The sequence below is a fragment of the Dunckerocampus dactyliophorus genome, chromosome 15 (genome assembly GCF_027744805.1).
Source record: "Dunckerocampus dactyliophorus isolate RoL2022-P2 chromosome 15, RoL_Ddac_1.1, whole genome shotgun sequence".
In the NCBI taxonomy this organism is placed as follows: domain Eukaryota; kingdom Metazoa; phylum Chordata; class Actinopteri; order Syngnathiformes; family Syngnathidae; genus Dunckerocampus; species Dunckerocampus dactyliophorus.
This window is the reverse complement of record NC_072833.1, coordinates 2,664,249-2,779,873: the sequence shown is the minus strand read 5'-3', so window position 1 is coordinate 2,779,873 and position 115,625 is coordinate 2,664,249. Positions and strand designations below refer to the sequence as shown.

General features: G+C 43.1%; 4 protein-coding genes across 10 annotated transcripts in view; 3 read left to right on the top strand and 1 right to left on the bottom strand.

Moving 5' to 3' along the window:
• Positions 1-8,401: 8,401 nt before the first annotated feature.
• Positions 8,402-70,984, top strand: zgc:113263 (uncharacterized protein LOC503753 homolog). Of its 3 annotated transcripts, XM_054752510.1 has the most exons (29): positions 8,402-8,531; positions 10,529-10,580; positions 11,604-11,661; positions 11,767-11,859; positions 31,078-31,149; positions 48,087-48,192; positions 61,527-61,729; positions 61,804-61,908; positions 61,970-62,065; positions 62,146-62,256; positions 62,438-62,561; positions 62,632-63,007; positions 63,230-63,297; positions 63,370-63,613; positions 63,679-63,854; positions 63,937-64,159; positions 64,244-64,392; positions 64,475-64,563; positions 64,630-64,787; positions 65,962-66,107; positions 66,185-66,422; positions 66,497-66,612; positions 66,692-66,923; positions 68,020-68,156; positions 68,232-68,481; positions 68,558-68,682; positions 68,756-69,017; positions 69,088-69,191; positions 70,310-70,984. In XM_054752510.1, exons 7-29 carry the CDS (start codon positions 61,592-61,594, stop codon positions 70,315-70,317), a joined length of 3,675 nt encoding a protein of 1,224 aa, XP_054608485.1. In that variant the 5' UTR covers positions 8,402-8,531; positions 10,529-10,580; positions 11,604-11,661; positions 11,767-11,859; positions 31,078-31,149; positions 48,087-48,192; positions 61,527-61,591; the 3' UTR covers positions 70,318-70,984. The 3 variants fall into 3 exon arrangements, with proteins under 3 accessions (XP_054608485.1, XP_054608484.1, XP_054608483.1); XM_054752509.1 differs by lacking the exons at positions 8,402-8,531; positions 10,529-10,580; positions 11,604-11,661; ... (1 more) ...; positions 31,078-31,149; positions 48,087-48,192 and adding an exon at positions 60,107-60,435 and having other exon boundaries at positions 66,188-66,422; XM_054752508.1 differs by lacking the exons at positions 8,402-8,531; positions 10,529-10,580; positions 11,604-11,661; ... (1 more) ...; positions 31,078-31,149; positions 48,087-48,192 and adding an exon at positions 60,112-60,435.
• Positions 70,985-72,653: 1,669 nt separating this feature from the next.
• ptpn12 (protein tyrosine phosphatase non-receptor type 12) lies at positions 72,654-93,735 on the top strand. 5 transcript variants are annotated; one of them, XM_054800738.1, is made up of 18 exons: positions 72,654-73,217; positions 81,599-81,707; positions 81,901-81,977; positions 83,014-83,109; positions 83,402-83,440; positions 83,545-83,613; positions 83,739-83,798; positions 83,874-84,016; positions 84,390-84,456; positions 84,550-84,627; positions 85,008-85,106; positions 86,063-86,148; positions 88,960-89,149; positions 89,254-90,163; positions 91,021-91,092; positions 91,533-91,586; positions 91,842-91,904; positions 92,006-93,735. In XM_054800738.1, the coding sequence occupies exons 1-18, from the start codon at positions 73,116-73,118 to the stop codon at positions 92,065-92,067; spliced, it is 2,376 nt and encodes a 791-aa protein (XP_054656713.1). In that variant the 5' UTR covers positions 72,654-73,115; the 3' UTR covers positions 92,068-93,735. The 5 variants fall into 5 exon arrangements, with proteins under 5 accessions (XP_054656713.1, XP_054656714.1, XP_054656715.1 ...); XM_054800739.1 differs by having other exon boundaries at positions 91,842-91,908; XM_054800740.1 differs by lacking the exon at positions 91,021-91,092.
• A 1,408-nt stretch (positions 93,736-95,143) lies between these two features.
• On the top strand, positions 95,144-115,582 carry LOC129195038 (lysine-specific demethylase RSBN1L-like). The gene is made up of 9 exons (XM_054800737.1): positions 95,144-95,712; positions 101,616-101,735; positions 105,871-106,343; positions 106,404-106,562; positions 108,312-108,449; positions 108,733-108,875; positions 110,432-110,602; positions 110,686-110,794; positions 111,565-115,582. The coding sequence occupies exons 1-9, from the start codon at positions 95,178-95,180 to the stop codon at positions 112,954-112,956; spliced, it is 3,240 nt and encodes a 1,079-aa protein (XP_054656712.1). The 5' UTR covers positions 95,144-95,177; the 3' UTR covers positions 112,957-115,582.
• Positions 114,497-115,625, bottom strand: part of LOC129195040 (transmembrane protein 60-like) — a 2,217-nt gene continuing 1,088 nt past the window's right edge. Inside the window, exon 3 of the mRNA XM_054800744.1 lies at positions 114,497-115,294. Coding sequence (XP_054656719.1) covers positions 114,977-115,294 — 318 coding nt within the window. The 3' untranslated portion in view covers positions 114,497-114,976. The remainder of the gene's footprint in view (positions 115,295-115,625) is intronic.

Below are 115,625 nucleotides of genomic sequence, written 5' to 3'. Positions count from 1 at the left end.
CTTTGCTTAGTTTCATAAATCATAAGGTTTTAAATGATTCTAATACACTAAATGTTGTCTATTTTTAGTCTGGACTCACACCGTGCGGCACTCACTCATGATAAAAGAACGCTGCATGATGCGGCAACATATTACTGACTTTTTTTGTGGCTTAAAGTATGTCTATCGCGCAAGATGTTGGCCATCAATAATAACTGGCAGGAGGAACAAGGGCATTAATTACAGCGTCACATGTGATTAGACTAGTCGTATGAACCGCATTCTAAATGTCAAGCGGGCCCAGCGTAGTGTGAGTGCACCCTAAAATCATGCAGTTCCCCTTTCAGAATGTAATTACTTACCCTTGTCAGCTTGGGGACGTACACGTACCTTTTTAAGAACACCAAAAGTCCAAAAAGTGGCCGTACTGGTTGCAACTCTGAGGGACACACAGTGGTACAAGCATGATAGGCTGCTAAGATGCACTTCCTGTTTATTGACACACTTCTTTCATGTGATCCAACGCGACACATTAAGGATTGCCTCACTCAAAATGTATTTGGAAAGACTACCAGCTGATCTAGGATGTCCGCAGTGAATTTGTCTGGCCGCATTCCCATCATGTGTTCTTTTATCCCACTTTGCCAAGAAACCATGTGATGCCAAGGAGCTTCCATGGATTTACACGTCCTAAAAAAATACTCACAGGGGGTTTTGCTGGCATCCCTTTATAGGCTGCGGACATTCTCTGTGTACAGCCACTTGGGGGTCCTTGAAGGCACCACCACGGCAGATGTGCTTGCGTTTTTTGTTTTTTTTTAATACGACGACTAAAACATCCATTTTGTGTCCTCAAATTGTACATTTTCAAGAGTTCAAGGAACAACTGTGATTTCTTTTCCATAAACCAACCCGCGTGTGTGTGTGTGTGCATCTGTCTGTGTGTGTGTGTGTGTGTGTGTGTGTGTGTGTGTGTGTGTGTCTTTCCTTGTCCTTTGTTCTCAACACAATCTGCTTTGTGTGTCACACTTCATCCTGCCGGATAATGGAAGAAGGTGACGGCCGCATCTGAGGTCTGGAGATGAAAGACATCATTTGCAAGACACACACACACACACACACACACACACAATACATGCAGACATACAGTCACACAACAGCAGCCAAAATGTGACATTTGTGTAAACACGAACCAAAAAGGAGTCTTGTATATATTGGTAATGTGTGTAGCATTACAGTAACACAACAGCAGTAATGCAATGTGACGTTTGTCAAAGTGCAAACCATACTAACTAATGCATGCAGCATTACGCTAACACAACAGCACCCAAAGTGTGAAATTTGTCTAAATGCTAAACACATTAACGGTAATGCAATCAGCGTGATGGTAACACAACCGCAGCCAAAATGCTAACCATATTAACGGTAATGCAATCAGAGTTATGGTAACACAACAGCCGAAAGGTGCCATTTTTCAAAATGCTAACCATATTAATGGTAATACATGCAGTGTTACAGTAACACAACCGCAGCCAAAATGTGACGATCCTGGAAATGCTAACCATATTAACGAGAATGCATGCAGCGGTACGGTAACACAACCGAAGCCACAGTGTGGCGTTTACCCAAATGCTAACCATTTTAACGGTAATGTATGCAGCAATACAGTAACACGACAGCAGCCAAAAGGTGACATTTGTCAAAATGCTAACCATATTCATGGTAATACATGCACCATCACGATAACACGACCACAGACATAATGTGATGTTTCTCGAAATGTTAACCTTATTAACGGCAATGCATGCAGCATGACAGTAACACAATGGCAGAAAAAAAAGTGATCGTTTGACTAAATGCTAACCATATTAATGGTGATACAATCAACCAGTCCAGGATGTACAGCTGGGATAGGCTCCAGCATGCGCCTGCGGCCCGAAGGAGGACAGGCGGCATAGAAAATGGATGGATGGATGGACAATCAACGTTACGTGTACGAAATGTGACGTTTGTCAAAATGAATCACAAATCCTGCCTAAATTGCGGGGGTTGAGAAATGCTTTTGTGGAAAAATGCTAAAGAAGGAAATGCATTCAGGGTTATAACGCTGGTTAATACATCACAGCCTATCAGAGACATTTCAAGATACCAGTATGCCCTCATAGGGATGACGGAGCCATGTGACTGGATGTTCAGTAGGTGCTCCAAGATAGCGTTTCCAACATTTCTGAACCAATAAAAAATACATAGCTTGCCCATTCTTTTAGCATACTTTTTTCCTTTTTTTGTGCATTTAATCGACAGGAAAAACATGTTTTTGTGATGAATTCCGCTGGCTGGATGCAGTGCGTGCTGTGTGATAATTAATTTGCCCGGTTTGTCTTTACGGGTTCGATAAAGAAAAGCTTTGAGCGCAAACACTACAAAACGCTGACCGCGCTATCTCCCAATTCCCTGCCCACCTCTTCCTTTGTTTCCTGCGCTCCACACGGAAGACTTTTTCACCCAATTACGGCGAACATAACCTGCCTGCGCTGATTGAGTTCCTGTAATCTCTTTTCTCCACATCCCCCTGCTAGCCTCTGGCGTGCACGCAAGGGGCGAGGGGTACATACAACCCTGCGCACCTTGTCTCTGCGTGCCCTTGAGCAGTAATTGGTCCAATCCCTCCAGAATCTTGACTGGAGGGCACCGAAATCCACAGCACCCGCAATCAGCCGGCTGTCAGTCACTCTGCCAGCTAAACTAAAGCCGGTGGATACCTAACAGGCTGAGATTGGGATTTGGAGTTAGAGAGACATAAATCTTGGAGACAAGTTTGTGCTTGGCCAGGTAGTCGGGCTATTACTGGAGTGGATGACAGCATGCTGCTTCAGGGGAAGCCCGCCATCCAATTTTAGCTGTCGTGAGGAGACACTTTGGGCTATTTCTCTCCAAATGTACATAAGTGACATATTGCAGGCCTAAATGGATGTTTGACTAGGACTCTAATGTAAACAAATGGGCTGTTTTTACACCATTTGTGTTGAAATGCCCACAAACTCACGGTTTTAATAACACATACAAAAATATGACTGTGCACCCCTCCAGATGGAAATGACTTCAGCTCAAGCCAAAATATCGGATCTCTGCATTCATTGTCAAACTACCAAGACCACGATACGGGTATTGCAGCATGTTTACGTGCTGTCCGGGTTTGGTGGGCTGTGATGTTTGAACCAGCCTTCAAACTCCCATTAGTGGCTTTTACATGGAACTTTTAAGGGAATGGTAATTTCCTGTGTGTCAAAATGTGCTTTAGAAGATCCCTTTTATCTTAGCAATGAGTTATAAAGGCAACTTTAATCAACAATGTTTTGATTTGCCACCTAAATGCATTCGTTTGTTATGCAAATTCAAATAGCTGTGTTTGCTAGTGCCCAAAGGTAGTGCAAAATGCAGATTATGTTTAATAGCAATCATTTTTTTCCCCATTACTATCTGCTCCAAGGAGGATTTTTTTTATCAACATTTGTTTAGATAAAGGTTTTTGTCACTTTTCTTATGAATAATGCATGATTTCTAATGAATAAATTCTATGAAGGTTCACAATTGGGTGGTGATCCAAGCTGGCTGGCGATCCATCCTTGTTTTGTCTGCCTCCTTTGGGCTGTTAAAGCTTTAATATTCTACAAAGTATCTGCCAAAAATACCCATCTCTGCTTGTAAAGAAACTATTATGGTCAAGGGTGAGAATTAATCTGCAAAAGCATCCCGCTGCACATACATTCCTGCAACCTCTGGCATCCACACTGCAGAAACACCTCTTTAATCACGACTCTAAATCTGCACCTGCAGGCCCACGCGTGGCCACGCTGACCTTGCTGGCGGGGTGCACACACACACGCACGCCGATCGATCGCCAATGAAAAAGTTCACTTGCCGCATCGTTCATCACACCGGAAGCACGGTGCCTGACGATAATCCCTTCCAACGGTGATTAATTCCGCCAAATAATGATCTGCGCCGACACAAGCATCCCCTTTCCTCACGGAGACACATTTGAAAAGGTGGGACAGTGCGCTAGCTAAAGCAGATGGATGACCTCGTCCCACCGTAAATAATGTTGCCTTTACCGGAAGGATGCTAGTGGCTAGCAGCAAAGCTAATTAGTACGTAGTTATAATCACGCTCAAACTGCCAAGACAACCATGAATGCAAGGTATGTTTTTCAACACCCCAGTTTTTGTATGATTTTGTTTTGCCGAGCAAAATTTTGCTTCGGTTCTCGTATACTGTCTCGGTTATCTGTCTCGTAAGAAACTTTTATTTTACCCTTTGGCACATTGGATCTTGTAGTATTAATTTAAGCCCTGGGATTTGTTTTGTTGCCCGATTGAAAAGAAAAATCCCGTCCACACTTTGCCATATTAGTAAATACAGTCGTCCCTCGCTACATCGCGGTTCGAACATCGCCCGCTCACTGTATTGCTGTTTTTCAAACATTCATTAATACATTATGCTGTTTCGTGGTTCACTACAGCCTGTTAGTAAAATATTACTTTTTTCACCCCAAATTAAGCATTTTCAAGTATAAAAATGGCTAAATAAATGTAAATACACTTAGAGTATAAGCCGTTAAGAGCAACTTGTGTAGTATTCTACATTGGTCACTAGGTGTCAGTAATTGTTCTGTGAGACCGCCACCCAAGCACCAGACTTGAACAATCGCCTTTTATTGCAGGTCTAAATGATCTCACAACAGGCACAATAATAATAATAATAATAATAACAATCACCATAATAATAACACAGGTTACTGTTGTGGCCATATCCCACAACAAGCTAAAACCCTCAACCGCCGACGTCACTTTGTATTGTATTGTATTGTATTGTATTGTATTGTATGTACTTTATTTATCCCACAGCGGGGAAATTTACTTGTTACAGCAGCAAGACAAGTAAAGAGAACAGTGTAAAGAAAGCATAGTGTCTACAACATGGTTCAGGTGGTGCAGGTGTTGTAGAGCCTGACAGCGGTCGGTATGAAGGCGGACACTTCCTGTCCGCCATCCGCCACTGTCTCTGTGGGGGAGGCGGGGCCCCTGGCATACACACAGCAAAAAAGCGGACCTTATCAAGAGCAATGCAAGGTAATGAGGCCCAGAATTCCTGGTGGCGGTGCCCCTGGTGGTGGCAACATTAAAGGCAACAAAATTTGCCCGCCTCAAACATATCCATCCGACCCAGTTTTCCCATCTGGGGAAAAAAAACTGCACATTGAGTCGTCATCCCGACAAAGTAAAGTTAATACAAATGGAACAGTGCGAAATGGTGTGCGTTCACAGAAAGTCATTGCAAAGGAAATGCTGCTCTTTAATACGCTTGAAAAGCATGTCACAAAGGGCAATTCCACAACTTTGAAAGATGACATGTTAAAGGAAACATTGCATTATTATGATAGATATGGTGCCCAGTGGTTAGCATGTTGGCCACACAGTCAGGAGCTCTGGAAGATCTGGGTTCGTATCTCCTTTTGCTCATCTCTGACCATTCCAAAAACATGCATGTTAGCTTAATTGGAGACTTTAAATTGTCCATAGGTATGAATGTGAGTGTGGATGGTTGTTTGTCTACATGTGCCCTGTGATTGGCTGGTGGCCAGTCCAGGGTGTACCCCTCCTCTTGCCCTAAGGCAGCTGGGATAGGCTCCAGCATACCACCACGACCCTAGTGAGGGCAAGTGGCATAGAAAATGAATGAATGAATGAATTTGTTATCATAAGAGTGGTTAATTTGGTCTCAAAAAATGTTGACAATAACATCGTTTGTCATCAATTTGTGGGACAATAACATAAAACGAACCTGCATTTTTTGTGACGCAGTTAAACATACTTTTTTGATTGTACCTTTCTTAAAATTTATGTTAAAATCTCTTCTCATCTTGTTCTCGTGGACCCAACCTCGTCTAATTAATTGTATTTACATGGTTTCCTATGGGAAAATAGTTTCCGTTACGATTTGAGTTTAGACTGACCCTTTGGAACGGATTAATTTACGAAAACCGAGGTTGTGTCTCACAGGAACTATGGTGCGTTCAAGGACCACAGAACAAATCGCAACACTAAATGAAAAAACATTGTTGGTGAAGCATAGACAAATTGTGACTTTTTTTAACTGTTCGACATGTATACTGGGTATGTCACAAGATCGCTTGTCAAGATCTCGTGAGATTAAACGAAAAAAATGTCTTGTGGGCACTAGGCCTGGGACGGTAATAAATGAATTAATCATACAATAAAGGAAAATGAAAAGGATAATTTCGCCGGCCTCAATATATTGCCATGTGCATGCGTGTCTGTTTTCCTCGTCTCCCGCCTCCAAACAGGCATTGGTTTCAGCACCTTGGCATCATGCAGTCTTTTTGTCTCGGTGGGTGGAGGCGGGGCCGCTAGCATACACAGACTGCAGAAGCGTGTAAAGTAGCAGAAATTAGTCGACAGCAATATATTGTCCTATGTTTAACATATTTTTTCATGATACTTTTCTTAAAAGTCTCGTTACGTGCTCACAAACACGATGTTGTGTATCGTGACTCCCCCAATGTATACTCTACATTTGACCTGTATTGTCATGTATTTATAAATTATCACCGACTTAGTATAAATGAGATGTGATTTCTGCAGAATTTTATTTAATTAATTTATTCCATTTTGTTTTCCAGAGAATTTGAACTTAAACTCAGTGAATTTTCTGTGCCGTGAATGCTGAATCGTGAATGTGTGCGGATCCACTGTATAAGTGAACATTTGAGCCCTCACAGAAGGTTTTATCGTGTTAAAACTATGTCTGTCAGATCCCATTTTCAATGCAATCCATCCAGGAGCTGTTGGAGAAACCATCAGGAGTCATGAGGATTTGTTCTCAGGGGACCTTGAGTGACTTAACTACATTCTGTTCCAAACGAACGCTGCAGCAGAATGGATAATAGTCTGTCTACATGTTGTGCATGAGGAGGAGGTTTCCAGCATCTCCTCCACCTGCTGAGTAGCGCTGGCATTAATATTCAGATTGATCACATTCTATGATTTATCTCTGCACAAGTGGCCGCCCTGTTGTTTGATGAGCGTGATAATTATGTCAGCCATATGCCGCTCCCTCTAAAGCACCTGATCTGAACCCAACATGAGGCGGGAGTGGTGTCGAGCCAAAGACAAAGCATCTTCATTGACATTCTCTTTGTTCATTATTTGCTGCACTTTTTTTTTTTTTTTTTTTTTTTTACTCATCCTCCTCATCTATTGCCATTCCTCCAGCTCCTCACTCCTGGTTCCCCACTCTCGCCTCCAACCCCCACCCTGGTTCACTTGATGATGTGGAGCCGGAGTCGGGGAAAGTGTCACTATGGAAACAGGGGCAGAGGCAGCGGCGGAAAGAAAAAAAAGGAAAGGGAGAGATAAAAACACCATGCTGAGGAATCCACCAGCGGTCATCTGGCATGCAGATCGGACTGAATATTTGGGAGGTAACGCTGGATTTTTACACTCTAAAGAAAGAAGAGGCACAGCTGTGAGGTTTATTTTTTTACCCAAAGCACTTTGCTAAACCTTCTTTTTCTTTTTTTAAATACAAGCACCAACACCCTGCTTATCAGATACTAAACCTCTTTTGCACTTTAAATGCACATCCTGTACTGTCAAATGATTAAAAAAACCCCACAACACTCCAATCATATTATCAGGGACAATTCAACAATAAATCAACTGATTAAGAATGCAGGATTTGCTTTGATTTGTGTGTGTGTGATCTACATTTAAATATATTTTTAATGTAAATATATATATTAAATATATTTTAATAATTATCATCCCTCTTTTTAATGATTGAAAAATAAAATGATACAGCTTTTGTTTTAATTATTTGATTCTACTAATGAAAATAATACAACTATAATAATTTATTATTATTTTAAATATAGGGTATGGTTTATTTGTTTTCTTAACAAGTTCATCACATTTGCAGCGCACAATCTCAACATGTCCAAAAAACAGTAGGAAGAAGCAGAGTTGATTTAACCCGACCCTTTCTACATCTGCATATACTGGGATCATTCAATCACACCATATCTTTTACATGTAGACACTTGACAATATTTCATTTGCTTACATATTGTCCTATTTTTTATGTCATTTATTATAGTCATTAAAATGACACAACTTGGGCCTGTCGAGCAAACAACGTGACGTGCATTAGATAAGGTTGTCGATGCGTATTAATGATACTTCAGTATTTGTGTGCGACAAAAGTAATAGCGAGGAGTTTGAGGAGTCGGGTGGCGTCGGATGAGAGAAAGATGGTGGATGTGGGTTAGGGAAGGGGAGGAGTAAAAAAAAAAAAAGAGGGAGGAGGGAGAGGGGAGGTTTGATAGTGCGACAGGAGCAGAGCGAGAACCAGAAGCAAGGAGGTGTCGGCGAAGGAGCACCTCTCCTCCTCAGCCTCCACCCCGACAAGTCCCGCCTTCGCCACTCCATCCCGGCCGCCTCTGAACTTGAAAGCAAGAAGTGCGCTCTGAGGTACGTTCTGCATCTCCCCTCATTGTACTAAGGAGGTTTGGCATCACTCTAGCAAGTCTTTTTAGTCTTATGGGGGGAATGTTTCGAGCAAAATCGTGTCGGAATGATAAAAATGTCAGCCGTTGACATTTGAAGACTGATAACATTTTCATTTTCATTTGGTCCCAGCACAGCAATGCTAGAATAGATTTTAACAAGAGAAAACTTTGCAGTGATATTATCCGTTGCTTATCTGCATGCGTTTGCATGATTCCATTTGATGCATTTCTTGATGTATGCCTTAAGTATTTAGTTCAGAAAACAACTTCAAATGTGATTATCCGCTTGGCGCAGCAGCTGTGTCCTCGCTATCTGTCCACCACTCTCTTCATTAGTGCCATTAAGGGCGCTGTAATGTTATCAGCAGCATCGATCGGCTAACATGGTCCCAGGGAGGCAATCATCTCGACCTGTGGGACCTCCCTTAGTTTTAACTGTGCTCTTTGTGCACCCAGAAGAAGAGTGTGCAATTATTGAGTGGACTAGCGCAGGGTCTTTGTATGATGTCGTCATACTAACTGGACCCCCCTCTTTCCTGGCTGCATAAGACGATGTAGTATGTAATGTAGTGTCCTGGGTAAACACTTAAACACTCAGCGTATCACATGCATTTAAGAAGACACATCTGTATGACTAATTTAAGAGCAGTGATTGACACACGCAGACTACGAGGCAGGCTCAAGTCCGACTCGATGCATCTATTCATTGCCGCCTGTGGCAGCATCTGTGCGCGAGTGGACTGGCAAAGAAAGTGTACGGAGATCAATGCGAGCAGCTGTTCTCTACACTTCAAACGACGGCGTGTTGTCGGCGCAGCAGCCGCGCTCTGACAGGCCTCGCGTAAGGGAATCAAAGGCTAATGAGACAGTCATCGCGCAAACGCACCCGGCAGACCCATGAATATTGATACAGCTCAGGAGAGGGATGGGTGGCGCCGTGGGTGTGGGGGAGACTATATGTTGGAAGAACTTAAAAGGGATATGTGGTCGTGCACAGGCGCTTCACTGATGGGTTCCTTAGGGGGTTATACATAATCCAAATATGGGTACTACTTCGTGAAGTTGCTGCAACATTAGCTAGCATTCAGGCAACCATCAAACCCACACAGATCATCAGGCGAGCGATGATTATTTCATTTACGTCTTGATCAGGCAGTTCTTACGCGTTTTAGGGTTAACTCATTTGAACCATCACGATTGCCTGGACCTTCTGATTGCGGCGTTTCTATCCCCATTATCGTCTTCCCTGCCTCATGTCTGCAGTGGCTGGACTCAAATACCCACTTGCTTTAAGCCAGAAGTAGATCAACACCTCTTTGTTTGCCGCAGTGAGCCTAAGTACCCAAAAGAGGCCAAATTCGGTCACCACCATCGATCTCCAGGTAATGATCTTTCCGGCGTTGAATATCTCATCTCAACCTACACCCGCTGTCACCAGGCAGGCAAACAAACCAGCAAAAGCAGGACAGGTACAACGTCAGTCGGTCAGGCGGGGTAAGACTGATGAGGCAGGAAGACCATCCCCAGTACGTGGGCGAATGTGCTTCCATCTCGACTCCGGCTCGTAAATCAAGCCTCTGCCCTCTGGGGCCTATCTTCCATTCGCAGACCTTGACGGCGGCGTGTTCTCCGGCCTGTGACGGCAGCTATCGATCTGTCTATCGCGTGGGATGAGTTTGTCAGAGTGGGGATTTCACCCGTCTGAGCACGGTCACTGAAGTGTGCCGTCTTTGGGCTACAAGTTCTGTCTTAATGCCAAGTCAGTGCATCTGTCAGCAGCGTCTGACATCGTTTCAGCCCAGAGTAATATCTGGAGGAGGAGATGTTGGCCTTTCACTCCATACCACACTCGGTAGCTTAGCTTAGCATTCTGTCTAGAAACTGCTCACCTGCTCACCACTTATATTACTTACTTGCAAACATGCAGAAATGACTTCTTCATCAAATTTTTTTCAACAGCGGGTGCCGTTGTCTTCACATAAGCGCCACCTCCGCTGATGAAAGGACTCTGGTAAGTACTGATTATGTGTTGGAAGTGCAGTATGGCAGTTTTCAGGTATTTGCCAGGAACGTGTCCATAAATCCGCATTTTTATGCAGATTAACGGTCCGGAAGCACCTGTTAGTCACAGTCCATTATCTTTGCCACTGGAGCTGGCGGGTTATGTCGGCGGGGGCTGGTATTTAAATCAAATGCAATTTCCAGTAATTTTTTAAAAGCAGTTGTAAAAGTTAAAAGTGGCGCAGTAATGGATTTACAATCCTATTCCGAGCACTAAAGGGCAGCTCGCGCTGACAAAAAAATGAGACCAGTTGAATTATTCAGTCGAGCTAGCGCTGTCCTTTTAACCGCCAATTGGGGGAGGGTTTCATGGCAATCAGGGACAGTTGATCTGCTGCTGCCATTTTGATTTCAAGAGGAAATGAATTGCACGTAGTGGACAGCAAGGAAAAGAAAGAACCCCAAATGTAGCACACTGTATGAATCTTCTAGACTATTATTAGGAATCTCATTATATTTAGAGGTAATAACTGAAAACACTCTTTTTGTTGCAAAGCAACAATAAGTCCCAGTCGAGAGATTCTTCTTCATTCAATGTCTCGAGAGAAATGCAAATATATTGACGTCGGCAGTAATGTTGCGCCACCATGTCGCCGCTGTCTGCGCTCTCTTTGTCCTCGGGCGCTTTCACAGCATTTCTTCATCTTGTTTCCTGAGCCCAGTTTGTGAAACTCAAGCGGCACTGCATGCAAGAGCTCTCCCACTCAACCTCCCGGCCTGCTGAGAGCGCTTGAAAGCAATTTTCTTTTAATCAAGTTCACTATAAAGGCCCTTCTGATGCCAGCCGCAGCAACACAAGCGCACTGCGTTGATTTGCCGATGAGCATTTTATATAAAATACAGTGTACCCACATAATGAGAATTCTCTGCAGTTTATTGCACTCTCAGACAGTTATGAAAATGAAGGCGGCTCTTTTTCGGAAATTGGATTTCACATAACGGGGGCTCATTTTTCAACTTCTTTCAACTACAGGAAGCAGTGTTGCTGCAGCGCAATTCCACACACTTCAGTCGTCATCTGAACTAGCTAAGTAAGATTTGTCATTAAATGTCACGGAACATCATGTACAACTTGCCACTGAAAAGAATGTGTATGAGATGGGTGCTTCAATAACATTGCCATTTTCATCCGTTAGGTCCAGACAGTTGCAGTGAAGCACGATGAAGAACTGGCAACCTGTGAGAAGACTGGTCGTCCAGGGTCGTCCAGGGTCATCCATGACCCACAGGTGGGCCGACTGCCCTTACTGGCTCCTCTTAGTACCAAAAGAAAATGATAGATGGCTGTTTAGATGAGCCATTATAGACCGGGAGCGGTATTTGACAAGACAAATGATCCTTTACGGTATTTATTATGTTTTATAGCAAGAGTCTCCTAGTTCTGTATTCATTACATCGTAAATCCAAGGTTTCCCGTTCAATATCTGTACGTGTGTGAAAACATACATTTATTATTCATTTAGGCTGTATGTGCACAGTGGACTGAAAGGTCACACTCAAAAAGTGGAACCTCCCTGCAGGACTTAGGGGGACGGTTTTTCTATGCATTTTAAAGTGGTACAAACATAGACATCCAAGAATCTGCACTTTTCACTTCTGCTGTGCTGATCCCCAAGCGGGAAAAGCTGGGGGATAAATGCAAAAACTGAGGGTGTATAAACAAATTTCTGCCAGAGCCAAAGCTCTAGCAAAGGGACTCCAGCAAAGGCCATGACTCAGAACATACACTTCCTTCAAATAAATCAATCCTCACAACACTACAGTTAATTTCCATAAAACTCCATTACAAGCAAATGAAATCCCATTGTCATGTAATATCCCTTCAGCTCATTTAAGTTTAAGCAGCACAATTGGAAATGTAATCCTACCTACTTTCCCTTTCCTAATGGAATCCTCAAAAAGAAACTTTATGCAATGAAAGGCGTGAATAAAGACCAGGAATATCTTTTAAATTGGATATCAAAGTGCCTCTGAAGCAATCATTGGGAACCGGTAGGCGAAAGCTCCCTAAACGTGAATAAAACTCCATATTTGTTTGCTAGCTGTCTTTCCCTTAAAGTAAAGATTGTCCCACACGTCCATCATCTCTCCAAATGCTCCTACGGACTAGAGATGTACGAGTAGGCATGGGCCGGTATGAGATTCTGACGGTATGATAACCTTGGGCAAAAATATCGCTGTTTCATGGTATTATAATAACAGCTCTAAAATGTGTTGTTATGAAAAGAGAAAAGAAGTCATTTTTAAACCATGTAACAGAACACAATGAAAGTGGATCAAAACTATTTAAAATAAATACCAAAAGAATATAATAATATCCATCCATCCATGTTCTATGCCACTTATCCTCACGAGGGTCGCGGGTATGCTGGAGCCTATCCCAGCTGACTTAGGGCGAGAGGCAGGGTACACCCTGGACTGGTCGCCAGTCCATAGGCACATATAGACAACCAAGCAGTCACACTCACATTCATACCTATGGATAATTTCGAGTCGCCAATTAACCTAACATGCATGTTTTTGGAATGTGAGAGCAAACCGGAGTACCCGGAGAAAACCCACGAACGCACGGGGAGAACATGCAAACTCCACACAGAGATGCCCAACGGAGATTCCAACCCAGATCTTCCCGATCTCCTGACTGTGTGGCCAACATGCTAACCACTAGGCCACCATGCGGCCCCTAATAATAATATACGGTATGACATAATAATAATAATTAATAATAATAATAAATAAAATGTGGTTCTCGCTGCAGTCTACTGTGGCTAACCCTGCAACTCAAGTCAATATTTTCTTTGGAATAAAACCCCAAAACAAAGCAAAATGCAAATAAATGTAACCAAGTGGCTCAAGATGGTCACAACATTAATAATTGATAAAAAACGTGTAATGGTACGTTAATATTTCATAGTGGTGGAATGTGCAGGTCACACTTTTCCACAAACGTCCGTTTCTGGCTCATGTGGTTGTTGTTGGCAAATGAGTTCAGTTGTTATGTGGTTGTTGCTCAGTGGACAGTAAACGCTTTATACCGCATATCCTCCACTGCTGTCTCGTTGTCAATCTCATTTGGTGACCCTTCCACATGAGTAATGTGTTGACCGACAACGCCGACAACAGCTCGGCCGCACCAGCGGTGCTGAAGGCGAACGAAGCAGTTAACGCGGATGCTTTCTATGCCCGACCTTAAATGGTTTATTTACTCTTATTATGCATACAATATTGGGTAATAGGAGTGTAAAGGTAACTATAAGGGTGTTATTTCATGTCTAGAGAGCTCTAATAATGTTAAGAAATGTATTTATTTAAGGTTTTATATGCTCTAACAATGTAAATTCACTTATCACGGTCGAGTATGGAACCAATTAACCGCGATAAACTATACGGCAATTAACGATTACTGGAAAAAGGCACTGTCCTTTTCCCTTCTTGCCTGAACTGCATTACTGGTGCCTGACAAAGACCCGAGCTTCACTGATCCACACATATGCGATGAAGACTTGAGTTTCACTGACTCATAGTGCTTGCCGAGCAGCTACACCTCGGCTGCCAAACTTGTTGCCCGTGTGCAAGGTGACGGGTGAGTGATGTGAATCGAGTACCCGATTCATGAATGACTCATAAGAACTTGAGTCAGTAGAAGGAATCCAGTTTCCCTTCACTACTACGAACACAATCGTAAGGAAAGTCTTACAGAAGAGGTGTGTTAGTTCTACTTCCTGTTGGTGTATCTGGATGTATAGAGGTCACTGGACATCATCCTCAGTCGTTACCTAAGGGACACACTGCATCACAGATCACCGCGTTTTGACAGACGCTTAATGATTTCTCCTGAGTTGAGCTCCGCTTGCGTCATTTCAGGGATGACCCTGGTGGACTCAGTGCCGGGGACACCTTTCTGTCTGTGTTAATGAGATGACTCCACTCTGTCTACGGGTCACAATGATATTTACCGAAAGCGCTGTAGCGGCAGCGATCCACGCCTCCCCCGCGGTGTTCTCGTGCCTCATTTGCATAGCTTTCAGACTGCCTTTCCTCACACTTTCGCCCCGCTACTGCGTGATCGACAGGCTCCTTCGCACTTCTCTTCAGTTTGTGTCGCACATGTTAATTAAAGCCCCTAATTAGCTTTCCTCACTAAAAGGCTGCATTAAATCAGAGTTGGAATGGCAAATGATTCTTGGCATTAGCATAATTGTGTTTTTGAAGTGTAAAGATCTGGGCATTAGGGATGCTAGCTCACGTTTTTCTTTCAATGATTTGTTGTGTTTTGGGCTTTGAGCCCAAGGGTACATTGGAGGTTGGTTGGTTGCTTGCTTAGGTGGGTTGCAGGGTTCTGGGACCCTACAGGGGCCAAACGCTAATGAGGCCTGCTCCCCTCTGATGGAGGAGATACGGGAAAAACAAACGAGCGATGTGGTACCCTTAGGTGTTCCTGCGCCTGCTGGAGCGGAACAGGATGATGGTGCCATGAGTGACTTCACAATCAGGAAGGAGGAACTTTTCTTGTGGTATTACCGATTACATGTACTCTTGCCCAGTGCTTTTTTCCCAGAATTCTAGCAAAAGACTTTCAGGTACAGTGGTACCTTGGTTTTTATTATTAATTTGTTCCGAAAGGTTTGGCGAATACTGAAAGGTACAAAAACCAAGGTAATTTTTTATTTTAAATCCAGTTAATCCATTAATTAAGCTATACAAAATACATTTTATAGAGAGTAATTATAGTATTACATGCAGAAATCAATGGGAAATAATTATAAATGGAACTTATTGTTGATGCAGACTTCCTGTACATCCTGGCGAGATTGAATACAATAGTGTTTCTCACTGTCTTTATCAAATTGCTGGCGCTGGCAACTTTCTTTTGCCCCATGGAGGGCTATTTAGCAGCGGCACTAAATAAAAAATGCTTAGACAGTGAGTCAGCATTGTGTAGAGTACTTGGTTTTGGCATTCGATTTCTCAGAACAATGTAGTACAGGACAAATGGACTAGTTTGTTACATGCAATATTATACGAAAACCGAGACGGGACAAAATTTGCCAAGATTTTTGGACAAAAACTGGGGCGTACTGTAATCGCAACAACTGTTCCAATCTGATGCTGTGATGCAGATTATGCGAGTCTGATGATCAGCAAGATACAGTGGAAGGTGTTTTTTTTCCCCCTGCCTGTCGCCTTCAGCTTACTGTTGTTCCATTTCCTCCTGCAATATTTCATCCAGCGTCAAGGAATGCCAAAAAAGCAGCTGTTGTGTTTTGCACAGTCAGTACGACAACCAACACAATGTATTTTCTGAAAAACATCAACATGGGCTTCGTTGTTAGTGTCATACACCTGCATTCACTTCTGATTAGCACCTCATCCAGTCATCCAACATGGGAGAAGCTGTCACTAACCTGCAAATGTTGCTTCCACTTTTCACCATCTCTCTCCGGTCAAACTTGCTTTCTGTGGCGTGAAGTTGTCTTCCCAAAGCCTCCGTAGGGAGAACGGGGACGGTATGATAATTGAGAGTGTTGTCATATAAGTCAGTGACCCACGTACATTATAGCAATCTAATTTATCTTATTTATAATGTATTGTGTAAAACTAAGACAAGAACCACATCAAATTAAAAGCACATAATGACCCACCGTCCACCAGTACAAGCCTGAAGCTAGTTTTTCAGACAGATGCTGTTTGATGTGTGTGGTAACGGGCAGTGTGCTAGCAGGAATTCATTTGAGGTTGTGCACATTAGGGCTCACTAACGTCAACAAACTTTACCTTTATGCATTCCCACACAGTATCAGCATTTGGGACTAAATATGAGGTGACAGAAAAACGGGAAAAATACTGCATAGTAGTCTGTCTGTGCAGCGTGGGAGAACGTTAGCACAAGTTGGTTCAAGGACCAGCGAACAAAGTGGGACGGGTTGTCACTCGCCGAAACACAATGCAAAAAAACAACATAAACATGAAAAAACTGTGGGGTTTGTATCTGTTTACAGCGCAACCTTGGTTAGCGTCATTAATTCATTCCAGAAGGTCAGACTCGAACCAAAACGGACGTTAAGCAAATATATTTTTCCAAAAGCAAATAGTGTAAATCCAATGAATCCATTCCAGAAAGCCAAAAATGTCAACACAAAACACATTTTTATAGTTTTACATTTATAGTTTTACATGCAGAAAACCATTTGAAACGCATAGAAATTAGGGGTGTCACAAGATCTCATGAGAAGATTTCTCGTTCAGAAAAAAATGTCTCTTGGGGCACGATAATCAAGAAGTCAATTAATCACACAATAAATGAAAATGAACTACCGGTACATCATTTTGCTGGCCTCATTATATAGCCGTGTGCATGCCTGCATGTTTTCCCCGTCTCTCACCTCCAAACAGGCAGGAAGAGAGTTCACTCTGTGCATTGGTTTCAGCACCTTGGCGCGTTTGTGCCTTAGAACTGTGGGTTCCCTTAGCAGCTCCTTCAGCAGCAGACTGTTACACCCACGGTGTAAGAAGGAGAGGTTCCGCAGGTCGTTCATACCGACCGCTATCAGGCTCTACAACACCTGAACCATTTTGTATTCACTATGTCACTATGCATTCTTCACTTGTGTATCTTGCTTGCTGCTGTAACAAGTGAATTTCCCTGCTGTGGGATTAATAAAGTACTACTACTACTACTACTACTACTACTACTACTAGAACAATGGCATAAACGGAGTGAGTGCTTTTGTCGGTCATATAGTCTGTTTGTCTTGGTGGGTGGAGGCGGGGCCGGTAGCATACACACAGAGTGCAGAAGAGTGTAACGTAGTAGAAATTAAATTAGTAGATTGCAATATATTGTCTTTTTGTTTTGATTGTACCTTTTAAAAGTAATGTTAAAATCTAGTTTCGACTTATTCTCGCTGATGGCATCGTAGACAGGCGACGTATCTTCCGGTTGCGGTTACCCATTTTGTTTAGCTAGCTAATAGGATGCTAACAAGGAAGGACGTTTTGTGATAAAAATATACATTAAGAACACAGTTGGACTCAGACTGTGTATAAATAACACGACAAGACGCACCCATATTGTACGCTAACTGGAGAATGCACGCAAACCAAGGCAAAATTGTGATGTAAATTTTGGACGTTAACCGGAAAACACACTAACCAGGGCGGACGCTAATCAAGGTTACACTGTATTATTTTTTAAATCAAATAATGACCCATATTTTCAAAATGTATTTCCATTTACATCAATTTTAATTTAGTTATTCATAAATATACATTTTTTAAGTGTATATTTTTATCACAGACCGTTGTCGGGCCAGGGACTGAGGTTGGGGACTCCTGTTATTAGTTATTATGGAAGCAGCCAGATATACCATAACGCTGAAGATTCCCGCTCCAGCCCTGAATTCTGCTCCAGGCATGAAAATCCATTAAGATGCACTGGAGGAAGGAAAAGGAGGAATGATGTAAAGAGGAAGACTGAAATTATCACCCCGTCTGTGCTAGGCTTCTTTTAATTTGACAAACCCCATTCCATTTCAGTCAAACGGTTTCAGTTTTTATAGCTGGGCACATATAAGCGCACGCTGTCATATTCTGCAGGCTACAGATGAAATTATGTGGAATGATGTTCCAGTGGCGCACAAAAATACGTTTTTTTTCTGCTTTTAAGTGGGCGCTGGAAAGTGCAAAGAAAATGGGAAAAAAGCTAGAAAGGGCACAGTTGACGAGAGCCAGAAAAGTTGAGAGAATTATGAAGACTCTTGTTTGGTTGTCTAACATTCATTATGTGTGTGTGACTGGTGCTGCTAGGCAGGAGAACAAAGGGCACGACTCCAGCTTTTATTTATACAACAAAAAGACATTTCACCCTGGGGGATTTATGTTGTTTGGCAAAGTTTTGCCAAGTTAATTTGTATTTGTATTTCTCTCTGAGAGAAAATATTGCTGCAGTATGAGCATCGATGCGGCTGACCCATGTGTTCCCTCAGCATCCAACTTCATGCATCTTACTGCTGCGTCCAGTTTGCGTCCAGCTGTTGATCAGCAGGGTTATGTAAAAAACACCTTTTGGTGCATATGGAGCAGGTCTCGCAGTGACGGGAACCTTGGCTCTTTTAGGGAATCGATTCTTTTGTCTTGGCTCCTTTTGGCTCCTAAATGGTTCCTTAGATTTTTTTCCTTAAAAAAATGTAAAATACATTTCTGATGTAAAAATACAATTATTTCAAATGTTTATTGTTTATATGGTTTTAATTATATCATGGGCGTCAAACTCCTTTTCCCCGTGGGCTATATAGCAGTTTTAGTTACCCTCAGTGGGCTGCCACCGATCAGTATCGGCCGATAAGCACGGTATTGGCGTATGCCGATACTTGCTTTATAGCGATCGTCTCCTTCCCACTTCCCCTTCACAAAGCCAAAACAAGCATGGCGGGTGTGTGACTTACCTGTAGTTGTGAGAGTGATATAAGTGTTGCACCCTACAAAATATGCCACGGAAAATGTCTCGCAGGGGCGGTGCGTTAAAAAGCTTTAGTTTGGTGTGGCATTTGGGGGGCGCGCACTTGGCAGGGTGTGGTGAGTTATCAAGGTTCGCGATGTTATCATCGGTCGGGCGCCGGCTAATGTAGCGCCCGTGTGTGCGTGGCAGTTGGAGGTCTAAGGCATACTATGTAGCCCAGGGGTAACCCCCCCAATGAGGTGCCTGCAAGCCTTTTTTTCATTCTAGTTTTTAGTTAATAATGTGAGAACACTAGAAAGAAATTGATTCTGAAATACAAAATGTGAGTTGTGGATACCAGCATTTTGTTAATGTTCTGACCAAACAAGCATTTGGCTTGTTTGGGTTGAAATAAGCTATGAAAATAAATGTTGCAAAAATGAGTGTCTCTTGGCCATTTTCATTTTGGAAAAGTAGCTGTCACAAGAATGAATTTAATGTACGTATGTGATTGGTTCAATTAGTCCTTTCATTTGTCATTTATATGCATTTATATGCATTTCACCAACTTAGCCGCTTTGTTGCAACTCTTTTTCCAAAAAGCGACTACTGACAAATGAAGCAACTTCTTCTCATGCTATGGAGACTTCTGGAGACGTGAAAGCATGTATCGTTCTTTAGCTTGGGTTATGATTCTGCGTAGCTACTATGTCATCCCTTCCGATGCCGTCTTGATCCCTGTGTAGCTCTTTGTCGGGGTTAAGTGCTTGATGTGCAGTTCTCTGCAACTCTTGTTAAGCGATTATTGTACATTTTTGACAAGATGGGCTCAGGAAAACACAGGAAATGGCCAATTAAACAATGACGTCACTTATCGACTTTAGCCAATAGGTACTTTCCTTCCTGAGGAGTTGCCAACACTGGGCTAAGCTACCATTTTTCTTATTTTCCAAAAACGGGAGAAATGTGCGATGGTTTCACTAAATATCCTACAACTTTCCGGCTATCTGCCTTGTTTGTTGTGCATAAACCAAATAGAAATAGAAACCTGTTCAATTGAAGTGTGCTTTTCTTGTTTCCCAACATAATCCACCCTGTACTTCCCTCTCAATCTTAATATACTCAAGAGATTCAACCATATTTTAAGGCAGCAATATCTGTCAAGGTGTTATATGGATCCTTCCACAAGTTCATTGAATACCAACAGGTTTGCACTTGATGCAGCCAAGATAAATGGTGTATTTTTTTAGAAATGACAAGAGCCACCCTGATGGGCTTTCAAGGAAGAAAATGTTTTGTAGTCACACTTTGTGCACTCAACGTAATAACATGCAATCAGCAGACGCGCCGTGATAACAATGACATGTTCCTCTTCTCAATCTTACATAGACAATTTATGTGATGGCTCCTCATCAGCGGTCCACTTCCAGCCTCTCTCTTGTTAATTCAACTAACAAATAACAGCAAACCGCATTTGCATGAACAGATTGGTCAAGTGTGTGTACGTAACTGACACAATAGCAATGACAGGAGGAAAAATAAAGTGATATTTTCATCTGAAAGCATCATTTAAGATTGGGGGGAGGAGCGTGAAGGGGCATCTTAATGTCACAACGCAGATATGACAGGTACACACTCACACAACACGCACACACAACCTGCGCAGCCTTGATTGAGTGTAAGTGTCTGCGTTGGCGGTCAAGGTCAGCTGATAATGGGCGAGATTGAGGACAGGGTGAGGGAGCGGCGGGGGGTGGTGGTGGGGGGGTTCGCCAGCCGTCTCAGGTAATGAGATTTACGACCCTGAGCTCTCTCTCTCTCACCGCATCCCCATCCACCGGCTAACATGATTTATAGATCTAACAGACGTCACCTCGCCCGCCGAAGATAGAGGCTTCGCATTATCACTGAGGCAAAGTCATCTGTTCAACAGGGCAAGAATGTACGCCATATATGTGGGCGTGTGCACTTGACACATAATCAGCATGTTGGTATTGTTGTCACTGTCAATGATATTCATTGCAAAAAGCAGCTTTTGCAATGATGGCTTTTTGAAGGACCTATTGTAGGGTTTAATGAGCTCCACTGATAAAAACATCATCAGTTGCTTTGTTATTAGTCTGTAGATGGACATACCTGGCATCATTTGCATTTGAAAATAGGGGACATTTTACGGAAAATAACGAAAACAAGAAAGTAAGTGCTAAGACCAGACTGCCCACTGCCAATGCACTGGAATGGGATACAAAATTTAACCGTGGACTTTTTGGTCCAGACCGCCCCAATACAATCCGCACACATATATCGACCCAAAGGCTGGAAAAACACAAGCAGAAAGTAACACCGTGAAATATTACGTGACAAAACTCAAATATTACAAAACACAATGCTGTCGGCTGGGTAGGTTATTTTACATTCTGCTGTTTTTTGCTCACCGGCCAGTCCAGGGCGTACCCTGCCTCTTGGACAGGACAGGCGTTAAAATCACAGCAAAGAGCATGAAAAAATTACAAATATATAGGAGAACATGCGTCAGAAGCGCTCTCTCTGTGTGACAGAGGATGTGTAAACCTCAACACCCTCGTTTATACGACAACCTGTCTTTCTCAGACTGTTTCCGAGGGGAAAAATCAAGGTCGATATGGTATTTTAAAATGACATATTTGCAGGATCTACCTTGTTAGCTAAATGTAACAAATGTGTGGCTTGAGGGGAGAAACTGATTTAAAACTGTAATTAAAACGTTCCAAAGAAAGTAAAAGAAAAAAACCCATAAAACACGATTAGCACGAGTAATAAGATTACACTGATGCTCTACCACTATGCGCGATGCTAACCCTCGAAATAAAATGACATTCAACAGTAACAACACACACATAATGCTATTGTTCCGGAAGACCAATGCCTGATGTCTGCTCAGCTCTGTTTACTTACGCTTCTGAAAAAAACAAACAAAGGAAAAAACAATATGCTGGCAGCCAGATTGGCTCCCAATAGATGCAGTGTTAATATTTGCACTAGGCCTTCTGTACGTGTTGGAAAATATGCTAGATTGGATTTGGAGCGCACGCTTACACACATAAACGCGTCGAATCCCTTCAGTTGTTTGCTCTCACGCAGTCACTGCGTATTTTTGGACGGGGGGGTGGAATTAAACCAATAATCCCCCCCACTGCTAAGCTACAGCCTAGCGGTTATTGATGTGCTTGCTTCTTCTTATTGTCTGCAGTATGTTGTGCTCATATTCACAGTGTGTCTGCCTTTGGGGCTCAGTCATATTCAACAAAGTGACAGTGAGGGGCTCAGAGCCACACAAGCAGCTGTGGGATTCCAGGCAGAAACATGTTGGGAAAGAATATGAATGCCCCCATATGTGTTTAGCCTGTGAGTATTTTCATGAAGGAACATGTGCACATGAATTTTTAATTGCAGTGAGCGTGCACCGAGACGTGTTGCGAGAAACAAATCTCAGCACGGGCCGCCAAAACACTCGGATAAGGGTACTATTCATATTACTATCTTTACTACAACAATTACTCTCTCTGGGTGGGCATACTGTCATGGAGCGTAATGGAGCGTAGCAGTTCATGAAACACTGTATGTAAGAGAAACACTATTGAAAAGTTAGTTTTGCTAAAATAAGTACACTCATCACGGGCTCGAATGTCTTTTTAAATTTTGATCTGATTTATTTGAACCGTTTGTTTTGTAAGGTGGAATGATTATACCTCATACATCTTCAATGATTTGTAAAAATAAGACTTGGGTGCACAATTTGGAATTTATTTCCAATGTAAGGCAAACCTCGTTTTTTGTACACCTCAGTGACGAACATTTTTGCGAAAGTTTTGCTTTGGTTTTTGTACACTGGTTTTTGTACACTGTGTACTGTGTACTGTGTAATATTGCATATAACACCATGAAATCAAGTGTCCAAACAAAACACCCTACTTTTTATTGGGTGCGACTGCTCAATAACCCGCCATGGGGCCAAAGAAAGCTGCGAGAGACAGCAATTGGATCAAAAAAAAGGTGAGAAACACTATTCAATCTGTCGCCAGGATGTACGGGAAGTCCGCCTCAACAATAAGCTCCATCCATTCATCACTACAATGTATTTAGCATCGTTTTTGGCATGTAAAACTATGATTATTGTCTATAAAATGTATTTTTTATTCATATTCAGAATAATTGGATTTACCATAATTTCTGGTCTATAAGATGTTATTTTTTTCTCACACTATAACCCTGCGGCTTATACCCTTGATGCGACTAATTTATGGTCACATTCATAATCTCGCGACATCTCGTATACTTGAGAACAGCCATTCCATGCACACGCCCTCATCATGGAAAACAAATGCATATGATGCAGCTTTCAAGTTAAAGGCGATCGATCTAGCGACTTTTGCTCAAGTCTGCCAGTGGACCCTGACAACATGGAGCAGTGTAAAAAAATCCACTATCACCAAGGGTGATTAAGAGGCCAGTACAAGCTCAGGGGCTAATTTGCTTCTAGACGAATGTGACACTGAGAGCGACAACGAAAGAGAGAGAGAGAGACTGGCAAAGTGTATGACGAAGGAATTATGAGGCTGGAGGAAGATGTAGACAGCGATGCGTGACACTGATACTCTCTGCTAGACTATTGTTTAACTAGCCGTATTACACACACTGTTCGGCACTGTTTGGAAAAAAGCATTTACAATTGTCCCTTGTTCAAGTCTCGTCAGCGAAAAGTGATTTTCCCTAAATAGGATTAAGTATTAATAAACTGAATATTTTCATAGTTAGGGTTTACACTGTTCTAAATACTGTTTTTAACATTGTTAGAGACCTAGAGACATGTAATAACAACCATCTAGTCACGGCTACATTTTCATTACCCAATGTACTGTAGTAGATGTAATCAGACACATAAATAAGATAACATATACTCACGCGTTAGCAGTTCCTTGTTTTTTTATGGACAGCGCACTTCCTACAGTGGCTGTTGTCTCATCAATGTATTGTAATGGCGGCTTTAAATGGCTTTACACTCGTATTACCCATTATAGTAGACAAAATAAGAGTAAATAAGCCATTTAAGATGTAAATAAAACTCCTGTGTGTCACAGTCAATGTGTTCCCTAGTGGACCTTAGTGGCAGGCAGACAGATGTGCAGGAGACAGGAAGTGCCGTCAGAGGTTCAGAGTTGACTTTTAGTTTGTCATGGGTTATGGCCCCAAGAGGAGCCCCTGTTGTTATTATGTTATTATTGTTGTGCTTGTTGTGAGGTGATTTAAACTGAATAAATGCCACGACCACGTCTCACCAAACACCGACACCTAGTGGCCAATGCAGAATACTACATTCACAATTACAGTGCTTCTTCTGCCTTTTGCCTATTTATCCATTTTTATGCTTGAAAATGCCTAATTTAGGCCAAGAATAAGTACAATTTGCTTACATATGCATATTCTTTTTCTTTTTCTTTTTTACTAACAACTGGATGTATTCAACCACAAAACAGAGATCATTTATTAATTAATTACTTTGTGAAAAACTGGGATAGAGTGAGTGTGCAAAGTTTGAACCGTGACATAGGAACGACTGTGTTTAATTAAAAGTTTTTTAAAAAATCTGTGCAACCTTGTTGTGTAAATAAATATTTAATGTCACAACGTGGACACCTGTGGCTTATAGACAGGTGCGGCTTATATATGTACAAATCTTTTTCTCTCTTTAAATTTAGTGGGTGCGACTTATATTCCGGTGCACTCAATAGTCCCAAAATTACAGTACATGATTTCCTTTGGGAAAAATTGTCTATTTTACGTACATTTTGGTTTTCGCTCGACCTTTTGGACCGCCTTAATGATGAAAACCGAGGTTTTACTGTAATAAGTAGTGCTGTAGTTTCCGGTATGTCTTTTGACATGACAAGGCCAAGCTCTACAAACTTCTTCTTTGTGATCATATTTGGTAGTGTCTTTTTGGAGAGCATAAAGTATTTGTGTGACAGCACATTGTCAGCCAAGGTGAGGCATTCACTGTACCAACTGTCAAGCATGTTGGTGGTAGCATCATGCCTTGAGGCTGTTTTAGTAGACAGCGATTCTAAACAAACATGGCAGGCTAACAATAATCTTCTGAAATGGCCTTTCGAAAGCCCCAACCTTAACCCAATAGAACATTTGTGGACTATGTGTGGAAAACAGGTCCGTATCAGGAAACCAACCAGTTCAAGGTAAGTTTAATTCTGCCAAAATGAGTGGCCAACTATCTAGCAAGAATTAAGCCAGAAGCGAGCTGAAATTTGCTGAGGGACATTTAATTAGTGGGGGTCCATGGATACAGTATATTTGAACCTCGCTTTTATATGTAGTATAATTGTTCCACCCTAGAAAAAGAATGGTGCAAATAAAGCACAAAGGGCCCAAAATTGATATGACATGCATCGCCATGATCAGTGTCCGTAAACTTCCATTGAAGTGCTTTATAGAAATGACATCGGATGCTTTATTGGTTCTCACTGAGTGAAATGGAGAACATGTTGTGCTCTTAACACTCTGTATAGCCAGTAGCAGACACCTGAAACTGGTGCCACTGTCTTCAAGTCTTCTGAAATAATCTTTTATCCTCTCTCCTGCATTTTTATCTCATCTTGCACATTGTCTCCTTGTGGGTGCTCGAGCCTGCTGGCGAGTTTGTCACTTTGACGGCAGGTGGGAGGAGAGGCGCAGTGGCAGGGCAAAGCACCAGGCATACTCTGTCTTGGCGGTGGTAGATAGTGAATACTACTAAAGGTGATAATAATAGTCATTGTCAAGTGAGGTGTTGCTGATGGTTAGTCGGTGCTTTTTCGTTCCTGGCTGATAAATGGTGCCTGATTTACTTGGCTTCCAAACGTAACATAAAACATGCATGTTGACCAAATGCAGCCAGATTAATAGACAGACCCTCACTCGATTCGAGCACAGTGTCCTAAAACATCCCCGTTTTGTTCCAACACAAGAGTGAGTGTTGCCAGCTTGGAGCTTAAAATGGCTGCTGAAAGTCAGAATACTGGAGCTGAACCAAGCCCGGCAGACGGTGGACATGCGTGCGGCTGGATGGCTGGGTTTCGAAGGCAAGCAGCTTGTTAGGGTGGAAATGGATTAGCGAGCGGCACAATGGGAGTCTTAGGCGTGTCTGCGGTGTTGTGTTAAAGCCCTGCCTGTGTTGCCCCAGCTGCTAGACTCATTTATGCCCAGCGGTGCATGCAGCAGCCGGCACTCTCGCACAGGGCTTTTTCTAATTGCCGTGGTTTTCTCCTATGCTTCTGCATCCATCAAAGAACTGAATTGACCTGCAGCGCCGTGCAGTTTTTGTGTTTGTCACACACCGCCGGTAGTCGAATTATTTTTGCACAGTTATTGTTGCGCTGCGAGAGACACTTTGGAGATGTTTTTACAGTAAGCAGGTTCTACATGGCCTGCGGGCTGGCATTCAAAAGTCACATAAGTAGTGCACAGCTTTATTTCAAGGTCACCGTAGAACCAGCGGTTGCAATCGTGAATTAGAACAGCCAAACAGTCCTAATTTAGATACCCACTTCCTACATATGCATGAATTCTGTCATGCATTATTCATAGGCAATAATGGCTTCTTCTTTAAACCATGCCTCAAAGTTTTGTGGGAAGTGGCAAAGTCGTTTTTGGCAAACAAATAAACAAACAAAGATGGTGTAACCATAACAACGGTGGAGCAAATTCTCTATGCACAATGTACGGTGGCCGACAGGGACAAACACACCGCAACGTCCAAGTACGCCAAACGCAGAAATGATCCAAAAACCCACCACCACTATAAAATGCATGCAAATTAAAAATGCCGCAATCAAACGTTGCAGGATAAGAAACAAACGCAAAATAAAAATGCTGGACAGCCCTGGCGTAAATAGACAAACACAAAAAACTGTGAGCTGGCATTGCTCAACTACAATCTGGAACTCCTAATGCTGACACCCCTATTGAAAAGCCAGCATTTCAAGAAATGCTGCAAATGTTTGTCACACAGTACCGATTGCGTGTGATAAAATAACAAACGACGGCAATTCCACAACTTTACAGAGTGAAAGATGACATATTACGGGAAATATTGCATTATTCTGATATATTATTATTTATTATTATATATTATCACAGTGGTTTATTTGGTCTAAAAAAATGTTGTTAATAATATCTTTGAGCATCAGTTTGTGTGACAATCAACATTTCAAAACGCACTTGCATTGTTTTGTGACTCGGTTAAATAAAAAAGTTTGTCCAGTCATTTTCTTTATCGTACTTAAAATTTATGTTCAAATTTCATCTCCTCTTGTGCATCGTCTCGTGCATCGTCTCGTCTTGTGAGCTGGTGACACCCCTAGCATTTGTTTTTGATCTTGCAGCGTTTATGTGATCGCAGCATTTTCCCATTGCTTATGTTTTATGTTGTTTGTGTGTTTGGATCATTTCTGTGTTTGGAGTGTTTGGACCATAACCATGTCCTTCAAATTACTTGTCAAAAGTAAAGATTCACATTTGTGTTGGTGGATAAAGAGGCTTAAAGGGGAGGTGTAACAGCTTTTGAAGAAGACATGGCCTTATTCCCATACATTCATCCTTTATCTGCCAGCTATTCTGTGCAGGGGACACAGCGCAAGAGGTTCACCTTGGACAGGCCGCCACACTGTCACAGGGCTGTGCTGTGCAGATAAGCAGCCACAGGGGCTTCCATCTTTTAAGACATTTGACATGTCACAGTTGGAAAAACACAAGTCTAAAAAAGCAAATTAATGATGTTTGAATCCCATTGAGCTCCTTAGATTCCGGCTCTTTGCATTGTACATTCAGGCTCAATGTCACAGCGCTGTGGCTTACTGGGATACTTGAATGCGGCGTAATCGCATTATTAACACCTTTTGCTCTTCCTGCTATGACGGCTTAAAGCCACAAAAGCCTTATCGTGCACTCATTCACACAGTCTCCAGGTAAACTGTGCAGCAAATATCATCTCATTTTTCCCACTGGGAATATGCAGAAGGAAAAAAAAATCTTATCAATACCTGCAACTGTATTAAAGTTTGTATGCTTGAATAATTCACAAACAAGGCACGTTCAGAAATGTTATTTTGCATGTGTGACATGTGGCGTGGAAGCGCCGCCTGGCTAAATTAAGATTGACGTGGCCCTAATGCCCTCTGCAGCAAACAAATATAATCAACAATCCTGTTGTGCCCCAACCAGACCCCCCTGGCACTCGTGCCATCCGAGCACGACAGAGATTGATTTTGTGAGCGTTTGAGAGGATGACAGAAAGATGAATTTATTCTGTGACTGTCACAGTATCAGCCTCGCTGTTTAAATATTCATTTCTCATGTTATAATGCAGTGGCACTGATATTATTCCGCTGCTGCTTCTGCTTTGCATTTTTTTTTCATGACATGTCATGCATGTATTGTGAGGATTAAAATCCCCCTTATCCCACCCATCAGGGCGATACAGCAGATTTAATAATAAAGGTGTCTTTACTAAAAAAAAAAAAAAGCATGTTTACCGTTTGCAAGCTGTGTAATGAAATAAAAGCCGTGAAGGGCGAAGAGATGGACTACTGGGCAGGTCACGTCCATCTGCAATGCACTTATCAGACGGGGATTTTCTGGAAGTGTCACTCGCTGTAGGAAGCCTTCAAGGCCCTCGGGAAAAGGGGACGCTGGGGCTGTGACAGGGCTATCTGCCTCTGACAGCCCAAAGACCTAAAGCCGGATGGCTGGGGCAGATAAGGCGGCGACAACACACACAAGCACACACATCGACTGAGGCAACACACAAGCAAACGCTGGCATTCACTTTGCATTAACAAATTACCTATTGCCTGACCACTCGCTGGTGTGCACACACACATTCACACTCGTCGGGGCCCTGTCTGGCAACCAGCGAGGCTTCCCATTAGCTCTGCTGCAGTGTGCAGAGTGAGGAGCGCTGGGGCGAGAGACATCAATTTGCTTCCTCTAATGCGCTCGCTGCCCCCACAAGACATATTGATTATTTCTTCCCCGCAAAGCGACAAATAGCAATTTCGGGGGCATAATGGAGATAGATGGTTGGTTTATAAGAAGGCCCCGAAGAAAAGTTGTAAGGGGGTTGGGGGTGGGGTGCGTTCTCCCCCTTGCATCTCTTTCTCACCTTTTCACACCAAGGGAGGAAATGAATGAAGTAGGGTGTGGTAAATCTAAATAAAGGGAAGGGAGTGAAAGATGATCTTGGCGGAACTTTTTTCAGTGGGTGCGCAGATGTTGAGGCGGTCCAGCAATGCAACACTGGATACGGCCCCCCCTTTTTCGACGAGTGCCACCTCCTCGAGTCTTAATGGTGCTACTGCAGAGAGCAGCTGGTGCCGCAGTGTTTGCTCTGCCTCATGCATCTACATCAGGGGTGTCCAGACTTTTTCCACCGAGGGCATACTGGAAATCAAAGGGTGCACTGGGCCACTTTGACATTTTTATATATTTTTTTATTTTGTAAAAAGCCTGAAAAAAACTTGATATACAGTTGTCCCTCACTATATTGCTGTTTGAATATCGCTCCCTCACGTTTAAAAAAAAAAATTACAGACAATATGTAGTATTGTGGTCACTAGGCATCAGTAATGTTATTAGACTTGACGGTAGATTACATTACCTACCTTTCACACGCCATGGAGACTGGCTGAGACGGTCATGCCATGGCTGAGATTGAGTGAAAAAAAAGGTTCTCCTCTCATTCTGTGTGGAAGTGGTAGGTTTTTGAGTTCTTTGTTCTTTTTCCCCACTCCGTTTCAAACTCCATTTCTTTAGTTTAGAATAAGTAAGACTAAGGAGAGGCTAACTAGTTAGCTCGGTAGATAAGATAAGATATAAGATAAGATATGCCTTTATTAGTCCCACAAGGGACTAATACACAAATTCCAGGTTTACAGCAGCAAAAGCAAAGTAAAAAAGCACACAAGAGCATAGAAAGTGCAAAATCAAGATAATACAATCAAGAAGTTATATACACTATTTACAGCTATGTACATGTTGATCAGCCACAGCTTTATTGCATGATTATTGCACGCTTTATTGCACGGTTATTGTACAGGATTATTGGAGCAGTTTATATTATGGAGTCTGACGGTGGCTGCCGTCTCTAATGTCCCTGCAGTGATACCGTAGCCTGCGCAATGTGATGTAAAGACTAATAGGAGTGTAAAAGTGACTATTTCATGTCCACATAATAATGTTTAGAAAGCCATAAACAGGTTTGCTATGCTCTAACTATGAAAATATGCTGTTTATTAATATTGAATCCTACTTTGCGGAAATTCACTTATCACGGTCAAGTCTGGAACCACTTAACGGCAATAAACGAGGGGTTGAATTTCATTTCTACAATGTGCAGCGGGCCAATAAAAAACATGCTGTGGGCTGCAAATGGCCCCTGGGCAGCACTTTGGATGCCCCTGATCTACATGTTAGCTCTATTGCTGCCGCAACATCTAACATTTGAAAAGATAACCAGAATGTTAAAGTTAAGTAAGAAATAGAATATAACTATACATGAGCAATGTCATTTGCTGCCGCTCGCTGCCCTTTACTTTCATCCACTGATGGAATCAGCCAAGCACAGCCCCATCCAACTTATCCATGGACCAATTTCGGTGTTCAGTGTCACGTTCAAGAGGGAGCGTCTCTGTAGGGGCCAGGGGGGATCGAACAAGCAATCTTCCAATAACAAGATGGCCACTCGACCACCTGAGCCATGGAGGGAAGCCGTTTGTGAATTTATGGTCCCACTCTGACTACTCACCACCGCCTCCAGTGGAGTAAAGTCATACTGACAGGATCGCAAGTGTGTCACATTTAATTGGACTGCTGATGATTGGAATTGACGGCGTAGTGATGTTTTTAACCTGCATCGGTGTCCCCGGTGTCATTTATAGCCCGAAATGATCAGATTTCTCAATTTTTCTTCCTCTTATTGCAGACAGCCCATGCAGCGATGTCGCCTCCAGCTATAAGAGCCCAGCGTGGCCTCAGCCTCCATGAGGTAAACGAGGTAATGCACTGCTCATCACACAAGCCCCGACTGATAGGAATGGGTTTAGCCGCACACAACCCCCCACCCCCTCCTCACCCCGCACCCATCCACCCCAAAAAAATGATGTCTGCATGTGATAACTACTGAGAGTTAATGGACTTCCAGCGTCCGGAAACTTTACTTCTCATGGGGTCACTCAAAGTAGACAAAAAGGAGCATAGCAGCATCCATACCCTTGCAGCTCTCTTTAGGAAGCCTGTTTCACATGAAATGACACCCAGTGTTTAATGTATTTCGCTGCCATTTTCATAAGCCAGTGTGATATATATTCCACGTTCTCCCCTTTTGTTGCATTGCATAGTCTGCAAATAATTTACAGTGATTGTGATTCAAGCCGCAGAACGGGAGAAAATATTGCAGGGGCGTGTGCTCAGCCTCTTTTATCTCGGTAAGCTGTCTTCCTCCAATAGCTTGAGCCTCCTTTGGTCGTGAATATTTCATGCACTCACTCCTCACTATCTCATCTCTGAAGCCACCATCATTGTCTAGTCACCAAAAAATCTTGCAAATCACAGATGGACTTGTTGTTTTGTGCGTAATTATTAATAATTCAGTATTTTTTAGTACTTGTTTTAGTGAGCAACGCTTTTATGGTTGATATTTGTACACAATGCATGTAGAGCCACGGCTGCTTTGTTAAAAACTATTGATAAAGTTTTTCTGTTCCTTGCTGAAAATATTACACATTATTTAAATCAACAAATAGGCATTAATTTTGTCCCTTGTGACCACCGGGTCCAGCAGCGACACGGGTTGTTGATTTCAAATGGTTTTCAGTCTTCTAAATGTGAATAAAGTGGCTATGACAGGCCTATTTGGTTTTTTTTGGTTGTTGTAATGGATTACAGCTTTAATTGTATGCAACAAGCCCGCAGCGGGCCATTAAGCATGGTAAATTATTTCCAAAGCTGGTTTGAAGAATTGCTAAAACTTCTCGGACCGTCCCAGCGCCTTTTTTATACCCCGCCTCCTCCTTATCCATGTAGTTTGCGGAATTGTAGAGGAAGCTTTTTTAGAGCACATGAAAACCGACACCCTTAATGAAATGGAATTCTTAAACACCACCGGCCGGTCCCCGGCAGAGTAATAACGCATCCTTCCCCAGAGACGGAGCAGGCCTAAATTATAGGAAGCAGGCCAGACAGGGAGAAGTGACACAGAAGCGCAATGCAAAATGAGCTTATTATCCCTGTTGCTGTCAACATAGCCAAGCTGTCAGTGATCACAACAGACATGTTATATACCACGACGCTATTAAAGGCACAGCGGCCCTGATAAGACGACTGGTCCACACGTGTGATGAAACCAGATAGGTGAGATGGAAAGGAAAGAGGTGAGAGGGGAAATTAGGTGGAGCTGTTGTTAGCAATAGAATGGATGATGCAAGAATGTCAGCCTGCATGAAAACAAAAGGAGTGATGGGATGATAGGAAGATGCAAGATGTTTGATGTTTTGGATGGAGGGATGCTGGAAGGGAGGAGGCGGTGGGGGGCGCGGGCTATTATCCGCCATCGATTTACTCCAGTCAGAGATGGCTGGATGTGTAATGAAGTGTGGGATCTTGGGGTTGCCGTGCTGCGCCTTACAGCTTTTAGCACATATTGTAGGATTTTTTAAGCAGGGCTGCAACTAACGCCAATTTTGATAGTCGACTAGTCCTCGACTAGTGAAACGATTGATCATCCAGTAAATGTGGATTGTTGTTAGTCATTGTGCTAATCTTGACACATTTCTTCATTTAAAAAAAGCCATTTTATTTCACATTGCTACTCAATAGACAAAAGACAGATAGAAATTTGAGTGAAAACCAAGGACAGTCAAGGTGTACTTGGACAGCAACGGCGCACCATTTGTTTTCTTGCCTTTGTTTTTGCTCAGATAGCGTGTACATATTGTATGTAAATGTACTGCATACACGCAGAGCCGGCTAAAATTGCCATGACCTCCAGGGGGGCAAAAATCACCTTCTATATCAAAACTAGTGAGTGCTATTAATTCTTAAAATAGAAAAGCTCACATTAATTCAAATGCAAAGCAGTGCCCAATTAATATCACTATCAAATACGTCTCTTTAATTTTGTACATCATCTTGCATACAGTTGAGTATCGGTATTTTATATAGCTTTTGTATGATCATTTTATTTATTTTTTTATCTATAGTTGCAGAGTGAAAATGTAGCTTTTATATAGAGTTACAGTATTTGTGCAAAGTATGTGATTATTACATTTTTTTATTGTGGCTTTTCTATTTATAACTCATGACTATTTTGACTTAATCCCTTATTTTGTGGTATATTATATTTTAGAATTTCTTTGCATTTACTTGTAATGAGTTGCCTTGGGTATGGTGGCCGACAAGTGCAAAACACTTCAACGAAAAGCAAAACAAATTACAATTAGACCACCCAGAAGGGGTATTGTACTCCTCTTGTATCCTCATTGAAATATTTGATGGACTCCTGTAGTACATCTGTTCTTTCCGTCTGGTAAGTACCATTTAACAACTCCAACGACCGGCCACATGTGCAACAAAATGGCGTCAAGCAGCTCAAGTGTGTGCCACAAAGCGGGCAAAACATGATGCCAATGTCCTCCATTAAATGTTACTGCTTCCTGTCCGATTCGTGTGGTACAATCCCCTTCTGGGTGGTCTAATTTTAATTAGTTTTACTTTTTGTTGAAGTGTTTTGCACTTCTCGGCCACCAACATTAGCCAGAAAAAGGGAATGTACCAACTCCTCGGAGCTGATTGGTCCAAACGTTTTGGTACATTCCTCTTCCGGGTGGTGTCCTTATAATTAATTGCCTTTGCTTTTTGTTAACGTGTTTTGCACTTTTCGGCTACTGTACATTGGGTAACACGTGATTTTTCAAATTAAAGACGGCGATAAAACCAAGACCGTTGATTTTCTTTTGCCAGCTATGTAAATCGCAGATGGAGTGTGAGTCGCAGATGCACTGACACTCCTAAACAGTATTTTGGCCATTTGCAGCACTTCATCAAAGTGCTATTCCACCCCATACATCTCCCAAAATATTTAGTGCATCAATTTCCAGAGAACACACAAACACAAAAACGTTTTCAGTAAGAGAAGTAATACGATATAAAATACAATTCGAAAATAATGGAAGGGAGTGAGCAAGGAACACAAACATATGGAAAATGGTAACATGTGAAACACAGGAAGTGATCAGACGAGCAGTAATCACTGAGACATGGAGAAGGGGTAGGATGAAAGAAGCTTCTTCCTACTCCTTTTCAGACATGTTGAAAGTATATAAGTGTGGGATGTACTTGAATGTAACTTTGTTCAACGTGTTGGAAATAAAATAAAGCATTACCAATACCAATTAATTAGAGCAGCCTCTAGTGATGCAATGCTGAAAGAAACCCCAAGCCCAATTACCACGCACCGAAGGGCAACCTAAAGAATAAGGTAGTCTCACTTCCATCCTAGCTTCCATCCCTTATGTTCCCTCTCATCCCGCATCTTTTTTCCCCCCACTGCCGCGGCCTCTCCTGGTCTAATCCTCTGCTCGACATGCTCCCTCTTTGTTCTGCGACCCTGACAAGCCATCTCATTCCCTCGCTCGGAGGACAGTCCCGGTGTGCTCGGGATAATGGAATGAAATGCTGGCGCGATAAAGCTCCAAGGATCCTGGGAGAAAACACAGGAGTGTGTCAAGCAGGGTGATAACACTCTATTCTCCCTCGCGTCTAGCCACGGAGGAGCAGGGATTAGAATTTTACAAGCGGGCTTTTGCTTATTTGCAGCCCCTGACACGCCAAGCTGGGATGTTTACACAGGAAGGTGTCACGGGTATGGCAGAATACTCTCATATCTACTCGGCGCAAAGGCCTTTATTAATTTTGACTTGTGCCGCCTCATGTCGGTGGACAGGCAATTTAAAGTCCCTGTAGCACAAGCTAACTGCTCCCGACAGAGGCGGAAGTGTTGTCGCCTCAGTCATGTATCGTATGCAGTAGCTCCAGTAGCTCCAGTAGCTTGTGCTGTGGCATTTGAAGAAGGAAAACTACTACGTACTACAGTAGAACGCTCTTACTGTATGTCGCCAACCCATCTATGTCAACTCATCAAGTTCTTATTGTTATTACTAAAAAGTACCTGCTTAAGCCGACGTGGACGTGCATGGCCGACCACTTTTCTTGACATGAAAGCTGAGACCCAAAGGAGTCATTTCGATGAAAATTGACTGCTGTCTACTTGCACAGCATTGAAACGTACACACAGTGACTTCCTGTTCAGTGCAAAATAACCTTCAAAATAAAAGCAAGACAGTATTAACCTGGATTCTGCACCTGTTTATTTTTTTAGAATGTTAGCTACAGGAAGAAAGACTTGCTCATGTACGCTACGAAAGCTTTTTTATTAATAATAATAAGAAGAATACGGTTATCTGGACTGGACAAATTCGGTTGTCCTCGAAAATTTACCTTTGCTTCGGTTTGCGTACATTCTTTGGTTAGCGTACAATATGGCGCACATGTTGTCGCGTTATTAATATACTGTGTGAATCCATCTGTCTTCTTAATGTATTTTTATAACAAAATGTCCTTCCTTGTTAGCATCCTATTAGCTAGCTAAACAAAATGGCTACTGGAACCGGAAGTTGTGTCGCCCGTCCTTGATGTCATCAGCGGTTGATCTCAAAAATGTTAACACAAAAAACAAGTTTTTATAGAAGTTTTACATGAACAGAACAATTGGAAATGCATATAATGCACAAGAAGTTAGGGACATTTCAAGATCCTAAAATGTACTACCGTATAGACTTTACAAGTGAGCTTAATTTTGAATACACATGCCCAACATGTTCAATACTTGTGAAATGAAAGGGATAAATAAACATTTGAGGTTTCTTTTACCTTCATTGAAGACGTGACTGTTCCCAAAGACAGCGAGATCATCAACCACCGCCTTCCTGTTTTCAGTCACGTCAAGAATCAAGTCTTCAATGGAGGTAAAAGTCACCTTAAATGTTGACTTATCCCTTTCATTCATCATTTATATGTTTTTATATGCATTTCAAATTGTTTTCCGCATGTAAAACTATAACTGTAAAACTATAAAAATGTCTTTAGTGTTAAAATGTTTGGCTTTCTGGAACGGATCTATTCGATTTACATTATTTCTGATGAGAAAAGTTGATTCGGTTAACATCTCTTTCAGTTAGAGCCGGGCCTTAATGACACTAACCAAGGTTCCGCTGCAATACATTTAATTTATAGAGCTCTTTCCGAAAACTCAAAGACGCAGCACACGGTAAATGCAAACAAATATGTGTGTACAAGATAGCAAAATAACAGTAGAAAAATAAAAAATAAAAAGCAAAGAGTTCAGAACAAATGCAGTTAAAAGTGCACACACCAGGCCAGATTAAAAGATTGCAAAGTGATGTATTACCTAATACGTACATTTTAAAGAGTTATCAATTAAAACCAGTGTGTAGCAGGCGTGTTCTTAAGTTAGTGCTTTAAGTATTTGCGGCGGAAGTGAGTTCCAAAGAGAGGGGCGGCAACAGGTCCCACCAGGTTCGGTGCTCGGCCCTTGGGATGGTCACAGGAAGGGTTGGAGCAAGTCTTTAAGCTAAGAGGGGGGCCTGCTTATGCAGTGCCTTATTGGTGAGTAAGAGGATTTAGAATTGGATGTGGTAAGGGATAGGGAGCCAGTTTAGGTTCTGAAGGACTGGGGTGATGTGGTCTCGGGAACCGGTACAGGTGAGGAGTTTTGAGATGAATGTATTGGAGTTTGTTAAGGAGATTGGTGTGTTTGCCATAACGAATGCTGTTACAGTAGTGAATGTGTGATATGGTGAAGGCATGAATGAAGGTTTCAGCTGCAGGGAAGAGGGAGAGGGGCCAAGGTGTTTTAGTGACTGCTTTAATGTGTCGGGAGAAGGTGAGTTTACTGTCAAAGATGACTCCAAGGTTCCGGCAATGGGGTGAGAGTGAGAGGGTGGAGTTGTCATCACAATTGTTTATTGTCACTGTAGTCAAGACATACAACAAACTTACCGCAGCAGCTCTGTTAGATAAGAGAATAAAGTATTGGAATGTCGGTGGAATGACAGTGAGGCAGGATAACTGTGCACAAATCATCCTCGTATCGGTGTCTAAAAAACAGCACTCTGTACCTTACAGCAAGGCCTGATGCATCTACATCAGGGGGGATCCGACTTTTTCCATCGCCGCACACTGAAAATCCAAGGGTGCAGTGGGCCACTTTGACATTTTCATATATTTTTTTATTTTGTAAAAAGCCTAAAAAAACTTGATATCCTGTTGTAACTCACTATATTGCTGTTTGAATATCGCTCCCTCACTGTATCGCGTTTTTTCAAAAAAAGAATTACAGACAATATGTAGTATTGTGGTCACTAGGCATCAGTGATGTTATTAGACTTGGCGTAAGACTACTTTACCTTTCACGCTGCATGGAAACTGCCTACTGAGCCAGCAGAGCCGAGCCGACATGCCATGGCTGAGATCGAGTGGAAAAAAAAAGGTTCCACTGGAATACATTTTATTTATAAAGCGGTTTTCCAAAAAGCCAAAGACGCAGCACACGGTAAATGCAAACAAATATGAGTGTACAAAATAGCAAAATAACAGTAGAAAAATAAAAAATAAAAAGAATAGAGTTCAGAACAAATGCAGTAAAAAACAGCACTCTGTACCTTACAGCAAGGCCACAGCTTGGCAACTCTTCTTCTCTCTTGGTCTTGCTCTAAAAAGCCTAAAAGACGACACTGCCCCCTATAGTCCAACCCCTGAATCACAGCTCACAAGCATACACAATACTCCCGTCGCTATAATATTTTATGATAACAAAAGAATCGATATCTGAAAGTACCATAGGTTATTGTCCATTCTCCATATGTCTCTGTAAATGTGCAAGCAATGGTTTGGTTTCTTTTTCAGCTATGTCGACAACCGCTTATGTTGATGTCAGGCAGCCAGTCCTGTAATATTCTATGTTCAAGTTCTTCTCTTCTATATCTTGAAATTGTCAAGTGTCAGCAATGACTCAGTAGAACCTATTTTTTCAACTCAAAGCCATTTTAATCTTCGAAAGAAGTTCCAAAAATGAAATTGTAGCTGCCATCCACCTCCTCTTGACCTCAATCTGCTAGACATTCACACAGACTGAAAGGATGGAGAGACTCTCACTTTCAATTCCACCTGCCACTTGCCCCTGAGACTTAACCCCCTACCATCTCACCATAAACATTCTACAAGCTGACCTTGACCAACAGAGGAGGGTAAACCAAAAACCGTACAGTAGGTGTCGCCTACTTCGCAAGAACACCTCCCACTCTATAAATAGAAAAAGTGGCAATTAAGTGCCAGTCTAATAGTCCCTCTGGTAAACCGACCCCTAAAAAGCCCGCCTTCATATCGCATAGTCTTTATTCACACGACTTCCTCATCATCTCTGGCTATCGGCTTAATTACGCCGCCACCATCCCCAGATAAGAGACTGATAGCCTTATCATCACGGCTCATTTCCAGATCCATGAAATTAATAAAGTCCACCTCCTGTCTCAGTTATGGGAACAAACTTATATTAGCTGTCACGTACAAGCACCCGCTCAAGTAGTACTTTAGCTTCTTCTTCTTCTCCTCCTGTCTTAGGAAAATTACATGTTGGCTGATGACGCCTATGTGTTTTATGGCTCTGGTGGCTCATTCATCACGTGCGCTGTAGTTGTATTATTCATTTTGTTTAGTTAACTACTTCATTGTCTGTAATATGCACCTTGGGAGAAGTGCTAAATTACAGCGCTGTTGCCCTATGGAGTGGACCTTGCAAACATTGTTTGTAAAATACCAATTAGTGGTACGATGATGGAGCGCAGCCTGCGGACAGGTCGTAAACTCCCATCTCCTTCTAATCAAATAAAGTGGACACCGATCTGCTTTCCAGCCAAATCCTCAGGCAGGTCCTCCAGCTCTCCGTGTCGGCTCCTCTAATCAGTTGGGAGACAGCTGGTTCCACCACGCTGTTCCACCTGCCGGCTCCTCTGAGTAAACGGCTGTGCTTTGCAGACCAAATCCACTCCAAGCCTCTCTCGGAGTCACACTCCAGCACACAGGGGTCTCGCACATGGATTTCAGGGAAAATGGGAAGGCTGGGTGACGGGCGCTAGTCGTCACAGTAGCGATGTTGGCAGAGGAATGAGTTGGGCTCCCGCGAGGTTTGGGGCCTGTCATTTATTTCTAAATGACGGCAGATGGTGGGCTTGGCTCTCACACCGTTCTCTCAGTCTCCCAAGATGCACTTCTTTGATGGATGCGGAGAACGGGAGCGCCGCGGAGAAGGCTGAGACACAGCTGTGCTGGCCGATAACGGGGGCAAAGTGTGCCTGGGCTTTCTCGCCATGCACATATTACTCATTGCCATAGAGCGCATGCGGATTCACAAGTTGTTGAGTTTATATGCTTTTGTTTTGCATTGAGGTAAACTTCCAAGTATGATGTTTCTTCCTGCTGGAAAACCGTCCATCTTTGTCCTTCTTTGTAGTGCCAAACACCTCTTTTACTCGCGCTGTCATTTTGAACAGATGTTGAGTCTGCTTGTATTTCCTGTCCACCGACCTACCCATCCTTCATTGAAGAAGTAAACTGACACAGAGGTCTTCACACCTTCCGACAGCGAAGATCTAAAGGTGCATTAAAGTGAGCAATCACCGTCTACCAGCACCCTTGCAAAGGTCACGTCAGCGCCATCATCCTAATCGCCAGCCGCCATCACTTGCAGTGATTTAGGGTTGCAGTAAAAGCATCATAACCCGCCCAACCGCGTCTGTGCCAATGAATGTAACCACGGAAACAGGGATGTTCAGCGGCCCGTCGACTATGCATCTTTGGGATTCTGTGGCGCCGCATGGCGTCAAGTCAGGCGTTAAGAGTCGATTTAGCCGTGGCATCGGGGAGGCTCGCACATTAGCAGCAAGGAAATAGGAGCCAGCAAATACTTAGTGGGTGATTGGCTCCGCAATAACACAACACCCCCTTTGGCAGCCCGTCAAGCGGAGCTATACGGATGCCATTACAAAAACAGGGGCCATTAGCAGGCACGGAAGCTTTGTGAAGCATGTCGCCGCTTCACGCCGCTACGCCCCAGGGATGTTCTACGCCTTCTATGATCATTTTTGGTATGGCGTACGAACAGATGACAAAGCCAAGTGTTTGCTGCATCTGCACTGTGGTGCTGTTCATTTGCAGCAGAAGACTAACATATCGTGGCGTAAATATTTCATCACCATGGGTTCCTTTTCTTCTACTACTTTGGGTTTGCTGATGTTGAAAAGCGTACATAACCAGACTAGTTTGTGAGATTTATTTCACTCTCCGTCTAACATTATTCGTCCTTGATTGGATTTGTTAGCGGTGATCATGCATGCAACTTTTGCGCATCCCAGCGCACCGCCTCTCAAACCACGGCAGCTCAGAGGTGAAATTTCCAATGCTGTCAAGTGGAAATTACATTTACCTCATGCTAATTTGTTTTCCCAATTACGTCTGTGGAGAATTGTAATTACGTCCTGGATTGCGTACCCTGGGAATGTGTTGCTCCCGTGTCGGAAGTGCTGCATTCATGCGCAGGACTGTGATTAAGTTTTACAAAAGTAGCCTAGCTTGGGATTGATTCTGGTTCATATACAAATTAGAATATACAATACACGATATATAATATATAAGTTATAATCTGAATACATTGTCATTTCACAAACACAACACACACACAGACACAAAATGGTTGTGCATGCGCCTTTCTGCAGTTCTTTCATTCTAATGTGAATTGGCTAAGCATTGACTGTAATTGACGGCGTGCTTTGTATGTCGGTGTCCCAAGCTGTGGTGCGTGAAAAAGTGGCGGTAATCGACGACATGAGGTGTTGCATGAAAGCGTGCCCTCCTGTCTTTTCTATACAGCCCATGAGATTGGTGAAAAAAACACCCGGGAGTTTTTTTCTTTAACTTTACCACTCCCGGAGGCACCCTCCCTGACTGGCATGTCATTAGGAGTGCGCCACGCTCATGCGTCCCCAGCCAGACAGGCCATGCCACAGGCTGCATGCTAATTGTGGAGGCGTAGCCGACCTTGTATGGTTAAAGGAAGGAGGCAGATAAGTGGTTTTGTTTAGCGTCTGGTGGGCAGGGGGCTCTCCTGCTCCAGATGCCTTTGTCTTGACCTTGGGCGGCAAAGTCAGCCGAGTCTGAGCGGTCGCTGAAGAGGGTTCATAAAACCCTGTAAAAGTCCCATTAAGAATATGAAGCAATGTAGTGTATATAATGGGTAATAGGCATATCACAGCAGCACATTATATAACGCCATGTAATGAGGGAAGCGTCGTTCCCACTATCACAACATACCTTTTTTGCTTCAAGCCATTAGGTTCCAGTTGCATTACGCCTGTTAAATATTCACCTTCCAAGGCAATTATTTATAGCAGGCTAGCAGGCACTCTTTTTCCACCTAGGGGCTTCCTCATTTTTTGTTCATGAAATACAATAAAGCCAATCCAATGTATAGTTCTTAACAGATATATAGATAGATCCTTTATGAATCTCCAAGAGAAAACAAATATTTTATAATTTGGCAAATAACTAACAACTAAATAGTCCTTTTTTTCTTAATAAAAATAACTAAATAATGTGCATTACAATTTTTTCTTTTTTTTGTAGTAGTAGTTTTGTAGTTTTTTTTAACAGTACATTTGAAAATTCTCAGATGATGACAATAATTATACAGTGGAACATCGTTTTGCGTCCGCTCCGGTTAGCGTGTTCTTCGGTTAACATGGAAAATTCATGCCACAGTTTTGCCTTGAAAAAATATAAAAAACTTATCCTCCCATTTTGTGTGGTAGTGGTAAGTTTTTGGCTTCTTACCTTGTCCTTCTTTCCCACTTCTGTTGAAACACCTTCTCAAGTATAGAATAAGTCAATTGGAGAGACCAGCGAGTTAGCTTGGTAGCTTGCTATGCTTGCGGTGGCTGTCTCTTACACTATGTCCCTGCAATGATCCAGTAGCCTGCGCAATGTGGTGTAAACAATGAATAATAGGAATAAAGGTGATGGCAGGGGTGTTATTTCATGTCTACAGGGCTCTAATAATGTTAAAAATGTGTTTAGAAAGTCATAAAGAGGTTTTCTATGCTCTAACTGCAAAAATATTCTGTTTATTAATATTGAATCCAATCGTGAGTCGAGTGGTTTTGGCTGAGGTATTAAGCGGGGTGCCCTTCCTCACCCAACCCTGACCGGGAAGCTAACCCATGCCCTCTTCCGTGAAAGGCAGAAGTGTGTATTTTAGCATAAAAAACACCATATCGGTTCAGCTTGAAGAAACAATAAACAAACAATGATTTTGGTCATTGCATGCCAAGCTGTGCTCGTGTTTCTCTCGTAACCTTTCATATCGGTTGGCCCTAAAACCTTTCTTCCTGTTTATTTTTAGAATATGCCACAGGCCAACAAATAATGAGCTGCAGGCCGCAAATGGCTCCTGGGCCGCACTTTGGACACCACTGATTTATCGCGTAGATGTGAGGTTGTCCTTTTAAAGGGCATGCAATTTCCACTAAACAGGAAAAGTAGCCTAACTGCTGAATAAAGTGGTAGGTACCGCATTTGGGAGCGCTCTCGCTCAACTCTTTCAAGCGGCCATCTTGTCGGGCTCTATCTGTAATTTCATCGGAACCCCTCCAGTCCAATAACGCGACCTTTTTGGCAGCATGCTCGCTCTTTGTGCTCGCCTCATGACAGGTTTCCTCGCGCGGCTAAAGTCCTCAGATTAAAGTCCAATCAATGACGAAGCACGTACGGATGAGAGGGACGAGGCGAGCGCAGAACTCTTCAATAAAAGGTCAAACTACTACTACAGTTGGAGTGACAGATGGAGGGAGACATCATAATGCATTTTTTTAATGGCTGACACATAAACGTAATGAGTTACGTCCAAGCAGAAAAGCTAACCTGTCTCTTTGAGCGCCATTAGTTCTTTGCTGACATGCATTGATAAAGAGGCACCGTCTCCTTCAGTCCTCATTAAAATGTCGTCATATTTAAAAAGAAAAATAATCATTCCAGACCTTTGCTGATGAGCATTTTATTGCCTTCACTTTGGACTCCATGGGAGAGAGAGAGAGCCTTTTACCATTAATGAAAGTGGCGCGCAGGAACAAGAAGGACGGGGCTGATAAGGGTGATTTGCCACTGACTTGAAAGGATGATATTGATTTTTTTTGCTAGACCATTATCTGTTTCTTTATTTACATCCGACCCATGTCTAAACTACCCAAACAAGTCTTCAGTTTTCTTCCAAAGTTTTGAAGACTTGGCGGTAGGTCCGTCTCCCTCAGGGGTTGAAAGTTTTTTAGATTTGTGTGCGAGATACGCCGCATCACTCCTGACTTGTTGACATGCAGCTGCCTGCAGAGGAAGGTTTGCTCTTACGTGGGAGGAGTTGCTTCCCTAACAAAGTAGTTGCACATTATCACGATTTGCTTCCCGATCTTTATTGAGTCAAAGTATTGCTTTATTAGGATTATTATTAGTTTACTTTATTACAAAAATCTCAACACAATACCAAGCAACAGTTTTATATGGATGGCAACAGGTGGCTACGAGACACTCACTATCCAAGATTTTAACATTACTTTTAGGACAACTCAAATGAAAAAATATAAAAAATGTGACAATATATTGCAACCCACTAATTTACTTTCTAGTGCGTTGCACTCTTCTGCACTCTGTTAAGCTATCCTTACAGAAACGTTTTCAGATCAAAAAGGCAAAGTATTTGATTGTTTCAGCCTTTCATGCACACGGAAAAGGCGTTCTAGGCGCCCTGAAACGGTATTTTGGGGAAATGGCTTCCAGAGTGGGCCTGTCGTTTCCGTATAGACAAGCAATCCACTGCGTTACGAAAACAATGTAGTCGCTTAGCCGTCGCCACCCCGTCGCCGTCACGTGGCCAGAAGTGAGCTTTGATGACAAGCCAACATAATATCTGAATATTTCGACTGGCGTGACTCACCCTAGTTGGCATTCTCCTGATATTTTCTTGTCTTATATTCCAAAATGAAAAGTAATTCCACTGTGTCGTAAATCTAGACTTGTGTGCATGCGTTCTTTTTTTGCCTATACAGTAGTATGGCGCGTCACGTGGTCCCGTCTGTGTGTCTGTTTGCAGCGCCACACGTAGATTTTTTTTCAACCCGCCCCTGCTGGTTGAAAAAAAAGAAAATCTGAGTAACGTTTTCATGTCAGCAGGGCCTGTGTGTATGCTACCGGCCCCGCCTCCACCCACCGAAACAAGGAGAAAGTATGACTGACAAAAGGGCTCTCTTCAGGGCCAAGGTGCTGAAACCAATGCACAGAGTGAACTCCCATCCTGCGTGTTTGGTGGCGGGAGATGAGGAAAACAGACACATGACAATACGTTGAAGCCGGCCAAATTATCAAGTTCATTTTCGTTTATTGTGTGACTAATTAATTTATTATCATCCCAGGCCTAGTGCCCACAAACAAGAAATCTTCACGCTTCTTTTAAATCCTCACGTCATGTTTTAATCTTGTGAGATCTTGTGACACCCCATGTTAGTTATGTAGCCGTCTACACTGTGCCATAACACAGTGATTGGGAAGCACCGATCGAGATCAGATCACGGTTAGTTAAGCCTTTACTGGCTTGCAAGGTGCTTCCCCAAGCGTTTTTGTGGTAACGACGCAAAAAAACGGCAATCCTCTGAAACGCCTTGCAGCAGAAACTTGGCACTTGCTGCAAAGACAGCATCCATGCACAAGTCGGAGTAACCTAATGAAATTCCTGTAGCACCTTAATGACACTGGGACCTGCGGCAGCCAAAGAGTTGCACAAGCAAAGCTTAATAAAGCCCGAAAAGACTCAGTTTTCTAATGAAAGTCCTTGAAATGTCAGAGAATAAACGTGGTTAATACCTGAAGTAGCGCTACTCTTGCTGTTATGTTGCTCCTGTAATAGAAAACCAGCTGCTGCGTGCATGTCCCGCCATTTAAAAGCCGGCCCAGAAATCTGGTTAAAGTACAAGTGCTTTTGTCGCACATTATCCCATAAGGTTACTTTAATGCCGCCGTATGCCAGTGTTTGCAGGCTCCAATGCTGATTAAATGAGATATGTTGATGGAGAGGTAACAAGTCGGGCTGACTAATTTCCATTGGAAGTGGTGTAAAACTAAAAATAACGGGGTCGCTAATCGGTGAATAGAAACAGGAGTGCACCACAATCTATGAATGCGGAGAACCTTGAATAATGAGAGGAAATGAAGCCACTTTCGCACATGCACAGCCACACACAAACAGGCGTCTCGGTGGAGTACACTGAGCCACTTGATTGGCCCCGAGGGATGCAATATCTACGATTTAATTTCAGATAACATGTAAGCATATCCTGTTACAAGCCATTACAGGAGTTTAATGCCAGCCACTGTTTGTTCTGCTCAATATTCTATCTTTATATGCTCACGTCTTGGGAGTTAGCCGCAATTAACAAGCGCTCTGCTATTTTAGTTGGTTGTTTTGTTAGATTTACAATAGTAATCAAAGTAAGTAAAGTTTCTGGAGAAGAAAGCAAATGAACTTGCAGCTTCGATTTTGGGTTTGATATTTAAGGACAAGCACCCCACTGTGTCAAATGCATTAGATTCTCTCTCTCTGCTGGCAATCCACACCCAGGAGCCGACGCTCAGCCATTGATCATTCCATAACCTGCTGGGCGGGAATGGGAACGCAAGCTGCATAAAATGCGCCACCAGTCAAAACATGAACTATTAAATGGAAGAAAGAAATTATATTGGTGTAATACAGGTTGAAACCGTACGTTCAGGGGGCGGACGCATGCTCATTTGCAACATTTCATATTCTCGCCAATTGGATTTTGAGGTGTAATATAGGCCTGCCAAATCAGCAGTAGCCCCATTACTCATCCCCCTCTGTGCTGTCTCCTGGCTGGTGCTCCACGGCTAATGCAGATTACAGGGATATATGAGGGCTATTTTGTTCACCGCGGGGTGGAAACGATCACAGGCAACCCCATCCCTCTCTGATGCGCCACCCTACATCTGTTCACCAGCTACTTCTTCCTCGAAAGCCAATCTGCAGATCCATCAGATGTAATGCGGCGACCTCTATTGGCCATCAATTATGGATGGTGCGTATTGTCAACTCGCTCTCAACTTCTTTGGCCTCCTCCTCGCCGACTGGACTGTAGATGCATAAACAGTGGATGCCAGTCGTAGTGGAGACACCGTAGCAGCTCTATTAGATCATTCTCAGGGCATTGAATCGATCGCGACTGGACTGTTGAGGTTGTCTCAGAAGACGTTTTGCCCTCATCCGAGCAGGCTTCATCAGTTCATGCTCAAAGACTAGGTGGGAGAAACGCTAGTCAGACTAGATAGGACATCTCTAGTCTGAGAACTTGGTGCAAGATCCAGCGTATTTATCCCCTAAAGGAGGAGGCTTGTCCAGACAGGAATGGTTTTGCTCTTTTGTTGTGTCAAATGGCGGTCATTAGGATACAACGGGGGCCTCTGCCCGCCAACGATGGTTGTTTGGGTGGTATCACCTTCGTTAGCATTCCATTCAGACGTAATGATGGTCACGGACCCAACTTATTCGTTCGAGGCTAAATGAGTGAATCTTTTAGGAAGGGATGAAAGGACAGCATTGTACATGGGAGACAAGTGTCTGTTCAGCTATGGCTTCTCAACCTTAACGTAGATGGTTTCCCTCACTCCTTTTTCAAACCATCTGCCTTCTCTGTCCAGAATGTGTACATGTTTGTCCTCAAAAGAGTGCTCTTCCTCTTTGAGCAGCAGGTAGACCGCAAAGTCTTCACCTGAAGAGTTAGCCCGTCTCTTTACTAGAATCGAGTTCCCGAAACAAGTTTACTATCGCTTCTTCTCTTCTATTTAAACTCTTCTTCTCCCTTGGTCTGGCTCTAACTAGCAGGCAATGCCACTGCCCCCTATAGCCTAACCCCTGAATCACAGCTCAGAACCATACACAATACTCCCGTCGCTACAATAACGTTTCAAAACAGAAAAATCAAAATAAGAATATTCACAAACGTCTGAAACTGCTTTAGGTTGACAAATCTTCTGTTATCACCCATCATCCTTGTGTCTCTAGCCAAAGTAGATGTGCCAGGACTGGTTAGTTTCGGATTCAACGTGAGTCAGCCAATCCGAGCGGCGGTGAGATAAGAGAGTTCGACTGTAGTATGAGATACTCCGGCTTTCCATTGTACAATAACGTCTTCTTTTCAATCGATCGCATTCTTCCCCCCAATCTCCCGCTTCAAGGTGGCGAACCACACGTTCCGTCTTTTATGCAAGCCTGTCCTCATCTGTGAAGTAAATAGACCATTCATCACATGATTGGGCTTTTAGAGCTCGACTCCTGAGCGATCCGCCTCTCAAACAGCCGCTCGGCCCGGCAGCGTGATCCATCATTGTTCAATGGAGATGTCACAGCTCATTGTGCGAGGTGTTGGCCCAAAACTATGCGCCAGACCACGATAAAGTCAAAGCTGAACTTGCACCCGAGGAGGGCAAGGTCTTATGAAGGTGTCACGGCTTCAACGCCGGCTTAACAAGCTGTCAACTCTTTTCAACTCGGCGGAGGAGCGCTCATCAATACGTAGTCGCTGCTCAACAAGGGATGTAATTGGTTTGTGGTTAACGGCGCTGTGGAGCTGTTAGCCGCGGGTTTTATCTTTGAAGTCGCTGTTGGAGTTAGCGTTGTCTCACATTGACGGTTATTCTTCAGCGCTACAAGTCTAACTGCTGTTTTTTGTTGTTGTTGTTGTTCTGGCGCAGGATCCACCAGGATGTGATGACCAAAGCAAGAAAGATACAAGGAAAACATCTATGCCTGTTTAGACTCACCTGCATGGAGGTGTGTATGGATAAGTGCCACCAACTGGTAGGTATCCTTAATGTAATGACATTGGAGGTTTTCTATGTGGAATTAAATGAGAAATGTAACAGTGTGGCTGGTCGGATTTTAAGACACATCAAAACTACAGTATGCAGGAGGAGACAGGCTTACCTATGCACTGTTACCTCACCAGTCACGTCTTACGAGGCCCCGCCGCGGCCCACAACGACCCCCACCGTCCGCACTCCATCTCCCCACCCCCGGTGCACCGCAGTGGCATTATTAAACTTGTATAAGATCATTAGCATACAAAGCAGGAGAACCTACAGCGTCGCAGTCATACATATTTATCTGGACGTGCCTGGCTCGCGCCTCGCACTGTAACCCCTCAGCTCGCAAAAAAGGCGTGGCTGCCTATCTGTTGCGGGAGACATTTCATACGCCGTGAAGTGGCTATTAGCATGGAAGCACGTCCGGTTATAAGGGGTAGATATTTATCGTGAGGAAGCACAGCAGATGGATGTTTGTGTGCGGTTTGTTTCAAGCATAGCCAATGTCGTTTACTTCTAATAATAAAATACATATTCATCTCCTCGCGCTCATCAGCAAATTGTCATACTACAACCTGTGGGTTAGCCGCGAATGATGCAAGGTCCACTCTGTGCACAACCGTCATTGTCTTCTTGCTCTCCAGGGATGTCCCTCTCTCTTTTTCCTGCCTTTTTTCCACGCTTCTTCAACCTGCCGCCTGATTGCACAAGCCCTCCCTCCTTTCCAGTGGCATTTTTGTGTGATATTATCAAAGTACAAAGACAAGTCACCTAGCGAGCAATAGATTGGATAGGATACGTTTTCCTGGTTATTTGTTGCCAGGTGGAGTTCTTCGGGCTCAATCCTCACAGGCCCCAATGGCCAATTTCACTATTAAAATGAGCACTGGCAAGCATAAATCAGCTTCCTTCTCCCTTTTGCCCCCACTCTCCTCTTCTCCCCTGTGAGATTGCTGTTGTGTCTTATGGCTTTTTATTCCTACGTGATGGTAGATGGGTTCATGTAGGAGCAGAAGCCACTAAACACGCGGTGACCCCTCAGCGCAACACCCAATCGCAGGATGCAGCCAACATTTAGCATCACAAAGTAGTTCTTTTGTTTAAATGCATGCATGTCCCCTTTATGCATCATTCTGGTATCCTTCTGCGTCCAAACACAAAATGGAAAGTCCTCATTATTAAACAAAAGTAGGTCTCACGTCCAATAAAAAGTTTGGTTTCAGTCCTCCTCCACAAGGTCCCTTATTCCCTTAAAACCAGCCTTTAGCTGAGTTCTTTACCAACCAATTAAAATTCAAATGATCCCATTCTTGTTGATTCAGCCTCGCTGCAATGGGATTCGGGTTTAAATGTCAACTGTCTGTTGGTGTCGCCCACCAGCCCGCCACCCTCAGCCCATCAATCTGAATAAAGCCTAAACATGCTGTTGTCGTGAGGCAAAAAGCTGAATTATGAATCCCTTATATTACACCGGTTTAACACATGCTTCCAATTGTGTGACATTACTTCTGCACGGATACAAGGTGTGATTATTATTCAAGAAGACATTTCAATAGATATGCTCTGCTGGGGTTTAATGATTTATTCAGCACTGCGCGTTGTTGTGATCTAATATTCAGTGGGCGGGATGGGAAGTTTCTTTTCGCTTGCATTATCGGTTAAATTTATTTTTCAGGTCCTCTTTTTCGAGGAGGTCTGAGAGAATACCAGAGCAGAGGAAGCCGAAAGCGAGTACATTCGATTGTGGACCAGCAGGGGTCTATGGGAATCTAAAGGTGGGAATGCAAGCTTTTCTTGGAAAGAACGTATTTAAAATAACACATGATTGATTGGAGCTGTCCTCTGCTTTGCCAGCGGGTGTGTGCGCCTTTTCTTCCCCTCGCTTACGATCCAACGGTGCTTTTGACTTAAAAATGTCAAAACACTGTGAAAAATAAGATATTTTGACAGGCGTGCGCTGGTTTTTAATCAGGCGGCTGAAGGCCACATGACACACAACTATACCATCAACGTGCGATGTGTTTGTGTACAGTGGTTTGCATATGCTACAGTATCAAAACCCCCCTGTGGGCCCCGCTTTGATTTGCCTGTAATAAATAATGCCCTTTTGTGTTCTCCGCTTCATTTGTTGCCGTTTGTAATGTCAGCTGCTGTTTAATAAAACATGAACGATGCCTATTCAACCTGCTGCATATCTCTTGTTTCATTTGTCACTCAAACTGTGTCGTTTTGCTTTTTGTTTTGGCCCACAAAATGTCACGCACTTGCACTAGAGTGCATGGGTTTACAGTGAAACCTCCGTTTTCTTCAGTAATCTGTTTCAAAAAGTCAGTGGAAAACCGAAATGTACGAAAAGCGAAGCAATTTTTGCCAGAATATATCATGTAAATCCAATGAACGCAAAAATATTAACAAAAAATACATTTTAAAGAGGATATTTTATACAGAACACAATGAGAAATAAATATAAATGACCTTCATTGAAGATTTGCACTCCATAAGGACTTGTCAATGAGAAGTTAACGCATTTACCCCTATTAGCGTCCTTCATTTCGTCTTTCTTCACCAGGATGTAACTTATTGTTGATGCGGACTTGCTGAACCTCGTGTATGCCACTTTTATAATTGGCCGTTTTTTGAATTCAACAGTGTCACCTTCTTGATCAAAATGCTGGCACTCGCAACTTTCTTTGGCCCCATGGTGGGTTATTTAGCAGTTGCACAATACAGTGGTGCCTTGCTTAACGTCATTAAGCCGTTCCAGCAGGTCCGACTTTTTTCCCATAGAAAATTGTGTAAATCCAACTAATCCGTTCCAGACACAAAAATTTGAACACAAAACACATTGTGTAGACAATAATTATAGTTTTACAGGCAGAAAAAGATGCAAAAGTAATTACAAATGACCAATGAATGGACAACTGAACATTCATCATCACTTTTAGGACAACTGGACATTTATCATCACTTTTACCTTTATTTACCTGTCTTTGCAGACAGCCACCAGACAGAGAAGGGCTGGTGTGGAGGTTTGCAGAGAGGGACGGGGAGGAGAGGACATTATGCTTGCAGGGGAATCCCTTTTTTAACTGTCACTGCACTCATGTGGCACAAAAAAGCTACGCAGAGAGGTCTGTTAATGAATTTTTAACATGCACACTTACACTTACATAAAAAAAAAAAAACGGCACAATGCCACAAGCGTGATATATGAACATTTAACATCATGCCACCTGTAGTGGACACCCTTGCCAAACAACAACCCGAAAGAGAAGGGATGGGGGAGTTTGGAGGCACATTTGTCCACTTGCAGGCTCGCCATGCCTAACAACGCTGCGTATGCCTGTTTGTTTTTTTTTAATGTTCAAACCAGCCTCTGCTCGCCTTAAATTAGTCAACAGACTCACTCGTTGCAGGCGTTTTCATCGTTATATCCGCACTCAGCAGCCTTGCCTCGGAAACTGTGTCTCCTGCTAGCTGTTTTCCATTGATCCACACCAGCAACAACTTCTGAACATCTTCAATGGTGTGTGGTCTCTGTTTCGCAACGTCAGATCACTTGATTACGTTGTTATTCTTCAGGATGTTACTTATTGTTGATGAGGGCTTCCAGTACATCTTGACGAGATCGGCAACACGGATGCCATCTTTGAACTTTGTGATGACTTCCTTCTCGAATTCAGTAGTGGTCTTCATCCTCTTTGGAAAGTTGCTGTAACTCGCAGCTTTCTTTGTGGCTTCTCATAGAGGCTTATTTAGAGTTTGTCACAGTCAATGAAAAAAATGCACGGGCAGGAGTCGTCAGCGCCGAGGGTCCATTGTTCGGGCCCTTGATTCCGAATGCCTTACGTGTTTGTGCCTTACAGGCTGCCGTAGTAAAGTGTGAAGCAAGTATTGTGAGATTTCGGTTTGGATGCATGATCCAAGATGGCTGCGTAAACAAACCACGTGCCGCATTGCACGCTAACCAGGCGGTTAAATTTTGGATGTTAGCCGAAAAACGTGCAAATCGAGGCGGATGTTAACCGAGGTACCACTGTAATACTGCCAAAGGACTACTCCGTTACGCGCAGTGTTTTTCCGTACAAAAAATGAGACGGTGTATGAAAACCGGGATAAAATTCTGCCAAAAATGGCCCCAAAAAGTTCAATCATATGAAAAGTAAGGTGTACGAAAACCAAGGTTTCACTGTTTTATAAGAAACACATACAATAATTCATGTGAATCAGAGCTGCCATGTTGATGGGTGCACTAAATCTGCACTCGTTAAATAATAAAGACGTCTTTAATCAGCACTACATGATCGCAGACAATGCTGAGATGTGAGATTTCTGAGAAGAGTCTTTGCTTTTCTTGTCTGGGGCATTTCAGGCCACAAAGCTTGCCTTAACGCACCATCTGGACATTGCAGGGAGAATTGCCCTCACCATCTCTCTTTTCTGATGAAATCAGAGGAAATCCACAAGCAAAGCAAACTGCACATTCCCCTTGTCTATCTCTGTTCAATAATTCTTAGTGATAGGCCTCTCCTTTGAGTGCTCGCGCCGCTCCTCGTTCCAATTACTGAAAGGCAAAGAGACCCTCGTGTTTGTCGGCACGCAGGCGATAATTGGATAATCCCTGAAATTTGCGCAGAAAGGGAATCTGTAATTAAACTGCAAAGATGGTCAAATATTGACACAGATGAGGCTGAGGGAAACGGTTAGGACGCACAAATAATAAAAGGATATTTTACTTTTAACACCATCTACACTCACTAAGACACCTGCACGATCCAATCTAGTAGGCCACTTGCATTCGGAGCAGCACTCACGGTGAAGCGGTGATACAAGCACAATTCTGTGCAACTTCTCTTTCCTGCAAGCTGCCAAGAGTATAACCTGCGGACATCCCAGCGTGACAGCCGTCTGCTGAGTTGCACACATTTCCCTCCACATCTCACTTGAGAAAGCCGCCACCGCCACGACAACACACCTCCCCGCATCCACTCTTAATGAGACTGTAGCGTCAGCGTTCTGGCTGCAATTAACAGTGCTTAAGACTCTTTAATGATATGTTAATAGCTTGGCTGTATTACCTCTCAGCTGCCCAAACAACATTAAACACCCCGCGGCTGATTAATCCGGCATCCACAAAAACATCCAATTAGAGGGAAAATGTTTGACTCCGCTCATGCCAAACACAAAAAAATAAATGTGTGATGGGTGGCAAATGAAATGCGATGTTGGCTATTAGAGTCAAAACACAGTTGGGAAGAAACAAAGCACCGGAAAAACAAGTATACAGTAAGAAATGTTAGATATCACACTGATGCTACAGTGGAACTCGCTTACGTCGGTAACCTGTCTGTATCGAACAACTCATCGAGTCCTAGTCTGCTGTGTTATTATTAGGGCTGTCAAAAATAGCACTGGTAACTCATTTATTTCATTAGCGCATCGTGTCAGGCCGCCCCTCTCTGTTATGACAGCACACGGAGGCACGAAAGCGTCCCCACAGAGTCTGACGCTCTTTTATAACTTTGTTCTGACCTAAACACATCAACAGCAGTGCAATTCCGACTCTATTATGTATCTCCAACTCACAAGCACGTCTATAGCCGTCATTTCACGAGAATAGTCCAAATACAGTATTAGCAGAATAAAGTTGTAATATTCAGAAAAGGAGTGGTAATCTTTCAAGAAAAAACAACAATAAAGTTGTTATATTATGAGGGGGGGGGATATATTTTTGATACATGAAGTTGTAATATGAAAGAAAAAAAAGAATCAAAATATTTTGGGATGAAGTCATGATGTTCCATCCATCCATCCGTTTTCTGTACCGCTTGTTCTCACGGGTTCCTGGGTATACTGCAGCCTATCCCAGCAGTCTTTTCGGGCAAGAGGCGGGGTACACCCTGCACTGGTCGCCAGCCAGTCGCAGGGCTCGTATAGACAAACAATCATTCACACTCACATGGACAACAATTTAGAGTCTCCAGTTAATCTGGCATGCATATTTTTTGGAATGTGGGACAACAGAGATGTTCCAACAAAGATATGAGCCCACGGTCTCCTGACTGTGAGGCCACCGTGCGTCCTGTCATAATATAGTTGCAACATTGTAAAAAAAACAAACAAATTAAATGGAAAAATTAGCAAAAAAATGCAATGTAAAGAGAAAACGTCCATAATACGCTTTGTAAAATCTCAAAGTGGCTCCCACGTCTTTTGATTTCTCAGTATGCGGCCCTCGGTGGAAAGGGTTTGGGCACCCCTGCCTTAGGGTGTCATCATCAGGTTGCAGCAGAGATAGTGAGAGACTCAAGAGACGTGCGGTCAGGCGAGGCTCACCTGTCATGATGAAAAATACAAAAAAGAATAATAACATAAAATAAATCTCAATATTTGTCCATTGAACTGTATTATAAACGTGTTTTCTGTACGGTTCCACTTGTTTTGAACATTTTCTTCAGTAAAAATGGCTGGATTTGCAGATTTCCTGGTCAAATACGGGGAAGAAACCTGAGGTGAGGCCACCGTGAGCGTGCACAAGCCCTGCCTATCGTCATTGAGTGCACACTGCATTGGCTCGTGGTGCCTGCCAGTTTCTGTTTGTCAGCATGGTGCCAATAATATCATCTTGCAGAAACACTTATTATACACCATGACTTTCTACAGCCTGCGTAATGTCTTTAATATACAGTAAGTGTGGTGACATTATCCTTGCTAATCAGACAATAAAATACACATAAAAATGTCATACGACAATAAAATACACATAGAAATGTCATACGGGAGGCACTTGCAGTACCACAGCATCCTGAAGGGGCGTGCTCGCAGAAAATCAAGTGCATTCAGTATATTTTGATCCTGTGCTAAATGAATCAATGAATATGACTGCCAAGATAGAGGATTATTTGCCCAAACTCACCAGGAGGGGATCAGACTTTTACAACAAAGTATCAGAACTTTTCCTGGAGAAGGAAAGGCTGCTCGTACAGTAAACAAACGGTAAGAACACAAATGTTTTTCAGCTTATTACAAATAAATGACTCTAAAAATGGGTCTTAGAAGTACGGAGGCCCGAGGGGACATGGGGGAAAATCATTTTGATGGGTAAAAAAAATATATATTACCAAGCTTTTGCGAGATAATGCAATAACTTCTGCGAGATAACAGAAAACTTTTGTGAGATCTCGCAAACGTTTAGCATTATCAGCACTGACGTCGAGGGGTGTTGACATAAGTGAGTTCTGCTCTAATATTTTGTTGCTTTGTCACCTGTAACACAGGTGGATTTAAAGGTGATTGCATTTAAAGGTGAAGATATACAGACATACTGTAAGTCAGTATTTTTTCCCTCGAAAACAGTCTGAAAAAGACAGGTGGTCTTATATTCGGGATCTAGACGTTTGTACGTGCAGCAACAGCACTGTTTAAAGGCATATTTTTAAAAGCTTTCCGTGATGTCCAAGCAGAATGTGCAAATAACCGACGCAGTCAACCCAGCAGAAAGCATTTTCTTATGGAAAATTTGCATTTCGTCACATAATATATAACAAAAGCTGCCCGATCAAGTCCTGAGTATATGCACGTGCTTTTACCAGTGGCGCCTTCACGTCCCATGACAAAGATACCAGCGTGAACTGCACCAAAATGTGCATCTTGCACGCAGCACTTAACAGAAGGGTTTCTGATTCATGAAATATGATTTTAAATAGATTGATTTTGTTTTTTTAAAAAATGCGTCCAAAAAAAGGCCTTTAAAAAGGCTGGTCGTCTTCTATGGAGGTCAGTAGGTTATCAGTATATATTTTTTCTCTATACGACGTGACCTAGTCCCAAGACTTTTGTCCACATAGTACCATCATAAGAACTTCTTAAAGTGCTACTTTAGTCTGAAGGGTACGGCCCGCAGCTGTTTGCCAAACGCCGTGTCACAGGGGTTCACACCTGTGACCTCTTGGTATTGCGCAACAATCTGTCGCAGATGCGTCACGAGAAGTGAACTCTACGTGAGTACATTTTAGAGTCACTGCTTGGGACAAAAGTGAAAGCTGAAATGCAGTCCCGTCCCAAACTACAACTTGTAGGACATATAGTAGGTGTCCGCTCATCAATCTCCACCGTAAAAGCGCCGTCAGAGCAGCAGGCTTTTAGCTCCATCTTGTCTCTTATCGCCTCTCATCAACAGGGCAGACGAAAGAGGTTGGAAGGGCTTGTGCTCATCTGAAGGGGAAAAAAAGAGTGAGGTAGCCATCCTTATCAAAGACCCCGTGGGCTGAGCTTGCGCTAAAAATAGCAAGCGAGGGAGATTGGCATTGATTTCTGCAGGCGTTGACGGTCCGATTGACAGCGGCGTGGCGGCAGCGGCAGCGTCTGGCTGTTGAGCCATCGAGGGAATCCGCCAGAACGGCTATGATGAGATGAGATGGGCAGATAGTTTCTGACAAGCTCCTCCACCCGCCACTCGTCACTAATCACACACACACACACACACACACACACAAATACACAAAAAAGTAATTACCACATGCACACACTTTCCGCCCCCCTTGAATAAGTTAAGGGACTTTGGCTGGCTGTGCATCCCACCTGTCCGGCGTCTGGTGCCAAGTCCTAGGCCGCGTGCTCCCATACATACCAAATAGCTGCGCATGTCCCCTGTCCTCAAGGCTTGGCTCACCAGTAAACACTGCCTCATATCCATGAGACATCCTGAGAGGATGAGATGTCACTGACCTTTGTTTTAGCGCTGTAAATGAACTCCACTAAGTGATTAGTGTTATTACACTGTCTACTTTACTGCTGCAGGATGTCACTCATTTCCCCGCAGCATTAACTTACTCCAGCACAGCAGCAGAGGATGTGCCACTATTGTTGAAGGTAGTGCGGCGCCCGGGGAAATATGTTCATTAGTGTATAGCAGGGGTGTCCAAATGTTCCCACCGAGGGCGGCATACAGAAAAATTGAAGAATGCCGGTGGACACTTTGATACGTTTTGTGCGTTAAAGATGCTAAAAGCAATCCAGTGTAGGTCAATACAGTATATGCCAAGCTGTCAACCACAACAACAGATTTGTGTTATAGGTGACTGACAGAGCAAATTTGTCTCATATCTAATAATATATTTCATTCAAAATTCATTTTATTTTTAGAATATGCCTTGAGAGACACAACAAGAAGGAGCTGTGGGCTGAAAATGCCCCCCCCATGCCAAACTTTGGACACCCCTGGAATTGATTTAGTGATGCCAGTAATCATGCTTAGCTGAGCTAACCATCCTTTGCTAATAACGCGTCATCTTACACGTATTTACACAAATACCCTCGCTACATTGCGGTTCGAACATCGCCCTCTCAGTCTATTGCGGGTTTTTCAAACATTCATTCATTCATGAATGTTTGCTGTTTTGTGGTTGACTACGGTTTATTATAAGTAAAAAATATGCATAGCTAAGCAAATTGTATGTATTTTTGGCCAAATTAAGCATTTTCAAGCATAAAAATGGCTAAATGAGCTAAAATACAAATAAGACCACCAACTTGTGACTGTAGTGTTCTACATTGGTCACTAGGTGTCAGGAATTGTTCGATGAGACCACCACCCAAGCACCAGACTTGAACAAGCGGCTTTTATTGCAGGTTTAATTTATCTCACAACAGGCACAATGAGAAAATAGCATAATAATAATCATAATCATAATCATAAGACGGGTTACCATTGGGGCCATAGCCCATGACAGGCTACAACTCAAGGTAAACTGTCTTAAATGGCTTATTTTTTCTGATTATATCCGCTATATTCGGTAATACAACTGTAAAGATGACTATGTGGGTGTTATTTCATGTGTAGATGGCTCTAAAAATATTTAAAAAATGTATTTAGAAGATTGTAAACGGGTTTTCTATGCCATAACTACGGAAATATTCCTTTTATAGGGAATTCTTCGGAAAATTCACTTATCGCGGTCAGGCCAGGAACCAGTTGACTGCAATAAAGGAGGGATTACTGTAATTCTTGGTAAACAACAACCTCCCACCAAAAAGTGACTCCCAACTTAAATTGTTTGTTATGTTAGTTAGTTAGATCAGGGGTTTTTCAAGGGCCTCTCCTTGGGGACTTCAGCGGAGGTGCAGCAGCTTAACAAAATAAGAAAAAGCATCCATTTCAAACCTGCTAAGCTAGCTTCAGTTACGTTTCAAGGCAAAATAAATGGTATTTTAGTTCCTTCGGAAACAACGTACAGTAGATCCCTGCTTTTCACATGGGTTACGTTCCAAGACCCCTGAGAAAGTTCAAGTACAGCGAATAATGGACGCACCTTTAAAAAGCCCTAAACATACCTATTTCAGATACTAAGATACTAATATGCCTGACACTTATTAAACGCTTTTTAAATTGTAAAATGTATAGGTACTCGCCGCGAATGAATGATAACGAAAGATGATAACGATGATGACATTTCCTGTGCCTTACCATAATGACAATGATGAACGAAGGCGCCACAAGCATCGTCAGTCAATCAGTAGGAAGTAGTGTACAGGGTAAAAAGCCATTGGCTACATGCAAGCCATCATCTGCTTGTCTTGACATGTTATATTGCCACCTACTGGCAAACGTTTAGCACTTGTCATTGCACACGTGCTGTATTCTGTATGATTCTGTTGTACATGTGATGCTTTAATATTACTTATAAATTCTAACCAAGTAAGGGTAAATGAGATGGATTTCCTGCAAAAAAAGGCAAATTTTCGGGAACAAAATGCACAAATGGGTGACTTTTCTGTGAATAAAACATTACAAATGTTACTCTTTTGCGATGAATGTGTGGGGAACGAATACAGAAGCGCAAATAGGCAAGGATCTACTCTATCCTAACTACACAAAATATGTTCCAGAAAAATCATTTTTAGGGAGTAGGGGAGGCCCCTGAACTGGGGGGGGGGGATCGTTGTGCCACACTTTGAAAACCCCACAGTTACACTCATGGTGGACACATTTCAACATGCTGGACAGGTTAAACAACGCATTTAATTGTGAGGTTAAACAACGCATTTCATCAGCAATAATCCTCTTTTGCACTCTCGCCTCTCTGGAAAAAAAATGCAATAAAGGCCAAATAATCATCATTAAAAAGCAGTAAGTGTTTGTGTTTGTTTCTTAATTAGGTGATTTGCAGCAATCTGCTACAAGGACTCCGTCAATCTGTCAGTGGAGAAAAAAAGTCTCACTGCGCCTGCTAATTAGAAACTCATTGAAATGCACGAGTGCCTGTTCAGAATAGCGACTTTGATGAGAGGGTGTTTGTTAGTTATAGGTTTGGTTTTGCACTGGTCACAGGCCCATTTACGGTCGCAGTGATTAAAAGCACCAACAACAACGGTACATGTCGCCCTCTAGTGAATGTGCATGTTACTAAAGTGCTGGTTCAATGTTTTGAAAAAGACATCGTGTTTATTACGGTCTAAACAACACAAACACAAGGCTTGCCACACTATAAAATAAACTTATCACACATCAAAATAATACTATTTATAATTATGAGGTAATACAATCATCACAGTTGCTTAAAACACAATAATTAAAATGCAGCATAAATGCATTATACTAGCAAATAAAGCAACTTGTCACACACCAAAGTAATATTTATTATAATCATATACCAAAATACGAGGCACTTTTCTGTTTTTTGGGGGGGGGGTGCTTATTAGCGTTGTACTGTACATTGCATTGCAAGTATGATTTATTTAATTATAATTACACAGAATATACAAAATGTTTTTTTAATGTATATATTGTATTTTTTAAATAAAATATCCATAAACTAACCATAAAAATAGAAATTTGAAGTCAGCTCTTGAGGTTGCTCAGACCGGAAGTGAGTGTAGAAGCGACGTCGCCACCTAGCGTCATAAAGTCGGAACAACTGGTTCGTTCCGGTCTTCGTCAGCCAACCAGGAAAGGGGGTTTTGCTGCGATCTGGACTGAGGCGGATGAGACCAGCGACCATTGTTCCGTCTCTCCTCCCATTGCCAGGCCAAAAACGAGACCCCGACGCTGCTTCCGGCTTTTTTAAAAAAAAAGTAATCCAATTTATTCACCACAAACTGGCAGAGTTTGGCAATTATTGCCCCGTTTTTTGTGCCCCCTCTCGACGTACTCCCCAACCCGAGTGAGGGGTCTGCTCGGGTTTGTCAGTCAGCTGCTAAATGGAAATAAAACGAGGAGCTGAAAATGGCAGCAATAGAGGTGCGTGTTGTTTTATATTACAAGAACAATCCAAGCAAATGAGGCTTATTTGTCATTTGTGTTGACATTTTGGGACGCTTGTGGGTAACCAGGTTACGGTGGTGGTGCGTTCACGTACCCGCTAGTGTGCGTGCTGATGCAAACAACACAAATTAGCATGTGAGATGTGTTGCTTTTGTTTAGCATCACCTTTTGCTTATTAGCAGCTGCCATTTGACCTTTTGACGACATATTTTCGGATGGATGTTGTTGTCTTGTGAGTGAATGCATGCAGGCCTGCAGGTGAGGAGGAGGATGTTGAATCAGGTTAGCTAGCCAACATGCTAAGGGATGGAAAGGACAACTGAATTTGTGTATCAAAAAATCGGCGTAAACAGTTTAAAGATGATTCTGACATAATTAGCTCCAGCATATGGTTAATTTGTTGGTTATGGGCAACTTCCGGGTTTGATGCCGCTAAATGACTCTTTCAGGAATTAGCATCCTTGCAAGGATATTACAATTAAATGTTAGTGAGAATCCACACATGATGCAAAAATCAACGTATTTGATGACTGAAACACAAAAAAACTTTAAACATCTGAAAGAGGACTAATGTGACATAATTAGCTACACCAAAGCGGTGTTTTCATCACTTGTTTGTTGACGGGCTACTTCCGGTTTTTGATGCACAATAGCTAAAGGCCGTTCAGGGAGAGTTAAAATCCTTGCAAAGATATTCCAGTCAAATGTTAGTCAGAATCCACACATGTGATGCCAAAAAAGAAATGATACATTTGATAGGTAAGACATGTGCATGTGTCACAAAAATCGCTTTAAACTTAGGAAAGAGGACTGTCTGACATACTGTAATTAGCTCCATCAATGAATTAGTTTGTTTATAAGGCAACTTCAGACTGCAGCTAATTGTCTCTTTCAGGAGGAATTAGCATCCTTGCAAACATATTCCACACACATACATTTATAAAGATGCATTCAATGTACAGTATTATTGCAATTATTTACGAAAAAAGTCATAAAATGCATTGTTTACATGTTCAGATAATGAAGTATAACAAAAATAATGTTTTCCCCCCTATCATCCACTCCAGCTAATGACCTCCCAGTGCATTATCTTCGCCTGCTGGCGCCGCCCTTGCAGCTGCTCTCGGCCGCAATGTGGCGCGTCGTGCAGCAGGGACTCGTGGACCACTACGGTATGCTGGAGGAGTTTGTCACCATGGTGACAGAGCTGGTCCCCGAGTTGATGAGCTACAGTCAGAGGGCTCAGCTCATCCTGGGACTCAGGGCCAGGGTCCGTATCAATCAGCCACCCCTTTTTTTTATTCACTAATCCACGATGTTTGTAAAGTATATCTTTCTTTGTAGCTGGTTCTGGAGTTGTGTCGAGGCGAGCAGCCAGTGGACATGCAGACTATGCAGCCACATCTGGATAGAATTAAAGCTCCTGTCAGCACAGCCAAAGATCACCATGTAAGCAAAACATAAATAAATACACAGATCTTCCATTTTAATCCTGCTTCATGTTCGCTAGAGTACCATCGACCTGGTGGAGGAGTCTGAGGTCAACTTTGTGGAGCTGGTACACTCATTACTGGAGGATCCAGCAGAAAGGAAATACTTTTTTGAGGTAAGAGAATAGTTCTGAAACTGAAATATCCCAGCCTGAAAGCCGTTTTAAGTTTCTCTGTCATTTTTTTGTCATCCTAGGAGACCTTTCCTGTATACTTTGGGCCAAAATATGATGCCGCACTGGAGATGCTGGTGTGGGAGTTTATATCCAGACTTGAGGAGCTACTTCCAGTTCCTGACTTCACACAGGTGCCTTGTTTGTGCAACACAACCTGCACAGTCCAATAGCATCCAGTACAACATGCTTTTATACGGGCAGATTTTTGAGCAGCTCTTTAATAAACGTGATCAGATTCTGCAGCTAATCTTGCGTTATTGCTTGTATCAAATCTCACAGACTCAGTGACTGAGTCCTGTCCTCTTTTCTCAGTTGGCCACTTTGCTCGGAGACGCTCCGTCCTTCCTCAGCGACTGTTTACAATCCTTTTTCCCGCCAGCGGACATGAAGGCGCTACTTGAACACCATAGAAACCTTGGACATTTTCAGGAGAAGGGTACAAACGCCTTACAAACCCTTCCCCTCCTCGTCAGTTTTCATCAACATGTCTTTATGGTTTTCTGTAGACCCCAGATTATTACCTATGGACGACTGCATCCTCACCTCCATGTCCCTGCCTCCTGGGACCAAAGCTGCCACCGACGTTACCTCCTACTTGCCTGCCCACAGAGACCCAAGGCCCTCGGAGCAGCATGTGTCCACCAATACAGGCAGCCCGCCTCGAGCCAGAATCTTCTCTCACGAGAGGAGTGGGGGGCTGTGCAACGAAACCATAGACCTTACCGCATCAAACGACACCGAGGCAGATGTGCTGGCAGCCGGTGAGCTGGTCGGCCAAAGCTTTAAAGGAGGGCGTCTGCTCAGGAAGAGGAAGATGAGCGGCGGCAGTGGCAGCGTGGAGACCCCCGCAAAGCTGCCACCGGAAGCATCATCGTCATTCTTGTAAGACAATTCACCACTACAGTAGTAGCCACATTTGTTCACCACAGTTCTCTCATATTTTGCCTCGAAATAAGATGATCAAAGTGCACCATAATAAACATTATTTATCGAGGCTATTTTTAAAAATATTTTTATTATGTCATTTCTTAGGGCAGATCAAGCAATCTTTTCATAACAACATGCACATTCATTGTTTCAACCATTGTTTAATCACCTTTGCAGAGATTCCTCAATGGATGATGAGAATTCTGGTGAATCCCCGCTAATATCCATATGGGGGGATTATACAGGTTTGTGTACTAATCATCATGTATGCTGTGATTTGCTGGATATTTACATTTCTCCTTCTGGTGGGCTTTTAGACTCCCGTGAGGGTCCTGTCCCAGTAGTGAGCGACACAAAAGTTCCCTGGTCGGATGACGAGACCCACCATCTGCTCGACATTTGGGGCAGCGACTGTGTGCAGCGGGCCTTGAAGGGCTGCCTGAAGAACCGCCACATTTACGTCCAGATTGCCCAGAAGATGGCCGAGAGGGGCTTCAATAGAACAGTGGAGCAGTGTCAAACGCGAATCAAACGCCTCAAGAAGGGCTTTCGCCAAAATAGGTGAGTATTACTTTTCTTCCTGATTGTTGTTTATGTTGCTCTTCACGCAAGCACATTTTCCTCAGGAGCAGCTCCAGACTGGAATATAAATTCCACGAGCAAATGGAGCGGGTGCTTGGCTCAAAGGCTTCCGCTGCTGCTCCTGACTTAACATACGATGTAGACGAGGTTATCGATGACGAAGAGTCTCAGGATGGTGATGAGGACTTGCAGTTCGTGGGGCAAACATGCCAGGAAATGGGTACGGGTTCAACATTTTGTCAGCCCACCGCTCAGAATGGGAGCATTGGAAACATAGATGTTTTTTTAATTTTTATTGTAAGGAACTAGAAACATGCCGTGGACAGAGTCTGAGACGCTGGCCCTTATCAACACGTGGGGTGAAGAAAAGATCCAACAGGAGCTGAAAGGAACCAACAGAACCATGCACATGTTCCCCATCATTTCCACCAAAATGGCCACCCATGGGTTCTCCAGGACCCCTGAGCAGTGCCAGACGAGGCTCAAAAGGCTGAAATCCAATTTCAGGCAGTGCTACGAAAGCAAGTATGTGCACTTATGAAAAGACCTTTTAGACTGAAGCTTCTTCCACCTTGACTCTTTATTGTTTTTATTTATTTATTTTTGCAGCATGAAGGGGCTGGAGCAAGTTCCGTGCAAGTTCTACAACGAACTGGCAAGATTTTTATTGAAGGAACACCCGTCAACGCCGCTGCTGAATGATACGCCAGCGGAGCCTGAAGCCAACCACTCTCCTTCTTGCTCCATTCAGGACATCGGTCGGGATAAACTAAACTAGCAAAATGTAATTGCAAAGTATCGTTTTTGCTCTTCAATCTTGCATTTTTTTCCCCCCCTCAGTGTCTGTCAGCCTTCAGGATGACAGGAAGAAAGTCCCGTGGTCTGACAAAGAGACCATCATTCTTCTGGAGCTCTGGGGAGAATCGCAGGTAGATTGTGTTGACAGCCACACAGTCATTGTGTGATTCATTTATTTTTCTGCATCTTCCATTAAGATCCTGCAGAACACCAGAGGCTACCCTCCCAACGTTCACATTTTCAGTGAAATATCAGAGAAACTGGCCGTCCACGGCTTCGTGCGCACCGCTGATCAGTGCCACACCAGAATCAAACGGCTAAAGTCCAGCTATTGGCAGTGTCGGGACAGCATGAGGTGGGCTCTTTTGATGTGTTCATTTATGAAAATATGTATATACAGTGAAACCCACTAGGGTTGTGAACGATAAACCGATGTGACCGGATAACGGGTTTGACAAGCTTCGCCGGTAGCACCCTCCTGTATCGATAAGACTCAGCCATAAATCTTTAGATTAATGGATTGTGGAGACGTGCACCGGGTTTCGCGAGAGAAGCAATCAGTTGACAGAGAGTCTTTTCAACAACGTGAGAGCCTGGGCTGCCGGCGAAAGGATTGCCACGCATGCTCCATAACTTGCGATGACTGAAGACGAGAATGGATGTAAATAGTAGCAGGCGAGCTAGCTGGCTAGCTAGTCACCACAAAAGATTTTCAACAAATCAGCAAACTCTGAGCGCGCAGGCCTCCGCCACGCGCCATAGTTCCCCCCAGAGTGTGATTTACACCATAAATATTAGTCGTACATTTATTTTATAAACATATTTAGATTCCCTGGCCATGAAAACATACCATTAGCAATTGGATTCATAATGATATCAATATTAGTTCAGCAGTTATTCACAAAAAACGCATTTTCCGTAATGGTGGTTTTCATCTGGATCTAGCTCCATAACTTTTGAAGATACCACACACTCCAGATTCCATGGTGTCTTGGCTGTATATACTGTAATGGTGTTTGTTGCATGTTTATAGCTTCATTTGTTGGCTTCCTATGATGAAAATTTCAAAGGTCCCCTATTGTTTTTTCATATTTTGGATCATAGTATCCGGAATTATTCCGTTCTGGATCTGGATCAGTCTTTGATATTTTGTACAACCTGTTGGAAAATTGTCCTGTATTTTGCACGCTTACTAGTGTTATGACATTTTGTTTATGGGATTGTTTACTTTTCTAAGCTAACACAGTATTTTCATTGCACCCATGTGACAAACTGTTCGATTTACTTATCCGTTATATATTATTTAAGGGGATGGAAGAAACCCTGAACAGAACCCAGGCTCTGTGGTGCAGACGTCTGTCTCCACCAGTGGGGTTGAGATAGAGAGAGTAGAGGAACAAATGGGAGATGGAGAGGAAAAAAATCAGAATAGAGGATTTGAGTTACCTGTGGAGGGCGGAGACAACAGTGGGCCATATCAACAACTTGAGCGGGTTCTACTGTACTTAGGCTTTTGCTGTACTCTGCAGCTCAACCGGGAGTGACAAAGTCAATTTCAAATTCTTTGATCTGATGGAACAAATCCTGGACAAGAGGCCGTCGACGTCCTCCGCTCTGGTGACGGACCCCATTGAAATATCAGAAGACTCCAATGGTGACTCCGTAACGGAAACAGGTACACTTTTTCACCTGGCAATCGAATGACATCTGTGATTGCAGAAAAAGATGCAAAATGTTGCCTTTATGCGTCAGAAGGGGAAAGCACGGCAGCCGCCACCTTGTGGTCGGACCAGGAAACCTCTGTGCTGATCGACATATGGGGAGAGGCGGAGGTGCAGAGATCGCTGAGGGGTTTCGTGTCTAACGGGCATGTTTATGCTGAAATCTCCGGACGGATGCACGACCTTGGATACACCAAAACCCCGGAGCAGTGTCACGAGAAAGTCAAGTCGTTGAAGAACAACTTTCTCCTGTGCTATGAGGGGAAGAGGTAAGTTTTGAGTACCTAATAAGTTGTCCTTTGAGTGTGTGCTGCGGGAAGTCCTGCTTAACATTCCTGTTTAGATGTGGAAAGAGAGTAGATTATAAGTTCTACAATCAACTGGAGCAAGTACTCGGGATGGAGGTCGTTTCGCTCGATGACTATGAGGAAAAAGACGAGCAGTCAGAGCAGGACGCAGGTACGGTCAGCGTCTCTTCACACGTTTGTAACCTCTCCGTAAGCTGTCCATCGCAACCGCCATGTTTATCTCGCCACAGGTACAGATACTCTGAACACACCATGGAACGAGCAGGAGACGGAGGCCCTGGTGGAAGTCTGGGCCGCAGACGACGTACAGCACAGCTTGAAGACCTGCATCCGCAACGGGCATATATTTATGGACATTGCAGAGAGGTTGGCCGCTGTCGGCTACACGAGAAGCGCAGAGCAGTGCCAGAACAGGATCAAAAGGCTGAAGAAGACCTACAGGCGGCACTGCAACAGCCGCAGGTACATATTGTGAAGAGGACGACCATAGAGCAGGGGTGTCCAAACTTTTTCTATAGTGAAAAATGAAAAGGTGCAACTTTGCCATGTTGATATTTTGTAAAGCGACACATGTAGATATGCTAAAAAGTGATATATATTTCAAGAAAAAACTGCATCTCAGCTTTGTGATGTAGCTGAAAAATCGTATTATCATTTTCCATGCATGTCAACATTCTTCTTAAATTTTTGTCCATTTTATTTTTGTAATATTATGACTTTAATCCCTCAATATTTTGATTTTATTCTTGCAAAATTGCAGCTGTTTTTTCCATTTCTACTAGTATTTTTGTTTTTGATTTTCCAACTATTTCAACTCTTTCTTTCTTTTCTCCTCGTAATTGACTTCATTCCCATAATATTATGACTTTATTCTTGTAACATATAACTTTTGACATTTTTTAATTTTCTTTCTTTTTCCAAAAAGTACAACTTTATTTGTTGTGTTTCTGTTTCTCATAATATTATGATTTTTTTCTTGAATGTTTCAACTCTATGCTACTAAAATGATATTTGTTTTTGTAAAATTTCAACGTTTTATCATTAGATTACAACCTCTTCTTCTTGTAATATTACTGCACATTTTTTTACTTTTTTTTTTTTTTTACTGTTTTTTTTTTTTTTTTTTTAAATTCTTGTGAAAATATGTGCCACGGGCCAATGAAAAAAACTGCCTCTGGCTGCAAATGGTCCCCGGGTCACACTATGGACACCCCTACTGTAGATGTTCTTCACATTCCAATGCACATGCTATAGGAAGAAACTCCGTCATACTGATTCTTGTTGCCAAATATGAGCATGTCCACAAAAGTCAACTAAGGTATCAAAGCTGGATGCTAACTTTTCTGTGTACTTTGGGGAACATCACTCCGACCGGCGGTAAAAACGTTAGTCTTGTCCCGTTTTCCTCCTGTTTATCATTGCTACATCAGACTGTTAAGGCACCTGATAACTAGTCAGGCCTGAAGTAATGGCACACTGTGCTGGTTGCTGCCACTCAGTGTAACAGCCGTCTTTTTACTTTTTGTTTTTGTTTTTTTGTTGGTTTTTTTTTTTTCAGAAATGGACGATCTGGAGCCTTCCGCTACTTCAATCTCCTTGCGCCGGTGCTAGGTGACAACTCTGTGCCCAATGATGTGGACAGTTCTTCTGCTGAAGCTATCTTGCAACCTCTCGAAGACACCTTTCCAGACATCTGTAGGTACACTCACCAGCAAGTCTCTTTCAATAAAGTGTCCCAAAGGCTCGCGATGCACTGTTGTTCATTGTTAGATGAGCAACCCTCCACCAGCCACCCGCTGCCTGACCCAAGCAGGAAGACGCCGTGGTCTGACCAGGAGACCCGCACCCTGCTAGAGATTTGGGGGGAGGACAACGTCCAGCTCACGCTACGGGGCTGCCTGAAGAACCGCCACGTGTTTGAGTTCATCTCTGAGAGGATGGGCAATCGGGGATACATGAGGACCACGGAGCAGTGCTACACTCGCATCAAGCGCCTTAAATACGGCTTCCTCCACGAAAAGTTAGTTATGGCAGACACCGTGCTTACCCACAAATTGTTGTGAATGTTTTGTATTTTATGGTGCGTTTTTCTGCAGAGTGGACTTTAAATTCTTCAAAGAGATGGAGGAAATCTTCAGGAGGGAGTTGAAATCCGACGCGTCAGTCGCAGACATCCCAGTACCAGACGAGCATGATGAGGACATGTATGAACCCATCAAAGGTGAAACAACATTGCGGACCTCCTTTGATCTAAACCACCATTGCTGTAACTGATGTCACGGCCTGCTGTCCAGATCTGGTGCTCGCCCCGGGCAACCAGTGGCTGGCCGACAACTCCAAGCACCCGTGGAGTGACGGCGAGACACAGGTCCTCTTGAGTGTGTGGGGGAGTGAGGATGTGCAGGAGACTCTGAAGGGCTGCACCAAGAACAAGCACATCTTCATGCAGATCTCTGATGCTTTGGCCAGCCAGGGCTACCAGCGCACGCCCGAGCAGTGCCAGACCCGAATCAAGAGACTCAAGTACAGCTTCCGACAGTTCCTCGATGGCAGAAAGTAAGCAGAAAGTCAATAATTCATGTTGTCTTCTAAAAACAAGGTCTGAGATTGTGTCTTGGGTTTTCAGAGGGGACAAACAGGAGTGCAAGTTTTTTGACCAGCTGGTGAAGATATTTGGCAGCAAGTATGTTGGCTCCGATCCGCAGCGAGACGATTCAGCTGATGTCATAGGTAAGACCTTAGACAATTTTTTTTATTATTATTATTATTATTTTTACTTTAATGTTGCAAAAGCTAGTTTTACATGTAATATGTTCACAGTCAAAAAAGATATATATATATATATAATCATAATGCTCAGTTTTGATGTGAACTGTCAGCGATTGACAATCTACAGTTAAAAGCATGATATTCTCTGCCATGTTTTGAAATGTTTTGTCGCCCCCTCATTTATCGGGGTTACCTTAATTAATTCCAGATCCGACCTTGATTAAGTGAATTTCCTCCTAGTAGGATTCTTTATTTATAAATGGAGTATTTTCCTAGTTAAAGCATAGAAAACCTCTTAAGACCTTTTTTAAAATGTTTTTTACAGCATTATTAGAACCCTCTAGGCATTAAATAACACTCCTATAGTCACTTTTACACTTGTATTACCCAATATAGTTGACATAATAGAAAATAAGACATCTTACACATAAATAAGACATTACATAGACTCACACATTAGCGTTGATTGGATACCTGGTGGCTATTGTCTCATCAGTGTAACGTTCCTGACACCTCGTGGCCGGTGTAGTAGAATACTACTGCGATGGCACACTGAACATTCACACAGGAGCTGCTGTCAGCCACAACTCACGCTAGTCACTGGCACTCTCCACACTGCTAACCATGCTAACACTCTGAAACGGTACAGTCGCTAGCTGACGTCACATACGTCACTTCCAAGGCCCCGCCTTTTAAAGACGCACACGTCACAAATATTACACTACATATAACATCTAAGTACATTCTTGTTTTTCCTTCATTTATCCGTTTTTATGATTGAAAATACTTAATTTGAGTCAAGTATACGTACAATTTGCTTATATATGCAAATGTTTTCACTAATAATAGACCATATACAACCACAAAATAGGGTTCATGTATTAATTGATTAAGTTTTGTAAAACCACGTGAGGGAGCGATGTTTGAACTGCGACGTAGTGTGGGGCGACTGTATTGCATTGTCTTACATAGAATCAGAAGAAAATAAATAAAAAAGACAGTGTTGCCAAAAACACAATCAATTGTCAGGCTTTAAAATCCACAAATGTGAGGATGAACAATTGCTCTCCATGATGCAGAGTCGTAATGAAAACGTCCTTCGTCGCGGTGCCAAATGACGGAGCACGCAGCCACAAGCAGATGGAAGAACAAGAAGACATGCAGAAACTGTGAAGTAAACTTTCTGTGCTGGGCAGCTGCTTCCTGTTGCCATATTTGGGCACATCCAGCCCTCCCTGAGTGAAGACGCTCCTGCCTGGAGACGGGACGGGGACATGTGAGCGTATCCTTACTGGTGAGTCACTGTCACTCACTGTCTTCCTCTGGAAAATATTCTGTTTTTAAACAAACATGTCCGACCTTTTTGTACCTTAATTTCACTTTGGTGTGATCCACTCAGATCCCACCGTGTCAATATTTTACCTTTGTACTTCATTTTATAAAGCTCGCCGTTTGTTGTAAACAATTTTAAGTGCTAAACAGTGAGGTATGTGCTCACTTCTTAATTGTTTTTTGTCTTAAGCAGAGTTCTATTTATTTAAAACATTTCTGTATGTGCTCCAAAGTTTTGTCGGTAATTTATTTTTTCTTTTTTTTTTTCTTTTTTTTTCCACCGTCAACGTCAGCCTATGTTTATTATGTTTGTGCGTATGATCCATGTTTTTATCATATCCATGTTTCAGGATATATTGCTGTGATTTGTCATGTTGGATTTTGCTCTTTGTACACTGGGATCATAATAAATAAAGCACTCGGGGTGAAAAAAAGTGCGTCATTTTCTCATTGTTCCAGCCATTAATTATCAATTCTTTATTGTATTATCATATTTTGTATGATATGCACTAATTGCACTTTATTTGCCCTAAATATAGTTCATTTCCTCCCTTTTCCTGAAAGTATTTGTCAATTTCTCTCATTTGTACTGCTTTGAGATGCCATCAGCTGACTTGCCCTGCATCACAGATGTCGACCCCTAGGTGATGCCAGTGGACAAGGTTTACCCCACTTGAAGCTCAATGAATACCCATAATACAGTTTCTTTGTTTTTTTTTTTAGAGGGTCCAAAAATACTCTTTCCATTATACTGTTTCACTATTAGATACCTTCTCAATTTTTAAACCAGGCTGTACATTTTAATTTGGTCTTTCAAAGAGGAGAAGGCACATAGAGATTGTGCAACTATTCCAGTGAGTCACCTTTGGCCCCCTGAGGCAGACACCTTTCTACCCTGCATCATTACAACAACAGGCTGGCTAACATTCTGGAACGTGCAGCTTCATGCGTACGGTTGATCATATTAAGGAGGGGAGGTCATTGTTTACTGTAGAAATGACAAAAAATGGCACTTTGGAGTTAGTTTTGCTTGTATTTCAGGTAAAGTTAAGTGTGTGTATAGGAGGCTCCCTCCCTCAGGGTTGTGTATGGGCTTGTAACAGCGGCATTTCTGCTCTCAGCTGCTCCTGAACACCACATTCCTGAAAAAGAGAGAGAGAAGGTGTGTGTGTGTGTGTGTGTGTGTGAGGGTGAAAGCAAAAGAGGGATGATCTGGAAGCCATGTCAGCAGGATGTTGTCATAGTTGTGAAAGACTGGAGGCCCCTTGGCTCCACTGGGAGGTGAGAGGTCAAATACAGTAGAGAAGAACCAGGAAGGAAGCAAGCAGAGGGAAGCCTGCTTAAAATACGATTACCGTGCAACTCAAGCACTGACAAATTAAGAAATGTGTGTGTAGGATACAGTGACTTTCATTCTATTTCTGGTCTTGTTTAATCCAGATTACACATCCGACCCATTAATCTGTTGACTGCGTCTTAATTCTACCATTCATGTAATATCCATCCATGTGTCCATACGTTGTTAGCGGTGCAGATTAAACTCCAGTAATGGCTGCCTGACTGGATTATCTGAGCTATCTCTTAATTTTAGATCAGAGAGGATTAACCTGCTCCCTCATCTATTCTTGACCACCTGCAGGGGTGTAACTTCAGGACAAATTGTGTCCAACACTGTCGTAAATACATGAGTCATGTGCTCGACTGGCGACCAGTATAGGACGTACGTCACTGGGATAGGCTCCAGCTCATCCGTGCTGTGATAGCTGAATGAATTTATTTAATTCAAATATAATAATTCATCTTTGTCCATATATAAAGTGTCCAGTGAAATTGTTATTTGTAAATTATAAACATTTACACACACCTAAAACACAACAAATTTAGCATAACAAATTTACAGTTCACTAATGTGATGACGTGCAAATTGCGTCTAAACGACAGACTGCAGCTCTACCCAATCGTAATCCTCCCTTTCCAAGAGCAACATTTCGCTCACCCAATGAAATCCCAGCATGTATTCACACCTACCAAACACAAGCAAGTATTCTATTGGAAGAGGCGGGCGTTCTCTGTCCGTTGGCTGAGCCCAGTCCGGATGTTCCACAGTAGCAGTGAATGTGGACACCGAGCTAGACAGGGAGGGGTAGATAGACTTGCCAGACCTGGTCTCTCTTTTTTTTAAGTCTTTATTCTTTATTTGTATTTCCTTTAAATCCAAGATTGCGTATCTTATGCAACACAACAGTTGTAAACTTGGGTTACAGACAGGACGCTGCGTTTTTCCCCTTGGGACTATTAAGCATTGTGAGAAGAGCCCAGAAGAAAGGAGGCGAAGCAAGATGGAGCGATAAATAATAATAATTAAAAAGGGAGAAAAGGAAGGGCTGTGAACCGACGATGACTCCCTGGGAGGATCCGTGAAGCATATTTATTTTTTTATTTATACCCCCTCCTGCTTCCTTTTGTCTTTTTTTCTTGCTTTCCCCCACCTCCTCTGCTACTTTAAGGACGTTGTTTTTACGGTTAGCGGGACACCTTTCCAGAAATAGCGTGATGGACCAAGCGGACATCCTGAGAAAGTTTATCCAGGGCGTGAAAGCCATGACTGAGGGGGACGACGAGAGGGGAGAGGACAACTTCGGCAGCGACTTTATGGTAGGTCTAAAATGATCGCCGGTTAGTTAGCTAGCTAGCTCCCCTTCTTTGAAGACCTTTTATCCCTTTATTGTGTCTTCCTTACCGTCCATTCTGACCCCTTTCTTAGCCCCGGGTCCTAACAGGCTGTGTCCCACAGGAGGTGAGGCAGGGGCGGCCGTGCTGCCTGCTTCCTCTTCCTCCCACTGCCAGGCTTACATGGCGGCCTAGCTTTGTCTCCCAACTTTCTTTAAAATAAACAACATTACACACTGACGTCACCTTCTCCACTATTTGAGCTATTCCACAGTCATTATATTGTGTAGCTTCATTTAGCGTAGCATGTTAGCAAAGTTGTGGTGGTGGATGTTTACTTCCTGTTGATGCAAGCTAGCTTCTGTGCACCATGCCTGATGAGAAATAGGTGTAACCAGTAAATAATCCAGTATCGTAGTACTGTACTAACACCTGGAATAACTCATATCTATGTCACGTTAAGCGGTTATTTTGGCTGTTTATCTTGTTTTACCTTGGACATACTACTGTTCATATGCAAGACAAAATGATTTTTATTCAGTTTTGATATACCATAAAGAAGATGATGTTGCCAGTAAACTAGCAAAGTATGATGCACTGACTTATTATTATTGTACACATATTTCAGTGATAGATGTCAAAATATATCCACACTGCAATGTTGTGTAAACAAATCAAAATAGGAAGTCAGCCAGTGTTGTGAAATAGCACACCAAAAATAGCTTTTGTATATATTTTAGTAATTCAATTTGAAATGGTATAATAAACTATAATAATACATGAGAAGCATTCTGCTTGTTAGGAATGGTTTTTGCTCTTGGGAGCATACACGTGTGTGGAGCTGCGATTAAGACCAGTCTAACAGTTGTCGCTGCAGGTTAGGATCGCTTTTACTACATCTTGTGTGCTGTAATGTGATTTGTGTTTGTTTAATTACGACATATTGATTGGGAATGAGGCGGTAGGAGCCCTCACAAACACGCACACGGACTTACACACACACACACACACACACACACACACACACTCACACACACACTCCCTTTCTGTGTGGGCTTCCTTACTTCATGGTAGCTTGCTGGAGCTTGCAACATTCTTTCTCGGGCTCATTTCATCACATTATGTCCTACCTTTTACATAGCAGCATTGTTGACACACTTGGTAAAAGCAACAAGTTAGACGCGTCAGTCAAACGAGAGCACTTTTATCTTTGTCAATATTGGATGTCATAGGTCATATTGGCTTTTACTCTGGCGGGTGATATTTTGAGGAAATGCTTCCGTTTAAGCTTGTTAGCTTGCTTGCAAGCTAAATATTCATTAATCCGAGGCCTCTGGCTGACTTTGCACTCATCTGGCAACATCACGCAGCCCTTCCCTTCAATTATTCATCAGATAGCAGCTTGTAGACGAGGAAACTTGCTCCCACTGAGCCCAAGCAAGATTTTTTGGGACCTTAACGTTCACCCAAGTGAGTGGGCCCAGAAAACCCTGCTTTAGCACCCACTTTAACTGCCTATTGTTGCTTATATATAGAACGTGTTTTATACGCGTAATTACAGTGTGCTGCTAGGTCAACGAGTCGGAGATTATATGCTTTGTTTGATGAAACAGCTAAATGCTGCGGCGGGCACCCGAAATATTGAGAGAGAGAGAGAGAGAGAGAGAGAGAGAGAGAGAGAGAGTGAGAGAGAGAGTGAGAGAGAGAGAGAGAGAGAGAGAGAGTGAGTGAGAGAGAGAGAGTGAGAGAGAGTGAGAGAGAGAGAGAGAGGCTTTGTGACACTTTGTGACACTTTTTACTGGCAAGAACAACATGAAAGTTAAAGATGCTAACTAACTACTTTTTTGGTGAAAACCCTGGCCTGAAGGGGAAAATATCATCTGTAGTGCATCATACAGTATATGCGTGGACTCTATGCAGAAGTGTTTCCAAAGGCTGTAGGCCCCCGTACTGAATATTAACCTAAAAATTAGTGGGTGATATTGGTGTTTGTTTCTGCATTTTGTACCAATATAATTGTAGACATTTTTTATTTATAAAAAGGTATTTTTCTTTTTGTGCTTTCAACCTTTTGTTCCCCTGTGAACAAATTTTTCCTTCGTTCGTTCATTCCAACATTGTTTCGGTTGTGTCTTTTCCAGCAATGACTTTCTTCTGTCTTCTGATTGGCCAGTTGGGGTTATATTGCCACCTGGTGCTTTTCCATGCACTTAGCAGCCTGTGATTGAATTGTCATATGTATTGGAATATATTTTTTTACATAAATTGGTTTTAAAAACACCCCATGCTAAAGATGAACGGTGTTCAGGTGAAAATGTGAAACTCCTGAAAGCTGCCTAAGGATTTTTGCTTGTCAGCCTCGGCGTTTGTCATCTACTGAAGGCACATCAGCAGACCAGGAGCACTTTGATTGGTGGTCCACAGCAGGAGTCCTCTCCTGTTCTTGTGCACGTGTGTATTCCTGCTTCACGTTACTGTAAAAACGTATTTCTCCAGTGTCAAGCTGCCTCCTCCCCCTAACCCAAAAACCAGGCCTTATGCCTCGGAGCTGCCTTATTCTCACAAGAGAACCCAACCAGTATTTCCGTTCTGGGAACTTTACATGATGAAAGATAACAAACTCCATAAGAAGCGACAAGGAGCAAGAACGTCATTGACCAGGACCACACACTCAGGAAATGATGTGTTAATGTGGTGTGTGTGTGTGTGTGTGTGTGTGTGTGTGTGTGTGTGTGTGTGTGTGAGTGAGATTAAGGTGAAAGAATACTTAAGAGGTTCACACATGCACACTTGCTGTCTATGAATCATTGCTCTGTGAGCTCCACTAGAAGTAGAAGTGGCATCACAGTGGTATCAAAACTGACAAAAAGTGTAAAATGTTGCGTGCAGAGACACACAATGCAGGCTGAAGACAGATGTAGAGGGTTAGAGGTAGAGTAGGACCAGGCTTATGAGGTCAGCAGGTTGGCGCTTTATGGGCTGTGAATATCTGGCGAGTGAGGGGGACGCACGCACTGTAGCAGCTCCCGTCCCAGATGATTGGGATTATGTGCCGTAGTTCCACATCTGCTTCCTGCTCGGATTCAGAGGGGAACACCGTTGGCGAACTCTGTTTGTTTGCAAAGTATGACTGAGACGTCTGCTTTGGTAATTATGTCTACAACAAACCTGGCTCTTGGTCATGCTGCTGTCGATAACATCGGAATTGCTGGCCTGACTGACACTGGTTACGTCCAAACCTGGAACCTTGGCACAACGTGTTTATACGGCAATCGATAGTGTCTGTTCTCCAGAAGTAGTACACCACAAAACTGGAAGAGCGTGGTGAATGCCTTTGTTCAAAACATGCATACATCTCACTACGATCGGCACTGCGATCATCACATACGCTGGTCATTTCCGTGAATTACACTGTCATTTTATGGGAATCTGTGATGTAATAGGTCAACCTAAGATGCCTGTCCCTGGTTCAGTTGAGTTTGTATCAAGTAAATCATGATCCAAAATTAGTGTCCAGCTCAATCCTACACTAGCGTACCTGAAAAGTGTGACAGATTAATCAGATATTTTGGCATCCTTTATAATCAAAACACAATAAAAAGCAGACAGAGCTGGGACGCTCATAGAGGCCACAAGACCGCACATGAGTCACGTCACTTCTTGTGAGGACGGACGGACTGAAGAGCGCTCTGCGCTGATTCAAAAGTTTGACTATTTTTGGCACTTTTCCCGACCACAGATCACGACCATAATTACAGATGTGTTTGCTGACACCACTGGCTTGAATACCGTCTGGCGGGAGCAACGCGTCCAAAAAAACAAGTTACAGCTTCCGACGATCGCTAGCAAGACAAGCTAACGGTCGTTAACTTTCAGACCCCAAATCCGTTGACCACCAACAAAATGAGCGGGAAAACTGCTTCTGCCGCAGCAAATGCAAAAGGAGGAGGACGTGTAAGAGAGCCAGAAAGCTTTGAAAAGTAATAATGAAGTTGAACAACATGGGAGACAGCATGGTATGGGAGGCGGGTTGAACAGAATAAGAGATAAACAGCATGATGACAGGAAGTACTTTAAGGAAAATGGAATTTTGCCCATCCTCCACAATTCTTATGTGAGACTTGAACACACGTCTTTCTCTTTTCCGTGCGTTCTAAAGATTGAAAATCTGCTAGCACGAGGCAGCTAATAGTGCATGTACTGGGCCTTAAAGCCGAAATGAAGCTGTCTAGGAATAATAATCTAGTGAATGATAGCCTCCTCATTTGGGGCCAGTCTGTGAAGTAATAGGTCAACCTAAAAAGCTTGATGATACCAACGGTACAAGGTAGGGGTGCTGCGATATAATGTTTTCACTTCCAATACGATACCAATATTACAGCCTTCAATATCGGCCGGTACTGATATTGATCTGATCCGATATCGGCACAAATCATACATACTTTTATGACTTATTTTGTAGTGTGGAGTGTTAGAAAAGGCTTGATCAAATGATATTACTCAGAGAACAATAGACAGTTGCGATGACTTGAGCTCTATCTGTACTGGAGCGGAGTCTTGAATGGACTGCAGTGTTGATATCTGAGATTTTAGATGCAGGCAGATATAATCCAGTACTCCATTTTTTCTGATATCGGACTGAGACACCCCAGTACGAATACAGTACAGAAGCAATTTGGCTTGTTTTGACATGCATAGGATAGTGATAGCTCGCATCCAGCTGCACCAACACACTCTGCAACTGTAACTTCAACATAAGGCTAACTGAAAAGTTGCATGGTTCCTTAGGATATTTAGAACTTTTGAAATGCAATAAACCACCTATGCTGGTGAAAGTGCCTTCACTGCATAGGAGCCCAGTTTGTGTGTAGCCTGGTCTGAGATGTGTGTTTCCAATCGGAAGTGGGCACCTAGAACCGACTGTGGTCTGCCACCATTCAACGAGTTCAGCAGGGTGCTTGCTTGACAACACCACAGGTCTTTAATGAACTATGAAGGTTCTTTAGGTGTTGTTCTTGTGTTCATATGCTGACTTGCATAGCAAACAAGGCAATCTTATGTCGAAGCATTTGGACTGAGAGAGGTAGAGAAGCAAACCTTGGTGGCTAATTAAAGGAAAGTGCATTGCGGCCTGTGCTGCAGTGCATCCTCTTGTTTGTCTGAGCTAGTGCTCCACTGACCTATATTATCTTACATGACAATGTGTAGCTTCTGTGCAAACTTGCTTGCAAGAATTTCAACACTTAATTGCTTCAATGTAGCGGTGCCTCTTTGCCTGCGTTGTACATGGTGACCTATTTTAGCATGTGTGTGTGCATGAAAGGTGACCATCAGACAGTAGAGCTTGACACCCCCACATCCTGACCACACAGACAAAACCCCTTTCCCCCCCACACACCGCTCATGCAGGAAGAACACATGCTCTGCCAATCAGCGCTCACTGCTGGAGTGAAGGAAGATAGCGCCTAAGTGTGTGTGTGTGTGTGTGTGTGTGTGTGTGTGTGAATTATTCAGCATGCCAGGCAAGTACAGCGATGCTTATTCAGCCAGGAGGCAGAAAGTAGGTTAGCACTGCAGCTACAACTCCCAACTCCCTTTTTACCGCTTTCTATCTACTCACTTTTTACTTCTGCCAGGGACACTTTGCGAGCACCGCAACTATAGTTTTCTCTAAACTTTTGTCGCTGTCTATCCAATTCACAGCATTCTACTTAGCGCATCCTGTTCTCTGTGTCTAATTATTAATATTCTTCACATTGTTACGTCCACCACCCTGTGCTGAGGAACCTAACTGCCATCTTCCAGTTATTTTAGGCCAAAGTAATGACTCAACCTCACAGGGGTCTGTGAAGGCGGCATCATGATTATACGGGAAACGCCCTGTGTGTGCGTGTGTGTGTGTGTGTGTGTGTGTGTGTGTGTGTGTGTGTGTGTGTGTGTGTGTGTGTGTGTCAGTGGACATGAAGCCGTCACAGGAAGCTCAGTTATTGTGGTTTGCTGCAGGAAATACATCACCAGTTTCTTCTTCTGTTTGTATGTTATCATGCAGGAGGCCTTCGGCTCGTTCCACGTTACTTGCGTCCCTGTTATTTCACTCAGAAGTGTGTCAACAGCATGTGGAAACCAGGAATAAAAGAAGCCATTAGCAATCAAAGAGGCTGTTTTTACCTCAGCCCTTATCTTCTCCTAAAAAGGTCTCCCTCTGCTTTATTTTTCCTTTTCCGCCCTCCGGGCTTCCTTTATTTTTTTTTTTGTTAAGTAGAGTACACATGTGCATGCATGCGTGTGTGTGCTTTATGTAACAGGAAGTATGAGTAATTAGAAACAGGGTCTCTGCAGACAGTAGCTGTGGCGTTTGTACTGTTATGTTTATTACCAGCAGAATTCCAAAACTACTAACTCTGTTTCTATGGAATTTCTAGAGATGTGTGGCATGACTTAGGGCAGGGGTGTCAAACTCAATCGGGGGCCAAAACTCAAAGCCGGACACTAGGTTGTGGGCCAAACAAGACAAGCCGCAAGCGATTGTTGATCAAGCACCAAAAGTTACACTATTTTATAGCAACACTAAAACATCACAAGCCGTGAGATGTGTAACCCAATGGAATGAGTGGATTATGCATTTCCCAGCATGCTTTGTGGTAATTAAAATGATCATTTTGCCTCTTTTAAGGTGTTATTTTGTACAGTTTGTAATACCGGTAGTTTTAAAGTGATGTCGTCTTTAGTCGTGTACAGTTACGCTGTTGTTACTTGGAGTCAGAATCTGGCGCCTTTAGTAACAATGGTTTGCAATTAGTGCAGTATATAATAATGTGGCCACTTAAGTTGAGCAATGCTACAGGAATAGCTGAAACCCACAGAATGACTTTATTGCGCAGATCATCGTAAGCATGTGGTCAATGATGCGGCCCGGAGTTTGACACGTGACCTACGGGATACATGTAGATGGGGATCCGTTTGTATTCATCATCGAACTTTTTTTTTCCCATTAAAGTTTCAAATCCGCTTTATCGCCACACACAGGACTGGAGTGGAAGCGTGCAAATATGGCTGTATAAATACTAAGCATGCATGCCGATCGATCAGAGCCAATTTCCTTGATTTTGGGATATCGGCAATCGTCCAATCTTTTCATATAAAACTCATCTTATCTACATCTGCAAAGGTCTGAAAGTAAGCCACTGTGCCCTTTTGCTCTGCCAAGCTGGCAGCTAGCAATTGAGCTAAAGCTAGCCCGATCTCCGAGCCAGTCAGTGGCCCACTGAGAGCAAAGCTACCGTAGCCGAGGGTTTCAGGATGCCCGTTGATGTTGTGGAAGTTCGGTGTAAATAAAGGCAGCAGGAGGCATGTTTATTCATGTGTACAGCTCGTCTCTTTAGCAACAGCCAAGAGACCTTCTCTATACATTTCCGGCCTTCAAAATAAGAGTGCTGCATGTCACATCCTATTAATGTGTGGTAACAAAATAAGGGTGTCATAAAAAATAGCTTACACTACAACGAGGAAAATGATGGCATTGGATGACCAGCCATTTTCAGTCGCTATGCACTTTATTGTTGGTAGGATGTTCAAATCAGGTCTGCAATGTAACCTGTTGTTCAAGTTTTGTTTGTTTTTAAAATGTGCAAAATAATAGACCAAAAGAACTGATATAATTTAGTAGTTTGAACAGCAATTTTCTCAACTTTCATGTATGTTTGAGAAAACTGCATCATTTGCAGGCTTTTTAAAGATTGGTGATCGGCCAGAAAATTGTAATCGGTGCGCCCCTCATAAATACAAGCTGCAAAACCTTACACAGTAGAAGCATTTTTTCCCATAACTGTGGGTGGATAAACGTATTTTGCTTCGCCTCGCTATCACCGTCCCACTGCAGCTGCTATTTAGAGGGATCAATTCTAGCACACAAATGTGTTGTTTCTATGGTCTGAGAGTGTGTGTGCACACAGAAGCAGATTTCTGTTGCTCTAAGAGACACAAGGCCATTCCATATGTTGCATCCCTCTAATATAAACTGTGCACACGAGCGTGGGCGTCCATTCAGTGCCATCGATGAGTTTTTTTTTTATTTTTTTTTTATTATTTTTTTTTATTATTTTTTTTTAGTAGACCATTTTTCACATGAAGCAAATACGCCCCCGATGGTTTTCTCAGACATTGTAGTCCCTGCATTTGTCTTCTTCAATGTCAACTGCAAGGCGGTTAGCCCACAGTGTGTCTTGTGTATTATTATTATTATTATTATACATCGCATGGAGTAAAATATTGAAAAAATCAGTGTTTGAATAGGTTGTTGTGTTGTTCATGTTTGTTTGCTAAAGAGGGCTAATTATGTGTCCTCTGACGTGCTTCCTTCTTTTCAGCGTCTGCGGCGATTATCCACAAAGTACCGCACGGAGAAGATCTACCCGACCAACATAGGAGAGCGTGAGGAAAACGTCAAGAAGAACCGATATAAGGACATACTGCCATGTAAGTTAAACCTGCGGTGTGATGTGTCTTGGTAGAAAGAGGCTCATGTTGCTCTGAACATTACATTGGAGCCTCCAGAGAGTCACAAGAAGTACAACTATTATCTTTATCTGGATTATAATTACAGTATTTGCATTTGTTCATCCATTCATTCATCAGCTTCAGTGAATGAATTGTCTTTTTGTCTCTGTAGTTGATCACACTCGAGTGAAGCTGACTTTAAAGACAACCAATCAGGATACGGATTACATCAATGCCAACTTCATCAAGGTAAGAAATGACCCCATACTAATGAGAATGATCAAAAGCAATCAACTTTAATTTCTCAAGAGTATTTAATATTGTAATTGGAATGTCAAGAGCTTTTAAATAAAACAAATTAAACAAATAAACAACATAATAAATAAATAAATAAAAAATTGCACTTCAATAAAATTCATAACCAAAAACAAAAAATAGACCCCTTTAAGGAAAAAAAAGCACTCCGGTAAAAAACACAAACAACAATAAAAACAATAAATAGAATGGAGTATCAAGTCTTTGGAAACAAAATTGCACTTGAATAAATAACAAACATTGGGTGTTATTCATTAGCAGAAGGCTTAACATGTAACGAACGACACTTTTGCGCTGTTTTGTTTATATTTACTTTGCCGACCAAACGCCTCAGTGAGCGTTGACTGTCGGGACGAAGGCACCGCTGCACCTCGAGTGGCAGTTTTTATTCTCATTTGGGGAAAACTGGACAGAATGGTTGTGTTAGAGGTGCGCATTCAAGTTGGTCGTGTTCCCCATCTTCATTGCCACTACTTTCCAACAAATGCGACATATCGACTCGTCCGTGTTCATGGGCTCGCTCACCTTCTTCATTCTGTTTAAAACTGAAACATTCCCACACTGGGGCTGTGGCATTTGGCGTACAAACCACCGCTTTCATGCCTTCATTCGTATTTGAGTTTGCGCACCTGCAGGCTGCAGCACTCGCTAGCAGCCCCACCTCCACCCACTGGGACAAAGAAAGAGACTGAATGACTGAAAGGAGGGTTCACTCAGTCCGTTCATTCCGCTATAGAACCAACACGCCCGGGTGTTGAGACAGATGCAGAGAGGAAACTCTCTTGTCATCCAGCCCGTTTGGTAGAGAGAGAGAGTGGAGGAAAACAAACACGCACGCACATGTCAATATATCAAGGCCGGCAAAATGATCACGTTTGTTTTTGATAATCGTGCGATTAATTGATTATGGTGACGGGCCTACTTCCTGTGTTGTTTTTCCTCATTAATTCTTATATCGCACTTTTTCCAGGGTATGGATGGCCCAGAGGCCTACATTGCAACTCAGGGCCCGCTGCCCAACACAGTGGTGGACTTCTGGAGGATGAACTGGGAGTACAATGTAGCTGTGAGTAGACAGTTTCTTTCTGTATTACAAATAAGTGACATTACTTAAACAATAAATTATTTTAAGTAAAATATATGTTGGTAAGTGGTCAATATTAAAAGTAGTTTAAAATGAATATTTAATACGAAGCAGATGGGGTTGGACCAGATGGGCCTGTGCATTGCGAGAGCGGTGATTAGGCTCAGCTAGCACTCGGCAAAGCTAGCAGATGCGTTAACCGCTCCTGTACTGACAAACTGTGTCAAATACTCCATTGTATCGATTGTAATCCTCTTTGTTTGTGTCTCTGTAGGTTATTGTGATGGCCTGTCGAGAGTTTGAAATGGGAAGGGTGAGTTGGTGTACCTTTTCAATCCGCCAATGAAAATGTTTTTTCTGTGTAATTTATAGAATTCCTCTATGATGTTGTTCTGACTTAGGCTCTCCTCTCCACAGAAAAAATGTGAGCGGTATTTCCCTCTGCTCGGGGAGCCCGTCAGTTTCGGGTCTTTCAGAATCTCCTGTGTAAGTAGATAAATCTGCACCGTCGCAGCTGTGCTTCGTAATGAGCGTGCAAAGCAGCGGGGAGGAGGCATTTCACTTTGCACATTTTGTTCTAATCACTTTGCTGCTCTTGTCTTGTCTTCCAGGAATCAGAGCAAGCCAGGACTGACTACTCCATCCGCACTCTGCTGGTGGAGTATGAGAATGTAGGTTCATATGTGCAGTATTACCCAAAACACTTTTAAGCACACTGGCATTTACTGCTTTTTGCCTCCCTGCAGGAAACACGGAGGATAACGCAGTTCCATTACATCAACTGGCCCGATCACGACGTCCCCTCGTCATTTGACTCCATCCTGGACATGATAGGCCTCATGAGAGAGTACCAAGAGAACGACGACGTCCCTATATGCGTGCACTGCAGGTACTGTACACACGCTCCACATCATGGTGGCGTTTTGCTTAGAACGGCACTATTCCTCCCTATTAAAGAAGCTCTCATGGTGAAAGAATGAAGCGCACGCTGTGATGCTGATGGCACACGCCATCTCCATGTGTGCGCACTAAGCCATAATGAGAAGCCCGAGGACACTTCCCGGTTGCGCACAGCAGGGCTTAAAACTCTCTTGTGTGTATGGTGAGCTTGCTTGAAAAGCAGACCACTATGTGACAACGTAAGATGGGCTTTTACGATATTTGTGCGCCATCATCTGTCTGACATGGAGATTTGATATGAGAGTGAATGTCATCATCTTACGGTATGTGGAAGCTAATTTGCATGACTGTTGGCTGTGCAGCGCGGGCTGTGGGAGGACAGGCGCCATCTGTGCCATTGACTACACGTGGAACCTCCTCAAGGCTGGGGCAAGTCAATATAGACGATACTTCTCCACATGTACTGAAAGCACAAATGCAAATAACATGATTAAACCTGTTTTGCATTGTGTGCCCTTTTAGAAAATTCCCGAAGATTTCAATGTGTTCCGGTTGATCCAAGAAATGAGGACACAGCGCCACTCGGCTGTTCAGACCAAGGTTTGAATAAAAGTCATGACTACACTCTATCAAATGAGAACCAATATAAGAGCACTGCAACGTTTGGACACCCCTGATGTAGCGCCTTTCTTCTGAGTTGAATATTTAACACAGTTTTCTAGTAATCCTGTAATTTACTTTTTTTTTTTTTTTTTTTTTTACAAAGAAAAAAACGCCAGCACTTACATTTCCTGTCTTGCAGGGGAAAGTAATGAGGTTAGCGCCCATCTGCCAGCACTTTTTTTTTTTAATTGAATGTTTTTGAAAATGTTCGCACTGCGGTATTGATTTGTTTCCATCATCTCATTAACACCTTTCGTTTGGCTTTTTAGAACAGCTCGTCATCCTCCCTCCCTCATCATCTGTGTTTCTCTCCTCAGGAGCAGTACGAGTTAGTCCACAGAGCAATAGCGCAACTCTTTACCAAACAATTGCAGCTATTGGAGAGCCCCACAAACGTGCAGATACATGATGTTATGGTACGACACACACACACACACACACACACACACACACACACACACGGTGTCTGGTGTTAAAGAAATACAGGATGTTGCTGAGTAACACACTGGAGGAGAGAGGGGGGGAACACAAATAATTAGTCACATGGGAGGCAAGAGTGTAGGCGGAATTGAGAAGAGAGGCCTCGAGAAAACTCTCCAAGAGTTGTGACCTAAAAGAGCGGAGCTCTCGGAGGGCGTTTATTTAAAAAGCTTTGCTCTGTCGTCGTCATTATTGTTTACTCCTTACAGTGGCCCACATAACCGCTAACAAGCTCATGGCGCATCAAGTCTCTCCTCTGCTGCGTCCCAGAAGTGCAGCCAAGGAGAAAAGTTGACGGACATGTTTAGAAAGTTATGTCTGGTTTCAGTAATGACCATTTTGTACAAGAAGTAGGACTTGCTGCCGATGTTGCTTAATAATGTCCTTATCCAGACAGTAATGATATGAGACGCTGGAGAAAGAGACTTCCTGCTCAGGATGCTGTGATGATCATTGTGACAGCCCGACGTTGCTTCCTGTTCCATAATGCATTTCTGGGCCTGAGAATAGACCTGCTTTGGGAGGATGGAGAGTTTGGCACAGCACACAATACTGTGCACATAAAACCACATTGTGTGAATGCTCGAGAACTTTGCCACCACGACTGAGCCATTATCTCGCACCTCTAACTGCTTTTTCAAACATTATCAGTGGGCCTTACTGACTCACGGCATAAGCAGGTTGAGTCACGTCTGCCCAGCCATTGTTGTTCAAGTGGCCTGAACTCCCATAGAGGTGCGGTCTGCTGCGGCAGGAGAAGCTATTATAGTAGTTGACACACATCCTACACGTTTTTCCACTTGTTTCATGCTACCCAAGAGGTATTTGGACTAGGACTACTAATAGCGTTACCCATATGCAGTGTTCCATCATGACTTCTTAAACATTGCAGGATGAAAGTAGTCCAGACAAAGCAGGCCACCAGTCAGATGATGAGCGATGGGACACGCCTCCCCCGAAGCCACCACGCATACGGAGGTAATCGTCTTTTTAATTGTATTTATTAATATTAATGCTAAATTTTTCCTCTGTTCATCATCTTCTGAAGTGTCTGCTTGCAGTGTCCCCACGTTCCAACAGATGAATGAGCAGATAGAACAGTGTGAAGTATTTTGCAAACACAATCAAAACATGTTCAACAAACTTCAAAGAAGCAACCGCCACAAGTTCCCTGACAGCCCTCACTTTCCCAAACTTAACTTTTGTCGAGCTGTGTACGGCTGTCGCTCTCAGAACTTGGGCTGTATTTTTAGATAATTTTGCAACACTTTGCAATCTCCTGCAAGTCTAGAGATTAATGTAACGCAACCCTGGGCAAGACCCAAGTAGAACCTCCCCTCCCTGCAGGAGCAGGCATTCCACACACCGAGCTCCTCATTACTCTTCGCCCTCCCATCTCAATTTTAATTTTGCTATACGGGCCCAGCAGGGGTTGTGCTCCACTTTCACATCAGCTCGTTCATCTCCCGATTCTCATTCAGTTTTATGGTGTATGCATCTCATGATTAATGTATGTACATGTACTGTAGGTATATGTACTTTATTAATCCCATGGGGGAGATTACAGCCTTAATAATAAAACATGAACATAATGTATGTATATATAGGTACATGTACTTTATTCGTCCTATGGGGGGAATTACAGTCAGAGTAATAAAAAAAAAAAGTAACTGCAATTTTTTTGGCTTGTTGATGAGGTTTCTGGAATATGTGCTCTTGGTGCATGTTTAAGCCTCGGACAATCCTAGTGTCTATTTTTACTAATCTAGTCTGCCCAGTCACACTCATATCTGTTCAACGTCCCTGTCACTGGTCAGACACACCCCACAAGACTCAAATCCTTCACATTGTTTCACTGCTTTGACTGTCCTTACTTACTGATTAAACCCTCATAACGTTTGCAGCCATGTTTACTAAATCCTTTATGTGCTGTACGCCCGTAGAGCCTCTTTATTTGCTTTGCTGTGACTTCTATTTGTTCGCTCTCTCCAGCCCCCCTGTGGGAGATCATAAAAGTTTCATCTTATCTTAGAAGGACGAAGCACGGTCTCGGATAAACTCTGTTGCGTTTTAATAATTCATATCCCCATGGAATCAATCCGCTCCAGTGGGAATTGGTTTGTGTTTTATTTGCTCAGGACCGAGGAAGCCAATATTGAAGTTGTTTGGAGAGAAAATTCCAAATGAGACACGGCGGAGCTTTTTTTAAACATTGTTTATCAGAAGGAAGACAAATGGTTGAACCTGACCTCGTCATGACTGCAATGAAGTGCGGTAGTGTAGGACACTAAATTAAGATGCCGTGCAATCTGATCTCTCCCGTGGAGAGGGGTCATTATTCCACTTAATCAAGTCAAACTGAATTGGAATCATTCTGGGAAGTCCCTCTGTGGTTACGCTGTGCCATTTTCAAAATCTCATTAGTTAAAAGAAATAATCCATTATGTGACATTGTACAATCATAAATAAATCACTACAAATACACAAGGAAGTATTTGATAGTCTCTAGAGTTGCTTTTTGTGTTTATTTGCATGTGCACATAAATGCACGCACTTCATCCCGCCTCCGTGTGGCTAATCACCACTTCAATTTCCTTTATGAGATTTTCTCACTGATCTTGGTTGGCTCACATGGACACAACCACAGACAATTTCAAGAAAATAAATATATATAACACTCACAATTGTCAGAAATAAACATTTTGACAAGCTGGAGCTAAGAGCGTATACTGTACTGCTATTTGTGCCCTCTAGTGGTGTAACATCACTTCTGTTAGGTTGAATCGAGGCAACAGGACTTTTTTACCTTTCATCCAATGGATGAAAATGATGAAAATGAAAATGATAAATTTTAAGCGTGGAGTCCCCCGATGTATGTTTCTGGTGGGGTGTGGTCACAAGAGGGTTGTTGTTGCTTGGCATGGCTGGCAAACGACCGTCCGACTTAACAATGGGTCGTTTGCCTCCTTGGTGGCAAAACATCTCGTTAGTGACCACTCTTTCTGTGGAATGGGGGGGAGAGGTTAGGACATTTTTATAAGCAGACGGTGGGTGTTGGCACAGACCTCTATTTAGAGTGGACTGTTGGAGTTTGAAACACGCCTCCGAAACACTGAATAGTTGGACATCAAATTTAAGTTCAACGTTTAAGTTTGTGGTACATTTTAGGTACATCCAGGCCTGTCATGATGACAAATTTTTCTGCATGCGAGTTGGTCATATTCCCCTTCGTCGGCGCCACTACTATCAAATAAATGCAACATATCGCCTCATCAATGTTCACGGACTCACCCTGTTCATTCTGTTTAAATCCGAAATATTTCCACACGGCGGCTGTGGCATTCGGCTTAGAAACCATTGCTTCATTCATATTTGCGTTTGCTTGCTTGTTACTCCTCATGACGTGTGTGCACTCACTAGTTTCCCCTCCTCCACCCATTGGGATAAAAAGACTGAATGACTGACTGGAGGGTTAACGCACTCCGTTTATCCCGTTATAGAACCAACGCGCCCAGGTGTTGAGACAGACACACAAAGTGAACCCTCTTGTCATCCACCCTATTTGGTAGAGAGAGAGGTGGAAAACAGACACGCGCGCACATGTCAATATATTGAGGCCAGCAAAATTATTGAGTTCCTTTTTATTTATCCTGTGGTTAATTGATTTGACAGGGCTAGGTACATCCTGAAATTTCACCCGAAAGCCAAAAATCCCTAACGTTTTGTGAGTAGTGTAGTGTGCAGTGGTGTCTAACTGCACTGTAGCATAATAGACACTGTTTTTTTTAGTACCCAGGTGGAGGGTGACGTCAAAGAGGAGATACTGCAGCCCCCCGAGCCTCATCCCGTGCCCCCCATACTGACCCCGTCCCCGCCGTCGGCATTCCCCACAGTCACCAGTGTTCGCCAGGACAATGACCGCTACCACCCCAAACCTGTCATACACGTCCTGGCTACCACGCAACAGAATGCCACACAGGTAAATGGTCCCCCATGCATCCAAAAGATGTCCGGTCGGATGCATTGTGCGTGCAGTTCTAGTTTTAGGTGCCTGTGCTTATGCCTGTGTTTCTTCCTTTCCAGAATGAAGGCGTAGAGAAGGAGAAGAACCCATCAGAAGTCTCTCCCAACACTCAGACCAGTCCATCAGAACCAAAAGACCAAAAACAGCAGACCCAAATCTCAAATTTAGATCTCAATGAAAACTACAACAACAAAGTACCTACGACGACGACAAAATCCGAATTGGGTCAAAGCCTGAACCCCTCCTCACCTCTGTCGCCAGCCGCTGAGTGCTGCAGTGTGCCACGCATCGAGAGGAAGCTCAGCATTGAGATTAAGAAGGTGCCTTTGCAGGAAGGACCTCGTAGTTTTGACACTTCCTCCTCCGTCGGTGTAGGTGGAGGCGGTGGCGGCTCAACCAACAGTGGGGCAGCGCTGCACAGATGCCACGCCTTCAAGGCTCGCTCCGGACACTCCCTGCTCACGTCCAGCTCCTCGCTGTCCGAGGACTCAGGCGGGGAGGTGGGAGCGGGCGGATGCGGGGAGAGCGGAGTGGACGGAGGGCCACTCGCTAGACCTAACCACCTCCCCGTGAAGGGTGACAAAATGGAGCTAAAGGCCGGCCAGGCAACATGGACTCAACCCTGCAGCAGCCCAGAGAAAGCCTTCCCAAAGACCTCCTCATCCTCATCCTCCTCTGATCGCGTCGCCCCCTCTTCCTCCTCCTCCTCCCACCTCTCCTCCTCCTCTTCATCCTCCTCCTCCACTCCAGTTCGGACTGCCCTGAGTTTCACCAACCCGCTCCACTCAGACAACTCTGATGATGAGGAGGGCGACGGAGAGATGTCCGCAGCAGGCAGGGAGGGTTATCACACCAGTGTCTCCACGGCAACCGTTACATCCCTTCACTTTGGAGATCACCACCTGATGCGGAAGGTGTCACCCATGTCCATCGCAGGGCACAGCTCATCGCCCACTGCGGCCACAGCAAGTATGACAATCTATCTACTTTCCTGACATTAATCAGCTAAAGTGTATCAGTCAAACTACCATTAGCCTTTGAAGTACATTAACTTACTGTAAGAATGATGCTTGATGAGTTAACTTTACCGAAGTTGCTTTAATTTCTCACAAATCTATGGGTTAATTAAGGGTTACACTCACAAGCTGCCTTTATAATCCGCATACTCTTTCTGCGTTAATGAGGGAGAATGTCGGCTCAGAGCATGTTAAAGACTGCACACAAAAGATTTATTTGAGAGTGTGGATTTGTACCCCAATAATTAGCAATCGTCTGCTTCCTTTTGCAGGAGTGTGCCTGTGGGGCAAGTTGTGTGCATGTGGAATGGTGACGGAACAGTAGTGCATGTTGAACACACTGGATTGAACACTGTCATGATTGCAGTGGTGCCTTTTATTGAGCTGCTGCGGGTGCCAGGATGGAGACGATAATCACTGAGAGGACTTTGATAATAATCTCGCTTGTGTCGCTCAATGAGTTCTTGTTGCCGAAGAACGTTTTTAAATACGTGGAAGACGGCTGAGGTTGCATGAAGTCGCTGTGACCTCCTCCTCATGCACCCCTCCAGTGGTTCCAGTATTTAAAACCACCAAACGCAGAAATAGTCCCATCACAATTCTGAAGTGTAGTGTTGTTCCGCTTTGGCACGGACCTCCTAATGACTGCTTTTTTGGAACGGGTGGCGCGCTTCTAATCTCTGCTTTGTGAGGCCCAGGCTGGTGGCTGCTTGTTTCCTCACTGATTTGCTACTCCCATCAACCAATCAATCATCATTTGGACCAACATTTCACGTTTTTCTCATCTGACCTCTGACCTTTTTAACCCAGACTGCTCGGACAGTGACGACTCCCCTCCCCCCCTCCCAGAGAGGACCCCCGAGTCCTTCATAATGGCCACAGGTGCGTTTGCGTCACTGAGGCCCCCTGGATACATCACAGAAGCTAAGCTAAACAAAAATAGATTAGTCGGCTTGAGGTCAACTTCTTCTACACCACACTCATCCAAACATCCCTGTATGGGCCTTGCTTTGTGCACAGAGCCTTCCCACAACACAGAAGGCCAAAATAAAGTATGTATCTGGTGTTGATGATGTAGCGATGCAGTGGAACTTTTTGTACAACACCAGAGGGCGCTATGGACCCTTAGCTCATCTTTGTTGTACTGGAACTACTGGCAGTAAATGCACAGTAAGTGAAGGGCAAACGGTCAGTATTGGTTGTAAATGGGCTTAGAGTGTTTATTCATGTTAAGTTTGAATGTGACTGAATGGATGAGCATGTGTCGAGTTTAGTTTAGATCCCATGATAGATTCTCAATGCATGTTTTTTTTTCCCGTCAGACACTATAGAAGTACAGACATGCTCCTCGGCCGAGTGGAGTGGTTCACACAAAGGTGAGTCACTTGAGCAGGAAACAGACTACCATTGTTTCGGATTTGTGCACGTGTGCTTGTCTGTCACAGTGCACGAGAAGGTTTGCTTACAATTTGTCGCGTCGTGCCAATTTTGTACACACTCCAAAATGAGGATTAAACCAATGGTGACTTACAGTTGTTAAATGTGACACAGCCTTTTTTTGCATATGCTTGTCAGCCAATGCTGCAACGATTGGGATTGGTCACTGCGTGTGCGTGTTTCCTTGCATGCAGGTATGTCCGAGTGTGTCAGGAAGACAGCTGACCCTGCAGCAGCCGACAACAAGGCAGACCTCGGTGGGTAAGTCAGCTTTTGGCTTCTTGTGACACCAGGAGGGAATGTTTGTTGCTATGTTGTTTTATTATTTTTTTTTTAATTGTTTTCCTCTCCCTTTTAGGGTTCGGTAACCGCTACATTCCACCCACAGGCCCTCGACAACCCCCCCTGGAGTGGACATGACGCCGCACTCTGTCCACAGCAATGTCCTCCCCTACGGAGACGGACTAAGATTTCACCCGGGTGGTCCGAAACCAAGCTGAAAAGCCGCCAGGAGTCCCTCTTCTTCCTCCTCTCTTGCCTCCTCGTCAGTCCCTCCTCCTCCTCTTCCATATGGCAAGGAGGACGTAGAGGCTCAAAGCCTGCATTGTCCACTTCGGCTTGCTGATGTTTCTGGATGCTGACGTGTGGGATCAGTCTGCTTATTCCCCCAGCTTGTGTTGAGAGTAAACGGGGACTGTTGTCTTCAACACTTCCTCATCTCTGACCAAATGGAAGCCTTTCTAGTAGATGCTCTAACTGGAAGGTGTCCTCAACAATCTTGAAAGCAAAGTGAGATAATCTTTTACACTTTTTTTTCTGTGAGCTGGTGCTACATTTCTAAGGATGAGCTTAGAAACAGAAAGGCTAGAGTATCTCCCCCTCTTGTCTTGGTTTGTGTAGGGATGCGTTAGCTTCAGTACTTCTATGCTGACCTCTTGATTTTTTCCACCAGAGTCTCAGAGTGATGTGTTTGGTCTTTAGCAGCAGCTCTAATCTGTTGTGAAATGTTTCCAACACTGCTTGGTTGAAATTCGGCCTTTTTTTTTTTTTGCTCCCAAGGCAGGAATCACAATGTTTATTTAAGGTAAAACTTTATTTAAGGTAAAACTTTACGCAAATGATCATCCGTTGTTTAAAAGTGATCAATAAGGACCAAACAAGTCTCCTCTAAGACTCTGGTTCTCACTGCTGGGACCATGAGCTGGCCTTAGTCTGTCTCTCATTCAAAAGACAGTCCTGCTTAGCTTTACTTTCTCTCTAGAATCATAATCTTAATTAAGAATCAGATCAACCACCATGCAAGTCCATGTTAATTAGGAGCAACCTGTTTTGTTTTGTGTTCTGTTGCACATTACACTGATACTCATGTGGGACTTGACTGACAACAAAATGTCCGCGGTCCGAGGGATCTCAAATCCAACTGTCTCTCTCCACTTTTATGCTGTACTACAGTATATGCATCGTTTTTGTAATTGTATAGGTCAATTCAGATCTATTTTAGGTGACATTTTCTTTCCTTTTAACAGAAGATGTAAGTAAGTCCCTACATGATGTTTTCCTTCAAATTGTAAATTATTTTTGCTGCCCTTTTTTTTTGTCTTTGGATAATATTTCAGGGTTGTTTTGTTTAATTATATGCTTAAAAGAAAGATTGAATTAGTTGACTGCCATTGGGCTCTGTTCAAGATTGTAATAATAATGTTAATGATGATGATGATAATAATAATAATTGGTTGTTTTTTTTTCTTTTGTAAATGCTATTTTAAAGGTTATTTTTGTATGAGCAGTTGTTTTGTTGCTTTATGTCCACACCGTTCTCGCTCCATGCAATCTCTACATCAGGTCACCGTCTCATCCAAAACAGCTGTGTTCTATTTATCGTTTCTTTGCCTTTTTACGTTTATCCATCAGACACAGTATGCACACACTCCTCGATCTTAGAACGAGCCCACCTGTGCCTTTTAAGAGAACGCCTTGCCGCCCCTCATCCACCCTCCTTAATTTCTGTTTTTGTTCTTGTCCCCCTCTCAAACACATTCAAAATGTTTGTATGTTGCAGAAATCAATCAGTAAAATGAACATTATATACACAGGCCTCTGTTTTTTATTATTTTGTTGCGTTGAGGTGTATTTTAGGCCTTGACATTCTATACAGGAATAGAAGTATTTAGTGGCATACAGTGGCAAAACTCCAGTTTTGCACTTTTAAGTGTTGTTGGATGCCTTCCATTGCTGCAGATTCGCTCATGTAAACCGATAATGTCATGACTTGCTTGAAATGTGTGTGCATGTGTGTGTGCGTGCTGTCAGGCAGCAGGCTGTCTCTGCCACCTGCATTCACATATGCTAATAGCAATTAATCACTGCAAGGCTTTTGCTCGACTTGAGGATTTCATATTTGTTGACAAGCCGCAGCAGATGGGCACACACTGTAATTATCTTCTCTCATGAATAGACCCCATTATCCTTACAATGCAGCCATGTATGGTAGGTATGTTAGCCCCCCTCTGGTTTCACCTGACAACAGTGCTCTTGTGCAGTATGGTGAATGCGAAGGCTGCGTGTACTATAGTGCAAATGAAACCATGCATGTTTTCTTATAACTGGGTTACATTATTTCCTGTGGAGCAGTTGAGTATGTTATGCAATGTCTTATAAATATAGTGTGTGAGCAGCAGCTTGTTGGATTGTATGTAATGTATTCCACCTTGTTACCAAGATGTTGTTCAGTCACTAATCATCTCTTTCCTGGCCGGCTGTAGAACACTGATAGAGCCAGTCTCAGTAAATCAAAGTGTACACAAGGCTGGACCATCGCCGCAATGATGTTTTTCTGTGTGGGAATGCTATAAGAATTATTTTGGGAAGATTGGATCAAAGAGGCGCTATCATCATTACCTCATACACTTCTCATAATGCTCTCTTCAGTATGATCCAGTAGACTACTTTTTCCACTAAGGGCTGAATACTGATGAATCAAAAGATGCAGGGGGCCACTTTGATATTTTTCATATTTTTGTATTTTGTTTCAAGACTAAAAAAAGGAAAAGCGGCATAGAAAATGGAAGGATGGATGGACTAAAAAAAGTTATTTATTTATTTGTATCAACATTTCACCTTATTTTCTTTACATTGTGCTCTTTTGCTCTATTTTCAAAATTTTGCTGGGTTTTTTGTACACACTCCAATATGACGTTTTTTGTTTTGTTTTTTTGTGTGGTTCTACAATGTGCCACGGCCATGAAAAGGGAGCTGCAAATGGCCTCCAGGCAGCACTTTAGTCACCCAAATTTTAGGCCAAGGGCTTCCTTAGGCTTCTATATGGTGTGCATTTTTGACCATGTAAATGTTTGGTTGATTGCATTTATTTGGATATACAGGTATATGATGATGACTATAATTATAATACATTTTAACCCCGCCGCCTCTTCTGAACTGTCAATCAAAGCAAGAGCAGGCCCCGCCCATGCCCGCCTTGCACGTCGCGCGGCAGTTGGGCGAAGAGAGTAAATAGAGAGAGAAGCCTCAAGATGGCTGACTCTCTGAGCTCCGTTCTCCTCGGCGGAGCAGCCCTCGTCAAAAGCCCGCTCCCGAAGCCGACCGAGGCGAAGAGAGCCCCGGACAACCGCTCTCAGTCCTGCCGGGACTTCACCGCACCGCCGCCCAAGAAGCTCCGAGTCGAGGAGAGGAGCGTGAAACCAAAGAAAGTCATCCGGGATGGAGGGCTACTGGGAGGCAACTGCAGCGGCGGAGAGAAACTCCAGCAGCAGCCGACGAAGCAGGCGAGTCCCGCGGGCTTATGGAGCCTCAATTCGGCCGTTGCGGGAAGCCAAGCACCCCCGAATACCCACAAAATGTTAAAGCAGAGTGACTTCTTCCTCCCCAAGACACCATCTTCTAAGACCAAGAAGCCGAGCAAGGATAAAGAGAGGGTAAAGGGGAGCGGAGAAGTGAAAAAGAAACTGTTCTTCACCCCGGGGAGCAACGCTAGCAGCGATCTTAGCAGATTTAACCACATTTCTGCAGTGAAAAGACAAAATGGAGATGCTACGTTACCACCAAAAGGTAGGCCAGTGTCTTTTACAGTAATCCCTCATTATCAAAACCATTAGATGAAGTTTAGTTGCGTTCTTTTATATGAAACGTGTGAACACCGGTGTAGCTTCTACTTTGTCTGGATAGTCCCGTTTTGGACAGGCTACCGTTTTAAAGGGCGCTCGTAAAGCGACGGGGAGTTTACGCCACAAAGCCCGGACGAAGGCGATGTGTCCACGGGGGTAATGGCTGCCAACCCCACTCCCAATGCTTGGAACGTGCAGGTGATTAATAACTAATTGTACTCCAAAACTGAGCTAATTCACTTGAGGTCTAGTGCTAGTTGTTCTATCGCGTCGAATTATAAATGTATCCTCCGTGGAGGCTGTGTATTAAAAGTGCACGCCGCTGTCATAACAACATGACAGGCGCCCGCCATTATGGGCCAAGTGTTGTTTTGGTGGAGCACCACGCCCCCCTCACTGAGCTCAGCCTGGGAGGGAAGCCGATCACTTGGGGTGAGCGATACTGCACATTTTGGTATCAATCTCATTCAAGTAAATACATGGGCATATATTCAGTTTAATCATTACAGGAAGACTTGTTTTGCTGTAAACTGAACATACGGTAAATTCATATTCAAGAAGACAAACTATTCACGCTAAAGACAGGGGCAGTATTGCCGATACTAATAGCTACTCGAACATTTTCAAGATCTTTGAATTATTTTGCATTTAATTTATTGATCATGATTATAGTCACAATAAAACATGAGACAAGATTTTAGATTTAACAAAAAACGTCTTTGTGAACAATTCAACAATATATAAATACAACAATATAAGACAATGTAACAACAAAGTAATAAATTGATTCCCATATTCCCTTTTATTACATACAGTTTGACCAAAATAAAGTCAATAGTGCTAAATAACTAAACAAAAGCAACAAACAAAAGTCAAATCCTTTGACTTCTTGCCCCTGAAGCCCTCCCGTGGCCAAAGACTTAATCCCAGATTCCCTATAACAATATATAAATATAAGAATATCAACAGTGAAACAATATGAACAACACAACAAGAACAGATATTTGTGAAAGTCAACATAAGGGAACTGAAAAATACAGCCAGAAGGTCTGACTGTAACCGAAACGGACACTACCTGAACAAATTTCTCCCATAATAAGTAAGCCAAAAATTTTAACACAAAACACGTTTTTACAGTTTCACAATAATAGTTGTACATGCAGTAAACATTTCCAAATGCATATGAATACATATCATTGATTAATGAAAGGGATAAATGAACATTTAAGGTTACCGTAATTGGAGATGTGATTCTTCAGTAGTGTTTCTCGCCTCAGTAACCCAAAATGGAGCCACAGAAAGTTTCAAGTGCCAGCATTCTGATAAAGAACGTCAAAAACACTATTGAATTGAATTCAAGAAATAACTCATGACAAAACAGGAAGATTGTGTCCGTGTTGCGTCTCGCTGCTGCATCATGTCTTTGGGAACACTCACATGAAGAATCATGTCTTCAGTAAAGGTAAAAGTAACTTTAAAGTGCTCATGACACCAAAAAAGTTTGAAAAATAACACAATGAATGTACTCCCCTTAATGAAAATTTTTTGTCATACTGCTGTCATAGATAAATAAGCAAATATTAATGAAATGGGCGTGAAATGAAGCTGGTGATTTTAACACGGCCCCCCAGTGAGTTTTCTGAACCAACACCACCTTGGCTGTGACATCACTGCCGGAATACGTTCCAGGAAGCAGACACAAACACATGCAGCCATGAACTCACAGCAAAGCCAAGAAAGTGACATATTCACAACAATAACACAACAATAACATTCACTGATTTTCTGCTGTGATAACTTTGATATAACAAACACAAAAAGACTGACACAAGTGTGTTTTTTTTGACTGTCAGTAAGTGACACAAAACAGCTGCAAAATAAAAGACCAGTGAGCAGCGATTGTTGCTTATTTAGCCCTGAAATAAAACCCCATACTATTGTTCTGAGATTCGTAGAATAGATCTAGTTTAAAAAATGTGGATTTACTTACTGAAACTGACAGATGGACTGTAAGATAGGCTACAAAGACGAGGGACTGCAATCCATGTTTTGCGAGCAATTCACGTCGAGAACACCGGAAAAGGTGCAAACACAGCCATGAACGCACACGAAGAAAGTGACATACTCACAACAGTAATAAAATTCACTAATATTGTGTTGTGAGGAGTATATGTTGTATTGGCAGTCAGAGCCACTGGCAGATATTGGCATGAAAACCCTTGTTATTATTCGAAGAGTTGTAGTGACGCTGCAATCAAAGACAACCCTTTGGATTCATTGTTGCACGTTACAACAGATAGCACATTAGCCGCTTAGCTAATGCGTCATAACAAGCCAGTGAGGAATTGGGCACTGCATTAGTCGCCAGCACTAGGCTGACTACTATGGAGCATAGTAGCGGAAGAAATGTAGATTGACTTACTACCACCTTGGCACGCTTTCTTAAGGCCAAACGTCTTGTGGGTTTTTGACTTTTTATTTCCATCTGCAGTGCACGATTGACACATTTGTCCCCCAAAGTTTTGCCGAATGCCTTGTATTGAAGGGGAAGTTCAGGATTAACATGTGTTTTGGTGTCATGAGCACTTTAAATGTTCATTTATCTGTTTCATTTGTCATTTATGTGCATTTAGAGGCGTTTTAAGCATGTAATACTATACAAACCGTGTTTGGTGTTGACATTTTTGCCAGTCCCAGTCTAGGGTGTACCCCGCCTCTTGCCCGAAGACAGCTGGTATAGGCTCTTGCATACCCGCGACACTAGTGAGGACAAGCGGTACAGAAAATATGGATGGATTTTTGAGCGTCAACCGCTGATGACATCATAGACTGGCTACAAAGTTGACTTCCGGTTGTGGTTGCTATTTTGTAACGTAGCAGACTAGCTTCTTAAAAGGTAAGGTCGAGTTGTGTACATTAATAACACAGTTGGACGCATGCGGTGTATTAATAGCACACCATATTGTACACTAACTGGAAAATCTACATAAACTGTAATTTTTTTTACATTAACCGAAAAACACACTAAGCAAGGTGGGCGCTAACTAAGGTTCCGTTGCGCTGGATAGATTTTTTATTACGCTAATATAGATCCAATGCTGATACTACGTTGGGTATTAATGCTATTGTTATTTAGATCAGGCCGCCTACTCCTGCCAGGCACCTTCCACTACCCTTGGCTCAATTTGTGTGAGTTAACTAGGACACACTTTACATCCATCCGTTTTTTATACTGTCCTCATTAGGGTCACAGATGAGCTGGAGCCTAGCCCAGCTGACTTTGGGAAGGTGGGGTATACAGTGGACTGGCGACCAGTCCACTGTGTACCCCACCCCCTGCCCAAAGTCAGCACAGAGGCAAACAACCATTCACACTCACATTCACACATATGAGATATAATTTAGAGCAGAGGTCACCAACGTTTTTCCTTGTGAGAGCTACTTTTACAAAATGAAAATGGCCAAGAGCTACTCATTTTTGTAACATTTATTTTCAGAGCTTATTTTAAACCCAAACAAAGCGAATATGCTTGTTTTACCAGAACATTAATAAAAACTGGTGTCCACAACTCACATTTTGTATTTCAGAATGCATTTCTTTCTACTGTTCTTTCATTATTAACTGAAAACCTGAATGAAAAGCAGGCTTGCGGGCACCTCATGTGGTCGTGGGAGGCTACCTGGTGCCCGTGGGCACCACGTTGCTGACCCCTGATTTAGAGTCTGCAGGTAACCTAAAATGCATGTTTTTGGGATGTGGGAAGAAGCCGCAGTACTCTGAGAACACACAAGGAAGCGTGGGGAGAGCATGCAAACTCCACACAATGGAGATTCAAACCTGCTTCTCCTGACTCTGAGACTATGCATCATGGCAACCATATCACCTTTTAGGCTTATTCTAGTTTTGCAAGCATTACAACACCCCGATGCGCACTTCCGTGCTGAATGTTTTGCTATTTTGCCCACTTTTAGACACACTTGCTGGGTTTGTCAGGGTAAATTGAACCACTTCCATGCCGGCTGCCTTGCCATTTCACTTTTAGACACACTCGCCGTGCTTGTGGGGTTGCATTCAGTAGCAATTTTGGACATCTGTGAGCCTATGACAAGTTAATGACTGATGATTTATATTATTATTATTATATCAGAGGTAACAACAGTTGGCTTGCAAGCTACCAACCACTCACCGACGGTTTTGAAGTAGATAAATGCAAGGTCAAAGAACTGTGACACATGGACTCACGCTCCCCATTCCCCAATGAGTTGGTGACGATCAGTGAGACAATCAGTGAGATCCGCTGGCTGTCATTGATCAGCTTGCAGGAGAAGGGATCACATTAATTAATTTACTTTTCTTTCCACTTGTCTTTATTATGTTTGTGAATGTCCTGTCAAGTGAGCTAGTGTGACATGTTTTTGACTTAATGGATTATTTTCAGTAATCATGTTGGTTTCTATTTTTAAAAATCCCCCAACCTCCCAAGAAGGACGACAGAAAGACTATTAGACTATTCTTTTAAAGCAGAACAAGACAGTTTGGAATCTAATAATAATGATCATAATAGTACAAAAGCATGATTTCTTTAAATTGTAAGCGCATGGCCTTGAACATTGTATACGGTAGTCCTAGATGTCCTCAATCTGACAAGATCCAGTCTTAGATGATAACTTAGAGGCCATTTTCAAAAGCTCAGCCAAAGGGGCACATTAGTTCAACATGTACTAGTTTAGTTCAATTTGAGCTTGACAATGCTACATTAACCAACATCACATTTGTAAACTTGCACAATTCAACATGTTCACATATTGGCATTTTCTAATGCATGCTTGTCATGTTTGTTTCTGTATTGAAACTAGTAAAACTAGTCATGTAAAAATAGCAATTAGGTGGTGGGAGAGCATGTCAATGGATTACATAATAAGCACACCCTCTTAAGGCAGCGTATTGAACCCCAAAATGTCAAGTTAGCGTTTGTTGGAGCGAGTGGAAGCTGCTTGAACAGGACGCATGATGTTGGCTAGTAAACAAACAAGCTGTTTCACTTTCACAAGTCTAATTATTGTTTGCTTAATTACTTGACTAGTTCAGCATAGCGTGTTCCTTCAGTGTACATGTGATGACACTGGAGGGAGCGCATACAGGCAGGGTGAGCCCATAGACGCCATTCTAGACACATTATCAGTTGTTAACTCACTCTATGCTATGTAATCACTTCTTTCTCTCAACTTATTTTTGATAGCATCTACTCGTCAATATGACCTTGTGATGCTCAAGTAGTGCATATGAGCCAGGCTACCCCCACTCAAACGTCTTAAGTACATCCTGGCATGTCTGTCACGTTAATCTGGCCACTGAGCCCAGTAAGCCCTCCTTTGTAGGCACTTTACAGCCTCGGCCAAATGGATGTTTTTCAGGCATTTTTGTCCCCGCTCGAGAGGCTTAAAGTGTCATTTTACCTTCCCGCATGTGAACCAGTGAAGAAAAATGTTACACTGCAGGTATTTTCATGGAAATGGCTTCATGTGGTCATTGAAAAGAGGGCGTCATTGCACCTATTCTCCTGCTTTTGGTCCTTTTTAAGCATTCTTCTTTCCCTCCCTGTGAAGGCGTTTTCTTCTTTGAGGGTGCAAGTGCACACTTTCACAACAAAGAGTCCGGGAAAAAAACCCCAAAAAGGGGCAAAGAAAGAAACATGGGGAAAAAAATGCTAGTGTAATGAAAACATGGAAATATGCCCCCTGGTGGCCATGAGAGATGCTGTTGATGATGTCATGTACACCCGATTGGACACTAAGCAAGTGCTATGATCTTCATCAACATCTTTCATGTGTTTGTAAATACGGAAGGTCTCCTGCTGCCCGGCAAGACGAAAGAGCGAGATCGAGAGGAGCGTGAGGAGAAGAAGAAGCACAAAGTGATGAATGACATCAAGAGGGAGAATGGTCAAGTCAAAACACCCATTAAAGGTAGGTCAAATTTGTATTGTTTTCAAGTTTGACACATTATTATGTTTGTTTGTTAGTACACTAAATGCCTCACTATTCCTCTCCCATGCAATGAATGTAGAGAAACTGTAGTTGTGTGCAATACGTTGTTTATAGTGTTTTTTGCGCTTTTATTGAGCATGTTTTTTATTGAGCTTTGCACTTTTTATTACTGTTTGTACAGAAACAGGAGAAGCCATTTTTAATCTTGTTGTACCTCGTATAATGACAACAAAGCTATTCTATTCTAGTAAGCGGGAATACTTTGGCAATTTCCACTGTCAGAGTTGACAAAAATACATAGCAAACAAAAAGAACATGGTCTTTCACAAAATATTAGAAATACATATAGGAAGCCAATTTAAGCCATATAACCATGATGCACTACTATGATATGCGTTGATGTAGGTGCCCATTACGTCGATTGCAAGCTACCGGGAGATTGCAAAGATAGTGTGGGTCGATTGCATAAACCTCACTTTGTAGATGTCATATGACATCAGTCAGCTGACAGTAAGCTCCCATCCTGATTTGCAGTTGCTGCCCCGCGGTAAAGAGTAACTGGTGAACAGACGTCTCAACCTACGCACAGAGATACAACTTTTATCTTTATTATTCTGATTGCGAATAAACTAACTCAGCGGTAAGATGCCTATATGTATAACAAAAGTTATCCGTTATCTTGTAACGGCTAAAATGAATTGTTCGCGTCCTGAACGCCACTACACTTCTACACTTCCGTTTGTTTGTTACACTATTATTTCATGATTCATTGGAAAATGTACCCATTGCTGAAACCTTTTTAATATGTTGACTTGACTTCATCTGTATTGTCTTTTGCATACCCATTTTCATTTGTTGTATGTTTTTAATGTTTCATAGCGTATGCTAACTGGTTGTAATACATGACCTGTGTGTAATGAACGCTACACAACTATTGATAAATTATGTGTAATTATCTGTATTGACATATTGAATTGAATTGTGAATTATTGAAGGATATCAACTACTTTAATTACCTGTTAACTTTGAAACGGTGAATGTGAAATACTAATCATTAGTATTTAGTATAGTAGCTTCAAAGTTTACCAGTTTGATTATTTATTTATTATTTATTTTTTCCAGTTTGATTTCATATACAGTGTTCCCTCGTTTATCGCGGGGCATACGTACCCAAAATAACCCGCAATAATCTGAAGTAGCCAACTTTAGATTTTTAAAATATTATTATAAATGTTTTAAGGCTGCAAAACCCCTCACCATAGCACACTTTATACACTTTTTACCTTCATTTGAATTTTAATGATCGATCAACCTACGAGTTTGGACACAAGAAATTATGAAGTGATTCACACGTATTTCACTCCTCTGACCATACCCTTGCATGCATAAGAAGTGTGATATACATGTACAACGTGCATAAATACTCATATTTTGAAATATAGTAAATATATATTTTCTTTCTTTCTATGTAGTAAGATGTGGATCTATGGGACTTGGTCATTTTAAAAGCCGTAGCTCGGAGGCTGAAAAAGTGTGAGCACTAATGCATACTTTCTAGTACATTAGAACATTGTCTTTTAATTGTGCTGTAGCTGGGGTGCATGACCACACAGGGACATTTCAAGGTCTTCCATGTACACATACAGTATAGCCAGTGGCTGTACATTAAATGAGCCATAGATCATTGGGACTGGTCCTCAGGCTTTGCATGCAACACACAAACGCCCTTGCGTTCTTTGTGCTTCAGTCCCTTCGAGTGTGCCGTTACGGAGGGAAGGATGAGGCAAAAATATATTAGAATGCATTAAATCTGCTGCGTTTTATTTATATTAATTGTGTGTGTGTGTGTGTGTGTGTGTGTGCGTGTGTGTGCGCGCGTGTGCGTGCGAGGGCATGCAGCGATATGACACCCAGGGATCTGAGTGTAAGATTTGTTTGTTTTTCTAAAAATGTGAGCGTCAGTAGGCCGGAGGGCAGAGAGGAAACAAGACAATTTTTATTAGTTACGTTTACAAGTTAACCGTTAATAGTGGAGAGGCCACAGGAAGCAGCCACAGGAAATCAATAAGTGGCAAACGGTTGCTGAGGCTATTAAGGTGTTTGTAATTGTATGAGAACTTATCTTGAGACCAGTGCAATCCAGTGGGCACAATGTATTTCGGTACACAATGCACAATGTTAATATAATACAAAAGATGCTGATATGAATTTAACATTATGTTTACTATTATGTTTAGGGTGAGAGCTGCCATAACATTAACAGTTTCATCCTCTTGTCCAAATATGTTCTCCACGGGTGCTACTTTCACTTCTTTTGAGCGGTTTGGCTTTAAATCTGAAAATGGCATAGCATATCTCTCCTAGACGGTAATTTTATTTTTAGTTTTTTACATCTCTTCATTCGCACCATTATCAGTGTAGGTCACATACACGACACACATTATGTTATGCGGCTGGATGACACTTTAGGGATGAAAAAACGTGTGTATTTGCAGAAAGGGGAATGGGAGGGTGGGGTGGGGTGGGGTGGGGGGGGGGGGGCTGATGTGTGGGCTAAAGAGCTTTTGGATTAGTAGCTGGTGTGCAAATACCCGCTCTGTTGCTCTCTTTATTGTTCTTGTTCCTAAACACACACACACATTGTATTACTGTCTGTGCTCAGTCTGCCCCTCATTCCCGCGTTATGCGCCTGCCAAAAACGTGCGTGGGCTGCAAACGAGACGAGATGTTATCAGATGCTTCAAATTGTGCTGATGTGGCGGCACCTCTCAAGTGTTATATATATTTATAGTACTAGCTGTCCTCCTTGTTTGAACAGTTGCAGGGTACAGTAGTAGTGTCCTCATACAGATGAACACACCATACTGGGCTTTGTCAATAAATACGTACAGAATGTATGTCTGCAGCATTGAGGCGATGGGCTAGCGTGTAGGAGATCATCATCTCTGTTTGCTGGCTGATTCATATCTGCTTCTCTCTGGGGATTCCATTTGTTTGATGGTGGAAACATACCCACTCATCCCTAAAACAGGACTTACAATGCTCATTGTAATTTATTTTATTAGCCCATTTATTTTGACATTGCATATTCATATTGACATTATTTCAAGGTTGGCAGGCATGTGATATGTGTGTATGCCCACCTGCCAGTGACCTCTCAGAATTTAATATTCATATTACAAGATTCCACAGGTGCTTGAGATTCCTAAACATTTTAACAAGTGTTTGAATTTTGGCAACACAAGGCTCAAGACTTAAAATAAATGGAACAACCTCTGTGTTTCCTTTTTAATTGCTTCCTTGTGTGTGATTACAATCCATACTTTTCATTTTTTTTTCACAGCGTAATATTGTCTTTTTTTACGGCACTAAAGTAAAATACAAAAAACATTTAATTTATGTATATACAGGTGGGGCCCAAACGTTTTTAAAGGTGACTCAAAGTTTGTGTTTCACTAACCTTTCTGCTTTAAATAATGGTACATGTATATTTTTATGCTTCTGTGAACAGTAATAGGCAAATTTAGTAAATGTTGTGAAGAAAGTCAAATATTTACTCATTTAATCCTTGCTCTTCAGAACTGCACTTCATTTTGGCCTACAGTACCGAAGTATCAATTTAACTGCATTATAAAAGTATAGTAATTCTCTATGCCGCTTGTCCTCACTAGGGTCGCGGGGTATGCTGGAGCCTATCCCAGCTGACTTTGGGCGAGTGGAAGGGTACATACATCTGTGTGGTGTTTGCTCGTTTCTCCTACTGCGTGCGTGGGTTTTCTCCGGGTGCTCTGTTTTTTTCCCCACATTCCAAAAACATGCATGTTAGGTTAGTTGGCGATTCTAAATTGTCCATAGGTGTGAATGTGAGTGTGAATGGTTGTTTGTCTATATGTGGCCTGCGATTGGCTGGCGACCAGTCCAGGGTGTATTCTGCCTCTCGCCCAAAGTCAGCTGGGATAGGCTCCAGCATACCCCCGTGACCCTAATGAGGATAAGCGGCATAGAAAATGGATGGATGGCTAAAAATAAAGTAAATCCCAGACAAACTGAAGCTGCGATGTTAGTAAAATACATGTCTAATGTGCAGGTTTTAATTTTGACCTTTATTTCCCAGATGGCGAAGTCAATGCCAAGATCAACTCGGAACTGCAAATCAAAAAAGCCAAGAAGAAAAAGAAGAAGAAACACAAAGAGGGCGAGAAGCACAAGCGAGTGAAGATGTACCACCGCTCGTGTCAAACCATTTGTGCCGGCCTGCTCCTTCTCCCGTCTCCTCCTCCTCCACTTGCGAATTCCTCTGACGCCGTATCTCAGTTCAAATCGCCGCTGCCAGTTTACCCGAATGACAAAAGCACACACCTGCACAAGATCTGGCATGCTTCTCCAAACAAGCACCCGGCACGCTGCATCCATCCAGGCATGGCCGGCCTGGAGTTTGCACCTTACATCCACATCGAGTGTCAGCCTAACGGAGGGGCTCTGGTGGCCCATGCATACACCTCGCAACTCTCCTCGCTTTCCCCGGGCCAGCGGCAGAGGTTTGCCCAGGAGTTTGTCACTTTGGCATTCAGTGAGGACTCGTCACAGGTACGATCACAGAATCCCAATACTCCATGTCCATTATTTATTTTACTTCCTGGTTCCTAGGCTGCTCATTATGTCATGGGTATCATCCACGGGGAGGCCGCCTACCTGCCTGATTTCCTGGAGTACTTCTCCACCAAGTTCCCATCAGCGCCGGTCAAAAAGGAGATCCTGGGAAAGAAGGACATAGAAACCACCACCATGGCTAATTTCTACTCTCAGGTGAGGGAATTGTGGAAAGTCGTGGGCAAGTGTGACGCTAACAATTAGATAAAGCAGCTTTTGTTCATATGGTGGTAAAGACACAGCAGATGGTATTGTTTTTCAAGTGCAAAGCCGAGTATTTCTTTGCACGTATAATCAATTAAGGATGGGATTATTATCGGCTGTACATAAAATCAAAGCCACCCTTGTTTACATAGGAAACTTTGTAGTGTTTATTGAGACAGATGAACAGCCACGCCAATCAACTGATGTCTGCCTCCATCTGTGCCACATTTAGACACCATTTGACACTCAGTGCTACACTTGTAATGTCCAAATGTAACGAGCACATCTACAACAATAGCGGAACAGTGACAAATGACCCGCACTATCTAATGAGATCCAATACAAGCAGGTGTATAAAGTATAAAAAGGGTGTTTATTATTGTGGTAGTAGTCTGCTGCTGCCACTAATGAAAAGCCTTTCCTCAAACCTCCTGAGTGGCTTTGCAGTGAGATACTGTCAGCATGTGGGTCTATTACTACAGAAGTTTATGCTCTGTTACTCAGCCTCCTGGCTATTTTTTTCCATCCTATCATAAAATATTAATGTGCTTGCTTTTACACTGGCTGCTCCATCACCATTGCGCTGCAGGATTCTCACGTACATTAATTCCAGAGGGTTAATAAGTCCCCAATTAAACATCTCGACCGGGCTTTTATGCAGCTGTCCCTTTAAGAGCACACCATTTTTCCCAGCAGTGACCTTGGGAAACAGTGTGGTGCCCACAGATAGTAGCGTTGATGAATGCTTACAGGGCACAGGTGTACACGTTCACATAGATCTTCTTGAGTGGTCCTGCACACCCTCACCGGCACTGCTTCTTTTGTCTCTGCTCTGCAACCATGTGCAAAACGTTGGTCATTACACCCTCAGGAAGTGACACTGAAAATGTGTGTATGTAGTTTCAGCTATAAGAGGTTCTTCTACAAGGGAATTTTGGCTGTTGGATGAGAGGATTATGCAACATTTACAGAAGCTTGGCACCAAAGCTGACAAGCTTCTGCACTGAGGTCATTTCCTGTTTAAGAGAATAGTGTTTCATTTGGTTTGTGCCATTATTGTGGCTTCTCAGCACATTTTGTTTATGATTCGGTTCCAGGCCTCGTCCATACATGTGTTCAGGGGATCGCATCAGCATTAACTCTGCGTCGTTGTTTATTTCAATCCAAGTGCATTTTTTTTGTAAAGGATCAATAAAAGGCGCTAGCCAGCTAATGCATTTCCTTCAGAGCGCTCTGCTGTTAGAAAGTGCAGGGCGAGATTATGTAATAAACGTGTGTCGGGGAAAAGCAGTCGGCAGCCGGCGGCTTTGTTGTGACGCAGTACTGCACTGGAGGAGACTTAGACCCATTGGAAAACAGCAAGTGCACAAGAGGTTCAAGAGGTGAGGAAGCTGTCAGGTGGGTTATTCAATGACATCATTGCATGAAGTCAGCAAGAGAAAGTATAAAGACCTGCTCCTTCAGTATCTAAGTCATTGGCACAGTGTGACTATTTCAAGGTATATATGATGAGTGTGTGTGGAGCGACTATTTAAAGCTGTTAGCATCTCACCAGGACATAAGTGCAATAAAAGAAGTAAACAAGCCGTAACTGGAGCATTCATTTCTGCCTGTTGTCACTTGCTCTTGTGTCTGTCATGGGTACACAAGGCAACCAAATATTACCAAGTTCTCATAGTGATCATCACGTATGTTTCTCAGGTGAAGAGAACCTACAGTCACGGCACATACCGAGCCGGCGCCATGCGACAGATCAGCCTGGTGGGAGCCGTGGACGAGGAGGTGGGGAACTTCTTCCCAGAGTTCCTCAGCATGCTAGAGGAGTCGCCCTTCCTCAAGGTGAGTGGCTCGAGAGCGCCGGATGAATGGCAGTAATGCTAATCAGCCCATAAAATGCAGTGTTTACTGGTTGGCGTGCTTTGTTGTGCTGTCTGTGTTGACTCTGCAAAGCCCCTCCTTGTATGCAGTGTGGAAAACTGGCATGATATGCTGAATATCAAAAGGCGCACATCCTCTCACACTTCATCACTGTTGGATCTTTTTTTGCTGTGCAGTCCAAAAAAGTATTTTGATACATCGATACTCAGTGGAAAATAAACTTGCTTTTCCTTTCTGGCTGCAGCGGACTCTTCCATGGGGAACGTTGTCCAGTCTAAGCCTGATGAGTCCCGATGAGAGCGACGATGGTCCCATCATGTGGGTCAGACCGGGAGAGCAGATGATACCTGTAGCAGACATACCAAAGTCGCCTTTTAAAAGAAAACGGTGAGGGAAACCTTTACTACAAACTAACTCTTCCACATAATAAACCAACTTGTGACTTTTTTGTGCATCCATAAAAAAACATAAAATACACACACACACACACTCACACACACACACACTCTCTCAAAGTAGCAACATAAAGCTTTGTTGTTGCCAAGCGGTTCCCTATGATGCAATTATACTGTGTTTGTTTATCCTTGTCACCGTCTCTCACACACACACACACACACACACACACAAATTGCTTAGATGAGATCATTGAGCATCAGACAAGCACATATGGCTTCTGTGCATAATTTTGTTGCGCATGTGGTAGCTGTTAGGCTAAATGCATGCATCGAAGGGTGTGTTACACTGCTGTCACAAACACTGGCTTTGAACAGTTTTTATGGAGATACAGTGAAACAAAGGTGTTTAAACATGATGTTAAAAATGAGTCAGGAGTCTCATTTTGACCTTGAACCACTAATCACTTGATAGTCCACAATTAACAATACTGCTCTTGTATTAGAAATATGATTCTGCAGGTTTACCTAATGAATGCTGTCCAAACGTTCAGCACATTCCCTTACAGCTTCCCTGCTCTTACATTCATTAGTGTCAGCCTGCAGCCAGCTCACGTCCACTGAGCCTTCTTTGTGAGTGTTTTAATCTGGCTCACTAACGTTTCCCTCTGCTTCCACTGCTGCTGCTTTCTACCTCCTCTCCCGCCGCTCTCCCCTTATCTCCTGATGAATGAAGCAACACGGGGGTATAGCCTAGCCTGCTGTTCTGCCGGTCTGTCTCTTCACACTTGCCCTCAAAGGAAGCCTTCTTCAAAATGTCCTTTCACGCTCTCGTTGGGATCCGCAGTGCTTCTTTACAGTTTTAACTCCTCCTCAGCTTGCATTCACCAAGCCAAGTGTGTTTACAGTCCAGTCTTATAGGTTGTTTTTTTTTTTTTTTTACTGCATTAAAATAATCCCGTTCACTTCATGTTCCTGCTTCCAGTGCTATTACCATTAAAACCTCGACTAATGAAAACAACATCAATACATACATACATAAATTTTTTTATATTAATTTTAGTCGTGGCTCAAAGCTACACCTCTTGACATTCGAACATACAAGCCAACATCGACAAAATAAGAAATATGACCATGTCAAGACCCGAAGCACCAGAGCATAAAGAAGCTGTAACGATGCAAACATAATTGACATGCTAATACTGGGGAGCAACACTCCATTCACTTTCCACCAGGCTGTCTTATTAGTATGTGTGTAGATACCATAGTACAATATTGCAGTACAACTTTTTAATCATATGTCTTTTTTTTTTTTGCAAAAAAATTCCTGCAACGAAGTTAGTTTAGTTTAATTTCTGTTTTGGTTTTTGTGACAGCCCATTTAGGCAGCAAACTAGTGAGGCCTGAAATAATTGTGCTCTTTGCTGGTTGCTTCCACTTTTTGTGAAATGCTGTACAGTATGCCTTACAAGTATCATAATGGATCAATCAGTGTACTTTCATTTGTTGATGTCATTAACTGCACTAACTAGCAAGTTTGTCCTCTGTTAGCTCCACCAATGAGGTGAAAAACCTCCTCCAGTCCCTGCCCAGGACCAGTGAGCCCAGAGAGATGTTGTTCGAGGACAGAACGCGAGCTCATGCTGACCATATCGGCCAAGGTTTCGAGCGCCAGACCACAGCGGCGGTTGGCGTGTTGAAAGCCGTGTGTTTCAAAGAAGGGTAAGGTGTGACGCTTCCTATCAGGCTAGGTTCTCAGGCAGGTGACAACATTAATTGTCTCTCTTCGTCCTTTGTATTTTTAGCTCAGAGCCTCCTCGCGTAACCAAAGACGTTGTGTGCTTCCACGCTGCTGAGTTCCCATATGTAGTTCAGCGGCTACAGTTGGATCTATATGAACCTCCGCTCTCTCAGGTTCGAACACACACACACACACACACACACCGGAAATGCAAGCTAGTTCGAGCTAGTTTGTCATGGCTGGCGCCATGAGCTATAAATGGAATTTTTTGCAAATTTACCATTTGCTTTCAAAAATAAAACAATGTAGAACATAATTACAACCAATATATAAGTTAATGAATCATGTCAGGGCCTCTTTAAAGCAGTGGTCACCAACCTTTTTGAGCCCAAGATCCCTGATCTCAGCTCTGAACCGAATGGCCCCTGGGCCGCACTTTGGGTACCACTACTTTTGTGGGTCTTCGTCGAGGTCAGGCTTGTGGTGTCGGCAAACTACAACTCTATTTGGCTTGTTGGCAGAGTGTTGTGGGCCAGTGATGGTGGTTTAGGAGGTCTGTAGAGTTTTATTTGTTTTATTTTGATTTAGCAAAGGCAGATTTGGAGCCATATTAACATGCAGTAGCTATTGTTGCTGCACTCTGTCACTCCCTCTTTTTTTTTTCTCTCAACCTCTGCACTCTTGTCCCGCTTGTTGCTTGCGGGGTGAGGCGAGCTTTGGGTTTTGTGTTCAGTGGTCAAAATGCGTGCCTGTTGGTTATTCTTCGGGAGGGGAGGGCACTGATGTAATAATAAATTTTTCTAATATTGGCAAAATCCAAAACAGATTGGTGACCCCTGCTTTAAAGGCTCATCAAACCGAATTATCCCTCGAAGGTGATGCTACCACCCGGTGGGGATAAGCTGTACTGCATTAAATGGACTTTCTGCCCTCGTATTTGCAGTGTGTGCAGTGGGTGGACGATGCCAAGCTGAACCAGCTGCGCCGCGAGGGCATCCGATACGCCCGCATCCGCCTATGTCACGACGACGTATACTTCATCCCCCGCAACGTGGTCCACCAGTTCAAGACGGTGTCGGCCGTCTGCAGCCTGGCCTGGCACGTTCGCTTGAGGCAGTATCACCAAGGAGACGTGGAAGGGGAGGAAAAGGAGGGAGAGAAGAATGAAGAAGAAGCCAAGGAGAGGATAAAGCTGGAGGAGGTGGAGGGTGAAAGCAGAAACAGGACGTTGCCAAGTGTGGATAACGACCATCAGCATCATTCACCCCTTTTGTCTCGCTCAGAGGACTCGGAAGCGAGCGGAGCAAGCAATAAGGAGCAGAAAGATGAACAACCACATCAGATTAATGTCAAAGCAGAACTTCCTAAACCGGACAAATCCCCTTCGCCTCTTCTGAAGGCCACCCCAGCCCCTCCTCATTCTCCTCCTGATGCAAAAGCATCAGCAACCAACCATCATCACTACTTCCCGCATCACAGAGAGAGAGAGAGTACCAGCACATCGCCTTCCAGTTTATCATCTTCATTAGCTGCTCCCAATCCATCATCGTCTTCCTCTTCATCACCGAGTCCCAAACCTGCACCGGACTCTCATCCTCTTTCTTCAGATGCTGCGTCTTCCCAAATCATCCCTTCCCCTCAGAAGGATAAACACTCGCCCCGCGAAGTGGTCTCCAACAGGTGGACTTCGATGCCATTCGAGGTTCACGCCCCCGTCAGCTCCCATGGCGACACACGGACTCAAACGCTCGCGGAGAAATGGACTCACGGTGCTGACGCAAGCCCCAGGACCTTCAACCCGCTTCATCCGGACACGGCGAGGCACGTGCAGCAATACACCCACCCTCCTCCTCCCCTCCCTCCACCTCATCTCCCTCACATCCTCCCCCCCTCCTTCTCTCCTCTCCTGCCTCACTCCCACCTCCCCCACAGGTCTCCCCAAAATCTGCCCCACTTCCTCAGTCAGGCGCATCACATCAACCAGCTGCACTTGGACCCCAGCAGCCAGTCCCAGCCCTACTACCCCCACACTCCACTCCCGCCGCTCCCCCCTCACCCACACCACCAGTTCCACCCGCACGCCAAGCCCTTCTACCCCTCGCACTTCCCTTTCCTCCCCTCACAGACGTTCCCCCAGCACACACCCGCCTCTTTCCTGCCTCAGTACCAGTCCGCCGCTCCCTCACCCTCCCTCCCGCACCCTCCGCCTCACGCCTTCCCACCGCCTCCACCGCCGCCGCCCTCCACGGCGCAGTCTCCGCCTCCCCCGCCACCCCCTCTGCCACCCCCTCTGCCCCCAGCCCCTCCAAAGTGTGAGGAGGGGCAGAGTTTATAGTTTCGGGATAAAAAAAAATGTACAGGTTTTATTTGGGTTGGTGTAAAGCAATGTAAAAAGGAAAATGATTTAACACAATTTTCAAGTTTTGTTTTAGATAGTACTGATGATTTGAGCTTTTATTTTATGTACAGCTCACAGAAAGGGTTCAGCTGTTTGGCATGAAGGAAGTTCCCCAATTCAGTGCTTCCTTCTAGCCAATGAAGACGATTAATTATCTGTAATTGCCAGCCCTGGGTTATGCATCAGCCTTGCATTGTTTCCAAGCTACTGATGAGTCATTACGTCTGAATATTAACAGCAATGTTGCAATCATGTCTGCTGAACTTAAATACTGATCACTGTAAAGAAAATGGAAATTACACAATCAGGAAGAATCCTAAATTGTAATTCAGTATTGCACACATGCAGCATATCACTACTTCCTAAATGTAACAGTCAGTTCTTCCAAGACTTTTTGTACACGTCACAACTACTTTATTTGCTTATTATGAATGTTTGATACTTCCAAAAGCACTTAGTGACAGACATTCTGCTTCCAAAACAATGTGTCGCTCATGGAATGTTTCTTTCTCCTCCCACGTGCTAATGTAGCCCACGACATTCCCCTTCTAGTGCCTGTCCTCATGGAATGTTCATACGAGAGACTTTGTCCTTTTCATCAAGTTCCTGGTTTGTGACTCTTCCCACTGGACAATTAGACCAAAGCCTTAAAAAAAATTATCAGCTTTTCTGGGGAACTGCCCAGAAGCCAAGTTGAGTTTTCCACTGTTTTAGTCTCACCGCTAGAGTGGAAAATCTCTCCCAAAATATGTAAGCTAATGCCTCACTTCTCATGCTTTTTTTTTTTTTTGCCCCCCTCAGAAAGCTTCACTTGAGAGGTGGAGCACTTGATGCGCCTTTTGAGGTTCAAACAAAACAAATTCTGATGTGATCTTTTTTTTTGTTGTTTTATACAGTAGAAAGTCTTCAGGGACTTTTTCAGGATTTATTTATCTGTGTTTTTCTATTTGGTTTCAGCACTGTAGTGTACATAAGAGGTTTTGTAAAGCGTTTCTACTTTAAATAAGTAAGAGCCTAACTAATAAAAAGGTTCACTGGATAAACTAAATAGTTGGTTGCCTACCATCCATCCGTTTTCTATGCCGCTTATCCTCACTAGGGTCGCAGGTATGCTGGAGCCTATCCTTGCTGACTTCAGGCAAGAGGTGGGGTACACCAGTCGCAGGGCTCATAAAGACAAACATTCACATTCATACCTATGGACAATTTAGAGCCTAAAATATGCATGTTTTTTTGGAATGTGGGAGGAAATTGGAGTATCTGCAGAAAACCCACGCACGCACAGGGAGATCATGCAAACTCCAGAGAGATGCCCAACGGAGATTCGAACCCAGATCTTCCTGATCTGACCACGCGTCTACCGTGCAGCCCTGGTTGCCAACCATTATAACAAATTTGTCTTTTTCTGATGAGTAAATGATTACTTCTACTTGAAAGTGAGTCGTATGGCCTGGAATGCTTTCACTTCCTCTTAGTGTGTTCCTGAAGGACAGGCGCCATAAACACTAAAGTCAGAGCTGTGGGTACACCGCTAGTAGAGCTAACATGGATGTGCACATTTAGCAGAAAATCTGACAATTTCAGAGGAGGATCATCTTTTATTTTTATATAAGATGACTTATAATAGCAAAACATCTGAATTACTTATCAGCACAGTGCAAAATGATGCAATTAATGTGAAAAATGCAATGTTTCTATCCAGAATGTCACATTTTAGGCTTGAGTCTCTCAAGAATGTAAATAACTTCAGCCACAGAGTACAGTACTTGACTTTGGACAAAATAATAAGGATGCTTGATTGCACTTAATAATTTGTATGGCATTAATGGACTAGCAATACAGTACTAAACACGTTGGTACCAAAATACAATATAACAATGTAATATTCCAGTGTATTGTTCACCCTAGTCTTGCAAGTTTCAGTGCCAAGTCTGGTGAGGTTTTCAAATGGCAGCTTTTAGGCCTCTCTCCGCTCAGGAAAAATGTTGAAGCCCAGCTCCACCAGCGCCCCTAGCAGCATGGTCCACAGAGGAATGCACACAAAGGTGAGCTTCACCTCGGCCAGTCTCTCCAGCTTGGCACACAGGGTCAGGCAGAAGCCCAGCTTGAGCAGCATGGCCGCCAAGTACCAGGCGCGCAAACGCATGTCTGGTGAGCCGTTGCGGGGGTCGAAGCCTGGCTTGCACCGGCCGGCCATCTTGATGGTGAGCATGAGGAGGAGGATGCCGTCGAAGACCCACACCGGGAGGAAGATGAGGAACCAGTTCCACTGCACCTAAATGAAACCCCATGTTATTGTGTGATTGCAAAAGCGACAAGGTGGGGGGGCCTACAATCAGTGACGCGTGGAAACAAATTTCCGTGGTACCTCGTTCAACATTTGGGCGATCTTGAGCACCTGTGGCGGCAAGGACGTCAGAGGTGATTTAAGCCCCAGCTGCCAACTAATCACTCTCCTTCTCCAGGGTGGGGGACATGCTGCAGTTCATTCTCCCAACTTTGGTTTGGTAGTTTTTGTTGACTTCAGATTTACATTCCGCAACATACATACACACTTCGATGCATGCACACCTTACACTACACATTGTACTACCATTCACCTACAT

Excerpts from the sequence above, each read along its gene's own strand:
- ptpn12 (XM_054800738.1), top strand. The coding sequence starts at position 73,116 with ATGGACCAAGCGGACATCCTGAGAAAGTTTATCCAGGGCGTGAAAGCC. Across the intron at positions 83,799-83,873 it reads TGCTGGTGGAGTATGAGAAT|GAAACACGGAGGATAACGCA; the intron begins GTAGGTTCATAT and ends GCCTCCCTGCAG. Across the intron at positions 85,107-86,062 it reads TGCAGATACATGATGTTATG|GATGAAAGTAGTCCAGACAA; the intron begins GTACGACACACA and ends TAAACATTGCAG.
- zgc:113263 (XM_054752508.1), top strand. The coding sequence starts at position 60,396 with ATGGAAATAAAACGAGGAGCTGAAAATGGCAGCAATAGAG. Across the intron at positions 62,257-62,437 it reads CAGTTCCTGACTTCACACAG|TTGGCCACTTTGCTCGGAGA; the intron begins GTGCCTTGTTTG and ends CTCTTTTCTCAG. Across the intron at positions 66,613-66,691 it reads GCAGTCAGAGCAGGACGCAG|GTACAGATACTCTGAACACA; the intron begins GTACGGTCAGCG and ends ATCTCGCCACAG.
- LOC129195038 (XM_054800737.1), top strand. The coding sequence starts at position 95,178 with ATGGCTGACTCTCTGAGCTCCGTTCTCCTCGGCGGAGCAGCCCTCGTC. Across the intron at positions 106,563-108,311 it reads TGGCTAATTTCTACTCTCAG|GTGAAGAGAACCTACAGTCA; the intron begins GTGAGGGAATTG and ends TATGTTTCTCAG. Across the intron at positions 110,603-110,685 it reads GCCGTGTGTTTCAAAGAAGG|CTCAGAGCCTCCTCGCGTAA; the intron begins GTAAGGTGTGAC and ends TTGTATTTTTAG.